The 141,109-nt window shown below is 40.9% G+C and overlaps 3 protein-coding genes across 3 annotated transcripts; all 3 read left to right on the forward strand.

The window, feature by feature from the left end:
• Positions 1–36,852: 36,852 nt before the first annotated feature.
• Positions 36,853–45,565, forward strand: LOC309592975 (alpha-1-antiproteinase F-like; the record flags this gene model as incomplete). The annotated part of the gene is made up of 4 exons (XM_082317033.1): positions 36,853–37,489; positions 40,929–41,199; positions 44,050–44,197; positions 45,383–45,565. Exons 1-4 carry the CDS (start codon positions 36,856–36,858, stop codon positions 45,563–45,565), a joined length of 1,236 nt encoding a protein of 411 aa, XP_082173159.1. The 5' UTR covers positions 36,853–36,855.
• Positions 45,566–61,042: 15,477 nt separating this feature from the next.
• LOC309593782 (uncharacterized protein) lies at positions 61,043–104,214 on the forward strand (the record flags this gene model as incomplete). Its single annotated transcript, XM_082318857.1, is given in 15 exon segments — positions 61,043–61,688; positions 62,576–62,846; positions 63,489–63,636; positions 64,464–64,654; positions 80,714–80,873; positions 80,876–81,578; positions 82,065–82,335; positions 83,065–83,212; positions 83,950–84,144; positions 99,392–99,553; positions 99,557–100,064; positions 101,594–101,784; positions 101,786–101,856; positions 102,885–103,029; positions 104,023–104,214. Coding segments are annotated over 15 exon segments (4,002 nt in total).
• Positions 104,215–112,804: 8,590 nt separating this feature from the next.
• On the forward strand, positions 112,805–117,049 carry LOC309593358 (alpha-1-antitrypsin-like; the record flags this gene model as incomplete). Its single annotated transcript, XM_082317746.1, has 4 exons — positions 112,805–113,474; positions 114,155–114,425; positions 114,984–115,131; positions 116,840–117,049. Exons 1-4 carry the CDS (start codon positions 112,820–112,822, stop codon positions 117,047–117,049), a joined length of 1,284 nt encoding a protein of 427 aa, XP_082173872.1. The 5' UTR covers positions 112,805–112,819.
• Positions 117,050–141,109: the final 24,060 nt, after the last annotated feature.

Below are 141,109 nucleotides of genomic sequence, written 5' to 3' on the forward strand. Positions count from 1 at the left end.
AATTAAATCTCAAAAATTCCTGTGACTTAATGGAAATAACGGTAAGTTATATATAAGGGAAGGTGGAAATGCTGTGGAGGCACAAAATCTGTATTAGGCAGGAGTTCCTGATTGCCGGAATAAATTTCTCTCTGGGCAGAGGAGTGTTCCTTCTGTTTTCTGGCACTAGATTTTTAAGAATGAAGAAAATGAGGATGATGGGTAACAAATTTTGCATAGTCTCTGTTGATCATAGCATACTGACAAACGCTCTCATCAAAAACCTGCTATACTGTGTCTTCCACCATGGCAGGTACTTTTTGTGTCATTTGTCTAACTGTACCATACAAGTTCTTCCAGCAACCATAAGGAGGTCTTGAATGCTGAGGAAAGGACTCCCCCAAATAGAGTTTCACTGCTAAACTGTGGCTGAAGTTTGCTCTGAGTTAAACTTCCATAATTTCTCGGAAGGTAAAAGTAGCTTCTTGGGTGAAACTGTGAATGGAATTTTGCCCCAAAGTCCCATCAAGTATTGTCAGATTTAGCATATCAATAGCAATAGATGGAAGCATTTCTACCTTCTTTCCATTTTGTCCATATGCTGGAAAATGGGACCATGTGTGGTCTCAAACTGCATATAAGTATGGGAGAAAATGGGAAATAAATGGAAAAAAACAGCTTTCCTTAAAATCAGGTGTTTGGCTGGAAATTACTGCATCTTTCAAACATAGATTTCAAGGTCAGTGAAGGCAAATAATGCCATGCCATCATTTTTACAGTTCATATATTTCTGCTGTTGACTTTTCACATGCACTTAGTAGAAACAAAGACAGTTCTCCATTAGCTTTTCATGAGTTTTAGACCTGTTGCAGGCAAAAAGCAGATCTGTCATCTTTTCCATCCATCAATGTATAACTTCAAGAAAGTCATTGTGTAATGTGATGTTGTATAATGCGATGCTGTCAATAAACTTCCTCCATTTGGAGCAGTTAGTCTCCCAGCTAAGCTTTCGATTCCCATTTTATCTTCCTCACCACTGATTTTTTTGCTGGCCTGAATGAAGATACCAGTATTATCACTGAAGTATTTTTACTCAAATTGATTATGCTTTTGTGAGGTGCTAAGTTTCGTTCCTTACGATGCAGCAGAATTGTGCAGCAGCAAGATTTCTCCAGTGGTTAAACCCGCTGAAGAGAACCCAGTCATCAAGCTCCCAGCTGTATCTGGTTTTGCAGCCTGTCTAGACAGGAGTGCTGTGTGCCCTTATGTGCTTTGAACTGGTGATTGCAAACACTGTGCAGATACTGTGGCTACAGGGGGAGGTGGCTGCAGTTCAGCACACCACTCTAAATGGTGCACTACAGTACAAGTGCCTTCTACTTTGGGGCTGACTGAACATTATGTAAATCTGTGATCCTGACATAAAAGCACTTTCTCCAGGTAATTAGGAATCTTAACCTTCCCACCCCCCACCCCCCCCAAAGAATTGCTGCTGCTCACGTAATTGGCTGGAGAGCAGCAGTGCCTGCTAAGCCAAATTACTGGAAAATAATTATCTGGAGCCTGATCCAGAAGTTTTGACTCACCTCTTCAGTAGGTCCATTCAACGCAATGCGATTATTTGAATCAACATGAATTTGGAAGTGGGGCCCTTGCTTTGTCAAATTCTGTTGCTCCCTGTGGTGAACAGCCTCACCACATCTTCACACTCCAGCTGGGTTTCTGCCCATTTAAATCATGGCTTGAGAAATTGTAAAGCTACAGAATTTCATAGCTTTCAGGTCCATATTAAATGGATAGAAGTTGCCATCAAACAAACTTCTCATTGACAGGAATTCAGTGACTTCCACTCACTCACAGTCACTGTTGCTTCACGTACACATAAAACAGCTGCTTCATGTACTCACAACCGTAGACTGTCCTTGTTAGATGGAATATGTTCAAGGAAATTTTTAACGTGTAGCTGTGGAGCTGTTATTTAAAGTGTTTTTCCTCTCTGCATGCAAAAATGTTCTGATATTGTCTAAATTAAGCAAATGTTGAAAGAGGAGTTTGCCCATGAAACTATCTTCAAAACACCCTGCTGGAATACTGACATTACGTAGTGGATATTTCATAATGTTTTAAAGTACATTAGCATCTACATTGTGCTCAGCGTTGGGGCAGCAAAATGTTTTTTTTTTTTTTTTCTGAAACAAGACTGTGGATGCGCTCAACAACTATGGTGGCAAAGGGTCAGAATACGTGGAATCATGTGGAAGGGTGCTTCCCTTGCGTTAGGAAGTTTGTGTCTCCTCGAAAGGAGTGGGTGCTCTCTGTAGGCGTATCCTGCTATATTTCTGCTGCTGAATAGTTTAGCCTGGTTTTATCATTGCAGCATTCTCTTTATAGTCTATGCTCTCTGTGATTTTCCAGGATTTCTGTTTTGTTTTGTTTTTAAGACAAAGAGCTGCAAAAGCAAGTATCCAGAATTGTCGTTGATGAGATTTAAGCTACCATGTTTTTCCTCACATATGCAAAGAGTTAGGAGCACAAGATCAGGTAGCATAGCTGAGTGGTAAGTTGTTAAACTGGGATAACTTAATTGCTTTTGATCCTTTGCCCACACCCCAAGATTACAGGGTCTTAATATCTGAAGTGAAAAGCAATGTTATTGAATTAGTGGTAAGAACTGATTTAGTAGTGGCATAAAGAAATGCAAAGTTACCATCTGAGACATCAGAAAACTATCTGTAAAATGCAACTTCTTGAGTTTCTTTCACAACCAAAAAGAAAAAAAAAACATGCACTTTTGCCAGTTTTTGCAATTCCATGGAAGTAAAAAAAGAAAGCAAGCTATAAAGTGGGAAGCTGCTGTTACTGTGATCATAGCGTGGGAGTGAAACTAATGGTTTAAATATGTATTAACTAGCAATTACCCTGGCTTAAGTTAAAATTATTGCATTCAAAATATAGGGAGATCACAGCTGTATGTTTCTTTCATTGATTTTGCCAATCATAAGATCTACATATATGCAAGCATCTCTGGCACAACCCATTTTGCAAATGGCATGATCAGTCTTCTAGGTTACTGTAGTACTAAAGACCAAGAAAACCACCCAGTATCAGCAACATCTAAGCTGTGGAAGAAAAATCAAATGCAGTTGAGAATGACATCATAAAGTGTTTGGTTGTTAACGTCACAAAATCCAATATGAAAAGTACAATGAAATAGGTGAAGTATTTTCCAGAATCTCATCGCCAATGGTATTTTCAATTAAAAAATCATGCTACAGAATGCTTAGTAGAGAAAGAAACAATTCCTGAAGGAGGAAAAAGAGGTGAATCAGTGATCAGGCAAGTGAGAAAAGGTGCAGGGTGTAGTGATGGGAATCAGATATCTTATGCTTGAAATTATGAACCTGTTTAAGGAAGTGGCACAGCTCCTGCTGCCATCAGAAAAACCAGAATCTTAACCACGTGGTTTATTAGGCTCAGTCTTGAAATAGTTTCATATGTGTTTGTATTTAAATTTGAGCATGCTGCAGTGTGGTCTCATTTCCCCACCTGGTTGTTTTTTGTTGATTTTTTAAGGGCGAGAAGTAGGGAGCAACATGGAGAAAATATTTTATTAATTCCTACATGAAGGTGTTTAGGGTTTTTTTTTAAGATGCTGTTGACCTTTGACAGAAGCTGGTCTATGATATCATCTAAAAAAAACCACCAAGCAGCAGTTAAGATTGATGCTATCTAAAATACCAGTCAGCAATCCAAACTGATAATAGCAAGCTCTGATTTTTCTGGGGAGGCCATCTGAAGAAACAGTACCTCAGCAGAAATTCTTACCTGTCATGTAGATAATGATATAGCCCAATGTGAAAAGTTTAGAGCTGGCTTCAGGACATATCGTCTATAATCAATGGCTATATGGTAATGGCATTCTGTACACCTGCATTGATGGAGGAAAACAGGCAGAGTTACAGAACCTTTCTGAAAACCCATTTGGGAGCACTCTTACAGCCTGGTTGTTGCTTACATTATATTTCCCAGCGGCACCTCCTTTGTCGAGTCTGGAGGGCTGGAAGCAGAAACCCAGCAGGAGGCAATGCTGAGAGCGTGAAGCTTTTTGCAGTTTGTGTAATGGAGGGATGACTTAATTCATCAAAAAGAGAAAGATATATCTGCATTGTTTCTCAGGAGTATTCCCCAGAGGCTAAGACCAGATTGACATTAATGTTTTCATTCCTTTTATTGCCCTGGGGGTGGCTGTGGGGAGGGCATTCACCTTTGGGCAAAAAGGTAATGTTATGATCCAAATTCTGCTTGTAGTAGTTTTCCCACTAAGCTCAGTGGGACTTTCTTGACCCCACTTACTTAGGTAAGCAGTAAGTTTACATACCCATGCAACAGAGAGTTACTGGCAGAGGACCTCCTCTAGAGCCAATTTTCTTCTTTCCCAAATTATTCCACTCTGTATGGAAAGTACAGCTGGACACACCAGAGGAATGTTTTCATGAGATGCCTGATTGATTCTTCTTTCTATATTTGCTGGCTGTCGAATAGAGCCCAGCCAGGCTAAATGTTTCCAAAGAGCAAATCCTTCCAAAAAGGGGAAGATCAGCTAAATATAATTTGAAAGTGTATTAGGCTGGCTTTCTTGTATTTCCACTTTTTCAGATTTAGATATGATTCACTTGGACATCTGAATGAACTCGTTCAAGAACTTTGACATTTTCCTACTTCAGGAAAACAAAAGGAAACGGTTCTCAGAGGATCCTCGTAAAAACCTTTTGCCATGTGCTTAATCGTAGGCAGCAGGAGGTGCAGAATTCCAGCAAGGTGCCTGGGGAGCTGCACGTGTCGCGTTTCCTCTGCCCTTTGTACATGGACTCACAGGCACCCACACTTGCACATCGCTTCCTGAGCACTGCACTGCACTGCTACTTTATTATACTCAGATTGTCTCGGTGGCAGCTGGGGAGGGTGAAATGGTAACTAGAGAAAGAAAGGCAGAGAGTTGTTCTTAACGGTATCAGCTGATAGACTTAATTGTATGTTTACTTTAGAACTGAATTTTCAAAAGGGACTTTTAATTTTGAGTGCTCAGTTTGAGAGGCTTAGAGTTTTTTCTTTTATTCAGAGGTCATCCAGTGTTTGCTGTTTCTGTGAATTACAGCTGGAAGTTTGGGGGCTCAGCCAAGTCCTTCTAAGTCCCTTTTTAAACAGCACGTCATTGGTGTTTAACAGCAGCTGTCCAATGTCTGCAGATACTGTGTCATGTCTCTGATCTATTAGACATTTTAGTGTCTCATTTGTATTGAAGCATACCCCAAATTAAAAGCAACATGAGGTCATTTAGAAATAAATCATCATCTTTTACTAAGTTACTTACATTGCAAATCGTACTTACAGTGACTTCCCCACCCCCTTTTTTTGTGTTGTGGTGATTTTGTTAAAGATGACAGATAATTACATCTGAGTTGATCCCATGGCTATTGTACTTAAAAATGGCTGGTTTTGCTTAATTCACTTTTAATTCACCAGTTGCCTGCAGCCTACAATAAAAATGAATGCAAACTATGTTTAAAAGCTTTAGAAGGCAGATCTGACAAATGCAACATAGGATTTAGAGACAAAAGGCAATTGGCCACTCCTACCAAATCATATCCCAACTAATGAGAGGGTTTAGGATCAACAGAACTCTTCAGTAATTTGGAGCCTCCTGACAGGCAGTTAAATCTACTGCTGTCAGAAATTGGGCACCATGTTGAAGTCAAAGCAGAGGAACATTCTGGGAAATGTGGGAACAGAGGACTTGAACAGATTGCCTGGGTCATCAAGTCCAGTTTTCTACTGCTGTAGACATCCATGTTTCATAATCCCTTTCATTAAGTTACCAAGATCTATCTTAAACTAGTTAGGTCGTTTGCCCCCACCGCTCCCCTTGGCTTGCTGTCACAGAACCTCTTTCTTCTGCTGGTTAGAAGCCTTCTAATTTCCAACCTAAATATATTCATGGCCAGCTGACGCCCATTTGTTCTTTTGCCAACACTGTCCTGAAGCTGAAAAAAACCTCTTCTCCCTCCTTCACTTCAATCCCTTGATGCAGGAGATAGATAGCATATTCCATTTATTCATTCTGCTGCACTATTCAAGCTAGGTCCTCTGGGTTTTTTTCTTGTAAGGGCATCTCCGTTCTTCAGGGATGCTTTCTTGCTGCTTTCTGAGCAAGATGGTCACGGTTTGAATTCAGCCTTTTTGACTATGAATAGCAAGGTTGGACCACAGTATGATAGTGTGAGATCTAAGCAGTGCCTTAGAGGGGCAGCCTAACCTTGACTCTGCTGTGAACACCTCGGTCCAGAATGGTGGTTCCAAATTAAACTGGTAGCTCAGATGTGAAAGAGCATGTCTGCAGCTGTCACAATATGAACACTGCAGTTCATAAGCAAAAAGACAGTGCAAACTAAGAAATAGGTTTTATCTAGTATCCAGGCTTACTTCATGAATTTAAAAATGTGCCTCTGAGATTTTTCAATAGAATCATAATAATGTCTCTCTAATTAAAGCTGCCCATGAATTAATTTCTCCTATATGATGCTGTTGATCATCCTCAGACAATGTGAACAGTCTTCCTTATTAGACAGGGCATATATGAGATTGCTGGCAATGCACTAATACATTTGTGTAGGGTGAATAATAAACAGAAACAGATTTAAAATAAACCAGCTCTGTTGTAGATTTCAAGTACTTGGGATTTGGAAAGCCTTGCTTTACCAGTAGATGGCACAAATCAGCTTGATTTGGTTTCAGAACATGTGTAAAGAGTATGTTGAATAAATAATGAATTGAAATTGTAATAAAGCTCTTCTATTTATGGTAACAAGATGACAGCAAAAATTATAAACAGGAGAGTAACATTCAGATTTTGCATTATATTGCCCCAGTGGGCTTTTTGGTTAAAATAATTTATCTGCTAATGCACTAAACTCTGCATCTTAAGGGATTTTGACCTGATTTTGGCCTATTCAGACCTAAGTAGAAATGCCAAGGCAGTCAGTGGGTTTGGATCTGGTCCTGATTTCATGAGTGCAAATCCTCTTGTTTTGTCTAGCTGCTTTGCCTTGTACAAAATGCAGATTTGAGTTTATTTCATTGGTAGGATACTTTGTTTTTTCTTCCGAGAGAGAATACTCTCTCATACTAAATCTTCCATTCCAGCTGTTTAAATACCAGTTGGTGAAGAGTTTTATCCATTAAATTGCCAACTCTTTTTAATTGGGCTGATTTTAGCTCAGGACATTTGGTACTTTGGAGGACAGCTCCATATCTTGGAAGGCACATCCCACAATGAGATGTGGAGGAGTGATTCTGACAAAACTCTTGCCTCATCTTCCACCCCTCCCTTGTCAACCATGTGGCCATGTTTTTCATGGAGAATCCCAGCCCTGGTGACTGGACAGATTGGCTCCTTACTTTACAAAACAGGGCCGTATTACGGAGCAACGAGGCAGTCCCAGATCAGCCAGCTACCTCCCTGTCCTCTCAGATGTTGCCTCCACCCTGTTGGCAACCAGGGAATCATGGCCCATTTTCTCTCTGTCTCTCTCTGTCCCTCTCTTTTCTTCTACCAGGTCTCTTCACTGTAGGTTCCTTGCAGATACCATCACAGCACATTTGCTTCAGAGTTTGTAAAGATGGTAGATTTTTCCTTACAAGACCACAGCTTTTTATGACTTGATTGAAGACATTGCTTGCAACAGGAGAGAATGCAAGAAAGAAAAAAATTGGATATGTTAACTGGCCTTGTTTGAAAGTTGATTTTGTCAGCCTAATAGGATTAACTCGATTCTGTTATCCAGCACAAAAGGAATTCCAGTTCAACCTAGCTATTCTGTAAAAGGTCATTAGTAATTGGATGAAAAAAAATCTGTTTTGGTAGGAGGACTTGGAACAACAACACAGGATCCTGAAAAAATTTTATATTTTATTAACTGAAAGGCTGATCAATAGCTAATTATTGTCGGGGTAAAAAAAAAACCTCTTAGCCACTTTCTTCCCTCATAAATAAAATTACAAAAAATCTCCTTTGAACTGTAGTGAGTCAATATAAATTGGACAGACATTTACCTGGTTATGAGCTGTTAAATGAGGTTTCCTTACCAGGGAAAATGCCACATCATGTTGTATAATAGGAAAAAAAATGCAAAATAATTGCCTTTCTCCCATTTCCTTTAACTTCTCTGTATGTAATGAATATATTACACCTCAGCCAAGTAAGTCAGCGGGGACAGCAGGATTTAGCCAACAGCATGTGAAAGTCGGGTTTGAGTTATATTCTGCCTTGAAAGCTCTTTTATTCTTAAGTACTAGAGGGAGGTGTGTTAGGAACTCTGCCAGTTGTGTGTCACTGCGAAACACTGTCCTGGAGGAGCTTAGATGCCAAACAAGAGGTGCTCAGGAGCTGTGTGCATCCCCGAGTGACTCAAAAATCCCCAAAAGAGACAACACAGAGGTGAGGATGCTGCTAATGACAACAGCCTGCAGCTGACGAGTTGATGCTTCACAGCTCTTGGAAGGCAACTTCAACTTGGTTCAGGTGTGGAGGATTGGACCTTGAACTAAAAAAGAGATTTGAAACAAAAGATGAAAGCAGGATGTGTTTTAGGAGCTGCAAAAGCAAGGAGGCAAAAAAAGCTTGTCTTTGGTGATGTGGCTGTCTTGGGTGGCTGCTAGATGGCACTAGCACACGCTCATGTCGCAGAGGTGATGTGCATCTGTGCAGGCAGATTTCTTCTGGGACTCCTGCCTGGCTCTTTCTGAAAGCACGATGAGACGGTGGCTGCTTATATCCCGAGACAGACCTCCACCCTCATCGCTACTTTAGCAACTGGATTTTAAGGACAGGAAAATGACTTTCCCTTCATGCAAACTGGAGCCTCTGTTTCAGTGCTTTTAAACTTTAAAGGGACTTTGTGGTTCTTCAGAGGTGAAGGATTTTGTGCAAATTCAATTACTTTTGTGACACTGCATAGAGTCTTCAAAGCATAAAATCCTGCATGGGCAAGACTGGGCTTAAACATGCCCTTCTGTGCTGAGCTTTGGATATTTTTATTGATGAGACTATTTTTTAAATGCAGGGAAAATTAAATTCAGTCTCATGAGACTTGCTGTGTAAATGGGGAGAGAAAACACATAAAACCGGTCCTGGATGATCATCAAAGCTTGATAATTATTTTTATTAGTTGTGTAGCACCATTTCTGATTGCATTGGCAAGCTCAGTAAAGGCGGTGCACGTTTTAGAAGGGATTAGGATGAAAAGAGGGTGTCTGCCTTTCCCTGTCCATGAGCTAGAAGGAATTTCATGTACGAGGAGCAGGCGGGAAGTGGAGGCAGAGGGAGTTCCCAAGGAAGCAGTGGTGCCAGAGGCACTGGCATAATAATGGAAAGGAAGAATAGGAGGAATTAAGAGCGGGGGTGTAGGCAGGGATGGACTTGTGCAGGGTCTAGAAGATTCCTTCTTGTCTCTAGTGTTTTCCAGGCAAATGCATACTCATCTAATCTTTGCTGTGGAGTATGAATATCACTCTTAAAATTTCTGACTGTATCTAAAAGTACCGCCTTCATTCTCCTTCCTCATGACCAAAAATTCAGACTGGGCTATCCAGACTAGATACTAACTTCCTTTTAAATCTGCTGCTGAGCACTGACATAATTTTTACACACTACTCATGCGTATGCACGCCTTAGACGTGAAAGTGGAACCCATGATACGCATGGCACCCTTGGCTCTAATGGTATGCTCACAGCACCCTTTGGCCAGTGTTATGTTCGTGGGGTTAATCCAGATATTAGCGGTCTAGTTGTTACAAGGGTATATATGTAAAAGAGTGTAGGGGGTTACAGTGATGATGAACGTAACCCTGGTCATTCCCAGATACTGATATGGCAACCAGTTTTGGAGGGTGGTATGAGATTGGTACTAAGATACCCTTTGGGGAGGTTCTACCTTTGACACTTCAATCAAAAGAAAGGATTAAGAATGGAACCTCCTGAGAGTCCAAATACCATGTAGAAAACTCTTAGGAGTAACCAAAGGGTTTGCCTCTCAAGGTAATGCTCTTTCAACTGTACTTTAATGCCTCTGAATACTTGCTGTCCAGGCTTCTGCCACAGGGCAAATCTGGAGAAGCAGGATATCTTATAGCACTGTTAGACTTGTAGCTCAAGGCTGTCTGCATGTTTTTGGGCCAGGTTTATGGTAGTTGTAAATGACAGCCTTGGTAAAGATACTTTAGGGATCAAGGTGCTGGTTATCTGATCATGATAGGATGGATTTCTGCCCTGTTACAGACCAGGTGCTTTTAACAGACAGCTGGTCTGGGATTTTTCAGTGAAGTTATTTTGTTGCTGCTATTTTTTGAATATACATCAAAGAGTAAGTACCGATTTCTTCATCCAAGATGAAATATCTGATCTGAAATTCTCCATACCTGAGTAGCCAGCCAGCTAACACCAACCAGAGAAACTCCACCAGAGCTCTTCCGGGGCACAGACAGAGAAAGATGCAACTTGCTAAATGGCTTTCCAGGACCTCCTGACAGCAGCTACTCTATGCCTGTGTGTTCATGGTCATTTGTTTTAAACCTGGGCTGTACCAGGGCCTGTTACACTCAAGTACTGTTTTCTACACATTTTTTCTCTTTCATCTGCCGTCAAAATGAGAAGTTTATATGGAACTGGTGCTTAGCAAAGAGTTATCTCCGTTCACCTTGTAAGAAGAGACAGGGAACACAGGACACAGAGTTTTGAGGCACTGGCAGGAGGTATTTATTTATAAATGTGATCAAAACATTGGAGGGGAAAAACAAATGCAAATTTAGAAGATGTTTCTCTTTTAAAATGGTAGATAATGGACAGTTTGTAAGTTTGTTTCACAAAGTATGTTTCCAAATACTTTGAGTTTTCTGCATTTTGAAATCATTTCCTTCATATTTTCCTTTTTGTCACTTAGTATAATAAGGCGAGTATTGTCAAAAATATGTAAGATTATTTTCCATCCTTTCCCTTTTTCCCTTCTCTTTTTTTTTCTTTGTTCCTCTCTTCATTTTAGTTTTCTTCTCCTGGAACTTTCTAAAATGCTTAAGAATTCTTTAAAAGCTTTTCTGATTTAAGAAAGGCTATGGGGTAGTAAGAGGGAGCAGTAATTTTATAACACTCATTTTGCAACTTTTTGCAGTTCTTATACCTTTTTAACTTAGTTTCTATTTTCCCTAAGGGTTTTTTGGAGGTTTTTTTAGAGCTTCTAAACTGAGAAAATATTCAAAATCTATTGGCCTCAAAAGAGAAAAAGGAAAGATGAACACCCAAAACTCATTTGCTGCATTCATTCAGCAAAAAGAAAAAAAAGGAGACAGAGAAAAAATGAAAAGTAAACAGCCTTTCTGAAAGAAATCTGAAGACTTTTGTGAAAGTGAATTTGTTTCACAGATGCCGTATTTTCTTGAAATTTTGTTTTAAGCATTTAGTTTGTTTATTTGTATGATCTCTACCACTCTAAGGTTTAATCTGTATATAATATTTTTAGGGCTATGCTAGTTATAGGTATAATTTAAAATAAATAAGTAATGGTAAAATTTGTGCTGGTAGATTCCAAGTCAGAATTTGCTTACAGCAGCACAAAAATGTACTTCATCTGTACAGCCTCTTACACAATTGTGCCCAATCTAGGTGCATTGAAAGGCTCTACTGGTACGTTTCAAACTACACAAGTTTATGTTGTGAAACAAATCTTGTGTTAGACATGCTCTGAATGTTCCCATGGTGTGAGCCCACAAAATGCTTCTGCATAGCTTAGCTGTTAGGTACATACCTGGTCTGTTATTGATGTCTAATCTCCATAAACAATTTTGCCTAATTATGATCTAATCTTAATCTATCTAATATTAAATTATATTTGATTTTTTAACCCATTTTTCTATTTATTATTTTTAAACTCTGTTTTTTATATCATAGTCTTTCTTTGGAAGACCTGTGGATTAATTAGGGTAGAATATTTCCATGCGTATTGTAGTGACTGTAGCTATAAATGCTATGAGTTTATGCTTAAGTGTCACTATACTTAACCGAGATTAATAATATTGTTCTTTCTATGTGCAATACTTTTTAATTAATACAGGTACTACATATTTTATACATAACAAAAGTAGTATATAATGCTTTTCAAGGTAGTTTGCTAGTCCAAAAATATGTGCAAGACTAAGCAATTGATACACTCTGCCTGGTACTAACAGCAGCACAACTCACATGCTGTCTTACTGCTTGTTTGTCTTCTCCACCTGTCATCTCCCATGTTTTTGTTTCTAAGCCTTTTGGTATGGGCTACTGTTTTTTCATTGCCTGTATTTGGCATAAGAACTTCCTAGGTGCTATTGCAGTGATAGTACAATAATAAGTAGAATGTACAATTATTTGGAAATAATATCTGTATTACCTCCCAACAGTCATTAGAAATCAGTCAGTCAAATGCTTCTAATTCTAGTTATCATTTGTGGAAGTGGACATCTGTAATGCATAATTCAGTGTTCTGGAGAAGACATTGGAAAAGACATAGCTGTTCTTATACTGGACTCTATCTGTCTGTATCTTTGAGAAAAATTTCAGCTGTGTTTGTTAAAGCGGTTAGATTGCATCATCATTGTTACCTATTTGTTTGTTTGGTAAAGCCAATGAAGAACTTCAAACATAGGAAAAGGGGAAGAAGTTGTTCATGTGAAAAAGTCTGTTAGGAGTATGGTTTGGTTTCTGGTTGTTTTTACTAATGGTTGTGATGGAGGGTCATAGTAACAGTGTGTTAACTTTTTATTGCCTAGCATCAAGAAAATTTGGTTACTTGAAATCAGGTCACTTGTTGCATACGAAATTCTTGTGTCTGATGGGTGACATGGTTTTTGAAGAACATCAGCATGTTCGACAGCATACTAGTTCTACAAATGTCTTTAAGTGGGATTTAAACAGACACAAAGATAATGGAAGAAATATGGATCATATAGGAGGGAGTGCATGGAACAGAGAGGGAGAGAAAGAGCAGGTCAAGGGAGGTTGTCTTTCCCCTCTGCTCAGCACTGGTGAGGCCACACCTGGGAAACAGTTTCCAGTTCTGGGCTCCCCAGTACAAGAGAAATGTGGACATACTGGAGAGTGTCCAGCAAAGGGCCACGGAGACGATTAAGGGACTGGAGCATCTCTCATATAAGGAAAGGCTGAGAGAGCTGGGACTGTTTAGCCTGGAGAAGGGAAGGCTCAGGGGGGGATCTTATCAATGTATATAAATACCTGAAAGGTGGCTGTAAAGAACATACTGGAGATATTTTGGAGATATTCAAAAGCCATCTGGACATAGTCCTGGGCAACCTACTCTAGGTGACTCTGCTTGAGCAGGGGGGTTGGACAAGATGACTTCCAGAGATCCCTTCCAACCTCAACCATTCTGTGATTCTGACTGAGAACAGTTCATGAGGATGGAAGGAGGGCTTGTTGAGGAGGTCTGAGATATGATGAACATCAGGCAGGGAACTGAAGCAGGCAGTCCTGGAGAGGGGGAACCTGCAAAGTCAGACGTGCAGAGAGCGCCCTTTGGATTTTCTGATCACCTCAGTGCCTTGGTACGAGCAACAAGCTTGCCTGTGATTGTGCCTATCAGACTGAGAGTTTCTGTATCTCAGGAGCTGGCTCCTCCCTGGCATTGTCCTTCTCCCAACACGCATATCCAGGGAGCAATACGTTGGTTCCTAGTGCCCCTAAAGTGGTGAAGTAAGGTCAAACAGTGCTTGACTTTCTGGTTAGAAGGGTTGTGCAGCAGGACACTGAGGAGCCAGCAGTGGCATGTGTGTAAGTCATCTGCAGATAAGCAATGCCAGAGTTTAGGAATAGCAGTGATAAAGCCTTGTAGATAACTAGAGATGGGACTACGCCTAAAGGAGGAGAGAAAACAGGAGGTACTGCTCCCAACAGTGTTGCTCCACCCAAAGGTTCCAGTTGAACAGGATATCCGCAAGTCCTTTCTTTTCTGTGCTGTATGCAACAAAAGGGTTTTCAGAAGGGAATAAGAAGGGGAATGTCACAGAAATACTCAGCAGAACTCATAGGAAGTGCTATAGGAAGTATGTGTGTCTATATATAAATGTGTGTATGTATACATGTACACACACATACATGCATACTGTATGGCAGATACCAAGAGATCTTAAGGAAAACTGAACAACAGTGGGCAGCATGGGCATGCCTGTGTACCAGCGTTTGTTGCAAGATGCAGGAGAGCAGAACATCCAGAACATAATTTTTACTGTGAGCACCATAAAGGAAGGCGTTGCAGTGGTAAGAGCTGAATAGATGTTCTACAGTGCCCTGTGTATCCCTTCTCTCATGAACTTCAAAAATAGTAGATGTGCAGCTATCTGACAATGGTACCACATGTTTCTCCTTCCCAGTAGGCTGTTAGGAGCAAACTGAGAGACCTGTTGGTGACAAGCAAGATTCCTCATGTACAGCCCAGCTCTGATCAGTTCATTCATACTGTGATGGTGTGGTTATCCAAATGGCAATCAAATTACACATTTGTGATAAGCATCTTCATTATTGTCTCTGCATTTGTGTTGTGGTCTAAATTCTCATGCCAGATCAGATACAGGTTTCACAAAAAACTATGTATCACACGTGGAATGAGTGGAGGAGCCTACTTCTTGTCCTTCAGCATCTCTTTAAAAGTCTATTTTTTGATGGGATTGCTTGCTGAGCTTCTGTTTGTTAAGGCCAGCTTATTCACTAGGCTACTGCCATATTTTCTTCATCACCTATAGTTTGATGTTCATGCATCAAATTATTATAGGAAACCTCTTTCACTAATGAAGACTGAGGCAGCTCTGTTCTTATCATAGCAGTCTCTAGCTGCCAATGCTGGAGCTGAGTATTATCCTTTCACCTGACAGTGGATGGATGTAGTTGCATCTCCTTTCATTCTCTGGGAAGCAAAACGGTCCTTCAGAACATGGTAGGATGTTGGGAAAGTGGTGTGATACCTTCTCCTACTGAAGGAAAGACCTGAGAACAAGGAAAAAGGCAAATGTTTCCATTGAAACTGCCTTACATATCATCTTTCTTCCTGCTGTCTCCCAGCACAGCGCTCTCACACAACAGTCCATAGAAAATGACTGCCACCAAGATATGATGAATTTCTACTATCCCTACAGCTAGAGAAGTGGTGAAACAGTATGATAAATAGAGTGAACCAGCATAGAGAGAGGCAAATACATTACAAACTGCAAATAGATTAATCTTCAATTGTTTTCATGCACAAATGAACATCTGGTACATAGTGTTTATATTCAGTCAATTCATTTTCTTCTGTAGACAGGGGGTATTCAATGGATTTTTTTTTCAGTAGGTGCATGCAAAATATGTAACTTAATTTTGTGCATGGTGGTTAGCTCAGAAGGTCCGGTTGCTTAAGCAGTTTTGGTGTGCCCAGGATAAACACCAGTTGGTAATGGCAGTGATTTGCTGTTTTGATAACTGTATGATGCTTCACTAGTGACGGGCATAGCTCTTATCACCAGACTTTACTTGTTTCATGGCTTTTGATGATAATATCAGCAGTGGGGATGCTGAGAATTGCAAGCTTTTCCAAGTGGTATTTCCTGATGCATTTCATACAAGATTTCAACCTACATGAAAATGTACTCCTTTTCTCTAAAAGTGGTTATTGTCTTTTTTTTCACATATCATGACATATTCTGCAGCCAATTGGTAAAGCACTAAACAGAATGGGTTAAATTTTTGGGAGCCAGTGACAACAAGGCTTTGACTTTTTAAATCTCTGAATGCTTCTCTATTTGAAAGACCAGAAAGATCCAATTACAAAACTACAGGTCATATGTAGGGATCCTGAAAAATTGCACCCCTGGGGATATTTCTTCATATTAGGAGAAGCCTGGAGATGGCACACATTGCTTGCTTGCAGCTTCCACCTTCCTGTTCTCTGGGAGAGGGGAAAAACAAATATCAGGAAAAAGTAAAGGCAGGTGAACTGTGAGAAAATTGGTTGACAGCTTTTCTGAGGCTGTGGTAACAGCATTAGGACTCCTAATCATCCTAGAGGATCATTCTAGCTGCAAAAGATACTCAGAAGCTGCTATTAATGGCTTTGGGTCATTTTTTCCTTAACTCCAACAGTTTAAGGCATAGCATAGAATTTAGCCCACTGCTTATAGCCATAATGATACCTTCTGGGATTCAACAGGTTTGCATGTGTATGCCTATGATGGATGAGTTACGAAATAGGGCATGTCAGCCACCTGTGCATACAAGTACCTTCACCAGGCAAACATACAGCTCCTGTGCCTGCCACATCAAAGTTTTTGAGCAAAATTGGTGTAACTGGGAGGTTTGCACATAGCTGACAGTGCATGGGCAGTCCTGAGTTGGTTTGTCTGTGATGCTGAAAAGAAATCTCTGGAGAGGAAACCTTTTTTTTGCAGTAGTGTAGTACTTCCTTCCTTGGCATCTGTGCAATCACGCATATACCAAACATAAAGGTAGTGTATAAAGTGATGACAGCATGACCGAAGACAGTGTTATTCCCTAATGCAGGCTGTATCATTTGGATTGGTGAGAAATCAGGGACTGAATCACTCTCATTCTCTCTGAACCTTTGCAGTATTCCTTATTTGTAGATGTTATGTCCCTCATATGATTGGCATAGACTCACTTCAGGAGGTAGCATAGTGTCAGTAGACAATACACATTCTTGTCATGGAGTATATTGCGTTTGGAGACTGTGGTGCTCTAAGTAGATGATTAATTTAATTTCTGTTTGATATAGCCCAATCAGCTATATATAGCTGATTTGATGCAATCAATCAGCTTTGTAACTAACGAGCCTGGTTTCTTAAAAGTGATTAGACTGGCTTGTTGGTTGTTTAGACTCTAACTGGCTAAGAGAAAGTGTATATGAAAAAGAAAGGACTTCCCTGGCATAGGTGGTCATCGGTAGTCTATGGTTAACACAATGGGAAAACCTCATCTGTTTTCTGTAAGTTTCCAAGGTAGGGCCAGTGTATATCCTGAGTGATGTATGGTTCCTTAATGATTGTAACTCTCTATCCATATGATGCGTACAACATACAATAGTCAGTCTGTAGATTTGTCTCTATGTTTATGAAAGGCTAAAACAACTGAACCTTCCAGTGTTGTTCAGACACTGTTTCTATAGATCACATGTAGTGGTTGCCAGCTGCTGACTGAAGATGCAAGCTCTTTCTGTTCATTTCCCATGTTCCTTACAATTCTGTATGGACTTAGTGCTGTCGTAAGACCAACCATTCTGTGCATAAACAATATTTAATTCCATCCAGTGAAATGGCAATGGGTACTTTCTTGGAATCATGAATGCCTTCATTATGTTAGTAGCCCCATCACTGTTAAGAGCAGCCTGGGCTTGGCTAATTATGGCATTGTCGTTCAGCCTCAATTAATTAACTAGTGTATTTGCAGTTTGGGAGGTGGGGGGGGAAGTCCTACATAAATGCTGACTGTTACTGTTTTGAGAGAATAGCTCCTGGAGCAGCATTTAATTTGCATTTATTAGTATTATGGTAATGATTGGTGTTTACCATTTGCATAGAATTTTGCACTTGGTAAAAGAGGTGTGAAATACATGACCCAGTGAATTTGTAATCTAATTTTAGGCAAGTGCCACAGTGAATTAGAAAAACAAGAAATGAAAGGAATACAAAGGTGAAGCTCAATGTAATAAGACCATGTATTAAACAAGCTTTGCCAGGTGACCTTCTTTTTCCTTCTCTCAGTTTACTTTCTTTAATAGCATGGAAAATTGGGGCTGTAGGAAAGATCTAACTGAGCAAACAGTACTGTGTTGAACAAGGATATAACAACATCCCATCTACACGCACAATGTGGAAAACAGCAAAAATGCAATATAGGAAACAAAGTATTTAGCAAACCACAGAGGAGGAGAAAGTGCAGAAGAGTCACGGTCCTTTTGGTGGTCCACTGCAGCAGTGTAAGAACTTGTCACGTTCATGTTTCCTTTGACTGTCCTTTGCTCACTGTCAAGCCTCGGTGAGGATGAAATTCTTATCAACATTTGGCGGAGAAGGTGATAATCACAATAGCTGCCTGTAATGTTCTTTATCAACAGGCAGGTAAGAATGAATCATGAAGATGCTTGCTCATCTGGATGTTGTTGCTGCTTTCGAGTGTTTAAGGATGCCATCTTGCAATATTGGTATCAGTAATTTCCCTTTCTATCTTCAGTGAAATCAGACATGGTTCTTGTGCCATATGTATTTAGCATACTTGCTCAAATTAGTCGCTCCTTGGGTCTTGCATCTTGTACCATGTAGTGGTATCTCATCACTGTTGTGGTTTTGACTTTGCTAAACACAAATATATGCACACAAAAGACTATGCCTAGGAACGTTCAATTTAATTAGATAAGAGAGGAAAGATAAACATAGGCAGGCTGATGAGCAGCAGTAGTGCCCTACTGACGAGTGTGATTTGCAGCGTTCTCACTGAATGAACACTGCAACCATATGAACAGCGTAATCGCTCTTCTCCACCTTAGAAGCACCATAACGAAGGAAAGTGTAAGGAAGATTTAAAAAAGAACAACTAAATGGCCATGTCAATAATTATAAGGAACTCCCTCAAAGCCTTAGTGTCAAGATGGGAGAATATATGAAAGTGCTTGTTTGAAAATGTAGTATGGGAATGGTGGGGAGGGGCATAAGGTGCAAGAGTTGTCCTTTGACACTGAATGAGAGCTTTAGGGAGTAGAAAGACTAGAAAAGGCTCTGAAAAAAAGACAAAGAGTTCATATTTGATATAATTAAAAGGAAGAGAGAGTGAAGAGATGCATGAAGAAAGACAGTGTGACATTTTGGAAAAATCCTTGCAGGAGAACATTTGTCAGGAACAGGACAGTACTTGGTAGTATACTTGAGTAAATTTTTTGCTGTGCGCATGGACAACAATGGCAATATATAGACAAGTTACATAAAAAAACCCTGCAGGACTTAAACTAGACTGCTTGTGAAAACCTTAAGGAGATCTGAGAAAAAGAAGTAGGTTATGAGTCTTTCAGCAAACAAGATTGTAATGGTGTCCAGGCACATATTTCCTGGGAGGAAAGAGTAGGGTAGTTTTAATCTCTGTGTTAGTTTTAGCTGGTGCGGTATGTGCTTACATGTCTCCCAATAGCATCACGTCCTCATGGCTGTGCAAACAGTTCAGACTATAGCTGCCCCAGCTCTGATATGTGCATGGTAGGCAGTAGTGAAAATTCCTTTGGAGGAATATTTAAGAGTTTTTATTTTGCTGCACTGAGCTTGACGTGGAGTCTAGGCAATGAAGAGATGAAAGAGAGACAGACTAAGATTTCAGCTTCACTAAAAGAGGCAGACCTGAGATTCAGAAATAGTGTAGCTGCCTTTTTTTGTGTATGAAATATCCCAGGCTGAGGCACAGGGGAGAAGGAAAACAAAGCCAGTATACTATAAAATCCCCATCAGAAATTGGAAGGGTGATAGTATAAGGTCACAGAAGAGTTCTTCAGGATAAGGTGTTTTCTTTACATCACAAATTCTCTATATTTAGATCTGAGATTACAAGCTTTATTTTTAGCTTAGTGGTGATCATGATCTTCCTGTGATTTCCCTGGATTCTTGTGGGGCTGAAGTTCTTAAGGGTGATGGCACAAACACAGTAACAGAGGATGGTTAGACAGAGTTAATATTAACACGTCCTGTATAGTGAAACAGATCCTCTGAAGGAGAATTGATTTCTCAAGAGAGCAATCTTCCTGAAAACAAATTTACTTAAACATGCTGTTGGAAAACATTTTAGAACATTGAGTCATCTGGAAGATGTTGTAGAACAAATGGGGAAAATAAATGGGAACATCACCACACCTTTGTCCAAACGTGATCCTAGTCTTCTTTAAAGGGTTTTGGGTAGGGGAGGATGCAGGGAAGTGTGCACCACCAAGTACAAATTTTATACCAAGCAAGTTATTAGGCTCTATAATAAAGGATAAAATTAGTGGACATAGAAATAATTATGATGTGTGGTGGAAGAACCAGCATAGTTTATTTATAAGTGAATCATGTTTCACAGATTAATAGATCTGGTTGACATACTGTACTTGAACTTCTAAAAATTATGTGACAGAATCTGTCAATAAAGACATTCAATTTCTTTAAGCTGTTATGAGTAAAGAGGTATGGACAACATCTTTCATGGTTCAGGTCTTTCATGTAGAACCTCTTATAGGAGGAAGGGGAAGATCTGAGTAGGTGGGAGAGCATGCAGGAATGTAATTTGAAAGCCATCCCATTCCCTCCACTCAACCCATATTTCTCAGAATCTTTTTCCCTTTGTATTTTATCTACTGCAAGAACTGAGGGGACTCCAAGTAAATTACTAGGTTCTGGGTTTACAACAAGCAAAAGGAAATAGCTCCTCATGCAGCACAGCATTAAATAGTGAAACTCCTTGTGACAGGATGCCAAAAGTGTAAATGTGTTCAGAAACTGAAAAGAATGATATGGTTTTCTATCAAGGGCTAGTCAACTCTGGAGGCAACCTCTGGCTCAGGAAATCCCTAAAATACTGATTGCAACAAGGTGGGAGGGAAGTATCAGCCTTTAGTTGACCTCATTCTTATATTGTATCCCTAAAGAATCAGTGCTAACCATAGAGACAGAATAGTGAGTTGCCTTTGACCTTACAAAATGTCAGTCATATATTCTTAAGAGAAAGGAAATTCAAAGATAATGTGAAGAAAAAAGAACTTAAGAAAAAAATGGAGCTGTTTGCTTTCTTTGTTTTTTCACAAGTTCTGTCTAGGGGAAGAACTGCTCAGGTGCTCACTGAAGAAGGATGAAACAGCTTTGCTGAGCACAGACGGACTCTGGGTTTCCCAAAGAAAGCGAGAATTAGCAGATGAGACATTATATTTAGGAAGTTTTCTTAGGATTTGTAACCTCTGTTACAAAAATTGTTAAGCAAAATGATGTGCAAGAGCTCAGTAAAACACTTCTGTCTTGTTTATCTTGTGCCTTTGGAGTTCGACTGTAAACACAAATGCTTGTACAACCCCTTAGAGTTTGGGAAATGGTGTCCTTAAGTCACAGTAGAATTTTAAAGGCGTGTACATTTGGGACAGGCTAACGAACTGTGGAGATGACCTGCATTGCACAGGTTTGCCTGAAGACCCAAAACTGAAGGGTGATGCATTGACTAGATTCCTCAAGGATTTGTTTAGTCAAAGACCAAGTGTTTGTGACTTCAGCTATCAGTTTGGTGAGTAGCCCAAAAGCAGATGTTCAGCTAGACTTTGTTGCAGGATGTTGTCTTTGAGCGACATATTGAAGGAATAATTAAGGAGGTCAGAAAAGAACAAGAGGAAATAATCAAAATCCAAAGAAAACAAGACTGTCTTTTGCCCTCGAGCCTTTGGATGCCCTGTCCCTCACATTTTGCTTAGTTTGTGTTCATTTAGGGCTAAGTTCCCGCAGCTACACAGAACCCATCGCTCCTGCCCAAGTTTCCTGTTCATTACTAATGTCACTCTATCCAGCCTCTGATTCTGATTTCCTTCCTTGAAGGCCTGGTTTCCTTTGTTCAGCTCTGCATTTCATGCAGAGTATTTATTGAACTGGTCTCTTTAGACTTCATCCAACTAATTGTGCCAGAGCTCTTTGAATAGGTTATCATTAAAGTTATAACAACCCATTATTGTGCTTTGTCTGGGAGGGATGTGATACAGCCTTTGTAAACAAATGGTGGATTCCCAATATAATGAGGCCTTCCATGATTCAAGAGTTTCATAACAACTGTATAACATCAACTAGAATGTATAAGTTGTACACAGATTCCCCCCCTCTTTCCCGTAAATCATAGGTTACCGATGTACCTCTTAGCTACAGAAGCATTATTAAATATTCTGGTAAAAACAGCTTCAGTTGCAAAGGGAAGGAACTACACAAGGAGAGAAGCTCCAGGTAGAAGCTATAAAAGTTGTGTTCAAAGAGCTTCAGAATGAAAAGAAGACGGAGTGATACTGATGGAACAAGTTGGCTCATGGTGGGATGTTTTTATAATGGGAGTGGTCAAAGCAGGCTCATGTGAGGGAATAATTTGAGGGAGAGTTAGAAGTTACGCATGGTAAAAGGGAAGTGATGAGGAAGTATATGACGGAGATCAGGAAAGACCATGCTATAAAAACAGGTGGAGATTGGAGCGTATAGGAAGAGGGAGCATTGCTTCCTCAGCTGTTTGCTTGTTACAAACTGACCTGAACAGTCTTGCTTTCTTTGCTTTTGGAGTAGCACCCCCGTCTCTCCAGATATACATCGATCTCCACCAGAGTCCTATTGGTCTGGAGTTATTGCTCATGAGAACCGTGCAGTCCTGTGTTCCTCTGCGTGTTAGGAAGCATGTAACATACTTCTGCTGTTACCATAATGCCAACAGGCAAGTTACGGGCATTTGCTGCATCAGATGATATCTTTGAGCCTGGTGTTGTTTGTGCCTTACATTGCTTTATCTCCTTTGAAGTTGATATTGGCATGTATTTTTGCCATTTGTTTCTGTCGCGGGCTTTATCTTGCGGCTTGACCTCTTTTCATGCTCCTTGGGCTGTGCCTTCCCCCATGACAAGGGTGTGGGCCGGCCTGTTAACTTGTGCCATAAACACATTCCTTCCTTCAGGGCGGTACTGAGGATGAAGCAAGAGTTTAATAGGAACTTCTTCAAATAGCTATGGAGTTTTGTCTGGCGGGATGCATACTGTGCTGTTGCACCTATCCTGCTGTACTGGCCCTGCATGCCTCACTTAAGTAAATCTCTCTCCAGTCATTGATGTGGGTGTGTCTGTCACTCCTGCATTAGGAGGGAGTTGTAGCTGAGCCCTTCATCTGTACATAGGGATTGCCTGTCTAACTGTAGAGCTTGAACTTGTGTCTGTGCTTGTTGCTTTATGCCCTTGTACTGACACAAGGCAGATGATTGTAGCTTTGTTGAGGTCATGGCAGGTTTTGCTCTCTTTAGCCTTCCATACTACAGATCTCCATGTAGTTCAAAGTGGTTATTGTGTTGAGCATTGTTGCATCATGAACTTTCCTGAATGGCCAGACATTTGTTTACTTTTAAAACCACAAAATTCCAGCTCAGAAAGAGAGAATTCTTGGAACATACAAAACTAATCTGCATGGAAAAAAAGTCAATTTAGCAAGTGAAGGCAGTGATGTAGTTAGTCAGCCAGTTTAAGACTGTGTGGGCTGGAAGATTCAGGCATTCAAATAAACACTCTTTTACTTTTCTGCTAATCCCTCTCTGCTCCCTCTTACTTTTTTTTCCCCTGACTTCCTTCTCCTCTTAGCTACTAATTGGTGTAATACTATACAGGGTATGTCTTTGATCTGAGATATACATTGAGGAAGAAGAGTAGATAAAACATAGTAACACATCATCCCCAAACCATTTGGTTTTCTATGTGGTGATTCTACTCTCTTTTCTACCTAAAAATATCTTTTAAAATTTACGATGATTCCTGCAACACTTACTTAGCTGAGGTAGTTGCTGTCTCAGGGGTAAAAACTATCTAAAGAAGAACTACACACTGCCAAAAGGCTGGACACAGGACTTTGATCATTAACAGGAAAAAGGGTGATGTTTTTAGAACTAAATATTAACTGAATAAAACTCGTGCCAACAAAACATGTCTGCAGGTAAGTTCAACTGCAAAGCGAGTTTAGTACACAGATAAATGAACATACATGCTGAAAAACATACTCATTTTTGTGCCTGACAGTGTTGATTTTGTAATGCTTCACTTAAAAACACAACTATATTTGAAAAATAGATCCTTTTTTAGATGCATGAAGTTTAGTAAAAACCAAAACCAAAACCCCAAATCCCAAGCAAATAAAAAATACCCTCTCAGTGTTTTGTCTTTGGCTCATTTATGTGATAATATATATATACAAATTATAAGAAAAATGAAAAATTATATAGTTTGCCTAGTTAACAGAGCTCCAGAATCATAAACTGAGTTTACTACAGAGGGTAGTGTTAGGTCATTCAGGGCATAACTTTGTTTCATTTTGGCGGTGGTTAGTACCATGGTCCTTGCACATCTCAGCTCTTTTTCATGCTAGGGACTTCTGAGTTCACAAAGATTTCAAAATGAAACATTTACTTTGGAAAATCAGACCACAGATTTCTATTAGAAGAATTTAAAAGCTGTTTTCAGTTTTAACAGAAGAAAATATATTGTTTCAAATAACTCGCTGCTTAGAGCTAAATTTTCACATATGGCTTCCAACTTTTCAGTTATCTGCAACAGTGAAGTATCATGCACTTTCTATAAACATTTCATTTTGTCTTTCATCAGGGACAGTTTCCTTGTTTTCTTTGATGAGGAAAAGAATATCCATCTCCAGGCAACCCATGCAGGGATATCTGCATGGACAAATTACCATGAGGCAAGTTGGGGTGTGGATTTACAGCATGTTACCTACTCCACCCAATGGCTTCTCTTTATGCTACATGTAAGGCCTTTGCCACCCATCCGTTGAGGTGCAAACTACATTACACTCAATGGGGGTAAGATTACATGGGCATCCAAGCAGTTGCTGCTAATGTACCATGATTTCACAATCTGTGTTATCTCTTAGCAACTTGTTTGTGTGGTATACATTTAGCATAGCAAAAGGTTGTACACAAACAGAAAGGGAGCTTAGAAGGGTATTACTTGCAACCCAGTACTCAGTATCATCTTAGTAAGAGGCAAAGTGTATTGGTATCTGTGTGTAGTGTAGTGTATTTGTTATTGTGAAACTGCTTTGTGGGGTGAAATGTCCACCAGGAGTATTTTGGGAAGAGATTTTTAGCCAAACAGTATTTTATGTTGACTTTTTACTGAAATGTTTTTCTACACATAAGTTAGAGAAATTGATTTATTCAGTTACTGCAGGAAGACAAAGAATGTAGTTAATATTATACTTCATGCATTAATGAGAGATTTGGAGGGACTTCTGCCTCTAAAACAGAGTGATCTTTTATTTTATTTTTTATCTCCTTTTACAAATTTTGGCATTGGAATTCTTAAAAGAAAATAACAGGAATATGAATAGTTGCATGTTATTTTGTATAGATATAAAACTGACTGTATGAAGTATGGCTAACATATTTAATCTCATTTTCAGAATCCCCTTGTCTCCTCTTTGTCTCCCCTTCGAACTTTTTCCTTATTTTTCTGTTATTCACTCTAACTTTCTGCCACTCACCTTTTCAGTGGTTCCACTTCATTTTGACTTAAAATGTGTTTATACCATTTGCCCAATGTTGTTTTGTTCATCAAGCAGGAGAGCTGAAATTATATTACACAGTAAAAGAAATCTAAATTCATACCTATAGTTGTTAGTGCTGAAATATCTGTATCTATGATTTAATTATTAAACCCCATGCACCGTGGGTATCTAATTACTAGAACAATATTTGTAATTTCAGATTTCCTTTCTCTTTTTATTTCTTTGTTCTCCTTTACTTCTGAAAGATACAGCAAAATCTCAGTAAAAATATTTTAATATTTGAGAACCCAATTCTTTAAAGCATTGGAACTGTAGCTTTCAAGGAATGGATTTTTGAAAATGTTCATGCACATAAAAATAACTGCCCTTTGCTTCTAAAGTGCTCAAATTGGTTACAAACCTGCGTATATGCTGAAGAAAACTCAAATTTCTTTGTATGCTAAATTCCTTTGAGAATCTGACTCCTTAGAACTTCATTCACTTTTGAAAATGGGACATAGGCTCTGAACTTTATGGCATTTCTGAAAATATTGCCTTATGCCTTCCCATCAACGTTTATCATGTTGAGCCAAACTGCAGAGACATCTGACAATGGTTGCTCTATCTGGAGAATGTGTACTTTGGCAAGCACAGGTTTTCTTTTAGCAAAGTGCAAAAAATGAAATGGTATTTTTAGAAGAGCTACGAAGGGAATCCCATTAAGCTTCCAAACCCATCAGATAAGTACCTTAAAACTGGCAGGAGTGAAGACCAATATGTGTCTTTTAATGATCAGAGTTATTTAGAAATATAAATTAATCATGACTTGATGTGAAAAATAGCACTGCCATACCTTTTTATGTGTAATATACAGCCCATTTTCTCAAGGAGCTGGTAAAAACTAAGCCAGTAATCCCAGAACTGATCTCATAACAAAAGCAGGAACTGCTGTCTGATTTTTTTTTTGTGTCGTGCTGTTTGCACTGGAGTACCAGAGCCGCCTCTTTGGACACTGTCCTATACATATTTGCTTGAGTGACTGCTGTTACCCTGCAGTAAATGAAACGTAACCTGCTCCTACATGAAAGAAAAGTAGATTAGTGAATTTTTACTGCAGGATTTGAGCGTACACACAGGGACTTATCAGAGAGTATCTGGCGCCTACAAACTCCCAGCCTTGTTTATCTTGCAGTAACCTGTTCTAATTCCCATAGGTTCAGGAAACTATTGCCATGGGCAAAATTGTAAACAAAGATTGTGATATATGAAGGAAACTCCAAAAGATTGAAACTTGATTCTCTTGAAAAGCCTTGAAAAGGCAGCAACAGTTGGCATTTTTTCTGCTGACTTCAGTTGGGTTTGGATTAGGCCCCATCTTTTGTCTTTCAGCAACAAAAGTAGGCTATTGCAATCTTGCAGGAGTTCAGGGATAATGTCTTGAGATTGCACCAGGCTGTGAACAGCTGAGGCAAAACATAAAGTCTCAACATCATTTTGCCATCACATGAACAGTGTGAGTCTGCAGTTTGCCCTGAAGATGGTCAGAAAGCTCGGTGGACCTGATCCAGATCCTGCTGAAATCAGGGAGGAGGGCTCCTGTTGTCATTAGCTTGCTTGGATGAGACCCTCTCCAGGAAGCAGCAGCCACCATCAGACGAATCCAAAATGTGAGTTCCTTTAAATTTTTTCTGTCCTGCCGTTGCCAAAGCTCCTCCTGCTTTAGTAGCTGTTACAGAGTGTCTCTTCGCTTAACAGCTCTTGAGCAACTGTTGCTTTTTTCTTTCCTTTCATGCCACAGCCCATTATTAAGCAACTTTTAAAATACATACATACACAGATCTATAATATATACATTCTTCAATGACTGGCTTGTACATTGATTGAAGAGGCAGAAGGGACACGTGTCTGTGGGAGGTTTCGGTCTTGTTATGGCCTGAGAAAAACAACGTTACTTGATTTTCTTTTTGTTTCTTTCTCTAGAAGGTATGTCTCTCCCCTTGTGATGCTTTGGAATTTTTCCTAGCAAATTCACATTTCTGGTATCCGCATGTATTAGTCTTTTCTGTGGAGAGAGGGTTTGTCCTAAATGCCACTCCATCAGAGTGATCGCTCGCTGAGCTACTCAGGCACATGCTTGGCAAATAGAGGAGGTGCCAGAGAAAGGTGTCCAGCATGACGAGGTGGTGCCTATGCGTGCAGGATCCGAAAAGGGGCATGCTGTTTGTGGAGCAATGGATATTCCCAGAGTAAGGATGCTGAATCCTTCTTCCAGCAGTGAAGTGGGAAGCATAGCAGCTGTGCTGTGCCACTGATCTGCCACCACGCCTCTACAGAACTTCCTAAGTCAACCGGCTTTCCCATGCCCAGTGTTGATGCCGTTATAATCTCTGGCTTCCAAACAGGTTTAAAGGCATATTCAGCTTTTGAAGTTTTTTATAGATTGCTGCCAAAAAAAGCATTTGTGGAACAATTGAGCTGAATCATTTGGGGTATACATCATCTAGTGTGTGTTACATGGCAATTATGAGGAAGGAATTTCCCTTTTCATTTAGTACCACAGTTGTAACTCACGTTGCTTCTTCAGTGATACACTCCACATTTTCTGTGTCTGCTGAGTTAAACCATTATAGGTACAATTTTCATCACTAGACCTTTTGTCCCCACCTCAGATGTATTAGCCATGCAATGGTATTGCAAACAGTTCCAGTCGCCCAGAACCAGTTTACTAGTTACCCTGACTAACCAAGTTCAGTACATCTCTGAGGTCCTTTGCCTTCTGGACATGTACAGTCTTCCAATATCATTACTACTACTTCCCATTGTTTATTGTCCTAAAGCTCATTTTCCTTGAGCTATTGTCAACATTGCCTAACAGAAGCCTTTTCAGGAAGAGCAGCAAATCCTATGTCTTTTGTCTGTCTGTCTTTCAGAATTTGGAGGTGGTGTTCAATCCTCAGCATATATGTCTGTCCTTGGATGATGATCTCCATAGACCACTGAGCATGTGCTCATTATAATCATTAATTTCTTTTATGTGATTTTCATTATGATCATGAAGTGATGGATGCACCCAGCATCCCAAATAAACAATTTCATCTCTTTAGAGTTGTGCAGGCCCACAGCTCCCTTGGCTGTAGCTTAAAGACATTAAAGGCATTCAGATGGTTTGTTTTCTGCTAAATTACGTATCTGCACATGACAAATCCCATTTTGCTCATTTGTTTGCTTGTTGCTAAACAGTGTAAAGTCCAGATCAGAATTTAACATTTTAGCCTGTCAGAGTTGAGATAATGGAGTTTAGCTTTCTGAACACAACTGCAAATAGTTGCAATAGCGTAGCTGGAAACAGCGTATCTCCTGAACAATGGGTTGGTGCAATAGACCAGTAGAACAACCACGTGTGCAGCTGTAATATTTCACCCTAAGGCTATTTCACAGGAGTGAAAATAATAATTTGAAAAAAATATATATTATTTTTCCAACCAGTGTGAATAAATCTTCACCTGCAACTTTCCAGAAGGGAAGAAGTTGCTTCTTGCTGAAGTACGAAGTGTGCCCTGTTAAGAAGTATGTTCATTTAAGTCCAAAATATGTCCCATTGAGCGGTCACCTCTCAGATCTAATCTGCATTCCAGAGAGTGCTTTGCTCAAGGATAGATGCTCAAGTTTTTTCTTGGTTGTTTTGTCTCATTTCCCTTCCAGTGAGTTCGTTGCCCTGTGACTAGAGAGCAAAGGATATAATATATTTTTACAGACTCTGCTTTCAGGAAGGAGTACACTTTTTTCCCCTCCATTTATTTATCCATACCTCTAATTCACACTTTTCCTCAGTGTGCATCAGCTTGTTGCTGCAAACTTTGAATTTCACTTGTGTGATTTCCACTACCCAGGTTTTTTTTAATTGCAATTTCAGAGTTTTAATCATCACATGGGCCTGTGCACCAAGGTCCAATTTACAATGAGCAATGACCTCTCTGTTTTCTAATTATGAGTAATTCATCTCTTGGTGCAATGTTGACTAGTGCTTCTATGAAAAATTCCTTTGAATTAGTAGTCAGAAAGGACAAGGACCTTACTATGCTATATAACTTCTGTGACTTGTAAATTCTTCCAAAGTTGTATAATCAATTACATTTTTGCTTCTTTTCTCATATTGTAACATCTGTATTGCCTTGGGCTGGTTATCACAGGAGGCATCATTAGCTAGTCTTGCCAGATTTGCTTATTTCCCAGAGTATGTCTACTCTGTGCAAAGCAGAGGTTTGCAGAGATATCTAAGGGAGACCTGGATGAGCTAGGTCAGGTGTCAGAAGCAGTGGAGTCATGCGGTCTGGCACTCTGGTACAGGATGTGTCCTTCTGACTGGAGTTCCCATTTTGGTAGTACTCTGGATTCTCATGCATGTCTGAGAAAGAGCATGTGAGGTGCTGTCTACAAGATTAATTCTGGACTACACAACTTCCCTTAGGGCAATGTTGGAACTGGGTTAATTCTCAGTTCATTCAGAAGTCTTTCTGAGCTTTTCTATGTGTTGAACACCATTCAGAAGGACTTTTTGGATGAGAGAGTTGGTGTTTGTGTTCAGTTTGTGCAATGTGATGTCATGCTAGACACCTAAGTTTGTTCTGAATAAGCTGGCATGAGTATACAGCAAGGAACATGCTGTGCAGAGATCAATTGTCATATTTAAACAGTAGCACAGCCACATCAGCATAATTAGCCTGACGTCTAGAGGCCTCCTTTCTATGTTTCAGTCCTACATGGAGAACAGTACTTTTTGCTTTCTGAGACACTGCTTCTTACTTGCCTTCCTCAGTTAGTAATCTCTGAGGTCTCACTGAATGTCTAGCAGAAGTAGTTTGAGAAAGTATTATGCTGCAGTTTAGGTTAATCTATCATGTTTCCCCCCACCCCCATGAGAAGTGCTAATGGATCAAACAACTTCAAATACACTGAATGAGCAATAGTTGGTAACTAAATTCTTACACCTGTTTCCAGGGTATTCAGATAATTGGTACTCAACAGTATTCAGATAACTCAGCATTTAACCAAATGCATCAGAACTTGATCTTGTCCCCAAAAAAAGGATCTCTTATGATGACTGTCATCCTCTTCCCCATTTTCTGTTGTTTGTGCTGACAGAGTAAGCTGCTGTCTGCATGTTCTCTACAAAAGAGCTGTTGATGTTTCTTTAATGATATGAAGCGCCTTGAGATTTATTGATGAAAAATGTGCTCGTGTCTGGTGCCTGAGTAAACACCTTTTTTTTTTTTGGGTGCATGTTTCTGGTGTCATGGAAGAGTACTATAGTTTGGGATTGCTGCTAGTCTGACTATCTGTGCAGGACACACAATTCTTTAGTTTTGTTTATTTTGAGAAAGCCATTCAGAAGGGAAGTCAAACCTGGAGAAAGGAAGTAAGAAAAAGGAATCAAGATATTCTTGGGATGCTTGTCTATGTATGTTTTATTAATATAATATTGAGAATTTTCTCTTTGTGGTCAGCTGTGAATCTCATTTTGAATATAGGGGGATTTTCTTCTCTGTAGCATTTTTGCCTCCTTGTTTATTTAAAATGTCAAGAGCTGGTGATAAGGACTAAAGCCACTAACCTTATTGTCTGCTATCAAGGTATTGGTGTTTTGGGACAATGAGGTTGTTGAAACTAAGAGGAAAACAATGTTATGAGGATTTTCTCAGCAGACAGAACTTTTAAAGCTCTAAAATTTCACCAAATGCAGATCAAAGAAAATTTGCAAGGGCAAGCTGTTAAAATTGCAAAAGATATGAAGTGTGGGACAGTGATTCACAGACTGCTTGGGAAGAGAAAAAGGAAAGGAGTTTTCTTTTGTAGCAGAAAAGTCATATTTAACTGAAGGATGTGCTGAGGAGGAAGGGAGCTAATTTCATGGGAGAAACAATTCCCTGGCTTTGAGGAGAAGCCATGAGCAGTAAACCAATACCTGTTCTTCAGCGTGCTGGTTCTTCAGCTTTCTTGAGGCAAACTGCTACCTACTACTTGTCCTCCCCTCTCCCTGTCCCCTTTGTGTTAGCATTGAGGCTAAAGGAGATGCTGGAGGTGAGGGCAGAAGGTGTCAGTGGAGTCAAAGGGGACTTGGCGGTGAGTCATTTGAGGAGGTGGTGACGGGAATGGTGTAGGTGCTTGGAGGGCTTGTGAGGGGCATGAGAAGAGAGATGCCAGCCCACTCCAAGCTATCCCAGCCATTGACAATTTGGTGAATTCTTCAACCTGTTTTTTGTGTAGTGTAATGGATTTACTGGTAGGAAATCCTGGGACTAAAGGGATTGTGAAAAGTCTAAACAGACCTTGGAGTGCTCTTTATCTCTGTAGGTCATCTCTAACAGTTCTCTACCTACTGAGCAATAATTTTTGAGAAATTCTTCAAGATCTGAACCATTTATAAAAGGCCATATTTTTGTTGTTGCAGGAAAACAGGTGTCCTAAGTCAGATGGATCACACCTTACAGGTTACATAGGCTGTACACTCTCTCCTATCATGTTTTCAAGAGAAAGTACTGCCAGCTCCAGAAAAGTACAACTTAATATAAATTTGTTTTCCAGTCCCTGTTACCTCCCTTTTTAATTATGGTTATGAGGAAGTGCTTTAGTTTCAATGGGACAACAAATTAAGAGATTCTTCCATCTCTTTGAAGGTATATACACACCTGGTATCTGTGGTTTAGCACAGGCTAAGGAGAGGCTCTGGGGCCTTGTTTATGTGGTAGAATTCCCTGCTCATGCCACCAGTGGTTACTGGGTATAGCAAAGAGAGGAACCTTGCATAAACAAACCTCTCTCAACCTCTTTTCTCAAAGCAGATATATTTACACTAAATTTTGCCGGCTGGGGCTTAAGCACATATGAACAATTCAGTGCTAGCTGTGTTAAGAGCCATGGGAACTTTTAGAAAAGTCCCCAGTGTAGGTGAGGGAATTTCCTGTTCACTATCCATATCATATCTTCAACACATGCAAAGTTACTCTGGAATATCCCAATCTTCAAAATTGAACAAAATGCCTGAATTCTTTGTAAATCAGTATTCTGCTTATAGTTACGATATAAATTATTGTTTATAGTTGTTCAAGCTTTTTCATCAAATACAGAAATTACACAGTTGGGTCAGGAACTGTTACCTTTTCCTTTACCTTCCTTCCTCTCATCGCTTGGCACTGGAAAGACATGAAAGACAAATTTGGGTTTTCTTTAATACTAGTGTCCAGAGATTCACATTATTCATTTAAATTGATCCTGTATTGATTTTCTCTGCTTTCTTTCCAGTCACAGGGCAGGCTTTTCCACGTTCAGTAGCAGGCTTTCTCCTGCAAGTGTCCTGAGGTGTGGTCTAGGTGTGTTCAAATCTAGCTTAGTCATTCATCCATCACCTTGTCATTAGCATGGCGTCTGTATTTAATTGGGCTTCCTTCCTTCATCAGAAATCAGTTTTTATATACCATGAAAACTGCAGCCCATTATTAAAATTCAGCTTTAAGTGAGATTCTTGGCTCTTATTTATACAAGAAGCAGTGAAAACAGTATCTTGAGTACTCTTTCAGATGAGTGCTAGGCATAAAAAACACATTATGTGTGAGTCCAGTATACTGCCTCCAAGCCTTCTACTTCTCAAGCTTTAGTTCATAAACAACTTGCTTAAGAGGGGTTTTCTGCAGTCTGTTGAGTCGCTTGATAGGTCGCAATCATCAACAACTTTCACTGGTTACATCTTTGCCTCTCAGAAAATGTCGCTGATTTATTGTTGTGGTTAGTATTTCAATTGTGCTTAGAAACAGCATTGAGATCAGCATTCCGTCTATTTTGTGTATAGTAAGGGTTGGTCCCTCTCCGAAAATGCTTGCATTTTGAAGGAAAATTGAGAGAAAATACCCTAGTTTTAGAAATGGAAACATGAGATGCTGTGCTTGCGGGTCTGGGGCTCCTGGTGGACACCAAGTTGACCATGAGCCAGCAGTAAGCTCTTGCAGGAAATGCTGCCAACAACATCCTGAGCTGCATTAAGAAGAGCATCACCAGGAGGTCAAGGCAAGTGGTCCTTCGTCTCTACTTATCCCTAGTGTATGCATCCGGGGTGCTGCATCCAGTGCTGGGCTCCCCAGTGCAAGAAGGACATGGACATACTGGAGTGACTCCAGTAAAGTGCCACAAAGGTGATTGAGGGACTGCAGCATCTAACATATGAGGAGAGGCTGAGAGAGCTGGAACTGTTTAGCCCGGAGAAGAAAAGGTCTGTGGGGATCTTACCAATGTGTATAAATACCTGATTTTTGACGGGAGGAGTAAAGAAAGAGATAGCCTCTTCTCAGTGTCATCTAGTGACAGGACAAGGGGCAATGAGTAAAAACTAAAATACAAGAAATTCCATTTAAATGTAGAGAAAACGTGTTTTAGTGTCAGTGTCATCAAACACTGAAACAGGTTGCGCAGAGAGATTGTAGAGTCTCCATTGTTGAAGGAAGTAAAAATCCAGCTGGACACTGTCCTGAGCAACTCGCTGTAGCTGACCCTGCTTTGAGCAAGGGATTGGAATACATAGTCTCCAGAGTTTGCTTCTTCAATGCTTCTGTCATTCTGCACCCACCAGCTTGCCCCAGCAGTCACAGGAGTTAATTGTAGTGAGTAGAGCTGAGCACAGGATACCGGGCTGTCTGATCTGACCCAGCTGAACTTGGCACATGATCAGAGGGGCCTGCTCCCCACATCCCAGATCTCAAGATAGTAAGCTGGTCTAAAGACTTGCTCTATTTAACACCCATGTTCCTAGGCTTCCACCCTCTGTCCCCAGGCCATGATTGTAACTGGGATCACCTTCATGCAATGGTATCCCAGCTGCATTCCTTCTTCCCCAGGCGCAGGGCCGTGCAAGTGGCCCAGGAGTCGCTATCACAGCTCTTGCTGCCAGCGGATTCCCTGTGTGGGAGTTGATAGTCAGGCACATTTACGGCAGCATTTGCTAATGTAGCAAAACAGTGTTTTAAGCCTTGCACCTATTAGAATCATCACTGGCTTCACCTGGAGACAATCGAGCCCAGGCATGGATATGCAGGAGACAAGCAGGCTAGGTCACAAAAATTGAGATTGTCCCAGTGCATCACGCCTTGTCCTCCTGCCTTAATGGCAGCAATGCCATTGGAAATTATGTTCAAGATATTTCTCTGTAGTTACTACTTTTGATGACTCTCTTATTCATAAAATAGTAGATATGGGCAACTAAGACATGTATGAATGTTTGATATTAAGAAACAGCAGGTTCAGTTTGAGGAAAATTGGTTTGAATCTAACCAGGGCAATCAGATTGTCATGAATAATAAAAAGTCACGTGTGAAACATATATTCAGCAAAGTTAGGTGTCCAGTAAAACTAGTTTCAACATTGTTTGCACTACCTAATCTCTAAAATTATAATGTGTGAGTCACAGCCCTTAGATGATCTTAACCTTTACTAGAGGATTCCCTGCTTTGTGTTCAGCAGCATAAACAACTGAGCAAGGACCTGTGCAGACCTGGTGAATACAACAGGACCCTTTTGACTGTACCGTAAGTAATGCATTTTTTTCCTGTGGAAAAATTGTCAAACGTTATATGCAGGACAACAGTTTCTGAATAATCAGTTGAGAAATTACCATATTTAAAGCAATTTAAAGCTTTTTGGATTGTTTTATTATGTTTTTGGTTTTTTAAATAAAAATATAAGTCCTCTGTGAGATAGGCATGTTTGTATAGCATAACTCTCTTTAGGAAAACTGCATCTCTAAATGTTTTAGAGAGTTAAATGAAGTAAATGGATGATAATAGCAAATGTAGGGCATGAAATGAAATGGAAGTGGGCACTTAAGGATTGCTCTCTAAAGCTTCTAGAGAGTTTGGAAAAAAGAAACTGTGGATAGAGGAAAAGGCTAAAAGAATTAGTGATGGTGGAGCAAGTCACAAACAAATCAAAGCGCTCAAATTTAAATGTGTTCTAGATACGAAAGTGAACTGTCTGAAAGTGGTTTGTCGTGGGGCTCAGGCCCTTCCTAGCAATAGTAATATTTCTATAACCATGATATTCAAAGGGTGTGAATTAAGGAACATTTACAGCATATATTATTAAAGCAGAGATCAGCATTCTGAGTTCACTGAATTTTGGAGAACCAAGACACTGGAAAGTAGTGAACCCAAATGTGGGGTCATGGTGGGAGCTGATAAGGATTCAATGGTTTTACAAGGCATGAGAGTCTGAATACCATTTCTCATTGCAAGTCAGAAACCTAAGATATTTTTCCCCTTTGAAAATCCTTACATTTTCCTCTAGAGAGCACTTTATTTTATAGAAGATTCTGTAGGTAAAGTGATCATATACCACAGGAAGATGTTCTGGATTTCCAGATATTCCACATATTTACTTCCTTCTGTCTATTGACAAAAGTTGTTAGATCAAGTGTGGTACAGTATTAATTTCTGGAGTTAAAAGTATTGCCACAGATGTGGAATGGATGGTTTCCATGCTGCTCTGGAAAAGGCTTTCCTGTTCTGTCGGTATCTTTTAGTATCTTTGTTCCTCCAGAGTTCACTCATTCATGTTCACATTTTACAATTGCAGCCTTCTCTGCCGAAATCACCCTTTGCTATCTTTCTGATGACAAACAAACACCATGATTGTTCTAGAGTTTCCTCTAAATTTTTTTTTTTTTTTTAATTTTTAGGTGATTTGGTTCAGTCACTGGGCTGGACATGCCTTTGCATGCAGCAGGCACACTTGTTTCCATTTGCTCTTCTGTGTACATACTCATTTTCCCTTTCTAAATAAGCAACACTCTATTTCCAGGGTCTCAATAACTTCCTAGTTGCTTAAAGCGTATTTCTCTCTTTTGTTAGTTATGTGGAAGTTGTTTTTCTTTTTTTAAATAGTGCTCAATTGTTCAAGCTTTATGGAATCACAATAAATATTCATCACTTCCTTGTTAACAAGTGCATTGACTTTCTCTATGGTGCCTGCCTATATGTTTACATGCAGCCCATTCAAAAATATATAATATTTTAATCCTCACAATGGAGGGATAATGTGCCTTTCTTCTGCTCTGATTTTTCTTCTTGCTAAATTTAACTGACTAGCCTTGACTGGCTCCCTTACTTTCTGCTCTATAGACCCGTACTTTTAACTTACAGCTTTTTATCGCTTAAAGCCACATTAAAAACAGAACACTGGAAACAAAACATTTTCAAAGGAGTTGTAGCCTAACCTTAATGAGAGTGTCTTTGGTACTACTTCATCCCTCTTTGACTTTAATTTTTATTCTTTCATAACTTCTTCAGTTGGTTGAGTAATTTTCCAGAGTCTGCTTCCTTGAAATAGAAAGCTGGTATCCCTGAATTCAAATGGCTTGGAATCACTGGTACCAAGCCAGCTCTGTACAGTGAAGGGATTGACTTATTGCTAAGCACAAGGTAAAAAGATTTGTAAGCCAAATGTCATTTTTCTTTTCTTCTTTTACAGAGTTATAGAAACATGAAGATGTTTTTTTTCCTGTGTCTTTTAGTTGTTGGGATTCATTCCAACAGTTATTGCTATGAGCCTAATCACCAAGGTGTAAGAAACCAAAATGAAAGAGGCCAAGAAAACCAAAACATGCTGCAGCAGACTATAGGGAACAGTGTTTGTCAGTTTGCATGTTGTTTCTACAAAGAGATTTCTTCTCGTGCAAACAGTGGGAATATTTTCTTCTCTCCTTTGAGCATCTCTACTGCCTTTGCAATGCTGACTCTGGGTGCCAGATCAGACACTCTGACACAGATTCTTAGGGTTCTTAGCTTTAACCCACGTGAGATTTCTGAAAATGAAATACATGAAGGTTATCGTCAACTCATGCAAATGGTAAACAGAAAGAATGAGTGGTTACAGCTGAATATGGGAAATGTCCTGTTTGTGCTTGACCGACTGAAGCCGCAAGATAGATTTTTAAGTAATCTCAGAAACTTCTATGAAGGAGAAGTTTATCCTATGAACTTCAAGAGGGCTGATCAAGCCCAGATAAAGATCAATGAATATGTAGCAAGAAGAACCAATGGGAAAATCAAGAACCTTATAAATAACCTTGATCCACTTACTGAAATTCTCCTTATTAGCTATATTTATTTTAACGGTAAGATATACATAACATATTCTCCTACTTTATACATTATTTCCTCAGGTCAGTCTTGGACTTCATTACCTTTTTTTGCAATGTGGTTTTGCAGATGGACACATATCTTGTTTTTCTTTTGGTCCTCATGCTTAATTATAAACAAAGCTATTGGAAATGTTCTGCTTGACACTGATGATAAATCCTAGCTGAATTTATGGCAAATTTTCCTGTATCTTTCAATATATACATTTCTTTCCTGCTGAAGATTAAGTAAAATATATTTTAAGGAAGGCATCTCTATTCAGTGAAGTATGTAGACCTATACAACCTAATGGGATTTAAGCACTTTCTTAAATGCTTTGTTGGCTAGGAATTAATTTGAAATCCACTTCAGTTGTTTTTTTGTTTAGCAAGTTCAGAGTTAAACTCAAAGAACACTGTTAAAGTAAAACGTAACATCTTACCTAAAAGAAAATATGTTTACTCAATAGTTTTGCTGTTACTGAGTATGTTCATGTATCCAAAGCTAAACATGTAACAGTAGCTTTAGTCTCACACTCATATTCTTTTTTTTTACTAACTATGCCTTTACTGATAATATGGCTGTAGTCCTGATGTGTCTAGAGGCATCAGTTTTCAACCTTTTTTTTTTGATTTGCAGATTCTAATATTTTCCAGTGAAGAGATGGACCCACCAGTATCAAATACAAGCCTAATCACAATAGCTTGTTTTTCTTAATTAACTTGTGCAGTCTGCTTAGATACAGTCTACAGATCTTCCCAGAGCTTTACAGACTGCTGATCTAATGAGAAGAAGAGCAGCAAGGCTGTAAGGCTCAATCAGTGGTCTGACAACAGATATTGCGTCTTTCAAACCTTCTCTCTCTTACTCATTTTATTGTATTCTGAAAACAAAGCAATTGTACTCAGAAAAATAATATGGAATTTATAAGATAAAAATATCATTAAGCTTTTTAATTGAAACAGAGATGACACATTAGAAATGGTATTCTTTTAAAAGAAATGCTATTCTTTTAAAACCTTTAACCCAGATGCTTCCACTCTCCTACCCAATGCGAGGCTTCCCCCGAAAGTAACTCAAAACCATATTTTTATTTTGTTTTGGTTTTCATCTGTGTCTCTGCTCCTTGTGTTAATCTCTGAAGATTTCACCACAGCTAAAAGGAGCTGTTTGGAATACAGATGACTGATGTTTCTTAATTCTCTTGAACACATACTTGTTTGTCTCAAATAATGTTTCAAGGTAGGCTTTTATTTAGCATCAGGCGCGTCTTTCAAAACAAGCAAAAAGCTGTTGATTTTTCTTTTACCAAAAGGTGTTTGAAGAATGAATAATGAATTTAGTAGCACAATGGAGACAAAAGCCTGAGAAATCTTGTATTAAACATAACTTTGTATTACAGATAACTTTTACATGTTAAAAAATAAGTTTTGTTTAAAACAAAACAAAAAAAAGTTTTGTTTAAAATTAGATGTTTGTTCTTATTACTGAAGTGATTTCCCAGCTCCTCCAAAGATGGTGGAGACTCAGTTTTAGCTCATCAATTTTAAAGAAAATAGATTAAAGAATAGCATTAATAGCAATAGTAAGGATTTTTATCTTGAAATTGAGAGTAGGTCAATGATAATTGATGTAGAGACTGGGATTAATCTGGAGAAGATCTCTAAAGCTCAGATACCTCTATAACCAGTCTATGCTTCTAGGCTCTTGTCCACTCTCTGTGCATTACAACCTTCCTTGCGCAGTACTGTTGACTCTCCTCCCCCTTTTTTGTGGTGTGGCATAGTGTAGAAGACCTTCCCTAAGGATAAAAGTCAGGCAATATTTTCCTGGCTCTCAGCCAGCGGGCATACTATTCCACTACAGTACACCAGTCCCTTATCATGCTCTAGCTGAGCTGGTCACCACAAAGTGTCATCCTTTGAGGTTCATTTTTCCACTTGAACACTGTGAAGCATTTGAGAAAGACGCCATCCCTAGAAGGTAGCCTCCTAAGAGAGAGGAGAGCATAGCAATAAGTGTTCCTCTGAAACAGGAGGAAAGGATTAGTGAATATCATCTCTGTCTAATCTGTGTGCTAAATCCTAACATCCTACTCAGTTTTTAATCAAGCAAAGCTCTTCTGAAATCAGTGGGTGTTTTCTCTGAGTTGAGCACTAGATAAAGGTTGTTTGAGTGTTTCAGGACTTGTCATTCTTGTTTCTGTGATTCATTCTGCTTTTTTTTTTTCCTTAAGCATATCAAGGCAGAAGTCCTGCCTGTTATATATCTGATGATAGACGAAGTTATGGTTAATGAAGAATCATAAAAGTAGCAACTTTTCCCATCTTCAGAGTATTGGCAGTTATCAATTTATATTTTCAGAGCCCAAGACATGCACTAACTAAGTCTCATTTCAATCTTTCCAATTACTAAATAAGTGCTGTATATGTCTATTTCGTAGATGGTGGAAACAGCAGACGATAATTATCTCATTTGTGCCAAGCTGCCTAGTAATCATTATTCAAATAGAAGTCAAAAGGGGTTGCATCTTGTTTCATGGTTTTCTTGATGGCACTTATTTTACTTAGCATTGTGGCTCTACTTTTCCCACTAAATTTGATAAAAAATTAGTTTTGTTCTAGAAGGCAAAATTTACTACAGAGCTACACCTTTCTTTAAAAACAAAAACAAAACCAAAAAACCCCCAACTCTTCCCCTTTTTTTTAACCTGCTCAGTCTCTGAAGTGATGTATAACTGGAATTTGGCTTCGAAATTCCTCTCCACTGAGGATAAGAATCTTTCAGAGTTTCAATGTAGAGAGTTTGTTTCATTATGACTAAGCAAGGAGCCTTTGGAAATTTAATATTGTGAGCATGACAGTACAAAAGATTTCTGTTGTTGTTTTGGTTGTTTTTTAACCCAGCAGTCTGGCAGAATTAAGTTCTTCATGACTTTATTGGCCATCAACTAAAGTGGCATATAAAACCCTTCCCTCTGCAAGTAACATGAATCCTTTAATTTCTCTGGAGAATTCAGCCCTCATGTCACTCTCCACAAGTCTGTTTTGGTGTGGGAATAAGTAAAGAAGAGAATCTTTCTTCTTCTGAGCTCTCATTTAAAGGTTGCATCATATGAGGGCTTTACAGGCTCCTTAAAACTGTTGTCATGGAGGAAAAGTGCACACTAGAATGCTTGGTATCTCATCTAAATGAAGGATATTGCAGCCTGTTGTAAGATCTGAGGGAAGTTTATACATCACACTCTACCTACTGTGTGTTGCTATTGAATTATTCTGAGTATTCAGTAAGATCAAGTGCTCATTGCAAACTGGTTTGTCTTTGAAGCTGATCCAGCTGTACCAGTTTCTGTCATCTGTGAATGTGTCCTATGGTGATATATCCTATGTTTCATGTCCTCAAAATATCCTGTAACTCTGTCTCTTATATTTCAAGCTGAATGGGAAAAACCTTTTGATCCAAAATACACTAAAAAGAACAAATTCTTTGTGGATGGGAACAAGGCTGTTGAAGTCCCGATGATGTTTGGAATGGGCCTGTTCAAGCACGGCTATGACGAACAGCTGTCTTCCACTGTGGTGCAAATGGATTACAAAGGAGGTGCTTCAGCATTTTTTATTCTGCCTGATCCAGGACAAATGAGGAAGCTGGAGAAAAGATTGTCTTGTGAACGCATGTCAAGGTGGAGGACATTAGTCTCAAAAAGGTAAAATTCTGCAGTTCTTGGTTCAGATGGTAGGCAAGGAGACATATCAGTTTCAATCTGCTGGGCTATGACACAGAATCAGGATACTATTTTTAGTTCTGTTTTAATCTACAGAAGAATTCTGACTGACCAAAGTTGAAATTTGGGTCTCTGGTGTCCTTGCGTTTTCACATTCAGTACTGCATGAATTTATAACCTTCACAGCTTTAGGGCTTTTGCTGTTTCCGCATTTTGTTTCCCATATTCAACTCTCTATAGCCCCCAGTTTTCTGTCTTAAGACCTCTTCTCACTTTTTTGGGGGAGTTCTTCTGCCATCTCCTATTTACAAGTAAATTCCTACCACTTCAGCCTTTTTTCTTGCCTCTTGCTTCCTTTCTGCCTATAACCGTTACCAATAATTGCACATTTACTGTTGAAAAAACAACTTTCATTTGGCAATTGTGAGGACAAAGCACAATGATAAGGGTATAAAGCAGCTGGCACATTGCAAAGCCACTATATTCAGGCTCCCTGAAGACTTAGGAAGGCAAAATTGGAATAAACTACACTTGCTTCAAGGTAACTTTGAGACTAGAAGGCAGAAAGGTTATATGCTTTCTAAAAACAACTTTAGACTCCTGTTTAGTGTCATGTGTGGTAGTAGGCTTTGATGGGAGGAAATACGTGTACAAGCACAGGCACAACATGTTTACAGAATCAAGCCCTTGTGTTCATACATAAATCTGATGTGTCATGTTAGAGACCTTCACACGTACACATTTGAAAATTGTACTTTAGATGATCGATTCTAAAGATAAAAATGACATCCTAATACAGAAAACCAAAACCAGTGTCATGCTCTTAACTCTGATTCACTGTTAAATCTTATCAAAAGAATCTAAAATCTTTCCTCATTAAAAAAAAAAAAGACAAAAAAACTATGTAATTCTCTGTGCACCTTCACAGTTTTGAAACTTCTCGGAGCAGCTGTGTGGTTTGTGACTAAAATCACTTATAGGACAAATAAGATGGTGAATCAAGAAACTTATGAATCTTTTTTGTCAAAGAAACAAAATTGTCTTTCAAATCAGCAAGAAAGACACTAATTACAATTGGGGGCGTTTATATTTCCTCTCTCCATCCTCTCCCCCCTCCCCAAACTGGAATAATCTACCTAAAAGCCATGAATGGGAGATATAAATCTTATATTATAAAAAGGCATCACTGTCAAAGATGAACTTGTTTGATGCAGCTCCCTGTTTGTCATCATGACAGTTATCTTCTGCAAACTAATGACAGAAAATCCTCCTTTTCCCTCTGGTTTTCCAAGGAACGGACTGCCTTTGCTATTATTTGGAGTCTCTGGGACATCCTAATAAATGAGTTTGATGTAGGATATGGAACGATTTAAGGACTGTGGGCAAACTACATTTGTCCCTGTTTCTCTGTCTGCAAACTGACATTGACACAAGTTGCAGAGGCACTGTGAGCAACGGTTTTCATTACTGTTGGCTGCTGAACAGGGGACAGTGCCAAAGTATTGCCAGGCAGCTGACGTTTATTTAATGGCTGAACTGTGGAGAAAACATCACTTTCTCCTCTGGAAAGTGTATCCCAGTGCTTCCTGCCTGGTCGCATTGTTGCTGTGTGCCTATGGCTTTCCCTTTCCTGCGTGTTGAAAGCAAGTGGGGGCTTGTGAATGAGTGTCTTTATGTAATAGCAAGGCAGATGATTCAATGATAGTTACATCCTCACTTGAGACAACCATCAGCACAGTCAGAAATTAGGCAGAAGTAAGACATCAGCAACTGGTTATCAATCCACTAGCACTCTCATTTTTGGGTACCAGCCAGACTCGGCGTTAGATTCTGTGCTACACTGGAGGTATGGGCCCTTTCCTTCCCACTTGTCCACGGATGACTTGCTCTTTGGCCAGCTTCATTAAGTGCTCCACATCTCTCTGACCTGGAACGCTGGACAGTTGTCCTGGTTTCTCACCACAAAACAGTACCTACTGTCAGCATTATCACTAACCTCTGTCTCATTATGCTGCTTCTAGCTGTAAACGTTGGTTTTAACTTCTGAAAAGGAATTGTTAGATCCTTACTGAAAGAGCAAGGAAGAAATGAGTCAGAAAAATGGAGCTTTGATTAATTTATGGAAAGCAGCAAACGAGTCACTTGAAAAAAACAAAAATCAGACATTGGACTTGACATAGAAAAAGAATTATCTATTGACTAACTATATTCTGTCAATGTGCTTTTGCTTTTTTACATTGTCATCCATACAATCACCACCACATATTGTCCTGCTCCTTTGGTATATCTTTTTGTTTTCTCTGTCCTGATTTATATGATAAACACACAAAGCCAGCTTTTTTTCTTTCCAAAAGTAACCAGTGAACTTGGATGTGTTGGATTTTTTTGTGCTCAGCCTGAGACACCTAAAAGAATCACTTTTTCACAAAGTGGATCCTCTGCATCCTCAGTAATAGGGTATGATAAAGGTGCTTCCAGCAGAATGCACAAAGTATCACTAACTTCTGAAAATGTCAGATGAAGATCCTTAGGGAGGTCCAGCTGTACTGTTGTGCTGAATGATCACTGGGTCAATCTTACTGTTCATGTGTTGGCTTATTGCAGACTGTGAGCCAGCAACCTACAACTCTATCCTTTTAACCAGCCTTCCAACGTTGTTATAAACCTTCTTTTCTTCTCCCCAAATTAATGTCACTATACATCTCCCACGTAGGCTAGAGAGCACCTGCAAGCAAAATATCTTTGGGGAGAAAGCAAAATGAGTTTGTCTCTCAGGAGTCTGTGATATTTGATGGAAAGTGTCACCATATTCTTGCTCTTCTTTTCTGGCAGCTCAGCAAATTTGTATCTTCCGAAATTCACTCTTTACGGGACATATAACCTAAAAAATATGTTATATAAAATGGGCATCATGGATGTATTCACTGATAAGGCTGACCTGTCTGGGATCACTGGGCAGCCCCAGCACAGAATTTCCCAGGTAAGTCATACTGCTTTTTGTTTTATGGGCCCATGGTTACTGATACTTACAGCACTTTCTTTACAACTATTCATGATGCAAAAGTTGTGTAACAAGGCTTGGCTTCACATGAAAAGGCAGCTGTTGGCATACAGAGTATTTTGCCCATGTCACTTGCACTGTCAGTGCAATTGAGTTGGAGCAGGTTACAAGTCTGTAATTTTTTAATCTAGGAGGCCTTTTTGATCTGCATGGTGCAACCTTATAAAACAGACATGACCAAATCATCGTCTATTGACACCTTGGTACCCTCCTGCAGCGTGTTGTTACAGTCATTACATTGCTGCTTCTGTTTGTGTCTACCTTCTTTAGCCTGCCTGTGGGCAAGTAGGGAGCTGTAAGATGTATTACTGCTTGTGTTTTATGGAGGGGACGGGAGAGAAAAACACTGCTTGCTTTTAAACTGTTTGGGGGAAAGGAAAATGCAGTTATTAAAAATATTTGGCTTCAAACCTATGAGCAATGACTCTCATTAGTGCTAGGCCCAGGCAAAAGATACAGATAAGTCATACTTCAATAAACCTAGAGTTTAAAGCTGACAATCAGTGCAGATGTCATTGTCTAAGATGAACAAAACAACTGCCCTCATGACCTCAGGTGGAAGTTTGTGAATTAGGGTCTGTGAATGTGAATTTTGCAAGGTAAAACTTACAGGTTTCTCTGCTCTAGCCCTCCATTTCTGGCCCTTCTCCTTTGCGCCCATTTTTTCCAAGACATTAAGGAACATGGAAAACATAACTTCAGGATCCTATTCATTGTGCTAATCTGCCTGTTAATTCTTCAACTATATGAACTTTTAATAGTCAGTTAAATGTGATCTTGCTCTCTTAACCTTTAGTCTAGCTCTACAGATCAGCACAAGTGGGAACAGGGAATAAGAAAAGAAACCAAGCAAATGTTTTCACTATCAGGGACATGCCCCTCCACCAGGGATGAACTTTTCCTCTCTGGGGCAAGGAAAGCTATACTGCATGTAGCTTGCTGATTTTTTTTTTTCCAACTTTGCTGTCTTTGTGCAGTGGACTCACCTGTCTATCTGATGCTTGTTTCTTACCAATGACTTCTTCAGGCACTTTTAGCTCAAGTTCTTATTTAGGCAGCTAGTTTTGTACCCCCTTGATTTGTAACATGTCTGTTTTTTCACAGGCTATTCATAAGGCTGTGGTAAAGGTGGATGAGACTGGCACCGAAGCAGCAGCTGCCACAGGCATGGAAATAGTGCCTATGTCCGTTCCGGTTACCATTGCATTTAACAGGCCCTTCCTAATGGTCATAATTATAGAGGATAATATAGTCTTCATGGGAAAAATTGTGAACCCTCTGAAATAAAATTAGGTTGATGTACATAGTAGGTATGCGGTGATCGTCACTGTTAAATCAAGTGTTTGACCTGATGAGTATGGCATGGCTACAGAGGGCTCTCCACCTCTTAACTGATGTTATTCTGATGATGTTTTTTGTAGATGAGACTCTTCATCAATTTAAGTTGTCATAGTTGCATGTTTGTTTGGGCCTTGTTGTTTTTTTTTATTTTTTAATTTTTTTTAAAGAAGGTTGCATTCAGGCAGAACTGTCATTAGATTTGGGACAAAATAGGCCTGTGTGATACTGACAGCATAGATACATCTAGCAGGGAAGATGAGGAGCATGTGGGTGGAGAGGGTTGTGTAAGCCTACTTCTTCCCTCACGGCTGCCTTCTCACCTTTTTTTTGCGTTGACTGACAAATGGGTACAAGTTACGGCACTTTACTACTTGTGTCCATTCTCCTACCAACATGAAGTTCATATCTAGCATAGATCTTAACATACATAACGCTTACTACCTTGCATAGTACCATTGTTGTCCAGTGAGTCTATTACATCCTTGCCTTTCAGATGTTGTCCCAGCTAGGCTGCTGCGAAGGGGTCACAAAGAAGGCGTGTTTTTTCCCCTGCAGATATATACTGGACTGCCCACTGTTTCTGTGAGAGTTTACAGTCCAGACTCATTCCAGGGCAAACATTAGAGGGTCTAAGAATTGGGTCTAAGAAAAGAAGAGGTAGACCAGATCTCTGCAGTTCAGTGCCCTGGAGCCGACCTTTGTGAATCAGATATACAGCTCAGAGCAGCCAGAAGACTATTTCTAGCCTATGCCTGCACCTAAACCAGCTTCTAGAAGCCCCCAAGCAGCAGGAAACACAAGCCATCTCCCACTGGTGCCAATGCCTGTACCAATACCAATGGCCCTGGGAGAGTACCATTCCAGTATTGTTTGTAGGATCAAGCACCCTACCAGTAACACCTATACCCCATCAGCGACACTTACTGTGTCTCTTGACATATAACCCCTTCTGTTCCCAGACTGTCTAGTAGTACAACATTGGTACTCATCCACTTTTCTCATCCACTTCATGGTTAGTATAGCCACAATATTATAAGGATCCGTTTTTACTATTAAGTTACACAATACTAAAAGTCACATTCATAATGCACATGCTTATTTATTTTTTCTTGTTTAATTTCCTGTCTATTTTTTTTTTCTAGTTTTCACAACATCTATCATTATTTTATTTCTTTGTTCATGTTCATGGTATGTATCTGATCTCTGGTTGCAGGAGGGGTAAATTTGTGACTAAAATGGGTTAGTCTGTTAATAGGTATTAAGCATTAACACCAGTCTTTGTACAGCCTTGAAATATGCAGACAAATGTACTACGGTAGAAGAACAACAATGAATAAACATGACATAAAAAAGTTTCTAATTTTGCTATTTTATTTCTGTAATTCAGAGTTAAGACTTAAGTATCATTCAAGCAGGTTTTTTTGACAAGTTTCAACAAACAGTTATTAATATACTGCTCATATATATTAGATCAGCACGGTAATGCCAGTAATGAGCAGAAAGCCCTTTGCCTTTGGCCTGAGCAGTAAATCCCTGTTCAGCGCATAGGTTATCTCTGTTAGGAAGAGAACTTTTTGGGAAGGTTGGGCATTTCTTTGATTCAGAGATGTTTATTTCAAAGGCCGTAGACAGCGTGCTGCTTCTTCTCTACAAAGTGTGTAGCTTCATGTGTGTCTCTCATCTCTCTTCTAAAAAGCTCTCTCTTGACTCCCTCCAACAGCTATGTTACCAGTGTTGGCATGAGTTTTGAGCTGTGGTTCCTGTTATTCCATAAACAAAATACAGGCCATCTAGATCATACTTTTTTTAATAGATTATGGCAGGAAAACAAGAAATGTGCTTAGAAGCTATCAGCTTTTTGTAGGGGAACCCACTTCCAAATTGAAATCATAGTGAAGAAAAACTCATCTGTGTGGCATTCAAATTGGGCAATAAGGAAGAATAAATTTAGTATTTCCCAAACTGAAAATTAGATGTACTCAATTTGTCTTCATTTGTCTTTGACTACACCACTGGATCCATAGCAAACCTTGACAGAGGGTACCTTACTTTTCTACTAGTTTTTACAGGTCTTTGTAGTTTATATTGATCTAAAGGCACTGCAGATCTTGCTAGGTCACAAAGCATTTTCTGACATAACCAGATCTTGCAGCTTGCTTTCCTGTAAAAATGTATAGCAATGCATTTGGATGTAAATCCAAAAAAACTAACTTAAAAAGGAAAAAAAAACCTGGCATATTTACACAGCAAAGTAAATTAGAATTATGAGGAAAAACTTCAGAAAATGGAAGTCATGATCAAAGCAGGGAACGCCCCCCGCCAAAAAGAACAACCCCACAACATTAAATCTAAAACTGTAATAAGAAAGGACAAGGACAACGTGGAGAAAAAAAACTTGCAGAAGTCATAGCATATAATAATATATTCTTTTTCAAAGACATCAGAAAACTGCCAGAGAACCCGACGGGCCAGTAGATGTTCAAAGTGTAAAGAAGAAGTGCTCAGGGCAGGTACTGGCAAAACAGAAAAACTCAATCCATTGCACGTGTACTTCCTTTGCAGTGGTTGAGCCTGAGCAACTATTTCAAGTTGAACTAACAATAGAAGACTTTAAAAAAAAAAAAAATCAAAGTAGCAACAAACTGCCAGGACTGTTTAGTATGCATGCAAGAGCTATTAGCTGTCTCAAGAAGAAAAATGTTAAGCTTTTCACTATGATGAATCAGTTAGACTGGTCTCTGTACCAGAGTAATAAGAAGTGACAAATATGACATAAGTTTTTTTAAAAAGATGCAAGTGAGCATGCAGTGAATTGCAGAACAGTTAGTCCAACTTTGCTGTTTTGGAAACTCTAGAATTTGTAGTTGTATAGATAAGTATGATAAAATATTGAAAAACTCACATGACTTTCGCAGAATCATAGAACCATAGAATGGTTTAGGTTGGAAAAGACCTTTAAGATCATCAAGTCCAACCATTAACCTAGCACTGCCAAGTCCACCACTAAACCGTGTCCTCAAGCACCACATCTACATGTCTTTTAAATAACTCCAGGGATGGGGACTCAACCCCTTCCCTGGAAAGCCTGTTCCAATGCCTGACTACCCTTTCGGTGAAGAAGTTTTTCCTAATATCCAACCTAAACCTCCCCTGGTGCAACCAAAGGCCATTTCCTCTTGTCCTATTGCTTGTTACTTGGGAGAAGAGACCGACCCCCACCTCACTACAACCTCATTTCAGGTAGTTGTAGAGAGCAATAAGGTTTCCCCTGAGCCTCCTCTTCTCCAGACTAAACAGCCTCAGTTCTCTCAGCCGCTCCTCATATGGCCTGTTCTCTAGACCCTTCACCAGCTTCATTGCCCTCCTCTGGACACGCTCCAGCACCTTGATGTCCTTCTTGTAGTGAGGGGCCCAAAACTGAACACAGTACTCGAGGTGCGGCCTCGCCAATGCCGAGTACAGGGGGACGATCACTTCCCTGGTCCTTCTGGCCACACTATTTCTGATACAAGCCAGGATGCTATTGGCCTTCTTGGCCACCTGAGCACACTGTTGGCTCATGTTCAGCTAGCTGTCGACCAACACCCCCAGGTCCTTTTCTGCCAGGCAGTTCTCCAGCCACTCTTCCCCAAGCCTGTAGTGTTGCATGGGGTTGTTGTGACCCAAGTGCAGGACCCAGCACTGAGCCTTGTTGAACCTCATACAGTCAGCCCATCGATCCAGCCTGTCCAGGTCCCTCTGTAGAGCCTTCCTACCCTCCAGCAGATCAACACTCCCGCCCAACTTGGTGTTGGCTGCAAAATTACTGAGGGTGCACTCGATGCCCTCGTCCAGATCATTGATAAAGATAGATATTAAACAGAACTGGCCCCAGTCCTGAGCCCTGGGGAACACCACTTGTGACTGGCCACCAACTGGATTTAACTCCATTCATCACAACTCTTTGGGCCTGGCCATTCGGACAGTTTTTTACCCAGCGAAGGGTATGCCCATCCAAGCCACGAGCAGCCAGTTTCTCCAGGAGAATGCTGGGGGAAATGGTGTCAAAGGCCTGACTAAAGTCCAGGTAGACAACATCCACAGCCTTTCCCTCATCCACAAAGTGGGTCACCTTGTCATAGAAGGAGATCAGGTTAGTCAAGCAGGACCTGCCTTTCATAAACCCATGCTGACTGGGCCTGATCACCTGATTGTACTGTACGTGCCGCGTGATGGCACTAAAGATGATCTGCTCCATAACTTTGCCCTGCACTGAGGTCAGACTGACAGGCCTGTAGTTCTCCAGATCCTCCTTCCCGTCCTTCTTGTAGATGGGCGTCACATTTGCTAACCTGCAGTCAACTGGGACCTCCCTGGTTAGCCAGGACTGCTGATAAATGATGGAAAGTGGCTTGGTGAACACTTCCACCAGCTCTCTCAGTACCCTTGGGTGGATTCCATCCAGCCCAACAGACTTGTGTGTGTCTATGTGGTGTAGCAAGTCGCTAACCATTTCCCCTTGGATTATGGGGGCTTCATTCTGCTCCCTGTCCCTGTCTTCTAGCTCAGGGGACTGGGTACCCAGAGAGCAACTGGTCTTATTATTAAAGACTGAGGCAACGAAGGCACTAAGTGCCTCAGCCTTTTCTTCATCCCTTGTCACTATGTTTTCCCCCACATAATAAAGGATGGAGACTCTCCTTAGCCCTGCTTTTGTTGCTAATGTATTTATAGAAACATTTTTTTATTTTCTTTGACAGCAGTAGCCAGAATCCTTTACCAAAGGATTCTTTGAAAAAGTTGATATGTGTGTGGATTACAATGGTTTGATTGATATATGTCATATAGTTCAGAAAAAAAATAAGATTCCTCAATGAAAGGTCTCAAAAAAAAAAAGCTAAGCTAGTAGGGAGGGAAGACTCTTTATAAGCAATAAGTTCAGGCCTGTGTTATTCAGAGAAGTCGGAGATCATGTAGGACTTTAATAAATTGTGAGGTGACACATTTTGCTGGTGATCGCACCTTGTTCACGGGTAAGTATCTCACAGTACTCAGTGATTGGCTGATAAAATGGCAGAGGGAATCACTGCCAATAAGTACAAAGCAAAGAATATGAGGAAAGAAGCCCCTGTTTTATATATGGCATGGTGGTCTCTTAAGTTAGGCATTGCCACTCAGGATAGACATTTTGCAGTGGTGCTGGATAGGCCACTGAATATGTCATCTCCATGCTCAGTGCTGGTGAAAAAGAAAACGAAGCAGTGGGAGATAAGAAGAAAGGAAGAGAGAGAAAGGAAACATTAGTGTGCCCCTGTGCCATGGTATGCCCACACTGTGTACACTATGTGCACCACTGGATACTGAACTAGATGAACCTTTAGTCTAACCTAAAAGGGTGGTGATTTTATGTGGCTTATAGGATAATGTTATCTGTACATATATTGTGTATCTACGGGCTCAAGTCATAGCCAAAGCCTAAGTGTTTATTTCCTTTTGCTATGCCCGAGGGTGTCTAAGACAACAGTATGGGGCTGGCAGTTAAGAGCATTTTTATTTCCTCAATTAACAGCAACACTTCTATCAGCTTAGTGGTTCAGTAGGAAATAACTAAAAATCAAAGCTGGCATATGACTCAATAGTTTAGGAACATTCATTATAAAAAAAGAAGTGCGATTTTTTTTGATAGTTTACAAGGGTCTTTTTGTCACTTTGAGTGATTGAAGTAGGTGAATTTACATTTGTATGCTTATTTGCAGTTTTGGTCTTTTTACAATCATTGGCCATACTTTTTACAATCACATGAATGTTTTGCTATTTACCAGTGTACCTTCACAAAGACTCTAACCAGATTTATCATATCTCTTATTTAATATTTCTGGGGTTTGTTCTTGTATTTCTCTAGCAAATATATATATGTATGTATATTTTTTTAAAATGGGAATATCTCATTACTAGCCTGTTTTTCCCATCAGATTCATACCAAACTTTCCTGTTTAAAATTTATTTTTTTAATGTGAATTAGCTCCCAGTATACCAGTTCTAAACTATTGTTCCTCTATATCTATGACCTTACAGTATATGACAAATCTATTTTTAGTCCACGAAAAAAGGCAAATGAGAATAAAACTTTGAGTGGCAAAATAATTACTTTCTTATTGTTCAGGTCCCTTACAACTGATGCAGAAGTTTTTCCATCTTGACTTGAAGAAATAAGTGCTTGATCTAAACTTTATTGTAAACATTTACTTTCTTTCTAGTCAGTCTTTTTCTACAATAGCCTTTAGATAATGTAGTCCCACGGTGGTATTATCTTCATGTCCAATAAATGACATTTGTCTCCCAAGAGAAATTTCAAGATGTTGACTTTTCCAAAGTTGTGACAAAAATTTAAAATCTCAAAAATTTTCCTGAAAATAGTTTTGAAATTTTCTTCCAATTTATTGGTAAGTGGCAGAAGAGTTTATCACTTGACAGCAGCTTATAAAATAAAAGTTAGTATGGAACATTTTCATCACTTCCGTTTGAAAATGTTGACAAAGCCAACACATTCCTGAAAATGTTCTGATTTCTCTGACTCTGCTTTCTTACATGGAAATTGGTCCCTCAGACAACCATAAGAAGTTTTTCTGAGAAAGGATTTTTAAGGGGAACAATAAGGGCTACAGAAAGAAACTGGGTACTTGCACAATCTAGGAAAGTTTCTCAGATGCAGAAAAAAGTTGAAGTGAACATTTGTGAAGTAGTTTGTAAGTAATACAACGCGGAAGTTGTAGCTCAGTTATAAGCCTACTACCATCAAAGATGAAGTCAGGACCCCCAGCTCAAAGGATTTATGGACTTCTTAGCTTTGGCTGTGCACTGAGTGCCCGTGGAGCAGTAGTAGAAATAACTGTTTTACAGTAAACTATGAAGGGAAATGTGTTTAGAACGTGCTGGTAAAAAAATTCATCCTTTGGAGACAGTGAATCCTCTTAGGCTTACTCCTGGCTTGCAAGATTCTGTTTCTGGTGAGGACATCCTACTCATTGCGCTTCACAAATTACCTCAAGAGGGATCTCAATAGTTCAGAGATCTGCAAAGAGCAGGGGATGCTAAGTGTCATCTGTGCTGTAATATTTGGGTGTTGGGTTTGGAGTTATAGTAATTATGAGTGTGGAGGCGAATTAGAAAAACAAACGTGTTTGTTAAGAGATTAATTCAATCATCATTAGTATGAGAGCTGGAGCATTCACAAAGGCTGGAGACCAGTTCAAACTGGTTTTCATAATCCCCACCCACCTAAGTTCTACCAAAGGCATTAATTTAAAAATATTGCATCATCAAGGAAAAAAGAATACTCTCACTGGCTGATCAATGAACCTGAGAGCAGGGCATCGTCACCTAGAAGTTCTTGTGACCTGATTAACCTTTTTGCTCTCTACAGCTGAGCCCCATTCTTGCTGACCCCAGCCCTAGGGGTGCCCTAATGTTCTGCTGCTCTATGGAAGGAGACACCTGGGTATTCTGTGAAGATCAGTCTGGGCTTTCCCTGGTCCCCAAAGGTTGACTTTTGATGAAGCATCTTGCTGTGACTCCTTTGGGAATGCCTTCCTCCATGATTCTTCAACAGGCTCTGTTGGCCATTTCTCTCCAAGCTGATGGAGGAGGCATGGTGTACCAAGGAGATGAGAGTGGTCTGCAAGTGACTGTGGGTGATGTGAAGAAGGCAGGAAAAGGGTGTCAGAGCAGATATCAGTATGTAGGAGCCAACACTAGGCAGGGTATTGGCTAGTTTGGGGTAGGGAAGTTTTGATCTGTACTGAAATAGTCACAATTCCAACAGTTTTCTGTTAAAACTAACAAATTTGAGATGCTTGTGTAATGGCTGATTACAGAGAAAAATGCCTTTTTTTACTTGTTTGCGTATTGATCTAGAGTAGGATTTTTAAAAGCTATGCAGTGTTGGCCTAAATCTTCTCCCACCATAGTTAAAAGCAGTGGCCAGAACAAAGCTTAATCTACACTATATCCATGCAAAATAAAATTGAAACCTGCCTCCCTTCTGCGTTTGTTCCCTGGTGGACTCCTGTGGTTGTACCCTCATTTTCAACAGAGCTGTTCTGTATGAGTAGAGAGATTGAAAAGGAGTAATAAGCAAGGTAAATTGCCTCTGTGGACTGCAAGACCACTTTCTGGGTCCTTTCTTTGAGCATTAGCCAAAATCCACATTGTGTGCTTAGACAGCTGAGCTTCTGAGTCACAGAATAATGTCATTACTGTTTACTTCAATCCACTTTGATCAGCCTTACCTGGTCAGCTGCGTGATTAAAGGTAGGCACTCGATTCGGTGTCACTCAGGAGTACAGAGGAGGTAAAGGAAGCAATTCAGATGAGATGGTCCCAGATAGCAGGGTCAGTGGACCAAATGGGAAGGTGAAGAAGAACTTTTTAATGAAGGCTTTCAAAATAATGTTAGTTGCTTAAGTCTTGAATTACTCATTGGGATGGTTCTTGTTAACTATATTTTCATGTTGTATAGACACACATTTATTACAATTTTAAGTACTATATTGCTGTAGGAAACCCATAATTAATTGATTAATTTCTTTCTTTCTTTAACGCAAGAACATTATTAGGAAAGAAGGATGGGCCAGTAGTTACATGGCATTGGGCTGGGACTTGGGAGTTCACTTTGTATAAACTTAGCTTCCTGTCTGCTTATATCTATCCACTGAGGATGATCATCTTTCCTTTCTTTGTTTAAACAGTCAGAGTGGGATTTAGGTGTCCTACCATAGGTAAATAGTATGATTTTAAAAGCACAACACTGGACTGGCAGTAGATGAAGAGGTCCAGGTGAAACGATCCCTGCTGGCATAGTGCTTGGGTCAAATTGGAAGGTGAAAAAAAACTTTTTAGTGAACACAATGATCTTATCCTTGTTTATTTTCTTGTACAAGATTCTCGTGTTGTAGGTACAGGCAACAGATATTTGCATTTTCTAGTCATGAAGGAAAAAATTTCTGGTAAAAGGGTTGGCTTGGGCAGTGTCGTGTGGTGCATGCAGATTATTAATACTTGCAATTTATGTGTGCTTAATCATCTCTCCCCATGCTATAATGTACCTAGGTAGCTAGCACCTCTTGGATGCAAGTACTAAGCACACCATGATAGAAGACACTTTCCGTAAAGTCCGAAGGACTTTTTATGGAAGCTTGCAACTGAGGAACATTTCCAGTTTCACTTTGAAGCTGTACAAAGCTGCATCCTGCAGACCACAGAATTTCAAATTGTATATCACTCTTACCGAGGGAGGTGCCATGGTATCAAACTGATAAAAAATGATCCTGTCTTCATTAAACCCAATAAAGAACTGAAATGATGTTCAAGGCCATTGAAAGTAACATTTTATTTTCACAACTTCTTATCTCAATGAGGAAGTTAGATGTGTCCTTTTTTTCTTACAGATGAGAAAACTGAAGCCCATCAGACAATGTTAGTGATGTTCCCAACGTCAAAGCTGAGCTGCTCAACAGAGCTAACAATCTATCCTGAATTTTCAACCCAGTGGTTCTCTCATGAGGCAGTCCATCCCATCCTGAAGTCATTCCAGTATCCTGAACAGTATTTAGGCAATGGAAAATATTCTTGGAGATCTTTATAGCCAATAAGATTGTGACATCATTATTTTGTCAACTATTTTGTGGGTTAGAAGGAAAAGGAAACAGAATGAATACTATTCTTTCACAAGACCTCTGTTGGAAATCATTCAGATACGGAAATCTCAGCTATTTTGTTACTAATATTAGTATTACAGAAACGCTCAAGTCTGAAAAGAAACTCCATGGTGAAGATGTTACATGCAGAAATAATGAAAAACAGGCCTTCTTTTGAAAGATTCTGGGGCCTGAATACAGATTTCTAATGTTAGAACAATCTGCCTACTCTCCTGCCCCTTTTTCAGGAGGGCTCAAGTCTGCTAGAGGTCCGCTGTCATATCTGCCAACCTGCACACTTCTGAAGCAGCAGCAGGAGGTTTAATTGTTATTGGTGCACCATATATGTAATAAACCTGCTACATTTTAGTAGCTAATTTGTAACTGGCATTGGTTTTCCAACTGAAAAATGCTGATGAGTGTTAACTATCAGTTATTGTCATTGGTATAGTATTTTTTTTTTATTCTAGTCCCTGCTCTCTACTTAGTTCATAAATATTGTTAGTGATGCTAATTCAAATGAAAAACAGTTCTGTGAGCAGAACTTCCCCCTCCTCATGAATGTTCTCATCACTGTATACAGACCGTATTTCACCCCTGTTTCACGTTCCCTTTCTGAACTAATGAATTTTGCCCTCCTGGCGGGACAGTGGAGGAAATTCTCTAAGAAGTATTGAAAGCGTGGCATGACCACTGTGTGCAGACTGGGCCTTTTTTCTTCATTGTATACCTCATACAGACTAGAAGAACCATAGTTCACCAGATGTGCATACATCTTCAATCTTAACAATTTTCCCTGCACTCTGACTGCCTGATCCTTCCCAAAGACTATTAAATAACTCGAAACTATCGGGGGGAAGGAAGGGGAAGACAATGTCCGTTTCCTTCCTAATTCCACACTCTGTTTGCTTCATATTTCTGCTATGTCAATACACTTGTGGTCTATGTACGTTACACTTACTTACAAATCTTTGTGTTACTTATAATAGATCTATAGGGATAAAGATTTTTTGGTATTTGAAGTAACCTGTGTGTCTGTAAGCCGTAATCCCAGAATAGCTGTTATTGTTGCTAAATTGACATGAAAACTATAATTCCCTGACCTAAGGTGTAGAAGCATAACAAAAACACTGGACAAGTCAAATGGTTCTGTTGTCATCGAATATACCAGCCATTGGTTAATTAAGATCTCTCTAAGCCTGCTTCGGAATGATTTATTCAAAACAAAATGAACTGGCGGAAAGCTGTTTGCAAGATGTTGGTAAATGCATGAAATATTATATGGGTCTATTTCTTTTAAAGAAGTCAAAATGTGATTTGGGGTGTGGTATAGATACTGACCTACATGAAGTACACAGCAGTAACATAGACTTGGCTAATGTAGACTTTGTCATTTTTTTTAATTATCAGAAGGAATAAATCGCATCTGTGTGGTTATTTCAGTATTCTGGACTTTTATTCCTATGAAAAATAAGTACTAGCGAAGCAAGATCTAGTTCAGTAGATGATTGATCAGTATGAATCTGGTTAAAGTGGTTTCATGACATAGTTTTAGAGCTGAAATTGTGGTCAGTAGAGAGGTGGGACTGTAAATGGCTCGTGGTAGCACGTGGTACGCCTGGCACATGTGCACCTGTTCATCGTTTTAGTTTAAAGCCAGTGTAGAACCTTATTGCTGCTGCTATAATGAAATGCTAGGGAAATGCCTTGTTAAAATGTAGCTTAACATTATTAAAAACACAACAGTAATTACAAGGCCTCACAAATGAAAAAAAGAACAAGAGGCTTATAACCATTTTGTAACATAGTTGTCTTTGACCACCATGACCTGTCATTCACCTAGGCTTTAATGAGTAAAATAATGTCTGTGTTTGTGACCTTTTACAGCCAGAATTAGAAGGAACAAGTAAAAAGGAAAGGGGAAAAAGAAACAAAGAGGAAAACAAAGAAGGGAAGTGTCAAGACAAAGTTTGTCTGTGTTCTGTCTACACATTTTTCTACGTTTGTAATGACAAAATTACACATGTGAGTAAACAAGTATGAAGGAAAAAGAGTCATCACAAATGGGGAAACGAATTTCATGTTACTGCTTATTCATGGTCTTTGTTGTTAACTGGAAAAATTCAGTCAGCTTGATCCACTAGCATTTTATTCCTATTGGAAAAAGTTAATAGAAACAAGCAGCACTTTTTTTTCATTCCAACAATTTAAATTTGGGTGAGAGGGACAAGGAGAAGGAGAAGTGGGTGTGCACCTGCACTACATGCATATGTGGGAGTAGAGAAAACAGCTTGCTATTTGTATTCCCACCACCTGCCCGAGGCAGTAACTCAGATGCACACAGAACTGAGATATATGAAGGGACCACATCAGTCAGAGCAGGAAACCCACCAGGGAAACATGTCTATCACATATCCTCTCAATGGCATGCAATTACAGTCAGATTGAGAAGGTACAGACAATTAGTTCAGAGTCCATATTCAGGCTGAGGATCAGGAGGAAGATTTGGCTCGGGTCAGGTTTTGGAAGAGCGCCGAGCTGCTGTGATGTGTGGCTGTCAGCTCCATGTGTGCTTCCGCACAGCACAAACCATCTGATTTCTGGCACCAAGAGTTAGCATCTGTTTCCAGTGGTTCCAGGCACAACCTCCTGGTTTCCAGTAGGGTCCTAATTACACAATGTTTGCACTAAGCTCCTCCACATGGTCAGAGGCAACAGACAGAAAGTCACAGCTACTATTCAAATGGCTGAAAATTGTCAGCTCCATTGGAGGAATTGCAGAGATGATCCTCGGAAACCCCATTTCATCAATATTTGCTCTGTTTCCTCCTTTTTTTTGGTTGGCTCTAATTTTTATCAGGTCTGTTTAATGTTTAACAGTGGAAATTAAGCAGATGATGCAGCAGTATAAGTAACAGTGTGGAGAACAGCACGGTCAGCTGAATGCAGCAGGGCTTCTGATTTTGTAAGTACTGCACATCATAGATTTTTTTCTGAGAGACTTGCAAATGATGCTTTCTGTGGTTGGTAGAATTTTCGTGTTAGGTTAATTTCATTTGTCTGCTTGTGTCTTGGTTGTGTGCGGATGTTGCCATGAAATATTAATCAAGCAAACATGCAAGGGACCAGTGGGACCTGATATTCTGGGGGAATATGCTTAGTCTGAAATTAGAATAAAATAACTTTTGAAGTCATGGGGACTGATTAAGTAGTTGTTAAAGCAGAATACTGATGAAATCACCTTTTAGGTTGGAAACAGCCTTCACAGTGACTCAAAATTAGCATAATCCCACTAGTGACTGAACAACTAGGTCCAATTTATAAACTCTTCTGGTGACTTAATGTATAAAATGACCATTGAATTGCTAAGGCCAGGCTCTCTAATTAGGACTGGGGTGAGTGTACGGGGCGGGTGGAAGGCCATAATTTAAATTTAATTACCCATTTTATTCCCATGGACAAGCTAATCTGTGGTTTGGCAGAGAATTATTTTCTGAATTTCCAATTTGCATATGAAAAATACAGCCCAGATTTAATAAAGCATTTCCAGTTTCTTCAGCTTTGAAATGGTAACAAAAAAATATATATGGCTGAAATTTTCTAATTTCAAAATGTTGAAATTAATGTGATTAACATCTCTAAAGTGAAAAGTATGTGGGGAAAACTTGGTAACAATATTCAGGGTTTTCCAGCTTCTGGTAGAAGTACTTCTTTAATATTTCCATAGAGAGTTGTGATACTAAGTTTTTTAACTGATCTGTATAGTAGAAACTAAAACCAGAGCCATGCCTAATATAAACTTGCTGCAGAAAAACCATACTCTGCTTCAGAAATTCTTTGAAATTTAGGCTAAGCTCTGTTTGGACACAGGAAGTGGTCATGGACAGACAAAAATTATCCTCTTTTTCATTTAAGTGTGCAATACCTCAAATAATTAGAGAAAAAGAGTCTACAAAATGTTAAACAGCAAGTACTTTTGAAACATCCTCTGTACTACATGATTGCTTCATTTGTCTGCAGTACATAAGGGGGTTTTTTGGTTGGAAAGAAAAGGGAGAGTTCTGCTTAAAAGAGATGCAAACAGTTAAATAATATTCCCATCTAGGGCCATACTCCATCTTTTGGTTTAAGGAAATAAAAATTTAGCATTACCACATCTTACTGCAGGTCACTGCAGTGGTCACTGTGTGCTCTCAGACATACTCAGCATACTCAGATCCTAGCAAATATGAGACACACAGCTAGTGTATATGTTTGCTATAAAAACAAGAAAGACCACCATACCAACAAAAAAATAAAGCCACTGGTTAATCACCAAGGATCCTGGAACTTGCCCTGCCCTCAGAAACTCTGACTAAATCTTGTTTAGATAGTAGATACAGTCATCTTCCATGTCTGGGAATGAATATGGGACCAAGAGAACTTCACCTTGGTAGGACATGGGAAAATGCATTCCTGGAAGAGAAGGATACAAACAGGCAGTGTTAGCTGGAAACCAGAAGAGGAACCATAATAGTAGAAAAGTTCTAGAAATGTTTTCACGTAGAAGCTGCAAGGGCAAAAAGCTTATTTTCATAGATAGCTTGTTATGTTTCTGAAGAGGGTTTATATGAGATGCCTCCCCAGAATAGCAGGGAAATGAATTCAGTAAACTAGAGACTTGTTCCAGCTTCTGTGGAGGGCAGGAGGCTCATGTGAAGTATATCGTGTCAACATTAGGAGAACAAGCATAACGAAAAAACTTGTCATCTCCAAGGGGATTAATCTGAGTGTCCTTTGATTTTCAAATGGGGTCTGTGCTCCTCTTTTCCTCTTGGACCCAGGCCCTTCCTGTGTCTCTAGAGGGAGCCACACATTCCACACAGGTTAACCCATGGTGAGGGGCAAACCACCATTTAACAAGTTACAAACACTTGTTGCAGCCCCCTGAAAGGAGGGTCCCTTCGTTCCAAACATGTATCTCATTATCTGGTGCAAACCTGCTGCTTCCCTCATGTCTTTATGCCCAACCCTGAGTGCCCTGCCACCATGGCACAGGATGCTCCAGGCTTTTGCCTTTAATTTTGCCTTGAAGTTTATGCAGATGACTTTCATCCGTCACTTATCAGCTGTGGTCAATGACTGGCCATGTGAGTAAGTAACCATGAAGTAAACAGGGGGGTGAATTTAACAAGCACTGGATTGTCCATGATAGCCGTTTGTCTGTGTACTGCTGCCCTGATGAAAGTGAGGGAATTTATCCCACTTCCAATGGGAAGTGAGCTGCCTCACATTTCCTCACATTTACCAAACTGCATTTCAGCAGGTACTATGGAGTACTTGATGTCTTTGAAACCCACACCCTATCTTACCTCATGGTAACTTGTCTGTTTAGGTGTACCCTATACGAGACAATGATCCAGGGAAGATAGTGTCATTGTTAATAGAGATTATTATGGACTTTGGCTCTATACTTTCTATACTTTCATTGCTAATGAAGAAGAGAATTGCCTTTTCAGGGCAGTTACAATGGAATACTATGGTTTTATTATACCTGACAGTTTAATTTATAATTTGGTTGAATTTATTAATGACATTTGACATTGTGTCCATGGGCACTTTACGTATCCTATGCACATTAGATCTTTACAGTTGCACTGTATAATATTTATGCTAACAAACTATTCATGATTTCTTACTACCAAACTCATCATTACCATCTGCTCATCTAATGACTGTTTATTTTCTGACAGAATAATTTGAAAAGAAGATGAAGTATCTCCTGTGCCTGTGTTTACTCCTTGCTGTTCTTTGTGCTATAACCCATTGCCACCATGAAGAGGTTTGCCATGAAGTCAGTAATATTAATCTGCACGATGGAACAGAAAATTTATTAACACATAACTGTGACAAGCAAAGCTCTAACTATGCAGATTTTGTATTTAGATTTTACAAGCAGGTTATATTAAAAGAAGCTGATAAAAATGTTTTCTTTTCTCCCATGAGCATCTCCACTGCCTTTGCCATGCTGGCTGTTGGTGCTAAGTCAACGACCCTGTCTCAGATTTTTGAAGGACTGGGCTTTGATGATCTGACTGAGACTCGCATACATGATATACATGAAAGTTTTCACAAAGTTTTAGCAGTACTGAACTGTACTGAAGTTAACATCACATTAAATATAGGAAATGCCCTTTTTACAGCTATTGGGTACGAACCACAGGAGACATTTTTACAAAATACCAAACAATTTTATGATGCAGAATTTTTCTCTAGCAATTATCACAAACCAGAAGAAGCTAAGAAGCAAATCAATAAATATGTAGAACAGAAAACCAAGGGGAAAATTCCTGAATTAATTGGTCATCTTGATCCAAGTACTGTATTGGTTCTTGTTAACTACATTTATTTTAAAGGTAAGATATTTAACATAACATTCCAATAGAAGATTTTGACACAAAACAAAAATTGTAGAGAACTCTTGATGATTTATTAGCAGAATGACTATTTAGGAAAGAGCTAAACTGTGGAGGACTTTCAAAGTAAAGATTAGATCTGGTCAAAAGAAGGGTATCTGATTGTTGAGAAATATTGATTGCTTGATTTGGGCCCAGGTTGCCTGAAAGCTGTGGACAGAGAAGTCTCACTCTAGTGGACTGCCTCATAGACAGGGACCACTGCATGCAATTTCGCTGGTCTGAGGGCATAATGACTAAAGATGTTTCCAAGATCTCTATGCTAACTGTATGTGCCAGCCAAACTTCATGGACTGACATCATTGCATTTCCAGGGTCCCCAGTGTTATGGTAGATCTACTAGGTATGCTGCATGAAAACTTGGGACATAGCATTTTGAGGGCCTGTGCTTCTGGAGCCTTGCTTGAATGTTAGGATCCTTTATTCTGCTGATGAATTCCTCACCAGGCTGAGTGCAGTCAGCTTGCTCGAGTATGGCCTAACAGGAAAGGCATAACAAGATCCTGTGCTTGAATTTAAATGACATAAAAGGCCTAAGTGATGGGATCATATGGCTACAATAGAAGCAGGACTCTCTCAATTGGGCCTCATCAACCTTTGGCTGTTTTTCAGCAACACAGGACTTACTCACACTAACTATGCTGACCTTACTGCACAGCTAAAATGCTTTATTGTGTGTTATGCAGAAGGTTGAAGTGATTTAGTGATCCTCTTCTCCCATAAACAGCCCTCGAGCGTCCTAACATTGAAGTTGGTCTGATTTATATCAGCCATTTTTTATGATCTTCACATGTCTGAGTGCAACATCTTCTCTTTTCCCCCATTAGCTGCCTGGGAAAAGTCTTTTGATCCTTTGCTTACACATGAGGATGATTTTTTTGTGAACACAAATGCATCTGTTAGAGTCAACATGATGCAGCGTGACAGTGACTATGACAGTTACTATGACCAGGATCTCTCTTGCGAGGTGGTAGAGCTGCCTTACCAGGGCACTGCACGAGCATTGCTCATTTTGCCTGATGATGGAAAGATGAAGCAAGTGGAAGATGCTCTCTCCAAGGAAACTGTTTGTAAATGGGATAACAATCTTGAGACCAGGTAACTCTAGGTAGATGGATTACTATATTTGAGGACACATCATTATTTTTAAGAGAAAGCATTAATTTCAGATCACCTCCTCCTGGATATAATGTCCTGATTTCATAAAGCGGGATTTTAAGTGATTCCCAAGACAAGTCAGAGCAGAGCATAATCAATAAGCAACTGCAGGCTCTCTGACGTGACAGAAGGGGACACAGCATTGTAACAACTGCCTCAAGACTTGCCTGGCTTTTGGCTACCTTACCTCTTCTTTCATGGTGCTAACATAATTAATTTTCTTCACTCTGTCTTAGATTTTATCCTCCTTTTCCCTTCTTTTAGCCTTTCCACAGTTGGTCTGCTTACTCTCTGTAGCCCTCTAGCCACAAAACTCTGCTAGCTGTGTACGTGGTACTGGGATGAAAGAGTGGCAATGAAGAAATTTGTTTCTTTTTCCAACATCAAAGAGAGAATGTGGGTACGAGAAGATGGCACATCTCTCTGGATGCCAAAATTGCTCAGGGAATAGAAATGCTACCATCAAACAAATTAACAATCAAAAGAATGCTTTCAAGTGTCACTGAATTGCATATGATCCAGCCTGCTGGCTTAAACAGGGCTGCAATGCTTCACTGCTGTTTCCTTTTCTTTGTTAAACAGGAGATTAGATCTGCAGTTACCAAAGATTTCTATTAGTGGGTCTTACGATGTTAAAAACTTGTTCGAGGAAATGGGCATTACTGAAGTATTCTCTCCTAATGCTGATCTGTCTGGAATTAGTGGCAGCCGTGACCTTTGGGCTTCACAAGTAAGTGATCAGACAGAGCTGGTGATGGGGCAGTGGTTGGTTGCTCTGATCAATTTTATCTGCGGTTTTTAAAGACTTACTTTCTCTCCTTGTCCTACTGAAGTTATAAGTAAAACCCACAATGACATGTAGGGGCTTGCTTAGTAATTGTGCTTTTCTACAGAGAGGGTCTGCTGTCCCACCTTTGTATTAGTTTAATATTGTTATTAAAAAGCTGGATAATAAGTACGTAGAAAAGTTGGACAAGATGATTTCTTGGCACTGGAATATGAAAGTTTACATGCGATTGTGTCAAGTAAATTATAAATGAGGAGTATATTATGATATTTGTGTTGATTGGTACCTATTTTTTTAATATTCTCAAAGTTTCCAGGAAACTTTCAGTTTGCAGTAGCAGAATTTTACCATGTCAGTTTAAGCTATGACTTAATGTGGCAAAGATGCCAAATATTGCTGCTGTATTAGCATTTAAATAGCAGTCTTCCATTAACCTTGCAATAACAGAGAAAGTGTTGCTAGCGGAAGTCCAAACCATCTAAGAAAATAAACCAACTAGTGCATGGACTGTTATTAACCCCCTCTACTCAGCACTGGTGAGGCTGCATCTACAGTGTGTGTCCATTTTTATTTTTGGCCCTCCCCATTCAGTCTTGACACAGAAAACACGCCTGTTGCAGGCTGTTGGAGATTTACCATGCAAGAAAGTTCAGTCCACTGGGTTTTATCACTCTTTCTTCTCCTAAATATTCTGTAAGAAGAGTGTGTATCTTCACCCACTGCTTGCTGTCCTATACATAAACCACAGCATTTGCTCCTTTTCCCTGCAGGCAATTCATAAGGCCCTGCTGGAAGTTGATGAGGCTGGAACTGAGGCTGCAGGAGCCACAGCCATAATCCTTACCAGAGTTCTCCGTCCTTCTGTTACCATCAAATTCAACAGGCCCTTCCTTATATTGATTTCTGACAAAGCAACCGGCACTACACTTTTCATGGGGAAAATTGTTGATCCTACTAAGAAGTAATTGCTGAGTTACTGGACACGCTGGTTTTTGGCATGAGATATAATGACTACAGTGTTTGCACATGTGGGCTAGTTAGTGCTACTAACTACTCTCTGATTGAGGGATATTCAGAAGTAAATGAGGAATTTCCTTGTCAAACTCATAAGTAAAAAATTGTAAAGAAAACCCAAGCAACCGACAGTTTTAAAATGTACCATTTTCCTCAGTTGAGTAATTCAAGTTATTAACACATTTTCCAAATTTTCCTTCAAAGGCTGTTTTTTTTCGTAAAGTCTGCTGTTATTTTTACAAGTGTATTCTCTCTGCTAAGCGGTTTTGTCCAGACTGCTTTCGGTTCTGTGTTACTCACCAAAAGCTTTATCCCAACAGGTAACAAGTTGTCTGCAATTCTATTATGTCTTCTCTGGGACTTGCTGATGATCAGTGTTCACCTGAGCCAGTCCCTACAGAGTCCTTTCTTCCTTACGTAGCTCTTTGCTGCCTAGGTCACTGTTGTTTACTCTCAATCAACCTGTTCTTTCTCACACATTCCAAGTCTTTGCCTAGGACATCTTAAAAAAACATTGACAAAAAAGAGAAAATCCTTGAGACAATAGACTTATTATGCTGTAGCACTCACTGTAAGTGTCTTTTTGCAGTCCACAGGATCAGCACAAAACTTTGAGAGACGATGACACTAGGTATAAATTGTCAAAGAATTGTCCTGCGACAATGTCATCCATAAATTATCACTATGGCTGATGAATAAAATAAGCACTGTCATTTAAATCCATCACTTAAGGACCGACTCTCAGTGTCTCCAGTCTCTTCCTATTCTGTTATAAAACTTTTAAAATCAATGAAAACTTTCAGTCACTCATTAACGTAGCAGGGTGTCTGTAAAATACGTTTTAAAGGCTGTTAAATGAGTCTAACTTTTCTCATATGGAGATGGGGGATTCTTTGCATTCTCTCCATACTTGCCTACTTGGGTAAAACCTGTTTTCAAGAAATACATAAACAGTCTCTTGCTGTTGTGGGTCTGCAGATCACCCACTATTACTGCAGCGGAGCACTGGGGAACAGTGCTCAGCTTTGCTGAAGTCTATAACAAACCCATTATCATGCAGCTGCTGCCTCAAGGAGAGACTGACTCCTGCTTTGACAGCTGCTCTCCCGCTGTACTGTTTTGACTCGTGCCATTGTACATTGACCCAGGATAAATTTTTTGCAAGTGGAGTTTAGTCTGTCACTGGGAAGATGATGCTCCTGAATGCATATTGCTCATTTCTACAGTGGTCCTGGCAATGTGCTGTGAGCACTGCGAAGGTGATGCAAGCCCCAAATTAACAAACAAGATCCCTACCACTGACATGTCCCTGGTCCTCTGACCTGTTCTCCCAAACTCGGTCCACCCTGCAAAGAGGTGCTTTATTGAGACCCATCAGTGTTTGTATGATGGGTATGGTGTATAGGGGGGCTATGTTTCTGACTCGGGGGGCTTGGAGACTGCTGACTTGTAGGAGTCCCTTTACTCCAAGCAGCAAGAAATCAGTGGAAGCCCTGAGCTATTGCTTCTGCTGGGGCAAGATACCATCACTCAGTGGACTGGGAGATACCGTGCCTCAGCGCGAAGCAGCGGCTTTTACAGAGTTGAGATCAACGATAACGTGCTGTGGTGTGAGGCACCCTGCTTTGAGGTGGCTGTACAAACTCAACAAGAGCTGGGAGCAGCTCCAGTGAGATCCCACCCTGATGAATCGGTGCACCAGTACTGATTAGAAGGTAGGATGGCGAGATTTTTATCAGAGTGGGGTGGCAGAAAAACAGGTTCTCAGCCTATTGCTAAAGGGAAAGAGGTTAGGAAAAATCTCATGGTTGCTAGGACAGAGCAGAGGCTTTGGGAAATAACACATGGAGCAACTTCCTGCCCCATCTATCTCCCAGGTCTTTGCTTCTAAGAGTGGAGGCAAGGAACTGCAGGAGAAGAGCTGCACTAGAGTTTTCACATTGGAGTGTGAGGAATGACTGCTTCTGACAAAACCATCAAAGAGGGCATCTTTGAACGCTGCATGGGCTTGGGAGGTATCTACCAGGATGTGGGGCATCACCACCATTGTCCTCCAGTTGAGGAACTTCATGCTCCAGACCAGCAGGTTGGTCTGAGCTGTGGCAGGGACCTGGAGTGGAAAGAGGGATTATCCCAAATCTCTCTGGAAGGGGAGGATGTGGAGAGGACAGGAAAAAAACTAGTCTTGTGTCATGCATACGTGGAAGGCACAAAAATGGCCGTAGTTCACAGTATGGAGATCCATAGAGCAGGGGGCTAAATATACCTGGCTGATGTTACTCTCAGCATAGTCCTGATGACATTCTTTAAGAAGTGGACAATTCTGCACAGGTTTTGTGGAGACAGGGGGCATTTTGTCCTAATTCCGGGGAAATTGTGTTGGTCTGCCTTTCATCATTTGTCCATGTTGCTTTTGTCTGTCTTAGTGTGTGACAGGGAATGTTCCTCTTCATGCTACCAAGTTGTATTAATGGTAGAGAAGGAAAGGAAGGATTCTGCTAGACATAAGCTGAAAATTTCATTTATGTACTGTGTATTCATTTTGTCTGTGGTAAACATGTATTTTATGGTGTCTTTCATTCATCTGTAGGTGATTTTATTAACACCCTTCAATCTTCCACCTCAACGAAACTAGATCTGATTAGGACAGGTTAATCCCAAACTTGCATTCTGTCAGTCTATTTGACAGCTGGATCCAAGCTAAGCCCTGAAAGAGAACTAGAGCTTCTTTATATTCTGTGAAATGTTGTCCACTTGACTTCCTGCAGCAACAGTCAGCAGAAAGGGACAATACAGCTTACAGTGGAGTATGTGACCCCCTATCATAACCATCCAAGATAAATGACCCGCTGTGGGTCTGTTAGCCCTGACCTGACATACCTACGGGAAGCTCTGAGGAAAAGGACTTACCTAAAGAGAGCATATCTCAGCTGAGAACCCCTGCAAGGGAAGATGGACCCACTGGGGTGAGTCCCTGAAGGGCAGCCTAGCTATGCCCCGGCAGATCTGAGTGCCAGACTTCCCTTGGCAGCCTCTGAGCCACGTGGGAGACAGTAAGTTTGTTCTATCTGACCTTGGTTATGGTCCACTGGGACTCTGTTTGCTGATGGGATAGCTTCTGTCAGGAAAGCTCTGTTTGCTTTGCCCCATGGCAGAGTCCGTGTAGCATGTTGTCACAAACCATGAAGCAGTGGGATTTCAGGGCTAACGCAGTATGTGTTCAGTGCATTTTACCCTTCATCAGTAAGGAAAGAAGCTGACTCAATGGCAAAAGGCATAAAGCAATCAAAATCACAGAAACACCAGTTGCCCACATAAGCCCTGCCATTCACATGCTACCAGTACTTTGGACTTTCCTTTCTTATTCCCAGCTATGCGATTTGAGCCCCAACCCTGGTACCTGGAGAACTCACCCTTGAATGGGCACACCAGTCCTCTCCCCACATCTATATGTCATCTGTTCAGCCCTTCATTGCTGCTGTTTCAAGGAAATGGGAATTCACCCAGATGTAAGCTAACCCTATTCTAATTGTTTCAGTAGATTCAGCACAAGAAAAGCAGCAGGCTTTTTCCCTGTACTCACACTCATTTCAAGCAGAGAATCACTAAGCTCTTAAAAACCAGTTGATTATGATAATTCCTGGGCAGGGTGGTTTTTGACTGTGGATTCTGAGAACCAGGAGTACCTGTATGGCAGCTACAAGGCAGTCTCAGTGCCTCACAACTCAGCTTGTCTTTGACATGACTCTAAGTATCTTTTGGAGGTATTTAAAAAAAAAAAAAAAAAAGCTCATAGCAGTGTTACTCCCTTATCCAGCATTCAAATCTTGTCTCCAAAGCACAGACACACTAGATTTTCCCAGCAGAAAAAGTGGAAGAGAAATACAAGCATTTTTAAATGCAAATATTTCAATGAAAACTAAATATTCACTGCAGTGGGAGCTAGGATGAGTGCAAATTCTCAGGAGGCAAAGGAGCATGAAGACCACCATGAGCAATGTAGCTCCAAGTCCTGCAACACATCCTCCTAATCATACCCATCCGTCCAACATTCCCTGTTGGGTAGTGCACCTCTGCCCTTACCCACATGGGGCTGCTGTCATTAGATTTAAACTGAGCACATGTATGCAATGGTGACATCTATTCCCTGTAAACTGCTGGCCACCAAGGACTGATTTGGAAATATCCTTTGTAAGTTCCCAGTCCCAGGTTTAACAGAGAATCCATTTTTAAATAACTTGGCAATTGTGCTTTCCTCAGACTAACAGTTTTAACAAAAAAACAATATAATTCATTCATTTCATGTCAATGTCCTTTGGTATGATTAATACCCTGGTTACACAAACTCAGCTCAGCACTGATGTTGCTAAAAATGACTTTGCTGGCTTCTTGTAAAAGAGAATTTCTGTGACAAAAGTAGCTTTTCAGTTCAATCTTACCCCTGGAGATGAATTTATTACGAGTGAATTAGCTTGATTTATACAAATGAGTCTTTATTTCTCTTATATTGGATTGCATTCAGTTTCTTTTCCATAAGCCATTTGGAAACAAAATACTTATGGTTTATTACTTTACTAAATGAGAACGCATCCTTTGTGGTTGGAAAACTTCTGTTAACATCAATGTGATGATCATATGGAAGGTCTGAAGAAGGCTTTGCCTGACTTGTGCAAATATCTTATTAAGGAAAAGTTGCTACATTGTTTACTATGTCTCATGTAGGAGACAGACTGTGTGGAAGATGGTCTGCTGAAGGAAAATGTTTGAAAGGAAAAAACAACATAGAATAAGGTAATTCACTAAATGTCATAGCCATCATAAGAACTTTGGTTGCAGCCAGAAGAACCTCAGCACAAGAAAAAACGTTTTTGCACAGAGGAGATGAAAGATGTAATGAAAAGGAAGTCCTAAAATGCAAATGAATGCAAAAGAGAGCATATGCCTAGACCCCATTTAGATTTGCTGTTCACACACAAATGCAGATTCCTTAGCTATCAAAAAAGCCATACCATATCTTGTATATTCAAGGTACAGATACTGGAATGAACAACCTGAATTTATTTTCTGTTCCTGTGTCTTCTGTCTTTTAAGTCTGAGCTCTATCCCTCTGGTAAATCTTATGGATGAAATTTTAAGTCTTCTTGGGCCCCAGTTGCCCCAGACAGAGATTACTACCTCATGCCCATGCCTGTCATTGTGCTGTGTGTCACAGTCTTGATGTATTCACAGTTGTGTCAATGGTGACTGAGAAGAGGCATCAAATAGAGGCAAATATGTTCCAGCCCTTCTAGCCACTTCTAGGTTGGCAGGGTGGGAAAGGTGGTGCAGCAATCATGACAGAAAGCCTATGTAGATACAGCCTGAATACCAAAGTGTCTTGTGGAGGCATGTTAATGTAAGCCATTGATGGATATGGGATTATGCTAACCTGCCAGAATGTGAGCTGCAGAGGCTAAGGGCAACCACACAGCCTCTTCTTTTCCCTCCACCGAAACAGGGAAGAGAATTGTTGCATTAAACCATCTCAACCTCTCAGAAACTTTAATATCCCAAAAGTGTACAGTGTCAAAGACTTGTTTAAGAAAAGGGATATGAGCAATGGAATCATATCATATACTTCATTTTATTGAATATATTAATTCAGCTAGCTGATCTGCCTTCTGCTTCTTCACTATAGCCAACAATATTAATCTATTAAATAATAACAAATGATAACACTTTGCAAAGTTTAGCCCTTCTACTTTCTATCTGGCTTTGGGAGGAAAAAGCTTCAAGTATAACTCCAGAATATCTACATAAGAGATTTGCAACAGAAAGATAAATGATGTAAGGCATCAATCTAAATTGAAATAGTAATGCCAAGAGGTTTCTCTGTATAGACAACTTCATTCCAAAATGAGAACTTTTATTCTCTGGTGAACTTGTCACTCTAAAAGTTGTTTGCATAAGAAGCGTTCTTTTACAGCAAGACAAGAAGGTCTGTAGGGCAAATTCTGCTAATAGAATATTATCATTTCAATATACTAGTTATGCGTAATAAGATGCTTACAAGAAGCCAAGCTTTTACTGTGATTCCGCTACACTGCTTTCTGCAGGTAGAACTGTAAGTTTGGAGCCTCAGGTTCTGGAGATTATAGGAAAAGGAGCCCTGTGCCACCATCTTCTGGTAAAATCAAGGAATGGACATGACAAATTGTGTCTCATTTTGAAACCAGAAAGAAAAGAAGCTTTCTGGCTCACTGTTGCTGTGTCAGTGGGGATTTTGATTTTCTTGTTATGTTTTAGCTGCAGGATTGGTAAAATGCTGTACCTGAACTGACTGCTGTCACTCAAGAATAGGGGTTTGGTGTTATGGTAGGTAGATCATGTACAGATCAACTCTGTAGTGGGGAAGGAGGCAAATTCAATATTAGAAATTATTAGGGAAAAAAAGCGAGCAAATTGGATAGGAACATTGTGCCACTGTCTAAATCTCTGGCTCATCCACACCTGGATTAGAGCATGTAGTTCTGGTCCTGGAATAACATAAAGGATAAATTAGAACTGGAAAATCTTTAGAAAAGGGTTGTAAGGTTAATCAAAGTTCTGGAAAAGCTCCTGTTTGAGGTGAGAGATCTTCAGCCTGGAAAAGTGACCACTTAGAAGGCAAATTCTTCTTTATGAAGGCAAAAATTATTTGTGGCCCAGATTGGGTTAATGGAGACTGAATGTTTACCATCCTTCTAATGCCAAAGCTACAGATCACCCAAAGCATGTGGGAGACAGGTTCAAAGCCAATAAAAGGAGGCAGTTCTGCACACAGCAGATCCTGCAACCCCAAGGGTGTACCAGCCCAGTACTTGTTCCTCACGCATCTCCTCCTGGTGCTCCCCTGCACGACAGACCTGGGCTGAGAGCACTTTCTTGGGAGAGTGTTCAGCCCCAGCCCAAGGAGACTAAATAAAAATTCTTTAGCTCTCAACCATCTCTTGCACTGCCAACCTCAGGCTTTTCTTATTAAGGGAAGATGTGAGCTAATACAATAGGACGAGTTAGAAAAGACCTGTGTTTACCGAGGTGCAATGGACAGACTCATTATGGGCTGCAGAAAGCAATGATGTGTTGTGCCCTTCTCCCAATACATAGGCACTGGCTCGAGATATATCTAACCTATCAACAGGTGCCTTCTATCCTAGAAATGTATTTCATGCATGGGCAAAGTGAATGCTTAGTGCTGTCTATCCATAACTGCAGCTTTTGTACTTAGTGTAGAGCAGTGGAAACTTAGGTCAGCTGCATTTCTTTGGTAAGCAAACCACTTTCAGTCCAAAGCATACAATGAACAAGAGGTCAAAGATGCATAATTTCGTCATTTTCCAGTTCTGTAATTCACTGTCCACACTTGGAAAAATCTTTCCAAAGTGCTTCTGCAGGACTCTAGTTTAAGGCTCAAAATCTCTTAGAATCAGAAAATAATTTAAGTTTGAAGGACTACTGGACTGCTCTGCTCCAGATTGATTACATATGGAGGTAGAGCCTGTCTGCTTTACCAAGGTGAATTCTAGACCATGATGCTTCCCAGACACTATTACTTCACCTAAGCAAATGTCTTTTATATCCCATGCTTTTACATATAATTGCTGGATTTGCTACCTGAATATTCACTCAAATCAATTTTATCACAGTTCTTCAGTAGGTTTTATCAGGTAACTAAAGTAAAAGTTAGATTCAGGAGCATTATGCTTTTAGAAATTGATTTTTAAAGTTCTCTCCTCCAACAGTACCTATTAATGAATGACACAAAATCTCAGTTGAAATATATGGTGATCTGGAACACCTATTCTGGTTATAAAATATTATAAAACAGTTTTAGCGTTTACAAAACCTACTCTTCACCCATCTTGTACTGCTAAATCACTCCACCAAGTATTGGAATGTCTACAAGCTCTGCCTGGAGAGGACATAAAAGAAAAGCTAATGATGATAAAAATGGAGACACATTGTTATTAAAAGGTAATATATAATTTTTTTTTAATAAGTAAATGTAAGGATGATGAAAATATTCATGATCGCTAGTGAGAAATGGAGTCACATGAACTGTGAAAACTGAGAAACTGTGACTCATATAACCTCAAATGCAAAGAAAATAAAACAACCAGCTTGGTTTCCAAAGAAAAACATCACACTTTCATGTTTGTAGCCACTTGCCTTCTCTTAGCTACCCCCCATAACACTGAAGATTATTGGCAAATTTCAGTCAGGCTTAACAGAGAGGCAGGAGATTGAAAAACCATTATGCTACTCTGTGAAAATCAGTGAAATCCAAGTTTGTGCTTGCTGTGGGGAAGGCAGGCAGGAGTCAGCTGCTTTAAATTCTGCTGGTCGCAGCAGCCAATGAGCATGTGGCAGGGAGCCCTAGTCCCACCCCTAGTCCCAGCCTTAGCCCTAGCCCTAGCCTTAGTCCTAGCCCTAGCCCCAGCTAGGGGCTCCCTAGGTAGGAGTTGTCCTGGAGGCTGTGGAGTAAAGCTGTGGTTATTGTGGTGAGGAAAGCCATAAATCCTTAGTAAACTAGGCTTTATTAACTCCACTCTTTACAGAACAGTTTGTTAAATATTCTGCTTTGTCTTGTCATTATCAGAGTGTAATGAGGACCACCATGTTTCCTCTGAGTCAGTTTTAGGTTTTTTTTTTTCTTTTTTCTAGGAGTGCAGTTTGAAAAAAAAAGTTCATGAATGTTTGCACTATGAAAATTTCATGTGTGATGAGAATCTGTACCATGCATTGGCATTGTGCTCTTAATCTGCATTAGACTAGAACAGAGGGATAGGCTCAGATTTTTAATCATCTCATTAATTTCTTCAGACCATATTGTTAGTTGGACGCTACTGAAGTTGATGATAGGATAGGTTGCTTATAGAGGTGCTGGATACTAATACATCATAATACTTCAAGATCAGGTAAAGACAGGAGTTTCTGCCTCACCACAGCTTGCTGAAAGGAGTCTACATCTAACTAAAAATGAAATAATAAAATAGTGATAACTAATGGCATATTTTGTTCTGATGACAGATTCTTTGAAAGAGTTAATGTCTCTCAACCTGAGTATTTACAGCCTAATCCAATTATTTCATTGTCTTACTTTTAATATATTATGGCTTTTTATTCCTTTCATTTACCCTTGACAGTGATTTTCAGTTTTTTCAACAAAATCTTGGTAAATAAAATATTTTTGCATCACTTCATATCAAGATGGAAAAAAAATCTCATTTTTACTAGCTTCTAGCAAAAATTGGCTTAAAATATTGTGGGAATTTCTGCATATAATATCTACTAAATGTGCAATTCCTCAAAGCTCTTTAAAAAGTGCTTTGAAGTTGTTGTTATTGAAACATCACAATTAATTTGACATAGCATTTCTTCAGGTTTTTTTCAATTCAAATGATAATGCATTAATTATTGCCACAGGTTCTGATTTAGCAAAGATAATGATTATCTTTAGCGGAACTACTCACACACTGTTCATGTGACTGGAATTATTAACACTTCCACATCTTGTGCAATCAGGTATCATATTCAAAAACAATTCCTAAGGCCTTTGCTTCTTCTTCTACTTGAATTGTTCTTTGAGGGAAACCTATGTTTCCTATCTCCCAGACTTGTGCTTGCATTATTAGGTTAACACATCATACTAGTTGATCTTTCTCCAGTACTATGAATACCTATAGGTGCGTGTGTATTTACATACATAAATATTATGTGTCTTTCACAGGTAGATGAAAACACACACAATTATCCACACACAAATATCTACACATTTCACGTAAGTAGTTTTTATATTTTATTCAATTTTTAAGCAGAATATCCTTAGAAGGAAGGCTGGGAATTGTCTTTCCCTTCACTTTCTTGTCAGCCTCTTGCAGCCTGAAGATGAGCTATTCCTCTGCCAAGTGGACAATTTGGGTCTGATTATCTCAGGTTAAATGGTTTGTAAGACTTGAGGGTCTTGTATCCAGATCAAGCAATCAAGTTCTCCGTTCACTAGGTTAGTAAGCAAAAGATTAGTACTGCTGAGTTCAAAAAGAAAGTGGCGTGCCCTGCCCTGTTTTTCTGCTTGACTATGCTGCCATATGAGACAACCACAGGACAAGAGCCTTGATTTGAAATTGAGGGGAAGAAGGTGCAGTTCCCTTTGCAGTGCTGCCTTCAGACTCCTAAATATAGCTCCCCACCAGTGTGCTCCCATTCAGAGGTGTTGAACACCTCATGTGGGGCATTTCAATACCTGACGTGGCTTGGGGCTCCTTCTCAGGAGCCAGATGCTTGGGAGCTTGCAGAGAGGGATGTGTGTGTTGACCTGGCCACTGCTCTTTGCTATATATTACCATAGTTCTCCCTCCTGGCACAGGCTCTCATCTATACTAACGCTCTTTACTGAGAAGATGATAGTGAAATTCTTCCCCAATGCATTAAAAAAAAAAAAAAAAAATTGTGTCTTCATTGTTTACACTGTATTCCTTTTGAAGTCTGTATTTGATAAGAAGATCTGCCAGATGACATTCTCCTGCGTATGGTTAAGCAGTAAGTAACAAAGGAAACACATGAGCATGCTACATCCACACGACAAAATCCTTTCAGGTTACAATACATCTTTTGTTCACTTTTCCTCAACTTTCATATCTAAAATTCAATTATCAAGATTTGTACATGAAGAATTAATTTCTTGAAAACAGATGAAGCAAAACCTTCATGAAGGAACGAGCACATCTGGGTTCCCTGGTGGAGAAATGCAAGTTAAACTGCAGGGTAGAGTTAATGGAAAATGAGAAGCATGTTCTAGGTTGATCCTTGTGCTGGTTTTGGCTGGGATAGAGTTAATTTTCTTCATTGTAGCTAGTATGGGGCTCTGTTTTGGATTTGTGCTGAAAACAGTGTTGATAATACAGACATGTTTTCATTATTGCTGAGCAGCGTTTACAAAGAGTCAGCGACTTTTCTGCTTCTTACACCATCTCTCCAGTGAGTAGGCTGGGGGTGCACAAGAAGCTGGGAGGAGACACAGCTGGAACAGCTGACCCAGACTGACTAAATGGATATGCCATACCATATGATGTCATTCTCAGCATATAAAGCCGAGGGAAGAAGGAAGGGAGGGACGTTTGGAGTGATGCCGCTTGTCTTCCCAAGTAACAGTTAGGTATGAAGGAGCCCTGCTTTCCTGGAGATGGCTGAACACCTGCCTGCCGATGAGAAGTAGTGAATAAATTCCTTATTTTGTTTTGCTTGTGTGTGCGGCTTTTTCTTTACCTATTAAGCTGTCTTTATCTCAACCTATGAGTTTTCACACTTTTACCCTTCCAATTCTCTCCCCCACCCCACTGGGAGGAGTGAGTGAGCGGCTGTGTGGTGCTTAGTTGCCGGCTGGGGTTAAACCATGACAGTCCTTTAGGAGAACTTATTGTCAACAAGACCAGTTAGTGACATTCTAGGAAACCATATACGAGTTGTCAGTATTAAAAACCCGAAGTTTAAAATTGCTGAGACAGTATGCTCCGTTTTTCCAGCACATCAAAATTTTCAATTAGTGGGGGATTTTTTTTTTTTTAATCTCTCCCTCTAATATCTTGGCGAGGTAGAAAATTAGATAACAAAAGGAAATAACATGTAAAGCTATAAAAGCAAGAAACCCCAGGAAACAGAAAAGAATAAGCGTTGACTGTCTTGGAGGGTGAGGAAGGAATTATGTGCATTATCTTTTATACATCTATTTTTTTGGCATAGTGGAACCTGGAAAAGGAAGCCGTCTGGATGGATTATGCCCATGCTGGGCAACATGGCATCACTGAGTTGCTGTCCCCTGATGTAGTCAAGCTGTAAATCATAGTCCCATGATGTTCTCCAAGCTATAGAGCACAATAAATGTGGTTTTGCTATTGCAAGCAACATAAACATTTCCTGCTTTATGTGGTTTTAGATAGCCTCAGAAGGTAGCTTGAAACAGACCCAGCTTCCAGAACCTCTGAGGCTGATAAATATACCTTTGGTTAGAAAGTGAAGGAAATAACAAGGAATAATGAGCAAAGTAGAAAGAAATTTGGTTCTCAGCAGAGGTTATGTATATCTATGTTTTTCTTTAAAGGTAAGATATACTACAGCCTTTCATTGCAGCTGTGGGGTTCTGGTAACAGACTGAGAATGAGGGTAGAAAATTGTCTGTTATATCCCAAACAAGGACATTAGCAGAGTATTGTGGTTGTAAGGCCAAATATTCAGTCTTTAGGAAATACCAGAATTAATACTGTCCAGCCTTGATGTAATAAAAATGGCTGTAACAATGGGAATAGGCATGACATGTTTTGCCATCTATTTAATGACACAGCTGTAGAGACACTCGGAAGTCCTGGTCTCTTGTCTCAGTTCTGGGACTGGATATATTCTAATAGCTCCTGTGTTTCTGTCCTGTACTAACACCTGCCCTCTCTTTCCTCCTCATTGCCTTCTCCAGGCACTTACCCACCAGCTCTCATCCCCACTTTCCCTTTCTCCACTCTGTAAGATGGTTGCTTAATCCTCAGAGCTGCAACCATTTCTTCCCCGAAGCTTTGGTTGTGGCAGGGGAGCATTTCAGGCAGGCCCTGCATTGTCCCTCTCAGCTGTGGTGCCATCCCAATGTCTTTCACTTTGATAGAAAACTAGGTATGGGTGAGCATCATCAGCTGCATAGCAGAGTTTAAAGATCCTCCTAGAAGTGGATACCAGTGACATTCAGTAACATGCATCTTACAGGGCACAGCTTTGTTTTGGTGTTCCAAGGATAAATGCAATGGTGAAAGGAATGAATCCAAGGGGACATATACTGGCTTGTGTTTCTTGATTGATTGCCTTTCAGAGTTCCCTTACAGCTCCTGAGGTTGGACTACAGCTTAAAAATCTCAACATTATTGCAGTGCCAGGATGAGCTAAGACCATCGGAACTGGTATCAGTGTCCTTGCACGTATCTCCACTTAAAAAGGAGTCATCCTTCAGTCCATCCCTCCATTTATCTCCTTTCTGGCTCACTGCTAATAGACAAGCTGATCTCTATTATTAATGAAGATTTAGGATTATTGGTATGAGTTTACAGAGCTTGCTAGACTGGAAATACTTAAGTTCCTGTTTTCCATCCTGTAAATCTTATTCACTGTTTTATAAGCTATGATAGACTAATGACCACATGCATTGCTGGCTCTTTTTTTGACAGTTCGTAATCCACTCGTAGTTACTTGTCAATGGTTCAGTGATTTACGGATTTTGGATATTACCCTCACTTCAAAATCTGATTGTTGCCATCAGCCTCTTGGGGTGTTCAGGCAATGTGGAATCAACAGGATGGAGATTGTTTGTCTCACATCTATATTATGGGAATGATACTATCACTGCTGAGTGGAATGACAAAACCATCCTATACAATGGAGAGGAGTGCCACAGGGGCAGCCAGATCTGTTAAAAAACTCATTTCCTGCCTTAGTTTGTCCTTGAGTGGTCTGTCCGTATATGATATTCAGCCCTGAATACATCCAGTGATGGCAGCATGTCCTCTTTAGCACTGGCTGAAAGGTGAATTGGCAGCCTGTTTCGTGTGCTGTCGGCGTCCTTTTCAGTTGCATATGGTACAGAAGACTAACCTGAAGAAACAAGGTATTTGCTGGCCACATGTCTCACTTTGCAGTCAGTCAACCATCCAATGTAAGTGCATCCCAGAGTCCTGAGGGAATGCATCCCAGAGTCCTGAGGGAATTGCATCCCAGAGTCCTGAGGGAATTGGCTGATGTAGTTGCTAAGCCACTCTCCATGATATTTGAAAAGTCATGGCAGTCAGGTGAAGTTCCTGGGGATTGGAAAAAGGGAAATATTGCAACCATTTTTAAAAAGGGTAAAAAGGAGGACCCTGGGAACTACTGACCTGTCAGCCTCACCTCTGTGTCTGGGAAGATCATGGAACAGATCCTCCCAGAAGCTATGCTAAGGCACATGGAGGACAGGGAGGTGATCCGAGACAGCCATCACGGCTTCACCAAGGGCAAGTCCTGCCTGACCAACCTAGTGGCCTTCTACGATGGAGTGACTACATCAGTGGACAAGGGAAGAGCTACAGATGTCATCTATCTGGACTTCTGTAAGGCCTTTGACATGGTCCCCCACAACATCCTTCTCTCAAAATTGGAGAGATATGGATTTGATCAGTGGACTGTTCGGTGGATGAGGAATTGGCTGGAGAAGAGAAGGCTGCGGGGAGATCTTATTGCAGCCTTTCAATACTTAAAGGGGGCTTATAAGAAAGATGGGGACAGACTTTTTAGCAAGGGCAATAGCAATAGGACAAGGGGTAATGGTTTTAAACTAAAAGAGGGTAGATTCAGACTAGATATAAGGAAGACATTTTTTACAATGAGGGTAATGAACCATCGGCACAGGATTCCCAGAGAGGTGGTAGATGTCCTGTCCTTGGAAACATTCAAGGACAGCCTGGATGGGGCTCTGAGCAACCCGATCTAGTTGTAGATGTCCCTGCCAGTTGCAGGGGGGATGGACTAGATGACCTTTAAAGGTCCCTTCCATCCCAAAGCATTCTATGATTCTATGATTCTAATTGGTGTTTCTTAGTGGTGATGTTTTTGTCGTGTATTTTCTAAAAAGCCAGGAGAAAACTCTTCACCAACTCCCCAACCCAGTCACAGGCAATGGCCAACAGCAATGAATGAACAGCTGTATTGACTGGAAATGTCTCACTAGGGTGGTAATGTCATATGTTGTTCTCTAAAGAAATCTAGAGACGGCTCACCAATCACCTGCAGTCTGCTCCCCTTAGGAAAAGACCCAAAACCATTAAACGTGATGTCAAAGGTTGTGACTGAGTTATACAGTAAGGCAGAAGGGCTTTCTAAATCCGAACATGGCTTAGCCTGTTTTGAAATCCTGACAGAGAGGTTGCGACTTTGGCAGTGTCCCCGTCCCATTTATCGCCCCGCCAGGACCAAGCTAAGAGGGATGGCCTGGCAGGGAGGCTGCACTCCCTGGTGAGCTGTGCTGGCGGCTTCCTCCCCTGCAGCCAGACCCAGGCAAGGGGTGGCCTTCAAACGAAGTCACAGCGTTCAGCTCCAGCCACGAAGGGTATGGCTCTCCTGCCAGGCACCCACAGCAGCAGGCTTCTCATGTCAATCCACAAGCATGGAAGCAGCAGGAGATACAGTCCCTGCTCCACTCCCTCTCGTCCGCAGCCCCACCACCCAGCACTGTTAGCTTGTGTGTGGGTTGGACAAACTGTCGAGAATATCTAGCATCGTTACGGCTTTCTGTGCATCCTCGCTGGCAATTTTTATTTGAACTAATTAATGATTAACAGGGGCACTCTGCTTAATCCTGTTCAATAGTACTGAAGAGAAGAAGGAGCAGATAAGACCAGATATACACAGCAAGACCCTTTTTGTAGCACTGTAAGTACCCTTTTAGTTTTCCCTTGGATTGTTTGGACTTTTCATTTGGGGGGGATTATGTTGTTGCCTGGGAAGGGCACCTTTTTACATGTAAACGAAGGGATGTACCTGTTATGCAAAAAATCAAAATATGCCAAAAGCCAGCAAGAATTAGCTGCTAGTGAAGAAGATACTTCACACAATTAAATAAAAATTTGTTTTAGAAACAAAAGAGATACCTATAGACTTTGCTACCATAGTGATCCAATATTTTGTTTTTGAAGAAACTGTATTTTATGATTTTGGTCCTAGACAGTATGATCTGTGTTTATATCACATTTTTGTTTAACATGGATTTAATTCTCTAATTATTTGGTGAATTGAGGAAGACTAACAGGGCTGCAGTAGCCACGCTGCAGTACTGAGTACAAAACCAATTTCTACCAGTTACTCTGGGGGAAAGGTCACAAGTTTCCAGTTATTAGCAAATTTTAAAATATTCAGTCCTACCCTCTTTTTTAAAAGTTAATATGATCAAAGTTACCTCTTTTGAGAGAGTACTTGATTATACAAATAGTGTATCAAGAGGCATATTCTTTCAGGGGATCACTGGCATGCATCAGGAATGTGAAATATCCAAGTGTGGGATTTTGGAGAACAGGTGTGTTTTAAGAGCCTCATTTTACTCGGCAGGAGCACACAGCATAAAGACATTAATTTCCATGCCATGTTTTGTATGTCTATCTCTTTTCCAGAAACAGTTAAAAAGAAAATGAAGCCCACTTTCTCCTTGTGTTTATTGGTGGCTGGTTTGTATACTGTTACCCAGTGTCATCAGCGTCCTCGTTACCGCAATAAGCAGGATGATCCTAAAGGGACATATTACCCAGGACGCAGTTCTCACAGGGAAGTTTATCCAGTTAAGAACAAAGCCTTTGTCAAACTAGTTCCCAGCAATGCTGACTTTGCATTTTCATTTTACAAGCTGGTCGCATCTGAAGCAACCGATCAAAATATTTTCTTTTCACCCATAAGCATCTCTGCTTCCTTTGCAATGCTGGCACTCGGTGCCAAGTCAGCAACGCTGACGCAGATTCTGGAAGGGCTTGCCTTTAACCTGGGAAAGACTCAGGAGCAGGAAATACATGAAGGTTTTTGCCAACTCCTCCACATGCTGAATCGTTCAGACAGTGAGCTCCAGCTGAGCCTGGGCAATGCCCTTTTCATAGAAGAGACACTAAAACCACTACAGAAGTTCTTGGATGATGTCAAAAGCTTTTATGAATCTGAAGTCTTTTCTAGTGACTTTAACAACTCCTCTGGTGCTGAGAATCAGATCAACAGTTATATTGAGGAAAAGACAAATGGGAAAATTATTAAACTAGTGGAAAACCTTGATCCTCTCACTGCAATGGTTCTTGTTAACTATGTCTTCTTTAAAGGTAAGAAATACCAAAGGGTGTGAAGGCTGCAACTTAGATGCTTACTGCTTGTCACAGGGAATGAAAACCTAAGAGAAATAAACTGTAGTTTAAATATTTTAAATGGAGGAAACAATGTTCAGTATCTGGAAAATATTCCTATAAAACTATGTATATTTGTTGTCAGTATAAATGTTTGTGTCCTCACCTGGTTGACTGAAAGGCTGGACTTTTTTAATAAATATCTTTGTTGAGTTTGGTAAATTCTTTAATGTGATGATAGACTCATGCTCTGGAAAAAGATGGCATTTTCAGTAATATCTGTATTTTATTGTCTTCAAGCACTTGAAAAAAAAAAAAAGAGCTACAATGCTGTAACACCTGGGGGTGCAGTAACTTGAAAAATATATTTGTTCTAATCAGAGGAATGTGGGACTAGAACCTGTTGTATTCACCATGACCATTCCTCTTTGTATTCCACTGAACTATTTTTCTTTTTGTCATAAGCCCATTGGGAGAAACCCTTCAGTACTTCATATACAAAACAGGAGGATTTTTTTGTGGATCAGAAAACGTCTGTAAAAGTTGACATGATGTATCGAAAGGGTTACTACAGAAATTACTTTGATGAAGAGCTGTCCTGTTGGCTGGTTCAGATACCTTACAATGGAAATGCTGCAGCATTATTTATTTTGCCTGATGAAGGGAAGATGAAGCAGGTGGAAGATGCTCTATTAAAAAGGACTGTGTCTAAATGGGAAAAGTTCCTCCAAGACAGGTAAGTGGTTTTGCTGAGGTAAGAGGTGACCATGTTATAGATTAGTAGTGTTTATCTCACCAACACAAAACATTAAAGGCCACGTTATTTTTCTGAACTCTATTCACTTAATAGTCCCTCTCTGTGTAGGACTTTCCTTTTCTTAGTTGGAAAATGAAAAAGACCTGTGGGTAGTGAAAAAATAGGGCACTGAAATTGGGATCCATCCTGGGTTAAGTTCCTGACTCAACCACCATGATGAAGTTAACAGACCCTTGTTTCATATGGGCATTGTGAAACTACAATGGAGTAGCTATTTTTGAGGTATTGGGTGTTAGGGTGTTGAGGGCATTGCATGTAAAAGCAGAAATTTTATTCATTCACCATTAATGCAGCTATTTCTGTGGTGGCCCAGGCCCTGTTGTATATTCAAACTGCCTTAGGATGGCTAGCTATGATCTTTTGAAAAAAACATGTTACCTGGCAGTAGTAGCTCTGTTTGCCACAGAGTTGCTCTAGTTATGTCTTGCACCCCACTCCTTGAACCCCACTGTGGAAGCAGAGGATAACATGGGCTCATTCTGCTCCAACCCTCCATGTTAGATAGCTAACCTGGTCAGAAGTGCTATCTGAACTCTGAGAGCAGACTTTTAACATTTAGAAAAATAAATACAAAGTGTCACTACACCAAAGCCACTGAGGAGTGTTACCTGGATGACAATTTGTCCTTATTTGTGTTATTTGTTACAGAAAAATACATCTGCACATTCCAAAATTTTCTATTTCTGGTACCTATGATGTGAAAAGGATAGTCAAACAAGTGGGTATGATTGATCTGTTCACTGAACAAGCTGATCTGTCAGGGATTACTGAGGAGCCTGGACTGATGGTTTCAAAAGTAAGTCAGCCCGTGAAACACAGCGACCACAGGATTTGTCTGTTCCCAGGAGCCTGACATTAACATCCCATGAAAAGCTTATCCCAGTCTCTCTGAAGCATCACTCAGTCATCACCAGCTGCGAGTCTGAAGGCAAAGCAAGCCCTATCTTTCCTAAACCTGAAGCCAAACATTCTTACAAGGGGTTAAACATACATGGTTCAAGAACGGGGAGTAAGACATACATATAATTAAATGTTCTTTTGGCTGTCAGACAAAATTATCTAAAGGTAGCACATTGGCTTTGGTAAAATATCCTCTAATTCCACCTACAGAGGGCAAAAGGCTGTTATTCCTGCCCTTCTAATGCTTTCAAAAAGTTATTTTTTTCAGCTAGATGATAGGGTAAATGCACAATAATACATGAAGTTGCCAAAGGCAAAACTAAGTCTAGGCTAAATTACCAGGTTTCTTTGCTTCTGGAGTTTCTTGCCATCAGTCATCTTGAGTGCTCTTTGGCTCTCTGCTGTTCGAGGGTTGCTCTCTGCACATGCAGTGAAGGAGGGTAGCAGGAGTGGCCTGATGGCTGATTGCGCTGCGGTGGGAAGGGGAGCGGCTGGTGATGACCTTCCCAGAGGCTGGTGCTGCTCGGTCTTGCCCCAGGCAGGGCTCTCTTTGGCAAGAGCAAGGAGGGTGGCAGGCTGTTCTCTTCTTGACGGGTTGTCAGCTGGAAGCTGTTTTGCTTTGTGTCCTTGCAGGTGATCCACAGAGCAGTGCTAAATGTTCATGAGAATGGCACTGAAGCGGCGGGGGCCACAGTGAAGGAGGTTACCTGGAGATCTGGTGATTTTCCTCATCCGCCTCGAATCAGATTCAACAGGCCCTTTCTCCTGATGATTCTGGATAAATACACCCGCACTGTCCTCTTCATAGGGAAAATCGTAAACCCTCTGAAAAATGACTGATTGACCAGAGGACCAATGTGACTTATGCACATTGCTGGCTAAATTCCTGTGATCCAGCAAAACGTTTATGTGTACATACCACTATGTACTAGTGCTCGTCTTTCAACCATTATCCTTATATACATTATTAATCCCTTAAAACACAAAAACTATTTTTCTTTGTCCAAAAGTCACTGGTATGTCCCCCCAGTCTACAGCCGGGTATAGCTTGTAGCATTAACAAAATACAAGTCCCTTTTCACCAGTTCTGTAAGACGCCCTTCCTGACATGCTCCCGTGGGGTATTTGAGATGGTTTAAAGTCTCCAGATGATGTAGCTGTTGCTGTACACCCACAGTGTGTGTACAGGAGAGCAGGAGAAGGGAAACGGGGAAAAGGAGGTGGGAGATGTAAGTCCTGTCTGTTTAATCCACTAACCTTTGATGACTAGTGTTAAATGCAGATTCCCTTAATATTGGAGTGAATTTCCATTAATTTCTTTGGGTCTTAACCAAGTACGGTGTGAAGCTGCAGGATCAGTGACTGGGACACTGGAGGACACGCCAATGTAAAGGGTTGATGAGTTCTGCTGCTTTAGTTTGCCTCCCTCTGTCTCCTCCTCAGTGGAAGCGCTCCTCATGAAGACAAGAAGGTTGTTTTTGCTTTACAAATAATGTTTATTCTAGTAAGGGAGGAAATCATACCAGCAAAAAGACTTTCTGTTTTGTTTTGCTAATATAGCTGTTATTGCCAATGCCCTGAGATAAAAGTACGGTGGAGCAGTCCGTGACATAGCATCAGTTTCCTTTTTATCGATTAGTTGTCACTGTCATTTCTCTTTTCTCCTACTGACACCTCCTTCATTATCACACTTTCCAGCTAGACTTGTCAGACTGTGGTGCAAAAGAGGAGGAATGAAAAATTAGAACACCAAAGAGTTTGTATTTCCTCAGTAGGAACAGCAGAGCTTTCCTAGGGACTGTTAATCTGCATTAAACTATCATAGACACACATACAAAATGCAGGTAATATTTGAGAAGTCACCTTTCTAAGTATTAACAGTGGATTACTTTTATAGAGTAAAAACATACTGTGACTTGACATTTGTACCTTTTCACTTAAGGTTTCTTGAGTCTAACTTATTCCTATTGCTTTGTTTTATAGTGACTCGATAGGATTTTAACATACGAGCTACACTAGATAGTTGCATGGTTATGACAGGAAAGAAACACAAATCAGTAAATATTTAAATTATTTTATTATTTTTTCTTTAATTTTTAAATCAACATCCTTAGCCTGTCTTATTAAAATATAGAAAGCCAATGAAAGCGCTTAAAGTACAGATTGATTAAATCTTTTGCTATAGAATATCTCAAACCAGTAGAAAAAAAGTAAAACATAAATTGCAACTTTTTAGACTTTAGTCTCTTAAAATGTCTGTGAAAAATATAACTCAAAAATTATGGTGGCTATTTCTAAAATATAACTATCTTGATTGGTTTGAGAATCTTTATTTTCTTTGACATTAAATTACCGCTATCAATATTAGTGAATTGTAGCTGTTAGTATACCAATAAAGAATATAAGAACTTTCCCATGGCTATCTGCCAGCCATGTAACACTTGACATTCACTTTCAAAGCCCTCCTCAAAATCATGTAAACGAATGACAAGAGTTTCTTACTCATAACTGCATTTAGTCTGTTCAATATTTAGTAACAAACAGTTGGCTTCTTACCTCTAAACATATAAGGACTTGGTCTTGGTATAATACAGATAAACTGATTCTGCAGAAGATTATTTAAAAGTTTTTGGCAAATCTCAAGGCTAATTCAGGACAGTATGCCAAAGTCCAGCTTTGCAATGACAAATGACTCTGTAGGCAAATACCAAGAGACTTTATGTTTGTTGTTCCTCATGGACCTCAGATCAATAGTCTGTGTTTGTCAGTAGGGAAAAAATATCTAAACGATATTTTGCCAATCAAATCTCACTTTGAGAGGTAACCTTGTTGCTTAACTTATTTGAAAGTGGGTGGAGAAAAATCAAGCTGAAGTAAGAACTGAATAACCAAAAAAAATCAAGAAACTATTGTTGGTAGGGAATCGGCGTCAAATGGGAGTAGGGACCATATACATGTGCCTTGCCTTGGGTTTCTTTCTATTTTGACAAAAATCAGGGAATGCCCCTCACTGGAAATGTGCAGCAGACAGCAAATTTCTGTGATAAATAATGAGTACAGAAGGATTGCACAACCCCCCCAAAACTGTCAGCCTTAAGGTTGTCACAAATCCAGTGCAGTCATGGTTTGTTGAGGACAGTGTTTCTTCTTTCAGTCTGCTGGTTTTTTGCTTCTTCTTTCTTGGATTTTTGGTTTTTGGTTTGTTTGCTGACTGTAAATCTCATGACCAAGAAGCCTCTCTGTAACAGAGGAAGGACTTTCCTCCTAGCCAGTCAAGAGTTTCTGCTGCTGTGTGCAAGTACTGTGGTGTGCCACTTCAATGCAGTGACGTTGCTGGAGGATGGAGCTGACCTGATGCACCACCTGAGGGACAAAGTGCAAAGGACATCTTCTAACCCAGCCTGCACTGAAGCCTACACACAAATCTTATGTAGGTGTGCATGCAACCATGCGCACGCAGGAGCTGCAGCCTCAGCGCGGCCTATGTGAACCCTACGAGAAATCTGTGATGGCATGGCTGAAAGCAGTCTTCTGTAAAGGCTATTTTAGGTTAACAGCAGAAGAAGAATTGCCAGCACAGCAGAAGCTTTGGAACAGCACACACTGAACAGCTATCTGAAATAAGGAGAAAAAGAAAACAAGCATTGTGGGAATAGTAGTAAACTGTGTATTTGTTGTCATAACTAGGAAGAAGTTACCTACAGAAACAAAGTCTAAAAGCATAAATAAGGAGCTCAGAAACCAGGATTAATCCATGGTGGAGATAGATTTAACCCTTACCTACAAACTACATGAAGTTCAAAAGACATTGGAAGAAAACTAGCAGCAATTTTGAGTAGTGCTAAAGATCATAAAAGAAGGAAGAAGCAAAAAGAAGCAAAGTGTATAAGGGTGTGGGGGCAGAGAGGGAAATAATATGCTTGAAGTAAATCAAGGAAAATAACATATTTCAAACAGCCAGTGGTTACCGCCAATGTGCAGGTCTGTCATTGTTCCCAGTGCTGTGCAGCATCTGCTAGGAAGAAAATTAAGGCACATAACATGTAACAGCCTTAAAGGTCATGGGCTGAAAAGCAAATTGCATATTCTGCTGGAAAGACCTACTAATGCTCTGTTAAACATAAGCACAAATAAGAACCCATATTTTGACAATGGTAGAAGGCACAGGCTGCTTAATGAGAGAAATTCCTGGCAAAGCTGAGGCACATAGTTCTAATGCCAATGTATCCTCATTAAAAGGGAGATATCACAGAATCTTACCATAATTCAGGTCCTTCGCAAAGTAATCACCTTTTAATTTGTTTTCTAATATATAACAACTAATCAGTCACATCTTGTTAGCATTGTCTTGATACTGAATAACCTATTATGTTCTTGTACTGTATGATACTGGTTTTTTCTGCATGTCACTCTTAGGACATAATGACACAGAAAAAACTTAGCAAGGTTTATAAAGTTCTGGTGGGGATTGACCCCATGATACTTCAGGGATGGTGGGCTAAGAGTATCCCCTTAATGACAGCATGCCTTTCCTGCTGTTCATCCTTGATCAGTGCACGCACATCATCTTAATGGGAAAATAGTTATCCCTGCAGGAAAATAGCGCCATTCATTTAACAGACCCATCACTTGGGGGTGTCCAGTTTCTCAAAATCAGATGTCATGTATTTCATTATGTATTCAGAGAGTCTAGCAATTGTCACACAATTAGTAATTAACAGATGTTCCTGGGCAATACTATGCAAATGTCTAAGCTCTCAAAGAACTTGGTGATCATTCTGTGCCAAAAACCTGGCTTCTATTGCCACCAGGAACTTGGCAGCTATGAAGGTCCTGTGGCTGAGATCCACATAGCCAGCGTCCATCACCTGCTGCTTACACTAACCCCTAGGCTCAGGAAGCCCTTATGAGGAGAGATGTATTGCTCAAGGGAGTGCTCTCTGTGGCCTTCACAGAGCCTTGGTATCCCCAAATACCACATGCATACCCCTGGCATATGTCAGATGGGGTTACCAGCAGCATAATCACCTATGTGAGGTATGGCAGGGGCTCAGAATGGGGGGTTTGAAGGTATCAACAGTTTCATTGTTGTAATGGATCTAGAAAATGTTTTCTGGAAAGGAGTGTATTTCATTGTACCACTGACTGCAAAGAGACTGCAAAAGCCAGACCAAAACAAATTAATGCATTTCACACAAACATTTCCAAGCTTTTTTAATGGAGAGTCATAATATTAACTCGGTAATTCTGTTATATATTAGATTCCTAGCTTGTGCTCTGTCATCTGGCCAGGAGAAAAAATACCTGCGGGGAAGAATGGAAGGTCTGTGGTTATTTGACTCCTGCAAAGGCTTGGCAAAGGGTTGTATTTCTCTTCTTCAGACACAACATAGTTTGGTCATTTTTGTCTTACATGATCTTTCTTTCCTATTAGGAAAATACGTATGAAGATAGTACAGTATTATGATAATTAGATGTTGATGCACACAGGCAAGTCGATCACTGGAAGTACTGTTGCCTTTCACTCCTTTACTTTCTTGTTTGAATCTTCCCTCCTGGGAATGCTGGTTCCAGGCTTTGGTTGCAGCTTTCTTCCAGGTAAAGATTCACAGTATGCTTTTCTTGAGGACCAGTTTGATTTCTGAGAACTGCTTCTAGATTATGGCCTCAGAGGCTGAAGTTACCGAGCTGTCAGAACGTCTCACTAGCTCTTCCTACTTCACCTTTCCAGGAACAGCTACATGCTTCAAAGTCCACAAATCTGAGATTGCCATAAACCAGAAACAATTTCATAAGTCAGAAACAGTTTCGTAAGTCAGAAACAATTTCAGTCGTAAACCATTTCAGTCTGGGGAAAAGGGCTGGGAAAGAAATAGGTTTACACTGTCTGTCAGAAATGGATGGCTCCATAAGCAAAACATGCCTAGCTGAGGCTGTTGGCTTTCCATCCCATTCTTTATATCTGTCATTCCCTCCGGGTAGCTGACTTTGACATTTCTGATGAGATTTCTCAAGTTTAAATGGACCTGCAAGTGTTTGTTATGACTTAATTGAAAAATACATCTTGGACTTTTATCACAATACCTTTAAAAACACCTAAACCACTAGATGCCTGCAATAAAAAAAAAAAAAAAAAAAAAAAAAAAAGGAAAAGAGCCTCCTCAGAAGTTGATTTACGGCCTCCAGGATTGTTTTCACCTTCCTATCCATTTGCCTTATACTGTGTGGAGTGCAAGCAATAGAACAAAGAGCAGAAGAGGACACTTTGGCTAAGGGGGCATCCTGCGAGTGGTGTGAACGTGAGATAACACTTGTATTAGAGCCCATGTTACCCGTGTTACTTATGGTACGGTTTCTTATTTCACCTGTGTAAAAAGGTGGGTTTGACAGTGGTGATAAAGGGAATCACCTCTCTGCAAAGCAAGAACAGGGAAAAGAGCTGTTCTTGTGAAATGGTGAGAAAATAGAAATGTACTTGGAGGTTCTCTGAAGAAATATGTCATGTCTTGAAGAGCACTGCTCTTCCCTAAAAAAGGCAGAAGCCCATGGGGAGCAGGGGGGAGGGAGAGGAGAATTACCAAGGTGACCAAGATGTCTATGTTGTGCTGTGAGAGGACGAGGCACAAGCTGAGGTCCCTCTCGCAGCTGCCATGAGAAAGGGAAGTGAGAGCAGCCTGGCAGCATGCTGGGGTTAATTAGCTCATCTGTCTGGGCAGGCCACCATGCAATGTAGACTTCAAGTCTTTCTAAGGCTTGACTGGAACTTAATTAGCACATGTTAGAGCTTTTGGCATAAATAAGACAGAAAGTGATGCCAATGGAAAGAGAATCAAAGGAAATTATTGTAGAGGAGAAGATTTAACACTGAACTTTTCACCTCCATCAGTTAGATGTTGTTTAGCTACAGGGCACAGGCTCAGACCTGTGCAAGTGCAACCGCACTGTTGCTTCTCCATTGCTTGGAGTCCAAAGTTTGGCTGGGGTTTGCCCCTCACACGCTGGCCACATAAGGTCCTTAAAGCTTTAAAACTTGGAAACATTCAGAATAAAGATTCTGCTTTCTGTTAGCTTTCAACTCCTGTTTCATTTTTATGTGACACTTTCATTTGCGTTGTCTTTTATTTATGTACTCTTTGGCATATAAGGTTTTGGGTTTAAGCTTTTGATGCTAGTTTTTGCATATCCTTGAGTTTTTGGGGCAAGTTTCCTGAACTTCTTTCTCCAAGGCAAGCTCATGTGTAGGAGCTGGCAGCTGATGTGACACAATCACTTCTTGCTCCTTCTTCCTCATTTTGGAAGTATGTGGGGCTCTCCCTGTACCAAGCTGTGTAGCAGTTTTAGAGCACTGCAGCAAGGCATTTCTCTTCTGCGACATATTTATATCTGTTCTAACTGCCAGCAGTTGCCACCTCAGTATCTGCTCAAAGCCTGCTCCCTGCCAAGCTCGATGAGGTGATGGTTACCTCTCTCTTTTTGATTTTTTAGATCTGGTACAGTGGAGTTAAACCCAGTCTTTAGTTTAGATCCATTTGCATCCAACTTATTCAATAAAGTCCTATGAATCATAACGAAACTCAGAGCTATTCCAATCTGAGGTGACTCACTTTTTGGCCAGTTTTTGGATAGTATAACATGTGGAGGCTCCTTAAAGAAATAATTCACTTTCTGTACTAAAAAGAAATGAAGAAAAAGAGAAGGACAAAAACACATTTGGGGTAAACACACGCAGTTTTAATTCTTGCTTCTTTAAAAAAAAAACCCAACCTTTCTGTAGTTGTGTTGCTGTACAAACGAAGGCATCACAAACACACATCTTCATTTAATTCAGCACAGCAAAATTAAGAGAACAAATCAGTTCAGAGGGAGTAGGAGGGGTGTGATATGTCCCATCTTTCCATTTTTTAACAGTAAAGGCTATGCTTCTTTTTCACTGACATTGATCCCCAAAATATTCTTCCCATGATCCCCCAAGAAATCCAGCTCTGTTTTCTTTCCAAAGCACTCCAGTTGGATGTGACATGTGTGCTTTGGATGGAGGTGGAATTTGGGTGGGGGAAGATGATGAAAGGTCAAGAGAAGTTTAAGGGGAAAACAGCCTCTCTAAACACTTCAGTATTCATGGAGCTTGGCAACACTGAACTAACCACTGAGACCTAAGCCTTGTATCTCATTTCTGTGGGCAAAAATGAGGAATTATTTTTGGCACTCTGTGGATTTAATGGGTGTTCCAGTCTTTCTTTAGAAACTACTTCAAAGACATTAATTAAACCCCTTTTTTCTCATTGTTTGCATGCTGGTCTTTGAGTTCAGTCATAGATCTGAACTAGCATAAAATTAACCTCTGTAACAAATATTGATGGCATTCTGTGGAGAGATAGGTAATTTTCATGATGCTTTCTTACTCAGATGTCAATTCCATTCCTCACTATCTTGTAGTAAATGACAGCCAGCAAACAAGAAGTCCACTGTGTGATTAGGTTTCACTCCCACATATTAACTGGTCACCCCAGTGAATAGTACAGCTTGAGAGCTGTAAATTACCTAAACATCTCCTGGAAAGCAGCAATGTAGTTGAAACCTGGCTCATCTCAAGGTAGCCACCAGCAATGCTGACTTCACATTTAGGTTTTACAAGCAGGTCATGGCAGAGGAAGGCGACGAGAACATTTTATTCTCTCCTTCGAGCCTTTCTACTGCCTTTGCTCTCCTGGCAGGAGGGGCAAAGCATCCATGTGGAGTTGGCTACACAAAGACCTCACCTAGCAGAGACAGAGGACCAGGAGATCCATGGAGGTTTTCTTTCAATTACTGCTAAGCAAGGTCCAGCTGAGCAAATGTAATGCCCTGACTGTAAATGACAGCCCAGAAGTTTCTGGACAACGGCAAAGAGATGCATGATGCTGAAGCTGGCAGAAACTGAAGAGAAGATCAATGAACAGTTTGAATGTAGAAAATTCTAATTAGGAACACATTTTTACCATGCAGTGGTTAAATACTGGAAGAGGTTGCCCAGAGAAGTTGTGAAATCCCCATCCTTGGAGGCATGTCCCTGAGGAACCTGATCTAAGTAGGCATGTTTTGAGCAGAGGGTTGGACTACATGACCTCTGGAGGTTCCTTCCAACCTATATTTTGATTCTAAGATTCTGTTGCACAGGGGCAAAAACCTGCAGGGAAAACACACTGGCCCGTTTGTTGACTATGTTTGTTTAAAAGTAAAATATGTTGTGCAGAGGGACAGTTTCAGAAGTATAATGTTTTAATGTCTGATTATGATCCCCAAGTCTTAATATTTCTCTGCCATATTGATTGATTATAAGGTTGCTGCAAGAAACCTTTGGACAACAGAGCCGGACAGAATTTGAACAAGATTTTATTACTGAATGGATGCATGTGTTTTGTTAGAGGAGCACAGTACACCTCTCTCTCTCTCTTTTCTACTTCAGTCTCTTTCTGGTATTTCCAGTGCTCTGCTCTCCACTAGGTCTCTTTCCAGTCCCTGGGCTGGGTTTCCTCAGATGCAATTGCTGCAGGGAGTCACTGCACCAGGGACCTCCCTTCACACTTCTGCTGTCCAATCCCTGTTCCTATGAAATTTGCCCGCTTAATTTGCAGGATGTTCACAAAGCCCTTCTGAATTTTGCTGGGAAGCACAGGGAGGCCACACTAGCCAGGGCTGTTGAATATAGGTTTAGTTCTTGTCCTCTCGCTATCCAGCGGTCATCATTGATTGTGACTGTAGGTTAGACTGTTTGTAGAAAAAATGAGGAAACCTTGGCTTAGAGTTTTAGGTTTGGAAATCCATGTAAGGCAATTTCCTGATCTCGTACTTGTACTATGAGCATCAACATGTGAACAAAAGAAAAGGTCTCATTTTTAAAGTATAAATCAAGATACTGTAAACTTAAACCTGTGACTATCTCTGTGCAGGCTTAATGCTGTCTTGACAAGCCTAGCTCTGCGCTGTACTCAGGGCTTTTGCACCCTGACACAATGGTACATGTTGGAGATATTACAGACTTGGGAGCTTGGCCATACGAATTGTGGTTTCTTGGGTGATCCAAATTTTTGACATACCCAAACAACTAGAATATGAATTTCATACAGGCATTGCCAATGTTTAGCTTGAAAACAGCCTCTATCAAAACTCAAAATGAAGAACATGTTAATTTTATTAACTGAGACCTGTTTTTAAATTGGACAGGGGAAAGCAAAGTTTGTACGAGAAGACAACTTGAAATTGCAAGAATTCTACCACACAATACTTGAAAAGCAAAGAGAACTTGCAAGGAGTGATCTTTATTTCATATGCATACATGCATCTCTAGCCAGCTGTGCTAGCAGGTAGTGTGCCAGCAGCAAGCTGTCAGATTAGGCTGGGCTAATTAAACCTTATTACTTTGTTAGGCACGGCTCATTGAAAAACCACTGTGTAACTGTTCACAGAAATTCACCAATTCTTACAGCCATAACCAAGCAAAAACATGAGGCTAGAGTTTTCTTTAATATCAGTTACAAAAATCAACACGATTGTCTCCCATGAAGGTATAAACACAATACATCAGATCAGAACAACCTTGCACACGAACTGTGTTTATATTAGAGCTAAGAGCAAAATTGTGTTTCTTTAGCAAGTGTGCTAAAGAGAAAAACAAAGCAAGCCAGTGAGAGACATTTTAGTGCACCCAGAACCTGTGTTTGCATGTCTAATGTAACATTTTAAGGCTGCTGTTTTTAAAAAAGTCTCTTTTAAGCCAATCATTACTACTCAAAAAAAAAAAAAAAAAGGTTAAATAACAGCTGCTTCGGACTAGTAAGACTTTTCCATGGACAAACTTTCCACTAGTATAACTAGAGTTTTCAAAGTTTGACTCTTAAAATTACACTCTAAGTCACAGCAGGGCTCCTGGATAAAAACATGACTTGGCCAGCAAATATCAAACACCTTAACATTTCTTTCAACCATCTGCCAAGTGTAAGCATGAAGTACAGATGATTATGAAGACATTTTTGTTTTGGTTCATAAACATGGATTTAGAAAATCTGTTTCCAGCCATTCCAGTGTAAGAAGTTTACTTTCCACATAACACAGAAAACACTATAAAATACATAAATCCTACAGTTTTTCTCTGAATCAATAAATCCTATACATGGACAGGAAAGTTTTGAGGGTTTAATGAATGAAATAAAATGGGATCATGTCCTTTATTTACTGAGGTTTTAGAGCTGAAATATTATCTTCAAGGCTTTGGAATATGAAAATGAAAACACAACCATTTTGCACATCTCTTTATAACTGAGTTGTGTTTCTCACTGTGCTTCTCTAGTTGGGACTGCTTTTTACATAGGTAACCATTAAAAGAAAACTAAAGAAAATCTTGAATACATTTTAAAACTATGAAATATGAAATGTTATCCTAAAGTCATTATTTTAATAGCAGTCAGGAACTGAACTGCTGCTGTATTATGCCTGACTGACATAGGAATCCCAGTTCCATCCACATTCAACGAGAATCATAGATCTGCATTCCTTCTGGATAATTTGACAATACCATTCATCATCTGTAACTTCCATAGTCATTGTTTGAAATAGATATGTTTACCTCTCAAATTATGTAATTTGTATATTAAAGACTCATTAGAGTAACAAGCTCCTGACTTAAGAGGTCTCATTAATCTCCATCTACAGTATAAATGAGCATGCAGGATCCGTCAAATGGGATAACAGAGCTAAGACAAATACTTTTGGAAAAATAAATGCAGGGAAGATTCTTACGTGAACCACCACCAGGCTGAGTGTGGCTTATCCATGCATCCTCCTTCCTTGCTGACTTGAAGGCCAGAGGCAGGCAGACCTTTTAGTCCTGTTGTAAGACTAGAAATTCATCGGAAAATCTGACTGCAACCATGTATGTCTTCAAGACATACTCTAGGTAGGTTCTTCAACCTAACCCTGACTACTGCTCCAGAGCCCTCCTCTGGCTTCTCCACAATGACTGCATCCTTTCAGCTAGAGTTTGGTGCTGGGATAAGCAGTGGTGAATTTTGGCAATGAGTATACTGTCTTTGTAGAAAGGACATGAAGACAGCCTTGGGCCAGCTGATACAGAGTTGTTCATGTCTATATCAGATATGTGATATATAATGCAGATATTGTAGATCTTCTGGAGTGGGGTGGCTGTGTCTGCTCTGCAAGCACTTGGTCTGTGTCTTCCCTGCACAGCAGACTCCACTACCTAGGCTTCCTTTTCTGATGTCACCAAACCAGGGCTCAAAGAAAGCCTCCGAGTGTGGGACTGTTTCTGAACTGATGCTAAGTTCATTTTGGGGGAAAAAACAAGTTACATGTTAATTGCCCCTTCTGCTCTGCTTTTCATAGAACAGAAAGTTAGCTTTGTTTAGCATGTTGTAGCAAGTGTCTGAGCTGCAGGGTCAGGAAAGTAAATACCCAAGGCAGGCCATAACACACCTCAGGAGATGTTTTAGCACTTGTGTTGTTACCTGGCAATAAGCTAGCAAGATGTATCTGGTAAAACAGCTTCTCATGGCCATGGACCTCTTCTCTCCAAAGTGTTTGCCTATGGCAATTATGCATGTTTGGGGACAGCAAACATTAAAGCCAGCTGGCCCTGCGATCACTGACTTCTACCTGCTCTGCATGACTACACGTGGGTGGAAAATAGTTTCATCAGCATTTATCTGCATCCTCAGATAACATTACATGGATGAAAACAAAATTAACAGAAGGGTAAATGCTTAATGCTGCTCAGCTGTGTAACTAAAGGTGCAGTACAGAACAGCCAACAGCCTAACAGCCTTGGAGAACTGTGAGCATCTCGCTCTTTTTTCCTGAAAGACTGCTTTTGTGCAATCAAGCATTCTAGCTTATACCTTCATTTAATTCAAATGCAGTAGTTTTGTGGCTGGCAAAAGAGAACAGCCTGCTCCATCAAGCCTCACCTGACCTATACAAGTGCTCCAGGGGACAGCAGCAACTGGTACTCTAGTACGAAAAAATACAAATTCGAAACCAAAGTACATAACAACAAACTTTGGCTATATCTAAAATGAGCATGCAGAGTTCAGCTGTATTCTGAAAAGAAAAAAAAAAGAGTGAGGAAGTAGATACTGTGCAGGGAACCTAGCTGCATGACCATGGCTATGTGATCCCAGTAGATAATAAAGTACATCTGAAAGCAGCACAGCTGGGGACGGCCGTGCTTATACTGTTTTACTTACACAGTTCCTCAGCTCCTCAGGATCCAGGGAACTGTGCCGCCCCTTCCTAAGCAGACAGTAAGAAGTCCTGCAAGGTGCAGCAGAGGCATAGAGCAGGCATTCTCCTGGCTGGCTGATCAAACCATGCATCTAAACAGTTCATCCAGCCATGAATGCTGGTCAGCCAGCTTCACAGCACTTATCTTCCTTTGGAAGAATCCCAGGAAATTGAAATACATCTTTACAAGAAGACTGAGACTTATGGTTTGAGACTGCTTTGATTTGTTACTGGTTAATGTTACGGGGTTGCTCTCTTCTGTTATTTGCTGTTCTTTGAGACATTTGGGACTGTGCTTTGGTTTACTGTTTATATATGTTACAACAGTTGCACTTGTTCAGTATCATGTTTGGGCACTCACAGTGATGGCACACACATTTTAGACAGCTTTTTCAAGTGCTGAAGTCTACATTAAGTACTTTTCAGATCTTGATGTATTAGGCACTCCTTAACAGAGATACAGAGAGAATTAGGTTGTGAGGAGACACTGTGTCTGAAAGATTACCATTCAATATAGAGCTAAAATTCACCATTCTTACACGAATGAAAGGTACTCTATTAATGAGGCCAAGAGGACTCGTTGGTTTCTGAATAGTGATTGGTGGGGTCTCTACTGTGTAGAAATAAAAAGATGAGATTTTTACACTTTGGTAGAGTCCAGTAGGCTGGGTAGCATGGCTGAGCACAAGTGGTGCTCCCTGCAGCTCCCTTGCCCTGACCCTGACCTTCAGAGCTTAGGGCTGGGCAAAACTGCGTGTCTCCAGATGAAGTTATCTCCATCTCAGGTAGCGTATAGGGCAAGGTAGCTGCCCTTGGCACAAAAAAAAAAAAAAAAAATCTCATTTCCAATAAATATTTACTTAGGAGTTGCACACCCTTTGGGATGTAACACTCTACTGACCAGCTGGGCCCCATGGTCTTTGCTCTCTGTTTGGAGTGGAGAGATGTGGACACATGCATATGATTTCCAAGAAAACTAGCTTCATCAGCATTCAGCTTTGTCCTTCTAGGTAACATGTATTTGAAGCCACATAATGTTTAACAGAGGAAAACTGCAGTATAAGTAAAGCAGCAAGAAACAGCACAAGCCACATGAGAGCAAGACCCTTCTGAATGTAATGCAAGTACTGAGTTATCTTTACCTTAACGATTTTAATGCAGCTGAATGGCACTTCGCTAGTGAGTCATGAAGCACACCTGCTTTCAAGGGTGAAACCTGGTTTCAAAGCACTCAGATGACAGCAGAACTTAATTTCAAGAAATATTGAATAGCAAATTGTGGGGATACATTATAGCAGCTCCACAGAGTATAACTCTGCTCTGCATATTTATTCCAAACAGCTCTTTCACATCTGCAAGAAGCCTGTTTCATTAACAAGGGGGAAGTATTCCAACTTCCCATCTGTCAATCTTATTTTTTATCATTACTAATGTTCCCTAAACTTACAACTGGATAATCAAAACAGAGGTGAATAAGCTGTCTTATTTACACCAACACGGTCCAGACAGGATTCAAATTGATTTTGCTACGCCGACCTACACTGTAAGTCCTGATTTACTCAGATCTCACAGAGTAAAGCTGCGGAAGGACAAGCTGGCTCCTTTTCACCCAAATCTTAGTGGCCAGAGTGCTGACACAGGGTGGGGAAAATCCAAATAAACATCTCATCTGCTCTGCTGAACCCATGTCTTTCATTTCCTTTGCCATTGACTGGGGGGTAAGCAGGTAACTTATGATCTTCTTCCCCAAAGCCATTACACCTCAAGTAGGACATTAGGTAAAGGCTGTTTGGAGTTGCTTTTCTATTCATTAGTACAATTTTTAATTGGAATAGCTCTTACCTGCTTTCTGACAGGTTAAACATCCTAGACACTACAAATCATCCCAACACATTCTTGGTCTAACCTGTAAAAGAGAAAGCAACAAACAAACAACAACAAAAAAAAGTGGCCACAGGTATCGGAAACAGCCAAGATGCCATGATCCAGGCTCTTTGCTGAGCTCTGCTCTGGCCATGGGGCTATTTGCCTTATGAAAGGAGGTTTTCCTGCTGATACAACTTTTGGGAAGACAGAAGGGGCCAAGCCCACACCAGTGACTTCACCCTCCCATGACCAGGATGGCGGGGGTAGACACAGAGAGGAATCCATCTGGAAGACATGCGTCACATGAGTGGTTGTTTAAAATAAAGCAACATATTCTGATCTAATCAGGTACTGAAGCAGAAAATTTTTTACCAGCTCTCTTGTGATTAGTCACTTTGTATATTAAAATGAGTCAGGAATAAGAGAAAGAATACTGCTTTGGAGTGCTGCAATCTCGTATTGTTTTCCATTGATGTAGCACTGTTATTTTACGTAAGCCTCATTCAATCACTAATACCATAATAATCCTGAGAGTTCTTAGAGATAAACATAAAGGAATTAAGAGTTACTCCTGATGTGCTGCCTCACCATAAAACAGATATACACAGAGATAAAAAAAAAAAGCTTTTTCACTTGTTCTCTCCCTCCAACTCCTGTTTTTCTTTAATACTCACATGTTTCTTTCTCCAGTAACAAGGAGCTTTTGTAGCTGGACTAAAGCAGAATTGAAGTAGTCGGCCATGGATAGGAATTACAGATAAACTCAGCAGCACAAGGATTTAAAAAAACACTTCCATAATAAAGGAGCAGGTCAAGAGATAATGGTGATTACCAGATAGCTGTTGAAGGTAGTAGCAGATAGAAATAAAAGACAAGATGTTGACACAGCTGACCTCCAACATCCAAGACCATTTGTTCTTTGTCCACACAGTAGCTGCGAAGGATGACAAAGGCCACCCTCCCACTGTGCTTGCTGATGGCCATGCTTCACTTCACTGTCCACAGCCTGACCCAGACAGACCACTACAATGACAAGCCCAAGGCAACTGACCCCCAGGAGCAGCATCCTCATGAAGGAGATCCTCTTGAGTCTTGCTAACAGATAGTTCCCAGCAACACAAACTTGGCCTTCCAGTGTTACAGGCAAATGACCACCCAAGAACCTGTCAAGAACATTTTCTTTTCCCCAGTCAGCACCTCCACTGCCTTTGCCCTGCTAGCCCTGGGCACCAGAGCCGCCAACCAGGCTCATATACCAGAAAGGCTGGCCTTTAACCTCTCCGACACCCAGGAGGAGGAAATACACCACGACTTTCATCATCTCCTCCTCTTGCTGAACCGCCCTGGCAGCCAGGTGCAACTGAGCATAGGGAACGCCCTGTTCATGGACAAACACCTGAAGCCACTGAAAACATTTCCAAAGGACATCAAAAAACTGTACAAAGGAAGTTTTTCTAGTGACTTCCAGAATTCCACTGAAGATAAAAAAGGGATCAATGACTGTATAAACAATAAAACCCATGGGAATATAAACCAAATGCTTAAAGACCTCAATCCAAACACTCTAATGGTAATCGTTAACCACATTTATTTCAAAGGTTACATAGGTGTTACTGCAGTACCTCAGTTTCACCTGCACTAAAACAAATACCTCAGATTATTCCTGAATTATTTTTAAAAGAAAGGCCCGTGTTAAGATTAGGCTATTATGACAAGGAACATTGAAAGTTCTCACGCTTTGAAACCTCTTCCACATGTAAATTTTTCTAGCATATGTTTAGGCTCCTAAGCATAAAAGTTCATTTATTTGCAGTCTTCAAGGTTTAGGGAATTGCCAGAGCACAACAGATTTATGCATTTGTAAATTTTTCTGTCAGACTTTATCTACTTATTATTTAAAAAATTACAATGTTTTCACATGCTGTATGAAGTAGAAAAATAAATTCCAAAAATGCAGATGAACAAAAATTGCAAAACACTTTAACTTACTTACAGTTCATGCCTATTAAATGCGTAGGTACCTCTGGAGCTGGAGTTTAAATGTTCTACAGCTTTTCATCACGTTATACATATCCCAAGAGGTACTTGCGAATGCACTGCTTTGGCAATGATTAACTTCCTCTTAGATGTTATATCCATTTGTAGCAGCATGCAGGACATAAATGGAATTTACCACCCAGAAAGGCATGTTTGGAAATAGATGAACTTTCAGCTAAACAGATTTTATTTCAAGTACTTTATTACATTTGTGTGCCCTCGTCTCAGGTGCCCTAGTCTGAGGCATTTCTTTATGATACCGGAGTACATTTTTTTTACTGGAGGGGCAGAGAGGAAAACTCAAACTTATAAAGTAATCAGAATACTGTGGAGTTTACATTCCATTATTTATTTTTTATTTTTATTTTATTTCTATTCAATATTTAAAAAAAAAAGAATGTACTTACAGAATGGCAAGCTGTGATCCCTGTATATTTGTTCAGTGAATGACCTGATTTAATACAAAATAAAATACCATAGAAAATTCAGTTGCATAAACATCAAAAGAAAACCATTTTGAACATTAAAGCCCTTGGAGCCCTGTTCCATTTACCATAATGCAGTTATGGTCAGGCCCAAAAGTTCAAGGTTGTTCTTGCATGTAAGCTTTTCCTTAGTGCTACAAGATGAAGAACATATGAAAAAGCATGGAAGGAGCTTAGCATGCTACCTTTTAAAAGGCAGACATCTGCTGTTGAACTTGCTTTACAAGCAATATTCTGAAACCAGAAAGTAACTCATTGGATCCTGTTCAGCTTTCATTTTCTTCTAATAAAACATAAGGTAATACGATGAAGTTGCTTAATTTAATTTATCTGACTTAGAAAGCTGTTATGCAAGTCCATATGAAATTTAACCTGGGATATTTAGTTGTTACTGTACACAGTACAGCAAAGATGACAGGGAACAAGATCTTTAATAAACTTGGAATACCTTTGATCTTCAAGTATGAGTGTAAATCTTCAGATATGGATTTATCTGGTGTACATTAGTCTGGACTATATTAATATATCCTCCTTGAAATAAGCATTCGATTGTGTTCTTTCTCTTTTGGTTTTAAGCCCACTGGGAAAACCCTTTCAATATTAAGGATATTCAGATTTCAATATTAAGGATATATCAATTCACAAGGATTATTTCCATGTGAATGCAAAGACCTCAGTTGAAGTGAAGATGATGACTCAAGATGGATTTCATAAAACATACTCTGACAGGAAGTTGTCTTGTGAGGTGGTGCAGATTCCTTACAAGGGAGATGTTGCAGCATTGTTTATCCTGCCCAATGAAGGAAAAAATGAAACAGATGGAAGATGCCCTGACAAAAGACACTGTGTCTAAATGGGAAAAATCACTTGAAAGGTGGTAAATATAGAATTCTGATTTGATGATTCAAGGTAGTCAGAATCCAAAGTCTGAATACTATGATCAGGTTTTACAGTTACTAGCCTTTGCTGTTCCTTCGGCTGGGGCTGCACGGCTAGAAGGCGCGTCCCCTGGGTGGTGGATAGGGGATCCCTCTCTGGAGGGTGCACCGGATAAAATTGAAGAAGGTGCCGCGAACCAACGCAGCCTAAGGGAAGGCCACCCTGACAGAAAAGCCACTGGCCCTCCAAGTCATGGGGGTTGGGCAGGAGGCCAACTACCTCCTCCCGGAAAAAAAAAAAAAAAAAAAAAAAAAGTTGCAGAAACGACGAGCATCAACAAGCGGAGATGGAGAAAATCAGTAATGAAGTGAGGAGGAGGAGATGGAACTGGAAGTGGAAGAACAATGTTCGCGCCTTGTGTGCCTCCTGGCACTGAGAGAATTCAGATCAGAGCCTTTGCTGTTGACTGGAGATTTAAACAATGGGATAGGTATAAAGAGACAGACCAAATGATTTCATGATTTGATACTGTCAGCAAGAATTAGAATCAGTATTGCCTTGTGATGAGGGAAGAGATCTGTGAGCTGGGAAATTTAACATTTTTCCCCACGCATTTTCTAGTTGATCTTAAGTGTCTCCATTTCCCTTGTCACGAGCACGATGTATTAAGAGTGGTAATACTGCAACATAGCAATCAGATCTCTCAGAGGGAATGGGGTGTGAATTCCAAAAGAAAAACCTTCAAAGCTAGAAAGAGAATGCAAACTTAGTCCCAAAAATGCTGGCACCACTGCTGCTTGCTCTTCCATCAAATGACTGTGTTGCAGAATCATGCAAGAAAGCCCAACTGATGTTCACCTTTCCCATCCTCCAGACCATCATCTTCCTATCTTCTTTTTGTTGCCATCTTTTTCCAATGAAAAGATTAATATTTTAGCATAGATGAACAAACAGCAAGTTGGGAGTCTTCAGTCCAAGGCATGCTTTGATTGCAATAACTACCATAATTTTCTTTTGAATTAACAGGAGGATAGAAGTTTATATTCCAAAACTATTGATTTCAGGCACCTATGACTTAAAGATGTTCGTGAATCTGGGTGTAACTGATGTGTTTTCTGACCAGGCTGATCTGCCTGGAATCACAGGAAAGCCTGATGCGAAGGTTTCAAAAGTAGGTTTGTCAGCAGAAGCAATGGTCTGTGGATTCCTCAATACCCAATTGTCTTGCCCTAAGCTAAGTTGTGAAACTTTACTTAGTGCTAGGACTGGCTGATACTCTGAACTAGAATATTTAGCTGATAAAGTAACTTTAAACACACTCAGACTCCTCCAAGATCTGGAGATAAGGATACTGTCTCCTGTCTGACAGGCCAACGTTGGGAGGGGTGTAGCATTTGTCCCAGAAACTAAACACAGTCTAGTTTCTTCATGTGAAAGGAGTGCCCATGGATATCTGTGTTGGGGATGCTCTGCATCAGCATATCTAGCACAAAAAGTGGCCTTTTTCTAACATGTGCTTTCTATAATTTTAAAGGATTTTAAAACTTCTGCTGCCATTGAAGGCCCTGATGAGTGCTAACCATGGAAGATGGACCAGACTTGAGGAAAATATCCCATTTCCTGAAAATCACGTGAAGAGAAACAGATAAAATGAAGAGAAAAGCTAGCGGCTTACAGCCATTCTGAAAGCAGCAATTACAATGTTCTAATACTTTGGGGCTAGTAAAACAAAAAGATTAAAAATGCCCAACAATAAATTAAAAAAAAAATTGATATCAAGGTTGAATTTCTACTCACTAAACTGTAATGCACGTGCTATTAGGGATACACAGAGAGCAGTTTTTGAGCCCAACTTCCCTTCCCTCTGATTTTGTCACTCCTTGTGAATTTGCTTGAATATTCTGCTTTCAACTAATTCCACAAGGTATGCAGTCCCTAAGGTCTGTGTTCGATAAAATTGTGTGGAGGAACTCTGAATGTGAGAATACTTGCTTATTGAGACAATATTGCTAAAAAACCCCACCACGGGCTATAGTGGTCTTCTTCCTGGTTCCTGGCTACCAGCAATTTTTATGAAAGGCAGTAGCTGAATTAACAGTGCTAATTTTAATCATTTCACACCCCATCCTCCACATACATTAATTCTTGCTGTATTTCATTGTAGGCTGCTCACAAGGCCCTGCTGAAGATTCACGAGAACGGCACAGAGGCTGCAGCAGTCACTGGCACAGATTTTCTTCCTCATCCTGTTCCTCCTGTTGTTAAATTCAGCCATCCATTTTTGCTGTTCATTGTTGATCAATATACTCAAAGCATCCTCTTCATGGGAAAAATTGTAAACCCAACTGAAAAATGACTGGTCAGTGGCTGGTCTTATTGATTTGAATTACATTCTCCATGCAATTATAGTTCAATGTGATTAAAATTATATCAAAACCATTATTGACAATTTTCTTTTTCCAAAGAAATGAGGCAAGAGCGTGGTCATTCTTAAAAACACTGTTCTTGCTTCTTCCTCCAGTAGAAAGTAACCACTGAGATGATACACCTATTTGTGAATTACGAAGAATTTTATAAATCAACCTTTTAATAAGCAGTGTATGCCATCTTTGAAAAACAAGGTAAGTATCCAGCTGAGAGAATGAGTTTAAAACATTTTAAGTAAATAAAGACTGAACAAAGAGGCCACTCCTGATTTGTGGGCAGGAAGGAATGAAAATGCTGAGGTTTGCTCCAGCTGTTGCTAATTCTCCAGGTCCTGGTGCTGGAGGGCTGACATGCGGAAATTTAAAAAACAAATGCAGTCCACTCAGGGATGTCTTAGTTCTTCTTTCCCACCTGGACATCATTGTTGGAGAAAGGCCATGTTGTATTTCCATGAGAAAATGATTGCTCTCTTCTCCGAGGATGTCTGTGCCAATTTGACATCTCTCTCCTAATGGATCTCTCCTCTCTGCCTTATGGCTCCAAGGCAGTGTCAAAATCCAGAGCTAAGGCTTGGCACTTGTTAGGATCTGGAGAACCAAGAAAAGGCATGGATGCTGACAGAAACACAGCCAGTCTGGTATGGTGTCAGCCCAACTCCCTCCCTGTTCCATCCTGTGGGATCAACAGCAGATGTTTAACAGTGATAAATGCTCAGGGGCACAGCAGCATAGACTCAGTTTAAAAAACCCCAGACCCATCTCAGTGTGTTGAACCTCATTCAATTTCTTTAAATGTATTGGGTTGGGTGATCAGGATTTTAATTTTTTAAATCAGAAGTTTGAGCCTATAGGGTCATGAGGTCAATTTGATAATAAAGCAATTAGTACCTGAGAAGGAGCTACTCTGTAGAGTCCAGCCTCTCCAAGACAACTGTTACCTGCCCACACCAGTCTGTGTAGTTAGAGCATTTGCCTTGGGCACAGGAATATTCATGTTCAGACCCCTCCCTTTCCTAAAGGCCGACAATCCCGTACCTTCAACATCCTAAACTCCAGACCGGTCAGGCTGACCCCTGATAAAGGAGAGCTAGCATTGGACCTGGAGTGCTGGTAAGGATGTTTGCCTTGAAGATGGAAATCCAGGTCTGCGCTTCCCTGGATGGCGAATGGGTTTGGCAGATAAACCCTAATGAATTCTCTGCATCCTACACTGTTGAGTGGGTGGTGGCTGAAGCAATGATACCTCGTGACATTGGTAGGGCTTCTAGGAAAAGGAAGGCATAGCTTCAAATCACACACTGGGGGACCCAGTCATTTTCAGATCAGGCCTAGGCACTGCATGTGAAGGTCAAGTATTTTGCCGTGCTCTCCTTTATGACATTCACAGCTGATGGCATCCACCCACATTGTGTTGGCTTCTTTGAGTCCCCCTTTAAGGTAACAAACTCTCCACAAGCATCCTGTGTCGAAGCAGTAACTAAATCAGAGATGGGGAATATTTTAGTTGGCTAGGCACCCAAAAGGTGCTACCGGAATTGCTTTATAGATTTAATCTTGTGTTTCACCAACAAATAGAAGTTCAGAAAGGGTAGGGTGTGAATACCTGGAAGGGGTAAAACAAACGTTGAGATTAATTATATCCCCAGAGTTTACACCTGTGCTAGTAAATAAAGTGCTCCAAGGTCTGTTCTCTAGCCATGAGGTCAACTGGCTCATTACAGCTCATATCTGTGTTGCTTAACTCTAACCCTGAAAGACATCTGGGCTGCTTATTGGAAATATCCTCTGGCCTGTGCTAATTCCCGAAACATGCTTAGCACTTGTTTGGAAGAATCGTAGCTGGCATGAGCAAGACCTGTGTCTGAAACTGTACTAAAAATGTAAGAATAAAAGTGACCGCAGGCTGATGGCCAGGCCTGTGCCCCAGCACTGCTCAAGGTACTAGTATAAACAGAGCCAGAGTGACCGACTGAGGGGTGGGAAACTGTCCCTCTGCCATTCAGCTCTGTAAGCTCTCTCTCTGCTGGTGATCTGCCTTTTTTGAATGACAATAAGTTCCAAGTCATGCTGATAGGTCTTCACCAGCTACTTCCCAAAAATGAGGGAACTGGAGACCCTTTGCCCTTCTGTGGAATAAGGTCAGGCAGTTTAGGAAACACCCTTCAAAACTACTGCAAGTCACAAACTGTGAGACTCCCATGTACTTTCCATGGATGTGTTTTGATGGTTTCTTCTGATCAGTCCTGTGCTTTTCCTGTCACAGTAACTGTGCATGCTTATTTTCAAAAGGCTGTTCCTCATTAAGGATCTGTGCCAGCCCTCATATGATACAGGAATGCTTTGATGATGCAGATACCTGAAACACTTCACAGCTGAGCACACAGAAACTATCATGAAGCATAAAATAAGCAAGTTTAATTCTATTACATTGTAATATAAATGAACTTAAATACAGTTTAAAATGTGATACAACTTACTGTGGAAGCACAGCCACGTCCATCGCCTTAAAAATATTGAAGCCAAGAGTTTTGTTATAAACCAGAAAGTCTGTTACTGGTTCAGGGACCTGATGGTTTTTTGACAGTTGTGCAAGTGGCTGGCTAGGTGCTGCCCTGACTCTGCAAACTGGAATGAACTGGCAGGAAAAGGCCATTGGAGAGTCTCCCTTGGCAGCTGGATTGCCCTGTTGAGAAAGGCTCAGCACCCAAGGCCAACGTCATGCAGCTCTCTGTCCAACGATGGCGCAGAGGCAGGCAGAGATGGAGGTGATGAAGTGCACAGCTCCCTGCTCCTTGAATCTGACAGTGACATTAAATAGAGCAGACCATGACTGCAGTAATACCCCTGCCAAACTAGTGCTGAATCAGAGAGATGTAACCAGATCCCCTGTGATCAATTCATTCTCATAGACAGTGTCAGACCGAAGGGAAACTCGTATTTTTTGATTGCTAAAAATTTTTAGAAATGGTTTTACTGACAGATCAGAAAGACAAATGTTGCTATAACCTGATAAAGTAATAACTATAGGAGTTCTCAAAGGGCCAGATGGATGAATTTAGGAGTTGTTTCTGGAGTGGTACTCAGATATGAAATCTATTTACAATTAGATTAAGAAACCTTGAATCGGCTTTACTTTTTCTTTACTCATGACTGCTTGCAATGCTCCTTTGCTGCGCTTGAGCATGTCATCCCTGACTGTCAACAGTTCAGTGGCCACAAGCCATAAGAGCAGCATACCCACAAGGGAGATCCTTTTGGGTCCTGCCAATGGATAGCGCCCAGCAACACAGACTTTTCCTTCCAGTTTCACAGTCAAGTGACTGCCCAAGAACCTGGCAAGAGCATTTTCTTCTCTCTAGTCAGCATCTCTGCTGCCTTTGCCCTGCTGGCCCTGGGCTCCAGAGCAACCAGCCAGGCTCAGGTGCTGGAAGGGCTGGCCTTTAACCTCACTGACACTTGGGAGGACCCATCACTTTCATTTACTGTCATTTATTCTAATTCTGGGAGTTATACATGCCATCTCTGAGTTCTTGTACCATTAAACTTAATTAAGGTTTTTCGTCTATACTCGTAACTACTTGAGTTTGATGTATCTTTCAGAAAAAGAAATTCAAGGTACGATTCAATTTGAGAGCAAAATTTTGGTCTTGCAGTCTATCTACTGTTACTTATTTTTGCCCCGTTTTTATTCTAGTGATTTTAAAAAAACTTATAAGAACTAGTTTTGAAAAGCCTTGGTAGTGTCAATTCCAATGTCTTCATCTGGGAACTTTACGGAAAATATATCAGTACAACCTGAGATGAGCTCTCAGTGAGAGATTACCTATCTATCTTGAACATTAAAATGCTGGCTGATTGACTCCAGTGGAATTCACATCAGGCCTTCAACGCTTTTGTGCTGTTGGAAATGCATTTTCTTTCAGTGCTAGGAGATTAGGTACAGACAAAGCAGAAAACTGAAAATACTGTTTTCTGCAAACTGATGAAAGTGATCATCTGAGGTGAAATGTCTGTTATGAGAAACAGAATCACACCCCGGTAATAAAAGAACTTTATTTCCTTCTGAGATATAACACAGAAAAAAAATAATAAGATTATTTGGTTCTGTTTATACAGCTTTCATCTAGCAAACTATGAGTTCATATGAAATTTTAGTTCAGAGATTCCTATTGCATTGGTGAAAGAAGGTGAAAACAAAGCAGAAAAGGTTTAGTTTCTATTCCCAGTTCTGTCACAGACTTTTTGCTTAGCCTTCAGCTTTTTTCTTTCTGTCAGTCATGCTGTTTTTTGAAATGGAGCCAGAAGAACTTTCCTTATCTGAGGAGAAAAAGATGAATATTTGTAAGACATGGAGATCATAGTTGGGATGCCCTTTACAGAAACAGATAAAAATATAGAGAGGACTTGATTTTTATTCTAGTTACAGCAATTTTGCAATGATGCCATTCTCCTGGTTTTAATGGAGTTATTTATGTCAAGAAGTTTATTTATACGAACTTTTGCAGACAAATCTTGAGTGATACGTCTTTATAAGGCAACAAGACATGGCTGCATGAGGATTTATCATGCAAAGTGCACATTTTTCTTGCTCAATCCTTATCATCTTGCTGATGTTTTGTTTCCACAGCCAAAAATCCTTTGCCTTGGAAAACCCAGAAATATAACTTGCAAAGCTGGCATATAATAATCTGACGACCAAGCAGCAACATGAGTAAGTTAATGATATGGCATGAAACTCCTCCTGTAAGGAGGGACCAAGACCTATTGCATAACTGAGTCACTGGCAGACAGTAGGGAAAGAGAGAACTAAATTATTCCTTAATTCCTTCCATATAGACCATTATCAGGCCAATGGGAAAAGCACGTCTGTCAGTCCTTTATATGACTCCCCTGGCTCCTGGACCAGGAATCCTTCTGTCCCAGCCGCTGCTTATCTAGAAGCATCCAGGAGCTCCATACCCTCCTCTGTGAAATTCCCCTGGATAGATCTCCTTCAAGCAAAACTCTGCACAAACTTTCCAGTTCAGCCTCTCATTTCACAGTGACATCTGTTCTGGGGACACAGCCATTTGCACCAACAGGAATGTGCAGAGAAGTAACAAACTGCTTTCCCCTCCCTGGGTTCTCGCAGACGCTGCCATCTGGCCGGTATGCCGGTGATGCCCATGTGTGGTGATTCACCCTCATTTTCCACTGCATTCAACAGGAGAGACTCCAAGAGTCTCTATTTCTGGCATCTATGACCTAAGGGAGATTTTCAAAGGACTAGGTGTGACTGATGCATTCATTAACCATGCTAATCTATCTGGAATTGCTGAGAAGCTGATTGCTTTGAAGTTTATGGACAAAAAAGGTCATTTGTGGGTCTGATGTAACTGCTGGTCTTAACCTTGCCTAGGAATAGACTTGCACCAGGGTCAGAGTTGCTGCTGCCAGGGACAGCAGCAACTTTCCACTCCCTCCCTGACATGCTGAGTGCTGCTGCATGTCCTGGGAGAAAATAGAGGAATCACTGCAAGAGCTCTGCTTTTCATAGCAGTTCCTCCCTGAACACAGCAGCATCCTTCAGATGGTTAGCCAAGCATTAGGGCTGGGCTGAGAGATTCATGCTATCTATGTAGGCAGGCCTAGACTTGAGAAAAATAGCTTGTCTTTGCTAGACTTAAGCAACAGTATATTTGCTCCTGCTGAATCTTGGTCATTTTACATAATACCGCAATAAACCTTCTGGGTACTTGCACACATCATGGAAAAAAATCTCTCTGCGGAAATACTTTCTGACCAACTCTGCCTCTGTCTTGTAAGAGATAGTAGTTACATAGCAATAACTGGTGGGTAGATTCCTATGTGTAGATAAATGGTAAATTTACCTGGAGTGAAATCATGTACATTCAATGGAAATAATTAGTCATTGTTAATTAGGATGAGTGCCATGCCTCTCATCCTTAAATAACCTTCTCAATAGCTGCACTGTGCCTGTTTGTCTCAGCAACCTCTGAGAGGGATCCCAGTGTAAGTCACATATAGTATGTATATAAATCATGCCTATCCTATGTGTATATAGCAAGGGTTTAAGGAGATCTGCTCTCTTCTCCCCAGCTAACGTTTTGCCATGGTAAAGATTGCCCATTTCATTCTTCCATTTGTTTTCTTATTTTGCCTATTTTTCAAGCCATGCTAATACTTTGCTTTTCACTTTAGTAGTTTCTAAAATGCTCATCAAAGGCCTCTCAAAAAGCTAACCAGTACCCCCAACTATCCTTTATCTAATAATTTAATGAGCCCTTCAAATAATGCTGGTTAGGGTATACCTGCACTGTGCACTGCAGGGCAACACAGATACTGAGCTATTCCTGAACAAACTTGCTGCTGCCTCAGGCACTCGATTAGATGGCATCCTCGCATCAGGATGTCCCATGCAGAGAATTCAGTAGGAGACAGCATCCTTTTTATAAACAGACATTGCTTCGGCGCTATCTTAGGTTTCCAGTTCTTCTAATATGCTGTTTTCTAAAGCTCATTTACCACGGTTATGTCAGACTACTTTGCAAAGCTCTTTTGCCCACAGTTTAGTTCAAGCCCAAGAGTAGCAAGGTCTTTACTCTTTCTCTCCCCTCAGAGCCCTAGGTGTTGGCATCATTCTGCCTGTGTGACGGGAAAATAGACTTATAATGTTTGATGTCCAGAAAAAAATAGCTTACGCAGTCTTTGCTTTGCAAATAAATCTTATTTGCTCTGTTTAATATTTACCAGTGGACATTAACTTAATACTGCCCAGCAAAACGAAGAACAGGGAAGAAGCTCTGTGAAGGAGAGGTCCAACACTGTAAGTACCATATTACGCTTTCTTAGAAGTCTTTGAATTCATGTTGTCTCTAATCTCTGCCATTTATTGCACAATATTTAATTCTGACATTAATTTATTTTGTACAGGAACTGGAAATTATTTTAGCTTCTGGAAGCATGTTCTAAATGTTGAAAGCTGGATTCAGTCAGTGATCCAGCTCCTAGCTATAGTGGCAGTATGACTGGGAGATGTGGTCCAAAATGAGTACTCAACAGTCAATACCAAGGTGAAACACAAAACATTGTCTCTGCTCCCAGAGAAGTAAATTTAGTTGCAATCTCAGTGTCATGACTACTCCAGGTTGATGCAGGGCTAATGAGAGTAGCGTCCCTGTACCTCCAGTGTGCTTAAAGACCAAGCTACTTGCAGTCAAGTGGCCTGAAGGAGAAATTCTGTTCAAAAGCAGATTTGGGGAACTATGAAAAGAGTACTTACCAGACCAAAACGAATTACCTTCATTTAGAATCTCTTTTTTTTCAGAGTCGATGTTTCTGTCCAGGATTTCAGACATGCTGAGCACAGCTCCCATGCTCAGCACTACCACAGCTTATATCTCCAGTGTTTCGTACTGGGCAGCCAGAAAAGGAGGAACCCAGAATTAAGAACTCCCCATGAAAAGTTTGATGTAAGACCTAAACCTGGCATTAGACACAGAGCTGAGGCAGACCCTGGGGCAGAATCCCATGCTCCAGAATAAGTATACAGCTACGAACAACATTCAGATCATCTCTGTTTTCCTGCAGGCCACTGCCCACTTCATGTTTTTGAGTTTCTGTCATTTGAGACAATTATTTAGGTGAGGCACCCTGTGGAGAACATTCTTCTCCAGTATATTTCATGGTTCTTCCCCTGAAAATGGCAGAAGAGAGACTGTGGGATTATGTAGAATTTGCTTATGTCAGATAAAGGAAGAGGAAAGGTCATCGAATTGTGCATACACAGCAAGGCAGATTCCACCATAGCTTTTCCTAAGCTCTTGAGTCTTGGGCTTTGCAACCTTATGGATAGTTTATGTGCAATAGAGAGTCAATAAACTTTCTCAATTTATCCTCAATTTGCTGAAATATTTAAGGTAATGTTTTGAAATTATATAGTTCTTGAGTTCAATGCTGCTACACAAGAGACAGAAAGACATAAACAGTTTAAGGGGTGAGCATTTAGGTGGATTTTATTCACAGCTATAAATGACGTTATCTCTGTATCACTGCAGTGCTTGAAAACCCAAATCATAACAAGACCATGGCTACTACAGAAACATATCAGCACAAGTCGGTCTCTCTTCCAAAGTACTTACCAAATACATGGGGGCCAATAGGTGAACTCAGCCACACACCCAAAGGCACTTAGGAGTGCAATGAGGCCATGCTGGTCAGAGGCAAGAACTATTTCAGGCGTAATACCTCATAAAAGCCTACATTGCCTATGTGACCTTGCCTATTTTCCTGGCAATGTCACATGAATATCTTCCTTCCTTTGCTCATTGGTCAGAAACTGACAGAACTGACTAGAAATAGACTATCCAGGAGGCCAAGTAGAAGAGTATATGTCTAAATAGAGCAGTAATCCTAAAGACTGACATCTGAAAATCAGTATCTAGAATATAAAAACTGTTTTTATGCAGGAAAGATAAAATTCTCTAGATCCAAAAGTTGCTCTATTCTTTCTTAACAGAACTGTTCAGGAGGAAAATGAAGTCTGCATTGTATTTGTGTTTGTTGCTTCTTGGACTTCAAGTCCAGGGTCAACATGGATCCAATCTCAATGATGAACAGCAGGAACAAAAAATACCCCATTCCCCAGAAGACCATTCCCAGGCTGAAGGTGAAAATTTGGCTCATGTCAAGATAGCCGCCAGCAATGCTGACTTTGCATTTAGGTTTTACAAGCAGGTCAGAGAGGAGGTGGGCAACAAGAACATTTTCTTCTCTCCTTTGAGCATCTCCACTGCCTTTGCAATGCTCTCCCTGGGGGCCAGATCGAACACGCTCAGTCAGCTGCACGAGGGCCTTGCCTTCAACCTAACAGAGATGGAGCAGCAGGAGATCCATGAGGGATTTCAGCGTCTCCTCCAACTGCTGAACGACCCTCACCGGGAAGTCCAGCTGAGCATGGGCAATGCCCTGTTCATAGACGATCGACTGAAACTGCTCCAAAAATTTTTGGATGATGTCACAGATTTGTATTATTCTGAAGCTATTTCTAGTAACTTCCAGAATTCTCCAGAGGCTATAAAGGAAATCAATAACTACATAGAAACAAAAACCCATGGGAAAATTGTTGATTTACTCAAATGTCTTGATTCAGACACTGTGATGGTGCTGGTTAACTACATTTTCTTTAAAGGTAAGTGACAAATGTGGGTAGCAGTTAAACACATAAGCTCTGGAATTCTTACCCAGATCTGAGAAATGTAACTTTTTTCACACTGTGAACCTATTCTATCACCTAATTTAAAATATATCTTTCTACTTTTAAATGACATGAGGAAATATTTGAAAGCCTGGTATGAAGAATCATTTTCTATCTGAGTAAAAAAAAAGAAAGAAAAAAAAAAAGAACTTGTAGAAGTATTGATCAATGTCATATCAATTTTAAACCAGGTTCAGAGATGAAAATGTTTAGAAGGGATGAGCTTGGGAACTTATGGTCATTTGGTGAAAGGCACAGGTGTTTGGCTGTACAGGACATGGTCAAACACAGATGACACTTGTATGAAAGGAACAAGCCTGGAGCCTCTACAGTGGGTGTCTATGGAAGTTTTACCATTGCCTTAACAAGCAAAGGCTCAGCTCTTTTCCACAGCAGCCCTCAGCCTGTATTTTTCTTCTATGATTTCTATTAGAACCATTGAAATTACATAAAGTTTCTTTTCATGGCCAGGGAACAAGCATCCTTAAACTGAGATAGGCTTGTTGTTACTTTTACAGTTCAAACAGAGTATTTTAAGCACCATCTAATGTGACATGCCTTTATTAGTCTCTTTTCCAGTTTATTCCATTCTATACTCATTCTTTTGTCAAAAGGCTACTGGGAAAGACCTTTCAACAGTTTGGCCACCAGAGACGATGACTTCTTGTTGGATGCCAAGAATTCTGTTAAGGTCAAAATGATGCATCAAAACAAAGACTTTAATATCCATAGGGATGACAAGTTGTCTTGCTGGGTAGTAGAAATCCCATACAAAGGAAATGCTTCTGCATTGTTTATTCTGCCTGATGAAGGGACAATGAAGCAGGTGGAGGATGCTCTGCTAAAAGAAACAGTGTCTAACTGGATGCAATCACTTGAAAAAAGGTAATCTTTTAACTGCTACTCTGTTTAAGTATCGAAAAGGCTATAACTACTCATCCAGGCAAAGTAAACCTTAGGATGTCATAATGAGTTGCTAAGCACAGATCTGAGGAACAAGCATTGCATCGTTTCTTTAAATCAGACAAGGTATTGAGCGATTTTGTACGTAAGGGGAACCCTATCCTCAGCTCCCTCACTCACAGCAGTGGGAGTGCTACCAGCTGTGAGGATCCTGCACACAGGTACATTGACCTCAGGAGCCTGCCTTGAGTAAGAAGAATTCAGTTCAAAAGAAAATACAATTTCTTTTTCTCCAGTCTGGACAGTACTTTCCAGCCAGTCACTTTCATAAACCAGCACTGTGTCCCTGCATCACTGATCAGACTCTGGCTGGTGGGACAGGTACCTCAATTTCTGCTTCTCTGACATGGGATTTATCACTGTTTTAGAAAGCCAAGCCTTAGTTCCACAGGTATTTGGGATGGGTGTATACCTGTAACAGCTATTGCATTGAGGGATCTTGCAATAATAAACTCACATTTGTTGTTTATTTTTGAAAAGACAAATCTACCTGGACCTTCCAAAATTCTCCATCTCCGGCTCCTATGATGTTAAGAGCCTGTTTGAGAAAATGGGTGTGACAGAGGTGTTCAGTAACCAGGCTGATCTCTCTGGAGTGGCAGAAAAAACTCCTCTGAAGGCTTCCAAAGTAAGTATGCAAACAGAGATGGTAATCAATTTGTCTGTCTCACTTACATGCGGGTTTTATCTCCGCAAATAGGCTGATCCCACTTCTGGAGTGTAATCATGGCTCACTGATGGTAATAAAGGAAGGAGAAGGTTAGGGATTAAATGGCTGTTGTTCCTACAGTTTAATATTAAATTGTTTACTGCATAGCGATCCTGCAAATTCACTTGAAAGTCTCTGAAGAAGATAACAGATCTGGAAGGAATAACAGGAATAATTTCACAAAAAGCTGGTTGAAAATAATTAATGCATGACAACAGTCATAGTTATGACATAAGTTTGGGAATAGTCATTTTTATCCTATGTTTCATTACTGCATTATCTGAGCATCTCAGAATTTATATGGACAACAGACTTGTGGGACAGGGATAGTCCCATTTCATAAACAAGAAACTGGCACACAGACAAGTAAAGTGATTTCCCTAGTGTACCAGGGAATATATGCCTTGTGTCATGAGGGAAATGATCCTTCCCTTCTATTCTGCACTTTCGAGACCACCTCTGGAGTATTGCATCCAGTTTGGGGCTCCTCAGTGCAAGGGAGATGTGGACATACTGGAGCAGAGCGAGTTCAGTGAAAGGTGAGCAGGATGGCTGTGTGGCTGGAGCGCGGGATGTATGAGAGAGGCTGGGAGACCTGGAGCTGTTCAGCCAGGAGAAGGGAAGGTGAAGGGAGGTTCTTAGTGCTGTCTACAGATACCTGTTACGAGATTACAGAGAAGATGGACCCAGGATCTTCTTGCAGGTGCACAGTGACAGGATGAGACAATGCACACAAGATAGAAAATGGGAAATTCTCATCAGATACGATGAAAAAAATTCAACATGAGGGTGATCAAAAACTTGGATGAGTTACGTAGAGAGGCTATGAAATTTCCATCCTTGGAAATACTCAAATCCTGACTGAATGAGACCCTGAGCAGCCTTATCTAGTGTCAGAGTTGACTCAGTGTAGGGTAGCTGGTTGCATTGGATGACCTCTAGAGGTCCTTCCAACCTATATTATTTAATGATTTTGTGATTCCTCACACAATTATTACATGTGTAAACACCTGGATTACAGATATAGGACAAGTGAATAGATGAAAGGCAGCAGGACCTCATGAGAGGAATTTTCAGATGCATTATGGATGGACAATGAAGAAAAAACACAGAGGGCTGACCAAAGACAATGAAATAAGATCATGTGAATTTAGAAATATGAATTCGCTCCACCTACTATAGAAAACCCTGTAAAGTAAAGTCATATCAGTGGGCTGTGTTACAGAAAGACAACCTATAAAGCTTGCCACTATTGTGTCTTTGCAGAAAGAATTTTTTTGCATACACAAATTTATGCAAAATGAAAAACTTCTTCCATGTTAAATATTAAAGACAAAAATCTTACTCTGAGAAACAACAGAACAATAAATGTTATCTATGCTGCTCAGTCTCTGCAAGCAGCCAAGTTTGACTCTGCCAGAGTGCTGAAGAAAACTCTCTCTGAATTCAGAGAAAACTTCACTTGTCTTGGAAAGGCTGGACACAACTATCTTTTTCATACTAGTCCTACATTCATTTTTTGCTTTCTTTTAAAAACTACCTTCTCACAGTGTTAAAGCAAGCAAGTTTGCCCCCAGTTGCTTCTCACTCTTCTGTACTTTGATTTTAATCTTTGCTTCCCTTACAGGCAATTCACAAGGCCATGGTGGATGTTAGTGAGAACGGCACAGAGGCTGCTGCAGTGACCGTGATAGAATTGGTAACATTGTCTGCACCGTTTCCTCTTCCTCCTCACATCAAATTCAACAGGCCCTTTCTGATGATAATTGTTGACAAAACCACCCACGGCATCCTCTTCATGGGGAAAATTGTGAACCCAGCTGCCAAGGAAGACTAGGCCAGAGCACTTGTACTTGCCAGTGCAGAGAAGAGTGCTTGTGCACATCCCAGGGACTTCTTTGCAAAAAGGGACTAGAATTGACCCCTAATTAACAAATAAATACTTAAATATTACATGAAGTTATTCTTCACTTACAAACAGACAGTTGGGGACAAGCATGAGCGGGACATGTTTACAAAATGTCCCGGGCCAAATAAGCAGCTGTGTAATCTTCAACAGACAAACATTTCCCTACCTCGCTCACTCATCACTGGTGCCACAGTCCCTCACATGAAGATAAACCTTCCTACTCCTGGCTGAGAATCTCCCTATGTCTCCCAAGTCCTGCACGTCAAGTCCTCAGCTCAGAAGCCCTTCAGCTGAGAAAGCATCCTTTCCCTCCCTCTCATTTCACTGTGAATCCCAAGTCTCCTTCCTCTTTGAACTCCTGCCAGGGCTCAGTGGCCAAGAAGGGAAACAGAAACATAAACCTGTGAAGCCTTTCCTGTCCTAGATGGTGGATACTCCTGGTTAAAGAATAACCTTTTTCCTTCCAGCTTGACAACTGCCTCCTACCAGCTCCCAGCCCCTTGCTCCCATCTCCCATTCCTCATTAGCTGCTCCAGAGTAAGGGGCCCAACTTTTCTGGCATGGCAAGAATTTAGCCTCTGTGTCAGCTAAAGCTGCATATCATTGTGCAAATGGTTATCATCTTTAATGGTCTTATGCATGCACAGTAATGCCTAGGCTCCCTAGGAGAACTGGATGTGGCAAAAACCGCCCTCAGGTTTCAGCAACTGGTGACAGCAGCCTGGGACGTCATGCCTCCGTTGTCCAAATGCCAGCTAATCATGCTGTCCTCCACCCGCTTCTGCAAGCTCAGGCTGATGAATGCCTCCAAGAGATCCCTCCCTATTAAGTTGATGTTTGGGGTGCAGCAAGATGACTCGGACACCTTCCTGAGCACTGAGTAGGCAGAAGCCAGTGTTACCAGCAGCACGATGTGGAGAGCTGCACTGTGGCAGATTAATATAATTTATTGCCCATTAAAAATAAAGTAAGATAGTCAGAAACAAAGACATAATTAAAAACACCTTCCCCACACCCCTCTCTTCTTCCCAGGATCAGTTTCACTCCTAACTCTTCTACCTCCTCCCCCTGAGCGGTGCTGGGGAATGGGGGATGGGGATTGCAGTTAGTTCATAACGTTTCATCTCTGCCACTCCTTCCTCGGCATGCCCTTCCCCTGCTCCAGTGTGGTGTCCCTCCCACAGGAGACAGTCCTTCACAAACTGGTCCAGTATCGGTCTTTCCTATGGGGTACAGTTTATCAGGAGCAGACTGCCCCAGTGCGGGTCCCCCATGGGTCACAGATCTTGCCAGGAGCCTGCTCCAGCATGGGCTCTGTACGGCCTACAGCTTCCTTCAGGGCACATCCATTTGCTCTCCTGTGGGGTCCTCCACAGGCTGCAATGTGGGTATCTGCTCCATCATTAACCTCCATGGGCTGCAGGGGGACAGCCTGTGTCACCATGGTCTTCTCCATGGGGAATCTCTTCTCTGGTGCCTGGAACACCTCCTCCCCGCCTTCTTCACTGACCTGTGGGGCTGCAGGGCTGCTTCTCTCACTTTTTTTACTCCTCCCTCTCACAGCTGCTGCGCAGTTTTTACCATTTCTTAAATACGCTTTCCCAGAGGCGCCACCATCTTGGCTGAGGGGCTTAGCTGTGTCCTGTGGTGGGTCTGTTGGAGCCAGCTGGAACCAGCTGTGTCCAGCACCAGGCAGCCCCAACCTCTCCTCACAGAGGCCGCCCTGCAGCCTGCCACTGCCAGTAGCTGGGCACGGACACCGGATACACAGAAACGCAATCCTAAGTAAGATAACATTAAGTTCCCTAAGGGTAAGGATGTTTAATGGATAGGTAGAACACTTTGGTGGCACTAATGAACTGTCAGGAGCTGCCATTAGGATCCCTTCACAGTGTCATCACAGCATCAAGAACGAGCGGGCCTCCACACACTTCACAAATGCGGCGTGAGCTAAGCGACACCACCTCCTCCCAACGTTTCCAGTCTCAGCTCTGCTTTCCACCTGACAGGGACAGGAATCAAACCTTTACCTGAGAGGACCTGGGGCTCCCCACCGATGCTGGAGGGTTTTGGGTTCTGGCTAGGCTGGGTCAGAAATGCTAAATGCTTCTGCCATTGTGGCTTGGCGTGGGAAAGCCCTGACAGGTCGTACACATGGGAGAAAACCAGAGTGTGCCTAGTTACAGTGAGAGATAATAGGGCCTTTCACGTGGGCAAGCACAGACCTTTTCATAGACCTATGGGCAAAAAAACCCAACCTCTAGTCAACCTATTCACACAGACCTAAAGGTTTGCTTAATCCAAAATATTTTCTCTATAATCATCCCCTTGTCTCCAGACTTTAAAGAAAGAAAACCAGCAATGCTTGAAAAACGCTCCATGGAAAATCTTAGTCAGCTATACCTGTCTAACTCATTTTCTCTCTCAGGAAAATGAAATCAATTGTTTCAGCAGTGCTTGAAGGGGCAAACCTCTGCTGCTGGAGTCAAGCCAAGGATTTCAGCTCTGCACAGGGCTGCCAAACTACAAGTCTCTTTATCCACAGCTATTAATACAGCTGCACAGTCATTGCTCCCCCGCTTTGGGAGTGGCGAGGTTTAGGCGAGCAGTTAACTGTGCCTATTTGGGACACATTAGAGGGAAGGGAAGAATGAGAGTAAATAGGAAGCTGTTTGTATTACCTCATTTCTTCCCTCCCCCTCTGCCCACTTCTGGAAAATGAAAACAAGGAACAATCTAAGTATTTTTGTTTAGTTGTAAATATTAAATATCTGAAATAGAAACCTTTGTAAAAATTCTTGATTCTCTTCTTATCAGAACTGTGATATTTTCTTACGGAAAGCAGTGCAAATCCACTTGGTGCCCTATGGGTTAAAAGCAGTTATTTGAGGGTGGAAAAATTATTTCAGCTGAGAGGATAGTTCCCAGCAATGCTTTTGTAACTTCCCTACAACAGCAAATAAGAACAACCACTCAAAAAAGTTTTAAAAGGCAGGCCAGTGATTTCTCAAATAAGCAGTTAAGTTCAAAGACTTGGTTGAAGATTTATATGGGTTTTGGAAAGGGGCTTAAAGAGTTGGAAGAAAGCAGGAGCATTGAGCCGATTTGCTCAGGAATTTTAGCTCCATGGTGAAACTGGGGGGAGTATAGCAAGAACACGATGATTTAACAGAAAAAGTGAAAACTTTGCAGATGTTCGGAAAGCCTGCCATAAAACCAAAGGCAACGCAGTGGCCCAGCTGTAGATACCCTGAATCAGCTCTGGCTGAAACTGAAACTCCACCGAGAGGAAAACATATCACCCCATGCCAAGATAACACCAGCAAACTGCAGAACCTTCACATTTTTGGGAGCAACATGGAAAGAAGAGGGGTGGGAGAGTAAAATCTCTCTGAAGAGGACAAGGAACCCTTGGCCACATTTAAACATCCTGATGCTCCTTGCACTTAAGGCATACTGACCCAAGAGAGACAAAACTAGGAGCCAGCACATGGAATGGACTGCCGATGTGCTGTGCCCCTGTGTTATCAGGGGATAACTAGCCTCGCCTCATCCTCCACCAGCACAATGCCTGCAGGCAATTAGCTGAAAAACAAGGATATGGATTTTGATCCTTGATGACTTCCCTTGTCAACCAAAACAGTAGCATCTCCCCTTACCATACAAGAGTATTGGGCATGCAAAGGATCTGTAAGCACAATGAGGGATAAAACTAGCCTGCATTAACTTTACAATGTTTTACCTCCATTTTGCATAGATTTTAACAAATAAGCCTCTCTGTGCTTTCGTTAATCACCTCTCTCTGCTACTTTTGGTGTCAAGGCCCTATCTGAGAAAACAGGCATTACTCAAGCGCTCAGAGACAGCACTGTTGTTGCTGGAGCCACAGGGAGCCTGACCTGGCACTGCCTACAGTCAGCCATAAGTGGGGACAGAGATTATCTGAGCAGTGGTCAAGTTTTGTATTTCCAAACAGTCTTACCTGGCATCCAGCAAAATTAAGGCTTATGAGCAGCAATAAGCAACATTGCAGGCAGCAAACTAGCATATTTGAAAAGTAACATATTGCACTTCAAAGTCACTCTGAACTCTCTTGATTTCTCTGAAATGCACATATTGAAATAATAACCATAAATAGCCACCAAATCAGAAAGGGTCAGAAACAACCCCCATGATTTGCCCTTGGCTAACATAAAATTGTATATTAAAAATGTACTACAATAGCTTGTTACATTTGAGTCTTTCTGTTCTAGGTCTTTTCAAGTCCCCCTTTTTCTGTAGGGTTACAGCACCTCTCAGTTTACTAAGGTAAACTGTCACAACTGCCTTGAAAGGAAGGGAATGCATCTGGGGATCTCAGATCCACGTGGGTTTAAAGAATTCCATAAGACTGTGGAGAAGGCCAATGCATCCACCTTCCTTGCCTGGAGACCCAGGCACTGGGAGCCCACTTGGCATGCGTTATTTCTAGCAACACCTGGACCTCCTTGGTGGTTGAGAATTTGAGCAAAGAATTTCTCATGAGCCCTTGGGAAAACTGCTGGCTTAGCCAATAGCTATTATATGTACAGTCCAGTGGATTTTCTTGCCAGCTATATTTCTTTAAAGATGACAGTACAGGCAATGCTGGGGCAGCTTGTGGCAAAGGGGCACCATCAGGTTTTTAGTCTTTTAAAACTGTAACTCCTGCTAGCTCTGTTAATGCTTTCCATGAAACTTATTAGTCCTTATTTGTAAATCTGTGAGTCTTTAGGCAAGTACATCACATTCACATCAAAATTTTGCATGCCTATATGCTGTGTGGAAGTCAATGGGAGCTGTAGACACGTATTGACTGTACTGCAGGTGGGATTGATTTTAGCATTTAAATATGACACTGAAAATGGAAACAGAAATCCGCAACTTCTGTCTAATCTAGGAATACAGCCATTCTTTCCAAACCTCTGCGGGGTCTGTGACATTCACTGCATGCACAGTGCCTTTGCACCGCTCTTTGTTCAACTCTTACTCAAGAACAAATTGGCCAAAACTGAGCACTATTTATTCTGCTCTGTGATGGACAGTCTGCAACCCTGGACATTCACCTTAAGACCTAAAAAAATCAATAGCTGAAGTGTTGTGACTGTTCAGAAAGTGATCAAGCTGACCCTTATGAAGCAGTTTACATGGAAGAAACAGATCCCTCCCCAAATAGCAGATGGCATGAGACCAAGCTTGAGATGCTGGTTCCCCGAATGTCCCTGGTCCCCCATCTACAGCCCTGCTGAGGCCCACATGTGCACATGGATGGGAAAGAGAGAAAGCAGCATTACGATTCTTTCTCCCCGGCAGGATCAGTTTTGAACAACTTAATTTCCCATCTTGCAGGCTTCTTGGTGTAAGGATGTTTGGTAGTCTATAAGGGTTGTAGGCAGGGGGTGAGTTATGTGAAAGTCCTCTTGTAACTTTTAAATTAGTTGGATGACATCAACAATTCTAAACTAAACAAAAGGTATCTTAAATAAAAACTTTGAATGCCTGTCACTTTCCCACCTAGGTCCCTATCTCTTGCATTCCCTGTGCTATTACAGAAGGAAAGTAAATTAGATATACACTAAACATGAGCCAGCTCTCTGGTTCAGCCCCACATGTTGTAAGGGTTCAGGGGAAGAATTCTCAGTTGCACCAAGGAAATAGAGGGTTTATTCATTTCTGTATGTTTCTAAAAATGAAACAGTTTGATCTGGAACTGATCTGAAACACATGCAAGGGCTTCGGTGTAACAACAGAAACAATTTAGAAAAACAATTTAGAAAACTAGTTTTCCTAAACCTGCAGATTTAAAGAAAATCAGTTTCCATTCATTTCACATGTTTGCCTTTCAGCAGGAATATTACTAGCTAATAAAACTTTCAGAGCACCAATAATTATGGGTACTGCTTGGTGAACCTGGCCATCTGGTTACAGCGTAGATATGCCCTTGCAGAAATAAGATTTCTGTGGTCAAAAAAAATTAAATAACTATCTAAACGAGATTCATTGGATATTTCCTAATGATTTCTCTTTTGCTTCTTTTAGGTTCATTTTCCACTGTTTCGCAAAAGCCTCATGAACAAAAAGAACTTCATTCTAAAATGACCCAGGATCATGTTTGGTTTTTCCTGATGGCAAAATATCAGTTAAAGCCCAAATGAGGACCAAACTGAGTAAAAATTATAGCGAGCCTCATGAGCATTGAGTGGCTGCCTGCCTGGGTGGTGAAATCCCATAGACATAGTTAATCACTTGTTGTTTATTTTACAGAAAGGAAAATGAAAGAGGTATAGAAGGGCCATTGGAATGAAATGCTATATAAACACAGAAAAAAATTCACTGCAGTACAAATTTTTATCAGTTGCTATGTTTACATACACTTGAGGCCAGAACAGGCCAGAAACCTATGCCTTGACAATACAAGTTGTCTGGTCTCTTGCTATTCATACAATACTAATGGGGCAATGCATTTCTCACTCTCCTTGGAAAAAGCTCTTTTGCCTCTGAAGGTCTACTTTCTGAGCCCTTTTCCCTCTAAAGGTCTACTCTGCAAGGGAGAAGTTCTCCTTCCCTAGTTTTGCTTGGAGCTGGATGGCATATACAGGATGGAGGCTTTTTCTTCCCGGGGTATTCCTCCCCATGGGCTGTGACATCAAGGTTTGCAATTCCCTCACAGGTGGTAACTTCAGCGTCTTGCACAGCTGGTGGGAAGGGGCAGGAGGAATCATTCCTTTAGCATCTTCCCCAGAGCAGTCATGTTGAAGGAGCCATCACACCCAACTAAAATAAGACCATTTCCCTCTCTTCATACCAGATCAGAGCCTTCATATTCCTGCTCCAGTATGGAAAACTATAAATGCCCCTACTTAGCTCCTCCGACACTATAAGGAGTAGTCTGTTCATGAAATAGTAGTGTTTGGGGGTTCTGTGTTCAAGGGTGACTTTTAAGGAGTGATTAGAGTGATTATCTTAAAATAGGTTTGTGGGTCAGTGGATAGGGAGTGAAAAATAAAGTATTTTTTTGGCAGTACAAATGCAAATTATCATAAAGGGCGAATCAGAAATGGGAGTTGACCTCTTCACACTGAATGGAAGATGATAGAAAAGGTGCAGAGAGTTTGCAAAGAGCTTGGAAACAAAAGAGAAGAAATTACCAATGCAGTACTAACAAAGAAAAGCCAGTGAAATCTTCAAAGGTTCAAAGCCATGGGTCTGAGTGGGGCAAATATGTATTTATGAAGCCCAGAGAAGATAAATGTGTGCCACTCACATTCTGTTGATTTATTAATTTTCACAACAGCCTGGCTGCTGGCTCCAAGTGGCAATACTGTCTCAGGCTCCAGCTGAGTTAACACAGGCACGCAGAGGGTATCAAACCAGCAAGCGTACTAACATGGTGGTCAGACTTGGAAACCACAAAGGCTGTGCAACGGTAGACACTAACCCAAGCACAATTTAGGTCGCATTTTTAATACAGCTGAATTCACAATCATTCATGCATATGGACACCCAGGTTTCCCAGTCACATGCTGAGCTCACTGTAATTAACAACTCTATGTTCCTCTAGCAGAGTATCTGTTATACAGCTCTCTAAAATGACCTGTGTTCTTAACCAGTAAGTACCATCCTGGCTAACAGTTAACACACCTACTCCTCTGGACTGGACTCCAAGAGTTTTTACCAAACTTGTACATAGTTTTTCTTTCTGTGAACTCTGGACTGTTTCCTTGAACTCTTCATCATGCTGAGCCCTATGTGATATAGGGATCAAAACTCTCAGGGATGTTTTAGAGAGGGCACAGACAGACTAAGTAACTCTAGCAATATCCAGGGTACCAACCATCTTCGTTTGTCAACTTATCACTTAAAGTCTTCCTACTTAGCCTTACCCGAAGGACATCTCATCATGACACCATGTTGCTAACTTTGGTCTAAAGGCTTAATTAATCCTAAAGCCATAAACCAGGAAAAGTTGTTCAAACACTCAGATAGGAAAGAAACTAAAATAGGCATGATTTGATATTTGTGATCAGCTTAGTGTCTGTCATGAAGTTTATTCAAAGAACCACATAAAATATAGTTGGCTTCTACTTTGACTGTAATTATGATTTTAGTTAAACTTAAAATTTCTCTAGATTTTTAAATGTAACTGTTTGGAAGGTAAATAATTTTCCATTCTTTCACTGAAATATTATCTCTTTCTAGCAACCAAACACAGGCAAGGGAATAAAAGTGACACTTTGCTTCAAAGGAAAAGGTTGATTTTTCAAGATGCAATTAAGAAAATACGTCTCAAGAACAAATGTTGCATCTGTCACATGCAACTAGCACTATAACTTGGTAGGATTTCCAGGATTTATGGATAAAACAGCTTTCCTTGGTATGTCTGAATTTGGAGCCATTGGCTTTCCTCTGAAGACTTTGAATCAGAAAAGGAGGGGAAGGAGAATATTTGCTACAGCCTCTGTCCAAGAGAAGCTGTGTGAAAATCCCATTGCCCTTCATTTCTACCATGAACCTTAGGAGACGTCAAGAAACAGTGGAGCCATTCGGACCCAGGAGTGCTCAGTAAGTGCTGGTTTTGCTCCCTTTTCCTGGCATGCATCACATATTTGTCTGTGTCCAGAAGAGCAATGTTGTCACAGCTTGCTCTACAGCTACTGTAATAACTTTATTTGCTCTGTTTAATGTATAACAGTGTGTTCACTGTTTAAGCCTGTTCAAACAATATAAAAACAGTGCAAAAAGCAGTAAAGGTCAGATGAATATGATGGGGTCCTTCTGAAAGTGCTGTGGATACTGTTAGATTTTAGTAGCTGGGGACATTAAACTCACATTAGCTGTATCTGTGTCATAGATGAACTCATTCAATAGATTAATTCATTCATGTACAGCTGACACAGCTGACTACAGCAAAGACAATCTACCCTGTACAAAGAAGCTCTTCTTTAGCCAGCTAAGAAGGCGGATGAGGTTTTCACTCTTGTGAAGATGATTTTTGAATGAAACTTTTAAAGAAACAGCAGTGGGTCAAATATGGATCCCTGAGCACAACTTACAGAAAGCTGCAGGATTTTTAGGAAGGACTAGTTCTCATCATTAGTAGATAACTAGGGTATCTATTTCTTTGGTACAGAGACGACGACAGCTCCCTGTACTTCAGCACATGGAGGATGTCAGAGCAGAGGCCCCCACAGGCAGAAGTAGATCCAGGGTGCCTCATAGCAGAAAACCTGCAGAGAGAATCAGGAAAGTCAAAAGCAAATATGCAGCTTTGTAGGAATGGACTCCAAAGCAGGCGTCCTACCCCTGGCTGTTGGTGGGGTGGGAAAGGCGGGATCTGTGTGACATGAAAGGATTGGTGTCAATGTGGAGAAGGAAGCTCAGAGTCTTTTCTGCGCAGGTGACAGAGAGGTGGGGAGGGACTGGGAGGAAGAGGGAGGATAGGGTAAATAGACCAATAAGAAGATAAGAAAGAAGTGGTGATGAAAGCATGCTGAGGAGGACAATATGGGGCAACCGCAGGACTTGACCGTTTGGAAAATACTGAGGCAGATTCTCATATCCGACGTTACTTACATTATCCAGAGAAGCAAATGGTCCCAGAAGAAAGTGAGCACAATCCTTTTTCAGGGTATTCTGCTGACCAAGCCCATGCTGTTGCCCCATGTCAGCCCCTATCTGACCACCACAGTGAAGAGAAAGAGCAACGTTCCCCAAATGGAGGTGGGGCTGGCATGAAAACCTGGCTTATCCCAAGTAGCCCCCAGCAACACTGACTTTGCATTACATTCTACAAGGAGGCCTTGGCAAAGACAGGTGACAAGGTCATTTTCTTCTCTCCTTTGAGCCTCTCCATGGTCTTTGCAATGCTCTCCTGGGGACCAAAATGACCACATGGAGTCAGCTACACAAAGGCTGGAGGAGCAAGAGATCCACAGGGGTTTTCAGTGTCTCTTCCAGCTACTGAATGACTGTGACAGCAGTCAATGACCAAGCATCACTGCTCCACAGGCTTCTGGATGATACCCAGAGTCTGCATGATGCTAACGCTATTTCTAGAAACTTCCAGTAAACTTTAGAGGCTGAAAATCAAATCCATGATTACCTAGAGATTAAAAAAAAAGGCAAAATTGTGAAAGACAACTGAGAAGGAAACATTTAAGGGAAAGAGATGCTTTGCCACCTCTGAGAACATGTAACCCTTCCCGGGAAAAACATCTGACACTGCAGGGGCAGCTCAGGAAAGGGAGGAGAGAGTTTGACCCCCTGGGACACCTTCCTAAGGTTTCTGCTGCAGCTAAGAATGCCTGCCATAGTCCAGCTTTCACCCACTGCCTACCTGCCTAAACACCCACACTGATGCGCACATTGTTGTTCATAATACTTCTGCTTTTTTACATGTTTCTTGTGTTCAGACCCACCAGTCAAATCAATCTTCCTTCTGATCACATCTCTCAGCTCCCTTCTTTCTCATGTCTAGCTCAGAAGTATCCATCCTAAAGCCCTTTCCTCTTCAGGATGAAAAAGGAAAGCTGCTTACCAATAACTGCACTTTTCTGGAAGAATTTTGCATATATACATTCACTTTCCACCCTCTCAATTTCTTTCTTCATATATCATCTGAATTTGGATCACTAGCTGAAAAGAACTGAGAGCATACATTGACTGTATGTATACTCATGATACATACAGGACACTGCCAAGATAAAAGTCTCAAGAGATTCTATGATTGTGCATGGGGACACTACTGGTAGCTGCTTCCTTTACTATTTTTAACTGATTGTCTGTAAGTAGCTTTCCACTTTGGGTGACTCCATGTAACACTTCTACTGTAGTAATAATTGCCTGTGTTTGGACCCAGAGTCCTTCACTCCGAGATGATCACCTTTGCCTAAAGCAGCTCCTGTTCCCAACACCTGTGCAATGGTGTGCTGACTGGTCAAAACATACGTGGAAGATCTTGGTAGCTTATCTGCAAATATTAAAGAACAGAGGGAAAACAAGAAAGAACAGAGAGAGCCCTCACTGGCGTCACAACATGCTGGAACAAACACGTGGAAATTCCTGCTGGAGTTCAAGGCAAAAACGTTGACTTTGTGGTATCCTCAATACTTGTAAATGGTACTAGGATGTCGCACTTAGCAATTATTCCTTACATCTTGAGCTTCTGGCAGGGGATAAAGTCGGGCTGAGCAAACAGCACCTACAGGAGGAAGAGGGTTTTGTAACGGAGGCTGCCCTGTGACCCCAAGCCAGTGCAATGTGGCCACCCTGGGATGGCTGGAAGTCAGTCCAAGAATTATGAAACTCCTCAGGGAAACAAGCTCTTCTCTTAGACAGAACCAGGAATGAAAAGGAAATTAAGTCCTCCCAACAGATTCTAGTGCAGGTTTCCGAAAGGCTTTCTGGGGAAATCCTGAGGACCAGAGACCTAAGAAGCTATAGAGGAATTTGAAGGGACAGTTCATTTCCTTATTCCAAATGCTTGTTATCAATCATTTCAGATAGCAGTCACTTCAGAGGCAATGAAAGACATCCCTGCCCAGTGCCAATGAGCTGCCACTCTGAACAACAGCTCACTAAAAGCACCTTCTTTCAATTCTGAAACCCTTGTGCCCCACCACCCTTGATTTAAGATGCTTTAGACACCTGCAGGTTCCACGTTGTGGTTCATCATCTCATGGGCTATCTGTGGTTTCTTGTTGGTTTTCTTCCACTTCTATTTTACGGGACATTTCCCTTCTTGATCCTGACCAGAACCACAGCCTTCTTCCTGCACTGCTTTTGCAAATGTGAATTCAATTTATTGAGCAAATAACTGCAGATTTCACCTTGCTAGATCACTCTCCTCTGCTTATACTACCCGAGTCCAAAAGACGCAGGGCCCCCTCTGACTGACTGAGGTGATTGATTTCCATCTCATACCTGAGACCAGCTCCTCTCTCACACCCATTAATATTGTTCTCCTCAAACACACCTGAAGAAAGTAGGAAAAAAGCAAAACTCAAACAGGTTTCTTAAGAGCAATGCTATTAATAATATCTCATAGCAACTGATTATTACCAGAATTTTCGCCGCATCATTTCTGTCATCTATTCCTTGTGCTTTCATGGCATTCAGGAGTTTCAGTCACCAGGAGCAGGACTCAGCTGCTGCTGAAGTGAGTGTGCGTGGGATGGGAGCCTTTCCCATTGGAGGCAGGCTGGTGCCTGTTCATAGTCCTCCACACCCTTCCCAGTCTCATTCCCAGATATGCCCGAGTGAATCAAACACCATGGCAGAGCAGTGCTTACTACCAGTTTCAAATTTGCCCTTTGAATGAAAAACATAGGCAGAAAACCAGTTTTCATTTTCTCAGTAAAGAGCCGAAAGGTTCTCCAAGTGATCAGCAAGTTTTGTCTGACCCCAGCTGAAAAGCTGTGCATTACTGAGCTGGGGGAGGTATTACAAGAGTCAGACAAAATTTGAAAGAAACTTTTAAAAATACTTTTCCAGTTCAGAAACTGTCAAAACTAAATGCTTTAAATTTTCATCTAAAAACTATTTGGGGAGAAACTATTCAGTAGATTCAGCAAAAGCTTCAGGCGTTGCTCTGGGCAACCCGACACAACATGTTTGGATGAAGACGAGTTTTGACAGGAGGATTTCACCCTGTCAGAGGCTCTTCTCTCTTCACCAGGCAGCTGACCTCCCTCTAAGTGGAAAGTCCCTCAGCATTTGTGAAAAAAAGAAACACAGGCAATATCTACATTATTTGCTGTTCCTCAGGAATGATTATCTGTCTTTGCTCTGGTTAATGTTTATGATATAGTCTGGGTTTATAACAGTGTTCAACAGCAGAAGGAATATGAAGAACAGGACAGACTCAAAAAGCTCTGCTGCTCTGATCTTCTCCCTGTGTAATGATTTTTCCCATTGGAAAAAATTGACTATAGTAGGAATAAATGTCTACAACAAATGGCCAGATTTAGAAACAGCTACTGAGCACCGGATCTTCCACAAACTGAAACCTTCAGGGGCCCAAAGGGACCAACGATAGCAATGCCCAGCTGTTCCTTTTAGCTTGCCGTCTCCAGTCACCTCCATGGCCACCATCCTCTAACAGCTGGGTGAGTTTCTGAGCTGTCAGAAAGCCAGGAGGCTGCATAAAACCACACAAATCTTCTCAATATAAGCAAAACAAGGTTAACAATTAAAGTAGGCATGAAAATGCATTTTTACTGAATAAGAGATATTTCAGGCCATTCCTCTTCACCAGAAGACATAGGGTAACTCTTGCCTGCTAATATCAGTGCTCACTGGGCAGCCTTTGGCCAGATTGTGCTGGATGTATCTGGTATGCCCAGGTTACTCGTGGTCATGGTCAAGACCAGCTGTGTCTGTTTCCTACATGTCTGTGATCACCATCTTGTAAATAGTAGCAGACAAAATACAATCAATGTCAGCTAAAAACAGAGCTAAATCAATGCTGAATTTGCACAACTGTCTGTTTAGGCATTAGGAAATAGAGAAGTTAATGTAGCACTGACAAACATGTCTCAAGACCCCCTGTGCAGATATTCTGTGTTATTATCTTTACATTTGCTTTTGGGGAGGCCTTGTTTTTATTTTGAAAAAAATGGTGGTTATTGCTTATCTCAAGTATATGAATATTTGTGGCTGGAAGTGAGACTGAGTTCTCAGAGTGGGGGTTTTTCCAGCTTGTATCCATACAACTTAAGAGTTACAACTTAGAGTAATGCTGGAAAAACAAAAGTCACGGGTTGCTCAGGCAGCTGATAACACAGCAGAGGAATATATAGATGGCAGGACGAGCTGAGCAGAAGTGTAAGATGCATTTTTCCTCAGGCCTGGGAAGGCACCTAGACAAAAGCACTCCCTTTACTGGAGGGGGTGAATTCCTTCTATCCCACAACAAGCTCATGTCATCTCATTAAGATGCTAAATTATTCATAAAATGTCCTCATAAAATTGAATATGGGAAATGTCATGTTCACAGATAAGTGGCTGCAGCTGCTACAGATGTGAAAGATGTTTATGAAGCAGATGCTTTCTCTAGTGACCATCGGCACTTCACCAAAACTGAGCAGCAGATCAGTAACTATAAAAAGCAGAAAACACATGAGAAAATCACTGGTGAAGCCAAAGGTTTTGATCCCACAGATAAGGCAATAATTCTTGTCAACAACATTTTTCTCAATTGTAGGAAGCACAACGCAAGAGCAGTAGGTGCAGTCCTGCCAGGTCTCACTCACTGATGTTGCCCAGCTCTCCCAGGCTTGTGCCCAGCCACCTCTGGGGTGCCAGGGAGGTCCTGGTGGCACTGTGTGATGCTGCCCCCACTCAGGAGCATGTGCTGTGAGCAAGGACTCCAGCTCAGGGACACCTCGGAAGAAAGCACCTTCCTCTGGGAGCTTGTGGCCTTGCCTGACCCAGCGCTTGGAGCCTCTTAGTAGAACCAGAAATACACTGAGAACTCTCTAAATCAGGAAGTCTGATGTGATATAAACTCCCAAGACATCAGCCTGAGGCTTTTCGCAGAGAAGGACCATGCAGTTTTTAGCTGCAATATAGTGAATAATGATGAGCATTTATGAACACGAGTGCAGTAACTCTTTCTCTGAGAAGCATGGATCTACAGCCCATGTTTGTAAGAAAGCATATAGAAATTAGATATCTTGGCCAATTTTTTTTTGTCATTTGCAGCAACAACAGTGTTAAAGGTACTTCTAAAAGATCTTAATTTGCAAACATACAATTATATATTCAATGGTTATATGGTTCTGAGCTCTGTTGATGCTAGAAATACCAGTAATCCACCTAAAAGCTTTGGAAAAGCCTGAAGAGCATCAAATTTCTAATGCTACCTGTAGTCTCAACTCTAAAAGTTTTCACATTTGCCTGAAGATGCTTAAAGTGGGAAAGTTTTTCCCAAGGAAAATTATCTGGAGTTCTCGTGGCTGATCACCTGTTTAAAAGCAATTTAGGGCAAGCAATGTTGTAAGTAACTTATAAAGACGTAATTGTACTGTTTTAAAAATGTTGAGAAACTCATTGAAGAGCTATTGAAGAATGCACAGGTATTTCGCTGTCAGATACTTGTACAACAAGACCCAGCAGGGGATTATCACCGGGGACTTCCCAAGAAAATTCATAATGCACGGTCACCATGGAGATTTTAGAGCTGTATTGCAAACATCTGATAGAATTAGAATTGTATTGTTATATACTACACATATAGTTGTATACAGTATATAACATGTACTATCAAGACCTGCGGGTCTAACTAAAGGGCAAGAAGGAAATGCACAGGCAGCAGAAGCAGGGACAGGTATTCTGGGAAGAGTATAGGGACGCTGCCCGGTTGTGTAGGGATGGGGTCAGGAAGGCCAAGGCACTGCTGGAGCTGAACTTCGCAAGGGACGGAAAGAATAATAAGAAGAGCTTCTATAGGTATGTCAGCCAGAAAAGGGAGGCCAAAGAAAATGTATACCCCACCAATGACCACAACTGGCAAACAGATAACAACAGATGAGAAGAAGGCTGAGGCAGTCAACAGCTTTTTTGCCTCAGTCTTCACTGGCAGCCTCTCTTCCCACACCTCTCAAGTGGATGGACCTCAAGGCAGAGACTAGGGGAGCATAGTCCCCCCCACTGTAAGAGGACATCAGGTTCGAGACCACCTGAGGAACCCGAACATACATAAGTCTATGGGACCTGATGAGATGCATCTCAGAGTCCTGAGGGAACTGGCTGATGCAGTTGCTAAGCCACTCTCCATGATATTGGAAAAGTCATGGCAGTCAGGTGAATTGCACTCATTTCTAAAAAGGGTAGAAAGAAGGACCCTGGGAACTACTGACCTGTCAGCCTCACCTCTGTGCCTGGGAAAATCATGGAACAGATCCTCCCAGAAGCTATGCTAAGGCACATGGAGGACAGGGAGGTAATTCAGGACAGCCAGCATGGCTTCACCCAAGGGTAAGTCTTGCCTGACCAACCTAATGCCCTTCTATGATGGAGTGACTACATCAGTGGACAAGGGAAGAGCTACAGATGTCGTCTATCTAGACTTCTGTAAGGCCTTTGACATGGTCCCCCACAACATCCTTCTCTCGAAATTGAACAGATGAATTTCATGAATGGACTATTCAGTGGATAAAGAACTGGCTGGATGGTCACATCCGGAGAGTAGCGGTCAATGGCTCAATGTCCGGATGGAGATCAGTGACAAGTGGTGTCCCTCAGGGGTCCATATTGGGACTAGTACTGTTCAATATCTTCATCAATGACATAGACAGTGGGATCGAGTGCACCCTCAGCAAGTTTGCAGATGATACCAAGCTGAGTGGTGTGGTTGACGCACCTGAGGGACGGGATGCCATCCAGAGATACCTGGACAAACTTGAGAAGTGAACCCATGTGAATCTCATGAGGTGCAAGGTCCTGCACCTGGGTTAGGGCAACTCCTGATATCAACATTGGCTGGGGGATGAAGGGATTGAGAGTGGACCTGCCAAGAAGGACTTGGGGGTACTGGTGGATGAAAAACTGGACGTGAGCCAACAATGTGCTCTCGCAACCCAGAAAGCCAACCGTACCCTGGGCTGCATCAAAAGAAGCGTGGCCAGCAGGGCGAGGGAGGTGATTCTGCCCCTCTACTCCACTCTGGTGAGACCCCACCTGGAGTACTGCATCCAGCTCTGGAGTCCTCAGCACAGGAAAGACATGGACCCGTTGGAGCAGGTCCAGAGGAGGGCCACAAAAATGATCAGAGGGATGGAACATCTGGGTTATCTCCAGGCATCAGGATGCATCAGGAAAACCAGCCAAAACACGGGTGAGGACTAACGGCCCCTCAGGGAGCCATGAACAGCTCACACTGAAATGAAGACTTGCTTGGTCTGTGCAAAGCAAAACTCAATTTCCTATTCTGGGAAAGATTAAATGGCTTTTTTCAGTACACACTGCTGAAACAAAATATACATTTCCTGACTCTTCTTTCAGTTTTCATTCTAGAGAGGAAGTGTAAAAGTCTGACATTTTGTTCTCTTTGGAGATTAAAACAAACATCTAAACACTGAAAACATAAGCTTCTATCTTCTATCTTCAATTGCTAGAAGCCAAATGGAGAGAGTTTTGCTGAACTCCCTGAGGAAGAGGATTTTCTTGCAGATCACCAAACAAGTGCGTTATCTCCAGGATGACAATGTATTATGAGCACCCTGGGGGAAGGTGGCCAGCTGCTGGGCCTTCCCCTGTGGTTATCTTCCCTGGGAAATGCCAGCGGGTTTTTCACCCCACCTGATAAAGCACCAACGAAGGGAGGGGAGAGAAGATAACCTGCCGGAAGAAATTCTGAGCCATGGGGACAAAACAATTTCACAAGTGACCCTTCAGTTACAAGTATTTCACAAGTACCCCTCCTTTCTTCGTGGATATTTTAGATGGGGATAAAGCACTGAATTAAGCACCATAGTTTTCTTTTCCCTTGACTAGAGGACGAAGCAATAAAGAAAACAAAAACAGTTCAGAAATGTGAGATACCTTTAGGGTAGGAATAACAGGCTCCATGGACACCAGAGCCTCGGGGTGGGAGGTGGCTCCCCTCTGGGCAAAGTTGGATGGGGCGATGCCTTCCAGGACCTCCCCGTGTGTCCGCTCAGTGCTGGGAGACACCCAGTCCAAAGGGAAACTCCCCTGAAACAAGTCTAGTGGCAACAGTGGGTCCTCAGCACCAACTGGTCTGCTGCCCAGACATAAAATAGCTCTATATTAATGCTGTGCTTACTAAAGAAAAAAGATGAAATAAGACTAAATTATCTGGCAAAAACAGTTTTGAAAATCTGTGTTTCCTCTTGTTGAATGCTATAGATCATCAAGTTCACCTCCTTCCCAGAGAGATTTCTCTTTTTTATTTACCACTTATGTACTGGGGAAAGTCTTAGGCACCACAGGGGAAATGGAATAGATACTAATATTCAGTCATCAATCATTGTTACTTATGTTTTCAGTAAATGTTCATACTGAATCTTTTCCATACTAAATTTCACTGAAACTATTCACATGTCTTTCAGACTGAACCTTGCTATTTGTCTCCCCATTCTCTCCCATGTGTGCTTCATACTTTTCTGTGGGTTTAACAGATCACCACAGTATGTTTTAAGCTTGAAGTTGAGGCTAGGGAACTAAAAACTTTCACTGCCCAGCATTTCTAGAGCAGATGGGCGATTATGTAGTGTGTGTAAGCTGATACTGGTTTAGGCATGTCATAAATACAAGGAAGTGAAACTAAATTTTTGCCAAAATCTTCACTCAGTTACCCTAATTATGCGTACAAGTGCCAGATATTGCCACCAGTCTCCTTATCAATACAAACAGTAACTTTTAGTGGTCATGAATAAAGACTTTGTCTACATGCATGCAAAGTATTCTATAATATTTTAAACAATATAGTCACTTAAATGCTTAAATCTTTATTGTAGGTTTCTTTTGCTGAGCAGTGGCAAATGTTTGTGTAGCCCAAGATTGTCCAATTGGCATGAGCTAATGGACCTGCTCAGGAAAATGAATCGGACCAAAGTATTGATCAAAGCAGCCCATGCTTGTTGGGAATTACTGGGAAGTGAAACCGTGCTGTTCCAAGCTGGTTAGCAATGCCTGGACACACCTCTGGGTACGTCCCATACATATTTTAGGAAGGGTCTGCCTACCTACAAGACATTTCATCAGCCCAGACCCAGGCAATTCCTTCTTGTTTTGATGAAAAATAAGTTAATAACGCATCATTCCTAGCTAAGAACCTTCATATGCTCCGGGGACGACTGCGCCCTCTCTCTCTGTGCCTGCCTGGTGTGAGTGTTAGCTCCGGCTGACATCTCAACAAGGCAATTTCTGTTCTGCTGTGCCCACACAATCCACAAGTGCCATCTCATGGGTTGCTTGGATTAGACCAGGGACAGATATCTGCCAGAACGAGATTTATTTTAACTTGCTTTTTTTAAATTAAAGATGAGAGCAAACCACTATGCCTGTTATCCAGCTGTTGGGACAGTGATGCGCAGGACAGACCTGCCAGTCTGCTTGGACCCACTGATGGTGCATGGTCTTTCCACTATCTTTCCACAACAGTACTGGGAGACCTTATTCTGTACCAAGAGTGCAAGAACAGTCCTGTTTGCTCAGTGAAAAGTGTCCATGATTTGCCTGTTCAGGGGACAATGCTCTTACAAACAGTTCATATCTACAAGTACTTCTTCATAAACCCATGTCTCACATTCAAAAGGTGAGGATTACTTCTCATTATTTCACTGCAAGCTGTTCCTAAGGCTGTACTCCGCATCGGAGACATGACAATTGCTGCAGGAGATCCTCACATACATGCAGGAGCAGGATCAGTTTGCCCTTCAAGTACAGCTCATCATCCTCTGCCTCTCTGTATTTGTTGATAGGCCAACCAGCAGCACTCTCAATCTGTGGAAAACAGTTAATCTTCCAGAAAACTCTATACTTGGCAGTACAATACATACTGTTTACCTTCGATTCATTGATTACAGCGGGTCAGTAGAGCATGTTCACATCGACAACAGAAGGTGGCTATTAAGGTGTATTTCCACGGTGGTTAATCTGTTACTAATTAAAAACCTTCAGCTGGAGTGGTTAACGCTGCCAGCATTGATTACAATGAGTTCTACATAAACAGACACAACCTTGTTTATACCCTTGTGTGTAATTCCTACTCAAGCAGTAGTTTGGGGAAGTGGATAGAAAAAGTGTGTATGTGGGGGTCACCCTCACACACATCTCCCTCCATTTACAGCTTTCCCCAGCTCCCCACCTCAGCTACGGACACCCCGTAGCCCCTCTGAGCTCCCTAGGTCCTTTCCAGTCCCTGCAAAGGGACAGAGGAGACTCTGTGCTTCTAAGTGAAAACAAGCCAACATTAAAAACAGAAAAGAGCAATAAATTTTCAGACCATTGAAAAGGATAAAACATATCTTTCTTCAAAAAAAAAAGAGAAAAAAAGAGTTAGGGAATTATAGGCCACTCAGCCCAACCCCAGTTCTTAGAAAAATGCTGGAAATATTAGAAAAGCATCTAGAAAATAACAAGATGATAAATAGCAAGAAAAAAAGCAAGATGACAAACTGAAAATGGTTTTGTCAAAAACAAACCACATCAGACCAACTTAATCCCCTCCAATGGCAGAGTAACAAGCCTTGTCATTAGGAAATAGTTGAGCTAAAGTACAGCTTAGCTAAGCAATAGCTAGGTTATATTTAGGTTTAGTAAGGCATTATTGTCTTACATGACATATTCTTACATAAGGTACAGAAATATGCACTGCAAGTTTGGTGCAAGATTGGAAACCATTTTCAAAGTTTTTAGTGACCCAGTGTTAAGGAGAAATCAGGCTTTCCCGGGGGTGTCGTCTGGGTGTAGACTGATTCAATATTTTCATTATCACTGGTATGAAGACACCAGGTGGGACAGGAGGGGGAGGCAGAATGCAGCCCAGGGGCTGCAGCATGCAGCAGCTGGGTACAGGAACAGGAGGGCTCCAGTTTTGCCTCTGGAGAAATGTAATGTGAAATCAGTGTCAGCTGAGCAGGACTCCAGCAGTCCCGTCTCCGGCCAAAAAACACAGCACGGCTACCTTCGTCCTGGCATTTCCTGACTGCAGGAATTTCTAGCTAATGTGTCCCACCGAGGCACCTGGCATGTGACAGCCTATCCAAGAGTCCCAGATTATATCATTTGCAGTACCCGTACTACCTGTTTCTAGGGTGTCTAAGTACATGGTAATCACCACAGATGGTGGATGGGACAAAAAAAAATGAGATTCTGGGGGAAGAGAAGACAATGCGAATGCTGGAGCAATCAGCCTAACACACAGGTGGTGGTAGGCTTATGGGGTTTAAAATCAAGCCAAAGAATAAGCTAGTTTTCAGTCTGCTGGGACAGGTATTTCTGTAAGTGGCAGTCTCCAATTTCCTAGCCATTTCAGGGAGATCTAAAGGTGTCTCGGCAGAGGTGATGTGCTTTTGAAGGAGGGATTTGAAAGAGGAAAGTGCCACAGAGCATGTGCAGAAGCTGGCACCCCCTGGGCAGCTTCCAGGGTTTAAATCTCTTATGGATCATCCGTCTCACAGCATGGGGCAAGAGGTGTGCAGACATTTTAAATCTGCAGAAACCTAGGGCTTTTCTTTGGTGAAAGAACCAACTGTTATCAGAATAAAGATCTAACACTGACTATGTTCAGACCACATCATTTTAGAGCATAGAAGCAACAAGTTCACTGAATCTTCCTCTTCCCTACAGTTCTCCAGAGGGAACAATTGCAAAGAGACACAGAGAGGAATGAAATTTGCCCAGATAAAAGGTAGAGAACTGTTAACATTTGTTCTCAGACCCACTCACATATATTGTTTATTCATGGCACAAGAAAGCAGAACATAAGTCTACTCAGATAATAAAAAAATGTAAGTGTACAAAACAAATTAGCACGCATTTGAACATTTTCCAAACTCTGTTCTTCTGTGCTAACGGATTTTGTCAATAATCAGAGACAGCTCTCCCCGCTGCAATCACGCAAGTTCATCTTTGGAGATGTTTTATCTTGTCCCGAGGCTAGACAGCAAAGAATCAGACCTGCTGAGACACCTGCAGTCATGCTTCTTGCATCTCTAAGGAAGCAAATGGAGTTAAATCTCACCTGCTTGAACACCCCACTAAGGATACATCTGAAAAGTTACTATCTTAATGGAAATATGCGAAGGAAAATGACAATATCAAGTGTTTCTTTGGCAGCAACTTACTTCTAATTTTGAAATAGCCCGTTCAAGTTTCCCTGTTCCAAGGTTTACCATTTTCCTTCTCCCCTCCCACATAGGCTTTTAAAAAGCATATCATTAGCTGGTCTTAATTACAGGCAGATCTAGAGAAATCAAGGCAGCTACATGGATCCCTACTGAGATCATGATCAGTGCTGGAAACTTTCGAAGTCTCGGAGGAGAAAAGCACAGTCCTGTGCAGTGCTGCAAGCCTGAGCCCAGGCGACATCACGGAGGGGTGCATGCCACCTGCCGCGGCTGTGGCGTGCCGGGAGCACGGCAGATGGTCCACCAGATTTGTTTGTTCCCAGTGTGCATACTGTGTGCTGTGCTCTGGCAGAGCCTGCGTCTGGGCAGTGGGGAGGGAGGCTGTCTGCTTGCCTTGTGCTGGCTCTGCTGGGGCATGCCAGAGGATGAGGGAGATGACACATTCCCGGGGGGCTGAGTGTTTCAGGGAAAAGCCTCTGGAGTTATGTGGTGAAAAGCAGTGGGAGGTTTCTCTGCAGGGTGAGGTGCAAACCTGCAGTGCGAGTGGAGACAGGGACTTCTGAGAGCATGGTTCCACAGTCATTTTTATTAGAAAAGTAGAATAATTTAGGTTGAAAGGCACCTCTGGAGGTCATCCAATCCCACCACCTGCTCACAGCAGCACCAGCCTGGAATCTAGCTCAGGTTGCTCAGGGCCATGTCCAGCCAGGTTTTGGATGCCTCCAAAGACAGCAATTCCACAGCCTCACAGGGTGACCTGCCCTTGTGTTTCACCATCCTGTGAACATTATTTTCCTTATATCTCATCTGCATTTACCTTGCTGCAGTTTGCATCCCCTGCCTTGCACACTACCCCTGTGCAACCTCTGGCTCCCTCTTCTAATGTAGCCCATTACATAGGGGAGGATAGCAGGTACAGCCTTCCCTTTCGCCTTCTCTTCTCCAGGCTGAACAAGCCCAGGTCTCCCATCCTCTCCCCACTTGTCCTGGGCTCCAGCCCCTGGTACCGTCCTGGAGAGGTGGGAGGGACGCAGGGAGATGCGACACCTCTGGCAGCGGCATCCTGCACTTTGGTCAGGTTAAAGCAATTGTGAAACCACAGCCTGAGAAGAGGAGAAGCGGACTCAAAGCCAAATTTCAGAAGTTATGGAAAGTAAGAGTCTCTTTGGGACCTAGAGGGTCTTTACTGCATTGCAGAAAGAAACTAATGCTAGAGTGAAAGCAAAGGTAGGGACTCACTGTGGTGTCTCAGGGGACAGAGCTATGTGTGCATTCCCTTATCAGAGCTGGAATTAACGTCTGAGCGAGACACTCCGCCTTGGAGTGAGCCTGGACCTACTGTGCGGGGCTGGCAGGGGACAAGACCAGTGTACAGCATGAAATCAAGAAAGAAGCAACTTAAAGGTGAAGATCTGTCGTATCTTTGCTTGGAAGGACTGGAGCAGACACTTGACAGAGTTGTACCTGACCTGTATTGGCGCTGTGGGTAACTTGTTCCAGCAGGTCACTGCTGAACTCTTTATGTAGCCACAACTGCATTTTTCCTTGAAACACAGCGAGAAACAGAGTTCCACAAATTAAACATAGCCTGGCAGCAGAGAGAAAGATACAGCCTTCACCAACTCCACACTGACATTTAATCTCAGCACCATCGTAGGAGGGACTCATGTGCTCTCTGTACTCCAGAGGGCAACATCAGAAGAACAACCCATCATGTTTTAAAATGGCTTTCAGGGTAATTAGTTAAATATTTAAAATGATGAAAGTGTTTCTTTGCCAGAGAAGCAATCATACAGTTCTTCTAATTTAAATAATTAATACTTTTTGGACTACAGCCAGCCTGTTTCCAAGGGAATTCATGCTGGATGACTCTTGTTAATGTTGTCGATTTACTGAAAACTAAATACTATTAATAAGATCTTGCAGTAATAGTAATAATTTTTAAACCCCCAAAGTAACTTGGGGTTCAAAGTAATAAGATGCCTAATGTTCCAGACAAAGAGGAGCAAATGGAAGGCTTCCTAACAGCATTGTTGCTAGCGAGCTGTCTTTTAAAATATCAGACAAGTGGCTACATAAGCCTGCTGCCTGCACAAAAAGAGAGCTGCAAGTTCATATGCAACATATTCTGTTATCAAATATTGAAATAGAG

This window comes from Platalea leucorodia (assembly GCF_965183815.1).
Source record: "Platalea leucorodia genome assembly, chromosome: 7".
NCBI lineage: Eukaryota > Metazoa > Chordata > Aves > Pelecaniformes > Threskiornithidae > Platalea > Platalea leucorodia.